At 44.2% G+C, this 144179-nt stretch overlaps 1 protein-coding gene across 3 annotated transcripts; it reads right to left on the minus strand.

Annotated features, from left to right (window-relative positions):
- Positions 1-12826: 12826 nt before the first annotated feature.
- On the minus strand, positions 12827-118199 carry NCBP3 (nuclear cap binding subunit 3). Of its 3 annotated transcripts, XM_082244497.1 has the most exons (13): positions 117876-118199; positions 96274-96339; positions 94679-94784; positions 89834-89959; positions 82609-82728; positions 64533-64636; positions 46102-46210; positions 36408-36507; positions 36132-36229; positions 28685-28961; positions 17705-17871; positions 15397-15567; positions 12827-13260 (listed from the first exon to the last, which is right to left on the minus strand). In XM_082244497.1, exons 1-13 carry the CDS (start codon positions 118020-118022, stop codon positions 13025-13027), a joined length of 1827 nt encoding a protein of 608 aa, XP_082100623.1. In that variant the 5' UTR covers positions 118023-118199; the 3' UTR covers positions 12827-13024. The 3 variants fall into 3 exon arrangements, with proteins under 3 accessions (XP_082100623.1, XP_082100622.1, XP_082100621.1); XM_082244496.1 differs by lacking the exon at positions 117876-118199 and having other exon boundaries at positions 28685-28943; positions 64527-64636; positions 96274-96353; XM_082244495.1 differs by lacking the exon at positions 117876-118199 and having other exon boundaries at positions 64527-64636; positions 96274-96353.
- Positions 118200-144179: the final 25980 nt, after the last annotated feature.

Below are 144179 nucleotides of genomic sequence, written 5' to 3' on the forward strand. Positions count from 1 at the left end.
TTTGAATAGAAACGATTGAAACTGTCTTGTGAAGGTACTGGTACAATGACTTCCTGAGGGAAGAGGTGGTTCAGAGCCTTTTGCAAATCTAACTTACCTTGGCCAGACTTTGGATGATTTGAAAGAAGAAAGTGGTATGGGGGCGGAAATTTGAGCTCTATTTTGTACCCTCCTAAAACCACTGATTGAACCCATCTGGGATGTCTGTGACCCAGAGAGAGGCAAACTGTAACAGACATCCCCACACTGTTAGAAATGAGGGCACCCCTTCATTGTGAAGAGGGTTTTGGGAAGGCTTTGTGGGCCAAGCCTTGTGCTGAACGTTAGGCTTAGCAGTTGAAGTCTGGGTAGAGCGAACAGGTGCTCTGCATTTTGAGTTGCTAAAGGCTCCTAATAAAAAGGTTTTTGAAATCTTCCTTTGTGAAAGTAGAACCTTTTCTCTGGTAAACTCTGATAAAATGGTCAAGTGCCTTACCAAACATGTCTTCCTTATATAGGCATTCGTGTGAGGCACCTTTTGCAGGTAGCTTCAGCTGTTCAAACTTTGAGCCATAAGATTGTGCACATTGTGAAAGGATTTAAGCCATTATGAAAATGTGTCTTATGAAATTCTAGGGAATCCACAAGAAAGGCAGAGCAGAAAGCAATTGCTGTAGTTGCTCTGTAAAAGAACGATCCTAAAATACAGGGTTGTGTTGATTGCTCATTGTCCTAGTCCAGTTAGCTGCAATGAAATGGCAGCGAGAGATGGTTGCAAGGGTGGGAGAACAAATAGAACTTTTAGGAGCATCTCAAAATGTTCTATCTGCAGAATCCTTGAAAGAAGGAACTTCTTCAATAGGTACAGTGAGAGGTCTGTTTATAACACATCAAGAAATATTCGCTTTCCATGTACAATGTCTTGCTGGAAGATGACTTCCTTGTCTTCGCCATAGTAGGGATCATTGAACCAGACAGACCTCTATCCCTCAGTACCTGGCCTTTAATAGCTAAGCCATTAAAACCAGGGACTGTAAATCTGGATGGTAGATCAGCCCTTGGGACAACTGGTCTTCTCTGAGAGGAAGCCCCCCAAGGGAGGTTTATGGGCCACCAGACTGATTGGAAGATCCTCACCCTTGGTTCCTCGAAGGAATAGTGGAAGAAGCCTGAGCTGAGAATGATACTGGCCTTACCATTGCCCTTGGAAGCCTGCGGCATCTGCCAGAGGAACCTGTGATCTTGCTACGATCCTCAGTATCCTCCTGTGGAGCCGAACCTGCTAAAAGAGCTAAATGTAGGACCCTCAGACTCAGAACCTGTATGCAAAATGGGAGAGAGATTTATCTGTGTGACAGCAGCCGGTGAATCACGGTCTGTAGTTCCTGAAGTTTGTCCATAGGAAGGACCGCCCTGGTCAGAATTAGAATCAGACCTAAGTAAATCAATTCCCTGGACAGGGATAGAGAGGACTTTAGTTAGTTTGGACATCACCTGAACCTTTGCTGGAATTAAACCAGCACAAATAGACTCAGGACCTAAAAAACCTTAAAAGGACAATAATGGGTGAGGACAGACCTTTATGCTGAAGGGTCTTGTCTGTGGGTCTGCAGAAGCTAGCTCTAGGCTTACCAGACTAAGGATGCTTGGTACCTCCCAGGGAAGATTTGAAAGATCTATTTCCCTTATTCTCTGTCCCAGAAGCAGAAAATAATTTTCTATGTGCCGAGAAGGGGAGAGCCCCCATCTGCAACAAGGCTCCTTCCCTTTCCTAAACTATTTCAGGAAGGTACTCTCCCCCCCCCCGTGATAGCCTTAATGATGTCATCCAGGGTAGCCCCAAACAGGCGATCGCCTTGAAAGGGCAGATCAATGAGATGTGACCCTGAGGCTCCATAAGGAAAGGAAGACCTTGCAGTACAAAAACAATCTTTTGCACTACTAAAGGTTCCCCCCAAGACTCAGGGTACCTATCAGCAGAGAGAGAGAAAGATAACAGTGACCCCCAAGGACTCACCCTACCGATCGGAGGAGCGCCGAGAATTCAGACCCAGCATGACCACGGACGCCATCCCTGTTCATATTTCCCTGGCACAGGAAGAGGAAACTGAGGAGGAAGAGAAGCAGCGTAAGCATCCCCACGAGGCTTCGGTCATCTCCAGCATCTCCCAGACTAAGGGAAAATGGCTCTGTGACATAATCTGGCTACACAAACATGGCCGCCAGCTGGAGACCAGCCAGACTAAGGGAAAATGGCCCCCACAATATCATCAGGCTACACAAGCAAGGCTAAGGGAAAATGGCCCCTGTGACATCATCAGGCTACACAAACATGGCCGCCAATTGCAGACCAGGAAGACTGAGCCAGAGAAAATGCCCACCATTAGCTACAAACTTTGAAGCATGCTGCCAGGATCTTCCCTGCGCCCTCTGCAATGCTGTATCTTCTGCAAGGGGACCCCCCCCCCCGAAGGTAGGAAACACGTCAGGGGAGACTCTGTTGCGCACTCTTCACCAGTCTCTGCACTGGGACCCCCCCTGCACTATATCCACACTGTAAACAGTAGGGCATGCACCTAGGGGTCTCCTACACTGGGACCCCTCCAGACTACCAGGGCAAGACACACACTATCAGGGGCTGACTGGCAACCTCCGGCCCAGGGGGCAAGTACAAACCAGAAGCCCATGGTGCAGCGAATCAGCATCACTCCCACTTTCCCTCTTCCCGGCCTCCTCCTGACCCCCATTCCAGGCCCTCTCTACTCACTGGTGGAATCTGGGTTCCTGACCTGGCCAGCAGGGGGTGGTTAAGGGGAGCTGGGACAGCTTGATTGGGGCTGGCTGGGAAGAAGAGTCTCCAGTGGTGCATGGAACTGGCCTCTGTTCAGAAATAGTTTACACCATCCATGCTGGGGGGAGGCCTGTGCTCTGTCCTTGTCTTTATCCTGCACTCAGTAGGTCAGCGGGCAGCGCGTAGCTGCGATCTGACTGGGCTGGGGGGGGAACCACTGGATCTAGATTATCCAGCCTGTCGCCCAGCCTGGCAGTTGATTGTAGATCTCCCGAGAGAAAAACAAAAAAGATGCAAGGAAGGAGAAAAAATTGGACCAGAGATTCCAGCCGGGAGCCTAGGTCCTTACTCCTGACTAGACAGATTAAAACTGATTACCTAGAGCAGAGAGGGGGGTTATATACCAAGCTGATGGCCCATGGGCGTAGCCAGGTGTTTTTTGTTCTGCCTAGTTCTAATGCTGGAGGAGGCAATATATAACCCAGTAGTTATAATTTATGCAGTGCTGTGTCTGTCGATTAATGAAAGAGAAAAATGGATTTTTGTAAAATCTTACCGTAAAATCCTTTTCTCTTAGCTCATTGACAGACGTAGTCCTCGGTGATACAGCACCTTCGGGTTATGTTGCCTCCACAGGAGCAGGACTAGACAGGAAATTAAAATGCTCTGGCCACACCCTAGGGGCAGTCCCAGAGGGTATATCCTCTCTCTCTCTCTCTGCCTCAGCAAATCAGTTATGTCAAAAAGCAGTCTTTAGAGATTTTAACCCAACCCAACTCAAAAACAGAGGGGCGGGGACTACGTCTGTCAATGAGCTAAGAGAAAAGGATTTTACGGTAAGATTTTACAAAAATCCATTTTTCTCTATCGCTCATTGACAGACGTAGTCCTCGGTGATACAGCACCTTCGGGACGTCCCAGAGCAGTATCACAAATGAGGGGTGGGAAAATGGAAATAAAATCCCAATCTAGAAGGCCCAACCGGTGCCAACTAGAAGTTTACAATGCTCATCCTTAATGATGAGACTCAACAAAAAAGAAATTTTTCAAACAGAAAAAAAAACTCTCGAGGTAGACCACCGGTCTCCTCAAATTGCGGCCTGCAAAACCTTGCGGCCAAATGAGGCATCCGCCGATGCCGTCACATCAATTTTATAGAATTTTGTAAAGGTATGTACCGACGACCAGGTGGCCGCCTTACATACCTGGACCACTGACGCCTGATGGCGATAGGCCCAGGAAGTACTGAGCACTCGAGTGAAGTGCGCCCTAACAGGGAACGGAGGATTCCGACCCTTAATAGAATAAGCCTGTACCACCGTCTGACTGATCCATGTAGATATGGTCGCGGCAGACACAGGCAACCCCCTTCAAGGGCTATCCGTGATCACAAAAAGTGAGTCCGTCTTACGAAAACAAGTTCGTAGTAGTCATGTGTATCCTTCTGAACCCCATCCAAGGAGTGTAATGCAAACTCCCAAGGATGGCTAGTCTTAGGACACGGGGAAGGTAACACAATACTTTTATTCAGATGAAAAACTCTGAAAATCACTTTAGGAAGGAAGGATGGATTCGGAAGAAGAACCACCTTATCCCTATGAACCACCAGATATGGGGAACGACAAGATAATGCGGCCAGTTCTGACACCCTGCGTGCAGAAGTAATGGCCACCAAGAAGGCCACCTTCTGGGATAATGTAAGCAAGGGAATCTCCCTAATATCTTCAAAGAGAAGTTTCTGAAGAACCGACCACACTAAATTAAGATCCCAGGCGGTAAGGGTGCGCGCACTGGCGGAGCCAGATGTCGCACCCCCTGGATGAAATTCCGCACCAAGGAATGATTAGCCAAAGGTTTCTTGAAAGAAGATTGCTAATGCCGAAAACCTGACCCTTGATCGTGCTCAAGGATAGTTTCTGCTCAACCCCTTGTTGCAGACAGACCAAAATTCGGGTCACCGAATAGGTATGTGGGGGAAATCCAATAGATTCACACCATGCAATATAAGACTTCCATGTGCTGGAAGTCGCTTTCCTTGCTTTAACTGGAGGTAGGAATAACTGAAGCTGACACTCCCTTGTCCTTCAGTACCTGGGTCTCAATGGCCAGGCCATTAAGCCAGCGACTGTAAAGCAAGATGGAAGATCGGTCCCTGAGACCGCAAATCCTCCCTGAGAGGAAGTCTCCAAGGAGCGTCCGCGACTAGCCTCACCGAGTCGGCGTACCAGGCTCGACGAGGTCAGTCCGGAATTTCCAGAATAACTGGAATTCCCTCCACCTCTATCCTGCGAAGAAGTTCCCGCAGCAACTTGAGAGGATGGAAGGCATGCCGTAGCTGATACTGCCCCCACGGGGCGATCAGCGTTTCTGCTGCGTCCGCTAGAGGATCGCGGCGGCGCGAGCTACAAACCTCCGCACCTTCCTGTTAAGCCAAGGTGCCAACAGATCCACATCCGGGATGTCCCAATGAAGGGACAGCTAGTGAAAAACCTCTGGATGAAGAGGCCATATGCGATTGGATCCGAATCGGGCTGCTCTAGAGCTGCTCGATCCAGTAAATCAGACAAAATCTGATCGCTCTCAGTTCCGATACCCTTATTGGTAATCTGGATACTATCGGAAGAAATGAGTTCCCCTGGTTGAGCATCGGAGACTTCCTGGTCCGCTCGCTCAACCGGATCCGATTGTCCAGGGAATCGGAATTCTGATTCCATTAAAAAAGAATCTCCTTCAGGAGAATTCGGGTATGAGACTGGGTATACGGTACTGCCTCTATGAAGGCCACCATCAGTCACAGCCAATTGACGGACAGCAACATCCGAATCGTTGACTGAACCTTCTGGAGTTTCTCCGCAAGGGTAAACTCTCTTGCCCAGGATGTATCCAACCTTAGGCCTAGATAGTTCAGTCTCCTGGTGGGAACCAGGGATGATCTTTGGGAAAGCGAAAAAACGCTGATGTCCTGCGATGATGGGGATATAAAGATAGGCCTCCTAAATGTCTATGGACGCCAGGAAATCCCCCTGATGCAGGGAGGCCACCACTGTACGGATGGACTCTATTTCTTCCCAAGTCCAGATTTGGAAGCACCTTGCCCTCTTTCCTGGGCATTGTGAATAGGTTCGAATAGAACTCCTGAAACCGTTCAATGTTAGAAGGGAAGAATCGCACCGGTGGAAGTGATCGAAACTTGATCCTGTGTCCTCCAGAAACCGGTGAAGACATCCCCCCCACCCCAGAGATGGGTAGGGGCGCATCAGGCTGTATCTTCAGGCTTGGCTGAGCCGGACTTTTTGTTTAGCCGACCAGCGCCCTTTGAAACCCCTCTAAAGGGGCTTTGGAGGGTTTCGCCTTATCGCCCGCCCTCGCGGAACGAACTCTTTATGAGCAGAAAAGGAAGGTCCTCGTTAGTTACGAGGTCCTTTTATCCTAACAGTCTGTGGCAAGACAGCAGGTGGTACCGTCTATCCTATAAAGAGGAATTTCTCAAACGGATAGCACCTAGCCATGCGTTTGGAAATAACAGGGGTTCGTTTCAAAACGACCCCATTTGGGTAAAGGAAAATCCTTCGCCCTTTTGGTAGGCTAACAAGTACCAAAAAGGAATCTCAGTCTCAGCTACCTCTGCCGGTGTAACCTCAAGACTAAAGGTTTCCCGGACGGACACAACTAGTGCATCCACCACTCTTGTGCTATGGCGGAGGCAGAAACGTGCTCCTCACTGCTGAGGAGATATTACCTGGGACAACAGCCCCTGAAGTATCTGATAAACAATAGGGGTAGGCGGGGGTCGCTTCTTGACCCCCGTCCCTGACAGGCCACCTCCACCCGGGATACCAAAGACTCCAAAACTGCCGATAATGCATTAAAAACAAGTGGGGTACTGGAGGGTCCTGCGGCCACCTTGAGGGGATCAGGTGGGGATACCTATGCGGCAGGGTCAATGATTATACAAGACACTTGCCAGCGACAAAAAATGACAAAGTAAAAAACTTTTTTTTTTGTGTCCCCCAGTCGCAACAGCGCCCCTCAGTGTTACCTGCCTTTTTGGACCCGAGAGAGAGAGAGAGAGAGACCCCAAGGCTCATCCCTGATGCACAGAAGTTTTCATCAGCTTGCTCAGTGCTTGTCTTGTTACAGACAGGAAGTCTTTGGCCCTATTTCCTGGGTAAAGGAGGCGGCTCCGCCCCTTAACACGCCTGCCGGCGCCTCCCCCTGGCTCCATGAGGTGTTTGAGTCACCTCAAACATGGCCGCCCCCATGCTGGAGACACGAGGCTACACCAAAATGGCGGCCTCGTGCGATCTACCAGACAATGGCGGCGGTCTGCACAGAATAGCGGCATGTCTGTAGAAGGATCTCGGCCTCACAACCCTTCACCCGCATGGTGGTCAGCGGTACCGGACCCTGGCGGGCCGTGGCCGTCGGGAGGCATCTGCTTAGCTGGAGGAATGATCTGGAATGCAGTATACATGTATAGACATCGCCCTGTGGCTTCTGACAGGTAGGATACCTTATACTATCACAGTAAAGTTCTAGTACTGCCACTGACTACAATCATTTTCACATTTTTACAATTAGATTGTCAGCTCCCAAACCAAGTCTCCTGGCTTCTTGTACACAAAAATCACACTCAATTAGGGGGATCTGTGACATGTTATAGGATAGAGGGGAACCCATCCTTACCATTACAGAGAGGGGCCCGCGTTCACCACAAGACCCGTCAGGGGGAAAGGGGGAACATACTACTCCCCATACCGGAACCAGGCGGGCGCCAACTCCTGACAGTACCCCTCTCCACCGAGGTAGGAAGGCTGTCGACCAATACGGACGCCGTGACTCATGGTCTTTGGCGTTTCAGCGAGACGTTTAACTCGCAGGGTCAGTCCCCGTCCAGTGGGACTATGTCGCGGCCGACCCAGCGCGGAGCTATGGCCTGCACGCGCTCGTAGGCTGAACTGGGGTGACCACTGGATCTCAACATCCAGCCCGTCGCCCAGTTCAGCTTTCTTGCTTGAAGATCTCACAGGAACACTGGAGAAAAAAAGCTGTCTAAAAAATCTTTTCTAAGAAAAAAATCCTGCCAGGACCGAAGATCCCAGCAAGGTATCTAGGTCCTTACTCCTAACTAGACAGAAAAAAAACTGATTTGCTAGAGCAGGAAGTGAGAGGATATACCCTCTGGGACTGCCCCTAGGGTGTGGCCAGAACGTTTTCTTTCCTGTCTAGTCCTACTCCTGTAGAGGGCAGCATAACCAGAGGGTGTTGAATCACCGAGGACTACGTCTGTCAATGAGCGATAGAGAAATCCCATTTTCTCTTTCATTCATTGATGGACACAGCTCCTGTCATTCTTGACCATTGGGACGTCCCGAAGCAGTATCAAACATGAGGGGTGGGAAACCGCAAAAAAAAAATCTCCCAAAGCTAAACATAAGCCAACCAGGCAGCAGGGGCTCAACCAAAACAACTGGGGCCCACCTGAAAAAAACAATGCACTCTCGAAGAGGATCAGGTCCTCTTAAAAAGCAATATAATGAAGAAGGATGCACTAACACTTAATGTATTGTAGCAGCACCTAGATCTCATTGAACATAGGAGAAAATGTGAAATACTGAAACTAACTAGTGCGCTCAAAATTAAATTAGGCATAAACAAATGCTAATAAATGAAAAAAGGTGAAATTAAGAGGTCATAATAAACCTTATAAATTGAGTCCATAAGTGACAAATGAATTTAAATAATGTGAAAAGTGAACACTTAAAAAGTGCAAACACAGTGACATGCAAACAGTTACATGCACATAGTTCTCAAGTGATGTAAATATAAATTAAGTCTTCAATATGGAGTTCTACAGACCATTCCTTCGCTCTAGGTAAATGTGAAGTTAAATGCTGCATGCAACATCCCATGACCAGAACCAGACAGTGAGTGGCTGCTTATCAAAAGGAAATTATCAGATAGCCTATATAGATCCTGCCCTTAAGGGTTAACCGGCCTTGGTAGATGTCAGATTCCCCTTTACTATCGACCATCCAAGGATCTGGGAACTTCTCATGTATAATATTCCAGCATTCTCGTGCAAATAAAATAAATTGCTGATACTGCATTACCTTTAACCAATTTTATTTAAAACCCTAAAGATGAACTTACATGGATGAAGACAAACGAACGACATGAATCGGCTTAGAAAGGTCCTCCAATCCCAGTTGATGCCCTCTGAGGGGAAATGCTTCGGGTGGAGCAGCTGCGTAGTCACTTTGGCCGTGCACATCTTTCTAAGCCGTTTCATGTCATTCGTTTGTCTTCCTCCATGTAAGTGCATCTTACATGGATTAGGGACTTATAGTGGTAACGCCTAGTAAAGTGCTTAGGAACCCCACAGGGATGCTTTGGTCGTCCCCACTCTGAACGAAAACTCTGTCAAAATAGGCAGGGAAAGGGAACACTTTTGCTGCTCTGGATGGCTTATGAGTGCCAAAGCAGCTTCAGTTGCATCCTCCATCTTTAGGGTCTCATACACAGATACAATCAATGCATCTACCAGCGCCTTTTCGTGCGCAGTCACAGATGTGGAGGAATCATCCTCACTATCAAAAGATTCCAGGCACATGGTCACAGACCCAGCAGGGTGACCTACAGTCGCGGCTAAATCAGATTCACGGTCGCGGCTGAATCAGATTCGGGATCTGAAGAGACAGGGGGCGCTTTTTGCTAGCCCAACGCCCGCAAGCCGCCTCCACCCAGGACACAAGGGACTCCAGAACCGCCATTAGTGCATGGATGGATGGTTGGGACTCAGAGGGCCCACTGCCTCAGAGAGGGGATCAGGTGGAGAAACGTGCTCCAAAGACTCCATAAGTCACCAGGGGGACCCCAGAAAAAGTGTAACACACTGCTAAGGGACAACCCCCACCGTGCTGGCAGCAGCACCCAGTCGCCAAGCACAAGGCAACACAATCCTCAGCAGAGAACCCCATCAGACTCACGACTCACTGACACAGGTACCTGCAATCACCAGGAGAATCTGCACTACACATGCGGCAATCAGGAAGCTAAATGATACAAGAGTTAGCACCAGGGGAAAAAGAGGGGCTCCCACCGCCGAAATGGTCACCCATGGGGCTCCACTGTCATGGCCGCCGCTATTTTCAATGCCAACCACAATAAAATGGCCAGTTGGAGGAAATGCTTTATCACCTAGCTTTCTTTTCCTCTATGCAATGCCAACCCACCTGGCTGGCATAGATTGGAAACTATCCTTGTAACATTAAGACTTGTAGATACTATCAGTTGAGTGTGGCGGGCAAAACTTTTGTTGCCACGGCTACGGGTGAGGACTTTACCAGACAATATGTTAACTGTGGCACACATTTTGTAGTCCGATTTGTACATTATGTGACCTACAATAAGTAGGCTGCACCACACATCCCCTGAGAATGAGAATAGGAGAACACTATTGTGACACAAATAATTTAAAATGTTAGAAATATATCCAATGCAACACGTCAGGAAATGCCATCAGGCTGATCTTTCCTCATTTCGTATTTGAGGAATAGAACAGCTGTCTCACTCACCAAGAGGGGGTGATAGGGAGAGACGGTTACTAGGAAGAGAGGTATGGTGGATTTTTAGGACATAATTCCAGATCACCCCAGGTGGGATTTAGATCAGCACATACATTAAACTGTCTCTCTCCAGTGTCTCTCCTCCTCCCTCTTGGTCTCTTTTTTTAAAACATTTTTACCTATATGTATACTATCATCGTGTAGTTTGTGGATATTGAGTGGCACATACATGGGTCTCCTTAGCATACACTACAATTGATTCTAATTTTTGCTAATTGTCTGCAATCAATTAGGACAATAAATGGGTGGAGCTGGTGATATGTAGAGCCACTATATATTTAAAAGTTGTATCTAAATGTAGTAGTTATGACTAAGGCCTTATAAGCTGAAACACATCAACTGATCTTATCAGCATTTGTGTTCTGTGGTTCCTGAATAAAGATGATTTTTTTTAAGGGGAAGTACCATTGTGCGGATCATCGTTCTACATATGCACTCAGTTAAACGGCTGTAGATCGGGCATGCGGGAGCTCATTTATTAGTGAGCTGTATGGGTAGTAGCACTGCTCCTTCTGTTTTCACAAGAAAATGGCTGCCGGACTACACAAACTAGCCGCTCCGCCCTGTGCCACAAGGCATACAGGAGCCCAGCAAGCAGGAGACTAGGCCTTCGGACACGGGGCCCTGAAAGAAACCTCCACCAGCTACAACCTCCCCCTGCCAGTTCATCGTCCAGTCGCCGGCGGTGTACATCCCCGCCCCCGTCGCCAGTTAGCGCCCTGCCCCCAGCCCAGGAAAGTGGCCAGACCACCCCATAAAAATACATCTCCAGCATATGTGGAGAGGGGGGCAGAATGAGAAACTTGGCAAGAGGGGGGATTGCCTACGGGAAGAAGGGGAACCAGGAGGTCCAACCGTCCCAAGGAGGGGCCCACGTCCACCCCAAAACGCTCCAGGGGGAGACAGCTACTCACCATACCAGGAACCAGGTTAGTACCACTCCAGACAGATCCTCCTCTCCTTCGAAATGGCAGGGGGGGCTGTTGGCCAGGAGGAAAACTGCAACTCAGGCCGAGGCCAGGTCGTATGCGACCTCACGAGGCGTTTAACTCGCAGGGGCCAGCCCCCATCCAGTGAGACTATGTCGTGGCCGACCTAGCGTGGAGCTGAGGCCTGCGCACGCTCGCTGGCCAGACTGGGGTGACAACTGGATGTAGATTATCCAGTCCAGCAGTTGATGGTAGATCTCACAGAAAAAAATCCAGGAGGAAAACATTTTCTAACTAAAAAAATTTGCCAGAACCAAAGATCCCAGGAAGGAACTAGGTCCTTACTCCTGATTAGGCAGGAAAAAAAAAAAAAAAAAAAACAGGCAGGGAGAGGAAGTATACCACCTGGGATTGCCCATGGGTGTAGCCAGAAGTTTTTTTTTCTGCCTAGTGTCCTACTCCTGTAGGGGGCAGTATAACCCAATGGTCAAGAATGACAGGAGCTGTGTCAGTCAATGAACGAAAAAGAAACTTTTTTTGGGCAACACAGCACACCTAAAGCACAGTATGTTATGGGGTGAATATACTTTCCCACTTTTGCGGGTTGTCACCCTATCACACATGCCCCAGTGGAAACTACAGGCAGCCATGTTCCTCTGTGTTTACTAATAGAAAGCCGGCACAGAACAATGATGTGCAGCCAACACTGGAGGGCCTACATGTAGACAGAAGTGGCAAAAAGGTGAAAACAAAAAAAGTCTAATTCCTGCAGCCAGAAGTACAGCAAGAGCAGTGATCAGTGTGGTGATCCATCCATGGGAGATACACCTCAGGGGTATTAACTATTGTTGACAAACCTGAAAAAAAAAAAAAAAAAAAGCCAATGCCTGCTTTAATAGCCAACAACATCATAATGGTAGCACAAGGCCACTACTGAATCTTATCTAAATACAAGTGGATTCATGATGTCACAGCCATCTACAAGTTAGGGGTACTACAAAGAAGGCTGTAGTCAAATTAATAGAGCACTAGGTTTCATTTGCTTCACAGATAAGAAAATGTACTGGTTTCACCTAAAATGCTAACAGGGCAACATGAGTTATGCTGTTAAAATAGTAATTTTTTTTTCATGCAAAGCAAAACACCTAAGACAATTGATTCATCAAATAGTTGAATAGCTGCTTTCATTTGATCCTTCTCAATAACAGAGACTGCTTTACACATGGTGGAAACTGAACCTTGCAGTATACCCAAAATGGTCATATCTGTTTTAGATGGGCATGGCTTTTAACCCCAGAAAGCAGGATTTAAAAATTAAAAAAAAAAAAAAAAAAAAAATGGAAAAGTGGAAATGAAATGTTGACATCTTTAAAAGACATTTTTCTCTCCATCTGAAAATAAAAAAACATGGTGGGGCTGCAGGTTCTGAGCAGCCACTGTGCTAACAAGGTTTGTTTAAAAAAAAAAATAAAACAAAAAAAAAAAAACACTCAATCTCATAATAACCAATACACATCGTTTAATCCCCAGTAACCCAACACATGAATTTCTGAGAGGCTTGTTGAGAGCACTGCAGCCACTAATGGTGTCTCAACATCGGTATAAAACAATTACTGTGTGAAAGGCAAGGGGCGGCACATTGTCAAGTTGCTGCCATGCTACTGGAAGCCATTGTCCCAAGATTTGTAAATCTGTCATCAGGAGTCCGTGTCTGAACCAGAACTGCTCTCCCGGCTGATTTCAATCTGTAAGGAAGGAAGGTTGTCCAAACGGCTCTTCTTCTGTCGGATCTGTTCCTTTTCCTTTATTAAGGCTCCCCAGGCCTGCTGTAGTACAGAGTCTTCCTCTTCTGGGGCTGCACTGCCCTTTGCTCCCTTCTCTGGTGCTCGCTCCTTTTCTTTTGGTGCTGTTCCCAAACGATTCCATAAGCTCCCTAATATAGGAGAAACAGGAAGAGTTATAAAACATAGCTCAAAGGATTCAAACAATGGGAAAAACTTTCCTATTTGTTCAATATTTTTCACTAGGTCTTGCAAAGTTTGATTAGGTTAATTTCTTTTGAAACTGTCTGGCATACTAAAAATGATTGTACAGGAACAAAAAAAAAAAAAACATGTTATACTTGCAGTATCTTACAAAAGTCAATACACCCCTCACATTTTTGAAAATATAACTTTTCATGTGACAACACCGAAGGAATGACACTATGCTACAATGTAAAGTAGTGAGTGTACAGCTTGTATAACAGTGTAAATTTGCTGTCCCCTCAAAATAACTCGAGACAGCCATTAATGTCTAAACCGCTGGCAACAAAAGTAAGTACACTCCTAAGTGAAAAAGTCCACATTGGGCCCGATTACCAATTTTACCTCCCCGGTGTCATGTGACTCGTTAGTGTTACAAGGTCTCAGGTGTGAATGAAAAGCAGGTGTGTTAAATTTGGTGTTAATGCTCTCACTCGCTCATACTGGTCTCTGAAAGTTTAACATGACACCTCATGGCAAAGAACTCTGAGGATCTGAAAAAAGAATTGTTGCTCTACATAAAGATGGCCTAGGCTTTAAGAAGATTGCCAAGACCCTGAAACTGAGCTGCAGCATGGTGGCCAAGACCATAAAGCGGTTTAACAGGATATGTTCCACTCAGAACAGGCCTCGCCATGGTCAACCAAAGAAGTTGAGTGCACATGCTCAGTATCATATCCAGAGGTTGTCTTTGGGAAACAGACGTATGAGTGCTGCCAGCATTGCTGCAGAGTTTGAAAGGGTGGTGGGGGGGGGGTCAGCCTGTCAGTGTATCAAATTGGTCTGCATGGTTGTAGTCCCAGAAGGAAGCCTCTTCTAAAGATGAACAAGAAAGCCAGCAGTTTGCTGAAGACAAGCAGACTAAGGACATGGATTACCTGAACCATGTCCTGTAGTCTGATGAGACCAAGATAAACTTATCTGGTTCAGATGGTGTCAAGCATGTGTGGCAGCAAACAGGTGAGGAGTACAAAGAAGTGTGCTTTGCCTACAGTCAAGCATGGTTGTGGGAGTGTCATTGTCTGGGGCTGCATGAGTGCTGCTGGTACTGGGGAGCTACAGTTCATTGAGGGAACCATGAATGCCAACATGTACTGTGACATACTGAGGCAGAGCATGATCCCATTCCTTTGGAGACTGGGCCACAGGGCAGTATTCCAACATGATAACCCCAAACACACCTCTAAAGACGACCACTGCCTTGCTAAAGAAGCTGAGGGTAAAGGTGATGGACTGGCCAAGCATGTCTCCAGACCTAAACCTTATTGAGCATCTGTGGGGCATCCGCAAACGGAAGGTGGAGGAGCGCAAGGTCTCCACCACTAGCTCTGTGATGTCATCATGGAGGAGTATAAGAGGACTCCAGTGGCAACCTGTGAAGCTCTGGTAAACTCCATGTCCAAGAGGGTTTAGGCAGTACCGGAAAATAATGGTGGCCACACAAAATATTGACACTTAGGGCCTTTTCACTTAGGGGTGTACTCATTTTTGTTGCCAGTATTATAGACAATGGCTGTGTGTTATTTTGAGGGGACAGCAAAATTACACTGTTATAAAAGCTGTACACTCAGTACTTTACATTGTAGCAAAATGTTATTTCTTCAGTGTTGTAACATGAAAAGATTTAATAAAATAGTTACAAGAATGTGAGGTGTGTACTTACTTTTGTGAGATACTGTATCTGCTCTGTGCAGTGGTTTTGCACAGAGCAGCCCCAATCCTCCTGCTCTCGGGTCCCCCGCCAATGCTCTGGGCCCCTCCCCCTTGCCGAGTGCCCCCATAGCAAGTGGTTTGCTGTGGTGGCACTCGTGCTTGCTTTGCTCCCGAGCCCGCTGTGTCCATAAGAAACAGAGAGCACAGATATTTACGTGCATGTGTGCATCCTATGTACAAGATTGTGTGAACGTTGGACTTAAATTTTTGTTTTTCCCAGGTTAAAAAAAAAAAAAAATCTCTGTTTAATTACAAGGCCCTTATGTGACAACACTGTAGGTAAAAGGTTGTCGCTTTGGAGACAGTCTCTATTCCGGTAATGTGCAACTGACCTGTTTTCTTTTCCTTGCTGTCAGAATAAAGACCTTTTCCTTCCGATTGTTTTGGCAAACCCAGCCGACTATGCACGTCAGATACTGGTTCTCTGCGAGGTGTAGGAATGTGACTCGACACTTTTCTGATTTCTGGCGAATGCGGTCTCTTTCCAAGCCTCTGCCGCACATCTGCATAGAAAAAGTAAAGCTTTTATTAAGCCCCCCTAAAAACTGATTTCATCTAATGTTTTCACAAGACAGGTTTTTAACGACTTGACCCAGCCTTTCCTGGCACTTTTTGTTACAGGTAACAATCAGTATTTTTTTGCAAGATCTTAGAACCCCAAAAACATATATTTTTTTTTAAAGCAGAGGCCTTAGAGAATAAATTGGTGGGTTATGCAATTTATTTTCTAAATACACTTTTTTTAATTTTAATGCAAAAAAAAAAAACACAAAAAACAAAACAATCCAGAACACATTTGTTAGTACAATATAAAAGATGATGTTACGCCAACGCCAAGCAAACAGATACCAAACATGTTCCACTTTAAAACTGCGCATGCCTGTGCAACCACGACAAACAAAAAAAGGTCTAGAGCTAGAATTACTGCCCATGATTTGACCATCGTAATAATACCTCACATGTAGGACAATCGCTTTTAGCATGTGTGCGGGAACGACCTGGGCGTTTGCCTTTGCCCCCAAGCACAGGGGGACGGAGGCACTTTAATTTTTCTTTTCAAAATATTTTTACCATTTTACCAATTTTATTGCAGTCACAAGGAATGAAAACATACTTTGTGATAGCAATAGGCATGTGACAGGTACCTTTATGGAGAGATCTGGGGTATAATAAGACCCCAAATCCCTGCTCTTCATTTAAAAGCATTTGATCAAACCAAAATCGGTAAAATCAAATTTTTGATTTTTAAAAACCGCGCGGTTTACATTCTGGTTACGTCATCGCTTCCAGGTTACTATATTATAGAGTCCAACAAAGCCAATCAGATCTTTGCTGGGCTCTAAAAAAAAATAAATAAATAAAAAAAAATTAAATAAACTATATAACCACTTGAAGTTCAGCGGCGCAAGGGTACAAGTGGTTAATTTCTACTACATTTATTCTGCAAGTATTGTAATGACTAGGAAGCCCTAGTCATGCTTATATCAGTTTCCTAACGGTCAGCAAAACACCATGTTACACCCTAAATATAGGTGTACAAGGTGAACTTAGCCTTTAACTACTTCAGATCCGGAAGGTTTTACCCTCTTAATGACCAGGCCATTTTTTGTGATACGGCACTGCGTTGCTTTAACTGACAATTGCGCAGTCCTGTGATGTTGTACACAAAATTGATGTGTTTTCTCCACCCACAAATAGAGCTTTCTTTTGGTGGTATTTGATCAGCTCTGTGATTATTTTTTGCGCTATAAACAAAAAAAAAACCACAATTGTGGGGAAAAAAAACAAAATAATATTTTTGACTTTCTGTTACAAAACATTCCCAATAAAAAAAGATCTTCATTAATTTAGGCCAATATGTATTCTGCTACATATTTTCGGCAAAAAAATACTAAGCGTATATTAATTGGCTTGAGCAAAAGTTATAGCATCTAAACTATGGAATACATTTATGGACTTGTTTATTTTTACTAGTAATGGCGGCGATCAGCAATTTTTAGCGGGACTGCGACATTGCAGTGGACAAGTCTGACAGACACTTTTTAGGACCAGTGACCCCAATACAGTGATCAGCGCTAAAAGTATGCACGTTACCGTATAAATGACACTGGCAGGGAAGGGGTTACATGTACATGTTTTTTGCACAGCCGTGCCGCCCTGCTGCAGTATTTATGTGGTGGGTGGTCCGGAAGCGGTTAATATAAACCTCCAGTAATCCTCTTAAATCCTCAAAATGGGAGAAGGGGCAGCATTTCAAGTCAGTCAGGGTTGTAATTGCTTTGTGTTAGCAATCTCCATTTCTGAATGAGCTTACAGAAGAGGAAGATAACCTGATCAGTCTGTTGCTGTTCCCTCATTGCCTAATCACAGGCTGGAAAAGGCTGGTAACCAAGCTGCTTTGCTTATCACAAGAGAAAACTAAGGTCTCCTACACATCCATGATGTCTATCAGCTCCGTCTCAATTACACAAGTGGATAAACAGAATTCCAAATATATTTGGCAGGCAAGACAGTTCACATAGAAAACACATACTGTATAGTTCAACTGGGTATTTAGTGGTATGTCTATTCAAATTTAATACTAGACAAAATCTAAACATTTACATCAAGGTCCTATTTAAATCCTATTCTTAATTATACCAGATTTTGTTCCTGTGCCTGTTGCAGTTGCAGTTCCAGTCTGTCGGCTTGCTGTACTCTGCCTCTTCTCCTCAAGTAACAGTCTGATATCTGCAGGCTTCTCGGAATGGGATTTACTACCAATACGGTTTTTCACATTGCTTCCAGAGTCAGACCTCATTGAGTTCCTAGAAAACAAACCAATATTTGAGTACTTACAGCAAGGTTGGCCCAAACCACCCTAGAGGACAATACTTTGATACCTGACCAAACTGTAATGAGCTCTTTGGCAACCCTGTTTTTTGTCAAAGTAACCTTATAGCCCCTTCTTGTTGGTTACCTCAAGTATTTTCAGCTGGGTTCCCCTCTCTCTCCCCCCCATCTTTTTTCCCCCGCGCCGACACTTGTCCTTTTCTCTCTCTTGCTCCTCCCCCCTTTCCCTTTATCCTATTCTTTGTTTCTTGTCTATGTTATAAGGTGTTGTCACAGATTTTTGTGCCAATTCCTGGTATGTTTCCACTTAGTTCCAATGTTTGTTGGGTTCTATGAGCTTTAATGCACATTGTACTAATTCCTTTGTTCACATTGTTATATTCTCAATAAAGATATATTAAACAAAAAAATAGCCCCTTCTAAAAAGGTAAAATGAATAGCATTGTTCATTACTCAATATTACACGTCCTAAAGCCGGCCATAGACGGTTCGAATCTTGGCTGGTTCAGAAGGAACCAGCTGAGATTCGAACCATGCATGGGCAGGCATATGGTACCCAAGTAAATCGATCAACTTGGGTACAACCAGCCTGCTGGATTTTTTACATGCAATTATTGCTAGCAGCTGTTATGAGCCCTAAGCAAGCTAAGAGAAATTTGGGGGGAAAAAAAAGCTAAAAGCAATCAGTGAGCTACCAATACTAATATGTTCTACAGTAAAAAGGAGTGAACTCCCTGAATCCTGTTTTGTGTAGTTGCCACTCAAGCTTCCAAAGCAGGGCTAAATGGGATTGGTGACCGCGACAACTTCATTTTGCTAACTTTATTTTATATTAAGCTGTCTCTAATGGGAGAGATAGCTGAAACCTGCAGTGAGGTTTGTGTTTAACCCTCTACTGCAGGGGTGTCAAATGAGATTTCATTGTGGGCCACATTCAGCATTATGGTTGCCCTCAAGGGGCCGGTTGTATCTGTAAGATTATACAAATTTAACCAGGGCTTTTTGTCTGACAAAATAGGTGCAGGAACTCAACCAGACCCTCCCCTGATGAACTGCATCAAGCGGCGGGTGTGGCCAAATTGCACTGCGGGAGGATCCTAAAAGGGCAAAAAATACCAGGAGTACATCATGTGCAGGGGTGCGCTGTGCGCAGGGGTGCGCTGCGCACAGAGTGCAGGGGTGCATTGTGCACTGAGTGCCGGGTTTAGCGGTGTGCAGGGTTCAGCTCTCTTAGCTGTCCACATCCTACTTCCACCCCTCTTCTGCACCTTCCTTCCCCACCACCCCAAAAAAATAAAAGTTTCCTCGCTTCTAGTACTTCCTAGCAGCGTAGGCGCCTCTGCCCCTCTCTCGCAGGAAGATCATTGGTTGGAATCTCTGCAACCAGGCACAGATGGGGATCACAATGCAGCTTACCAAGTGATGCTCCCTCCCACACTGCACCTGCCACCTGAACCTTCCTTGTACCTGCCATAAGTGCAGGGCAGTCAGGGATCTGTAAGAGCTTCCACCACGTTTCAGCTGAAAAAAAAAAAAAAAAACCCCTGGGTGCAAGAGCCACATAAAATGGCCTGGAGGGCTGCAGGCCTTGTGTTTGATATGTGCTCTACTGCATCTAAAGCACGGGATCTCAGATCACAAAAGGAATGGGGTGGAATGGTGCATCGTTGCAATGCCTGGATGAAAAGAAGTACTGAGGAGGCCAGCAGTTCCCACTTTATGTATCAAAGTTTTAATAGTTTTTGGCAGGGCTGTGAAAAGGAGACCTAGTCCTTACCAGCTAGTAAAAAATTCATCTGGTTTCTCCCAGGGTATTTACCAACATATCAAACATAAGTATGGCAAAAGCTTTTTTGGTCATACTTCACTTCTGGGTCAGAAAAGTGCACTTTGTTTTTTTCTCTTGTCCCAGAATCGGATGACAGTGTGCTAAACCCTGCTGTTGGCTGATATCAATAATGTCGGAAACCATTCAGTTACGTGATCAACAGCTGGCGCAGCCTCTCAGTACACCGCTGAGAGCCTTAGCCAGCTGTTCCTATCCCCTCTACAGCCTGGTACTCCAGTGAGCCCTGGAGGGACAGAGTACACAAGAAGAGATAAACATGGACTTTCTAGGCACTAGTAAAAAAAAAAAAAAAAAACACACAAATTTTTACTTATACAGAAAAGTAATAAACACATAACATGATATACAAGATAAAAAGCACAAAAAGCAACAAAGACCATCCTGTACCCGGACCGCATGTGTACAAAACAGGAAGACCTAAACCAAAGGGTCTCCCAATGGATCAGGTTGGTCATGAGATAAAAGGCGAGTTCTAGCGCGACATGTTTTGCGACTTTTTGCTTCTTCAGAAGCTTGTCAGAACATTTCTATATAGACAATCATAATAAATACACAGTACACAATGTCAAAGTGAGACGTAATAGTGAAGATCCCACAGAGTACAGCTCGCTGTGTGACAGGCGGTGATGAATACCAGCATGCAAAGGGTGAAGGGGCAGAGCAGAGTCAGTCACCACTCTCTGTTTAGAGCAGACTGAGAACTGAGCAATCAGTGGTCATGTGATCGCTCAGTTTTCAGTCTTCGAGCTGGGTGGGGCAGCTGCAGCATCGGACCTATGGGAACTATGCTGCAGCCATACAGGTGAGTAGTAGAGATGCACAGTAACATAACGGCTGAAAACACACACTATTTTGCCAGATTTTACTGTGCTTAAGGTGTTTTTTTCATAGGTCAAGTGACTCAAAAAACACATAAAAACCATAACATGGGTGTGTTATTGATGCATTTTCAAAGCATTTCAACAGGGAGGTGCATTTTTTTTTTTAATCGAACAAAAATGCAGCAAGCAAGATTTTTACCACCACAGCAGAAGCGCAATGGACCAATAGGAAGGCATATAAAGACTTTAAAGGGATGCATTTTTCTTAAGCTTTTTTCTTGTGCTAAAAAGGTACCGATAATGACCGACCGTAAATTCATAATTTATATTCATGATATTAATTAAAAAGTTGATACAATTATTTATAAAAATATACAATTTTTTTTTAAAAACTGTCATTTTTGGTTTTGGCTAAGTGCACTTAGATTTTTCGGTTTCAGTACCAAAATTTTCATTTTGGTGCACCTCTAATGAACAGGTATGTTTTTTAATTTCCCACACTTCTTTAAAAAATGTTATTAAAAATATGCGCACCAAAATTACAATTGCATCTAAGTTTTCCACACAATTCCAATTAACTTATATTAGATTGCATTTTCTGCAAGCGCAGGGTCTAAAAGGAGTCAATTGGAGTGCACCTAAAACACACTTTACCCAACCCTCAGCACACCAGTTTGAACCCACATTTAGAATACTTTAAATACAACCAATATTAATTGGTCCAATTACCAAACGTGTCATTCCCTCCTTTACTTTACTTTTAAAAGGGTACATTCGCGTAACTTGCAGTTACGGTGTATCCTGTTGCTCAGTGTTGAGATACTGCTTGGGCCGTATTATTTTACCTACACGATATCAGGTCAGTTTTCTTCTTTTCTGGCCTACTGGCATTATTTGTGTTGAGGACAGACATTGATACATCATCCTGATCACCCCTTGGGGTTATTCTGTTCTTTCCTTGAGAGAATATAGAATTGTGAGAAGTTTATGGGCTGACTGTTTGGCTGTCCCACATGCCCTGCACCAACTATATGGATCATTACAGAGCTTGTGAGCATTTTAACCACATCCTGCCCGCCCTATAGCAAATTGACGGCGGGATTGTGGTTGTATTATCCTGACCGGACGTCATATGACAGCTGCAATCGGTGATGCGAGGTGTCAGCCTGACGCCCTGCATCTCAGATCTCTGTAAAGAGCCTACTGACGTAGGCTCTTTACCATGTGACCAGCCGTGTCCAATCACGGCTGGTCACATAGTAAACAAGAAGAGCCGTTGATCGGCTTTCCTTAGTTCGTGCCTGGCAGGCACGAGCAAAGGAGCGCCTATCGGCGGCTCCCCTGACATGGGAGGGGTATGGGCGGTCGGCACTGGTAATCAGATCATTGATTACCAGTGCAGACCCTCGGGGGGGGGGGGGGGGGGTGCCACTAGAACCACCAGGGATGCCCACCATGACCCCAGGGATGCCCACTATGGCCACCAGGGATGGCAATCAGGGCTCAGGGAGCCCCCCATTGCCCTCCCCATCAGTGCTGCCCACCAGTGCCCATCAGTGCCATCTATCAGTGTCGCCCACCAGTGCCCATCATTGCCCACCAGTGCCCATCATTGCCATCTATCAGTGTCGCCCACCAGTGCCCATCATTGCCCACCAGTGCCGCCTATCAGTGCCCATTAGTGCCCATCAGTGCCGCCCGTCAGTGCCGATAAGTGCAGGCTATCAGTGCCCAGTGCCGCCTATCAGTGCCCATTAGTGCCACCTATCAGTGCCGCCTATCAGTGCCCAGCAGTGCCGCATATCAGTGCCCACCAATGCTGCATATCAGTGCCGCCTATCAGTGCCTCCTCATCAGTGCTCATCAGTACAGGAAAAAAATTATTTACAAAATAGTATAACAAACAAAAATTTTTTTTTTTCAAACTTTTCGGTCTTTCATTTGTTTAGCAAAAAGGAAAAAACCCAGAGGTGATCAAATACCACCAAAAGAAAGCTCTATTTGTGGGGGGAAAATGACATAAATTTGGTGTAGGTACAGTGTTGCATGACCGCGCAATTATCATTCAAAATGCAACAGTGCTAAAAGGAGAAAATTGGCCTGGACAGGAAGGGGGTGAAAGTGCCCGGTATTGAAGTGTTAAAGTATGAGTTTTTTTTTGGACTGAGTGGAGAGTGATTAGAACACTTTTTTGCAAGCCGTGTATTCACTATATGTCAAGTTTACCATTATCCCTGAAGAAGAAAACCCCAAATTTTGGGATGTCCCCAGAAAAAGAAACAGAGGAAAATGTATTCCAATGGGGACACTAGTACTGATGACGAGGGGTTCTGCAAGATATTCCCCTAATTTGCTGGGATTTATTTCCTCTCACATCCCGTCTGGCTATGGGACAGGAAGTAAAGGTAAATCTCCCCAATAAAGAGGAAGATAGCAAAGATAAAACCTTACAAGAGTTAAAACCCTCCCTTACTTCAAAATGGAAAAAATTTTGCCTATAATTTTAATTGAAATGATTTTGTGTGCTATTACATTTTAGGATCGGCTTAAAATGGGCTTCAATATTTGATAACGACAGTTTTGAATGGTCAAATGTTTTTCTAAAGTTCTGGTTATCTGCATTTATACTAATTAAAATGTACAATAGTGAACACCCAGCTTATCATATTTTAGTAAGCTTGTTGAAATCTGGTTACACATGGTGGTTTTTCAGGAAAAAAAGGGACAAATAAGCCCTGCATTAGGGACTCCCCTTTGCTAATGTTTATTGCACAATTCTGCAGAATGCAGGCATTACACAGGAAACAGCCAGTCAGGCAACTGGAAGGTCAGAAGGAACAGCTCTGTAAGTAAACTGGTATCTCCATTAACCAAAGAAATGTCCCAGCTATATTTTTTCTGGAACCACAGGGTCCCTTTTCAGCGATAATACACGTATATTTCTGTGCTGTATCCTTAGCCAATCTGCAGTGAATTCTGTTGCTTTTAAGCTTTATTGGTCCATTAAAACTGAACTCCTGATGCATGAAAGGCTGAAACATGAAAGCCTATGTAGCCACAACACCCCAGGACTAAAAAGGGGCAATGTATTATATTTTCAAGTTTAAATACATACTCTTTCTTAAAAGGATATGCATTTCATTCATTCCTGATATAGCCCTGCCAGATAGCAGAAAAACAGAGTTAAAGCTGAACTCCAACTTTTTCACTAGACCTGAATGGAATGATCAATCCCAGCATAGATCATACCTCTATACCACATGTTCTGTTGTCTGCAGATATTCTGGGTTTTAGTTGAGACTGTATCATTGACATTCTGTATAGTCTGATGTAGACAGAATGCCCTCCATAGCCACTTCCTTCTTCACCTGTAGCCTAAAACACACCCCTGTGTTGTATCAGACTCTGCAAATGATGTAACTTCCTCCATAGCTCGAATGGTGGGTGGGATGGAACACATCCTAATTAGCATTCTGTCCAGCCCAGTCACACCTACAGGAAGAGTCCAAACTTTCCAAATCCTGTCTCACAGTTGCCAGCATTATTAACCACTTCTGGACTGGAAGGTTTTACCCCTTAATGACCAGGCCATTTTTTTGCGAAAACGGCACTGCGCTACTTTAACTGAAAATTGCGTTGTGCGACGTTGTACCCAAATAAAATTGATGTCCTTTTTTCTTTTGGTGGTATTTGATCACCTCTGCGATTATTTTTTGCGCTATAAACAAAAAAAGAGCGACAATTCTGGAAAAAAAAAAAACAATATTTTTAACTTTCTGCTATATAATATTCCCATGAAAAAAAATCCAACTTTTTTTTTTCTTTCCACTTTAGGCCAATTTGTAGTCTGCTACATATTTTTGGTAAAAGAAATCCCAATAAGAGTATATTTATTGGTTTGCACAAAAGTTTTCGCATCCACAAACGAGGGGAAAGATTTGTCATTTTTATTTATTTATTTTTACTAGTAATGGCGGCGAGCAGTGATTTTTAGCGGGACTGCGACATTGCGGTGGACAGATCAGACACCTGGCATTTGACACTTTTTTGGGGAGGACAGTGACATTACTAATCAGTGCTAATAATATGCACTTTCACAGTACTGACACTGGCTGGGAAGGGGCGATCAAAGGGTTAAGGGTTAAATGTGTCCCTAGGGGGTGTTTTCGAAATGTGTGGGGGATTGACTTATGGAATGAACACAAGAGACCTGTGTACCTAAACAGTAGGAACACAGGAGTCCTGTGTTCATTGCAGACAGAACAGCGGCCTGCCGTGTTTACAACCCACAGATCAGCTTCACCTGTGGGGAATGGGGAATGGGGAATGGGGAATGGGTACGCCCCCCCCCCCCCACTCGTGGTCCCGTGAAGCGACATAGTTACGTTGTTTGGTGGGACTGAGCCAACCTGCCGCAGTATATGTACTGCTGACAGGCAGCAAGAGGTTAAAAATCACATAGTTCATGCCTTCATACACAGCCTGTTCTGATGGCTAGCTGTGCTAATGCTGGAAGGGATGAAGACAGCCCTGGTGTACACAGCACAATATGAAAGTCATGTGACTTCCAGCGTCACTATCACTATCACACAGAAAATGTGTGCTTTTTCTTGCAGATTGCCCTGTGTTCGCAAACGTACAGATGTGAACGAGCGGTAAGGTAACCCAAGCAAGACATGCGTTTCCACGGGTTTTCCAAATGCACAGCAAAATACGTTTTCTGTGCGGGTTGCCACACATTTGGAAATGTGCACATGTGAAGAAATGGTAACGCAAACGCGACGCGTGTTGCCGTTGGTTTTCTAAACACGATAAAGCACGTTTTCTTTGCTGGCTCTTGTGTGTTGTAAACATATAAATGAGAACACAGCCTAAATAGTAAAACTTACATGACACACAGTACTGCTTGTTTTTAAAAAGCAACAAGGTGTGCTTTTTTATTGCAGGTTGCCATGCACTCCGAAACATGCAGGTGCAAACAGTAATGCAAGCGGGTCGCACGGTGCCACGCATATTTCAAAGCGTGCGTTTTCTTGTGAGCTGTCGTGCAACCAGATACGCGAAGATGTAAACGAATGGTAACAAGTTTGAAACCCGTTGCTGTGCGTTTTCAAAATGTGCCGCAAGTGTGCATTTTTGTTGCCACACATGCATTGCTGTGTGTTTAAACTCACAAAAAAGTTGTGCGTTTTCTGCCCTGGTTACATTCAGGAACATGACATACATTGCTGTGCATTTTCAAAAGGCAACGCAAAGCATCCATTTTTTATTTTGGGTTGCTGTGCGTTTGGAAACAAGTAGATGCGAATGAATGGTACCACAAATATGGTTTTGTTTTCTAAACACACAGCAAAGCGTGTGTTTTCTTGCAGATTGTCATGCGCTTGGAAATATGCAGATGGGAATGCAGCCGAAATGGTAATAGAAGTGCGATGTGCATTGCAGCGCATTTTAGAAAGGTGCGTGCGTGTTTTCTCTGCGGGTTGCCATGCATGAAAAAACACGCAGATGCAAACCCAGCCTAAATGACACAGAGCGACATGTGTTTGGTGGAAGTAGCCATGCGTTTTCTGTGTGGGTTGTGTGATGCAAGCATGCATGAGTGCCCTCTCAGCAAGTGGCAGTGGGGAAAGATGAGGATCAGGGCTGCTCTCTGCAAAACCATTACACAGAGCAGGGAAGTAGGACATGTTTATTTTATTTTTAAAAAACTGCCTTTAGAATCACTTCAAAGTTCCACTTCATCCCTCTGTGCAGTGAATAGAGAACAAGGAGTGTGGGTGGGAATAACACTAATGTTCTCTTATTCACCACCCACAGGAAGGCCCAGAAACACCAACAATAACCCTAAAGCTGAATACACACTATACAAAACTTTTGTTGTTAGATTTCCTTTAGATTTACCTTCAACTATAGTGCAAGGGCCTTCCAGATTGCATACAAATTGAAAGTGTTTAGGTCTGACCTCATATTATATGGTTTTGGTAAATCTAAAGAAAATTGTATAGTGTGTATCCAGCTTTAAGCCTGGGTCTCGGACGGTTTTAAGAAATTGTACAGCATCTTGCCGGTCGCTCCCACCGGCCATGACATCAAAAGATCTAAAATAAGATATCTAATGAAAATCAAGGCTTTAAGAAAAAACATCAGTAAGCATAGGCCTTGACGAATTCGCTTTGAAACTAGGAGCCAGCTAAAAAAAGCTAGGAGCCATTTTCTTTTGAGCGTAGGTTTTCAGCAGCCGGGGAAAGGCAAGTTATATGCACCGCCTAACCCTAACTTACCTACAGCAGCACGGCCAGCCAATAACCCTGTTGCAATGGGTTTTAGGCTGGCCAGAAAGAATGACCATAAAAACCTGTTATGGGGGAAACTCATTATGCCGATTGTCTTCTCAGCAATTGTCACAAATCCTCCCCACCCCTCTACAGCACCCACCTCTTCACAATTCCTCCCCACTCTTCACAATTCCCACCTGCAGTGCCAGTATGTGAAGAAAAAAAAAAAAAAAAAAAAAAAAAAAAAAAAAAAAAACTTTAGCTCTGCAGGTAAGAAGCATAGCTAAAGTTTTTTTTTTTTTTTAGATTTTAAAGAGTATCTCCACCTTCAAAGAGAAAAAAAAACATGAAGACTCTCCTTACAGCCTCCTCACTACTCCCGTCCTCTGTGCACTCACTTGTCTTGCGTAGCATTATCTGCCAAATGCCGCCCACGGTTGCGTGTGCATCTCCGTCCGTACACTTTAAACATCCGCACACAGCCCTGGAAGCTTTGCAAGGGCTCCTGGCCATTGGTTAGAATGGTCATGTGACAGTGCTGACCAATGACAGTCTTCTGTTGTCTCGGAAGAAGGAGCAGACTCTGAATTGTCAGTGCCATCACATGATCACGCTATACAATGGCCAGGAGCCCTTGCAAAGATTATGCTTCTACACAGCTTCCAGGGCTGTGCACAGATGTTTCAAGTGTACAGAGATGCACACGGGCGACTGAGGGCAGAGCAGGTTACACAAGACAGATAAGTGCACAGCGGACGGCAGCAGTGAGGAGGCTGTTATGTTAGGAGGATCGTAATGGTACCAACAGTGAATGGGCTGACAAAAGCCCAGGTGCCAGGACAATTTCTAGTTGCCATGGCGACCTAGCACGTGGCATTTTTCAAGCGCTGCATTAGCATGTTGAGGAAGAGGAAAAGAGAACCAAAAAAGGCAAAAAACATAAGCAGAGTAAACTTTAGGCTATAAATATGTACTAAAAATAGAATATATATATTCCTATCTGTTTAGGTTTTAAGAAAAAAAAAAAGCTACACAAAGTTTTGGGTATGCAGCGTGCAATTATATGTAGTACACACAGAACCATAAAAATAGCGCACATATAAAAAACGCGTTCAGACGCTGGCAACAAAAAAAAATAGTAAAAGTTCTAGGGGGTAAAAGATCAGGAGAGACTGCAGGTACCATGTACTGTCTGGAGAAAAGAAGGGAAAGGGGGGGGAAATGACTGAAACCTTTAAATACATTATTATTTGGCTGTACAGGAAGGCAGTAATATAAAAATAAAGCCAAGAACACAGAAGCATGACCTCAATCTAGCAGGAGGAAAGAGTTTGCTTTCCTTTCCAGGAAAGCTTTAACTTATTAAGTGTCAATTTCTACTTCCTGGATTAAAAGGCAAATTCAGGGTTGGCAAAAACTATGTAAATCCAGCTGCCTGTGCATTTCCTAGCTGTGTTCACAAATGTTTGACACAGACCAGCCCTTGCTGCTGCTCCTTATCTTGTAAGTTCCATTGTACTAGTCTATTTTAACTGGGGAGACAGAAAAATGCATTCTTTCATTAGTGTTCAAGTCCCCGGATTTCACTGGTAACCTGCAGCGAAGTAAATGTAAGCAGGGAGAATTAGTAAAAGTTGCATGGGACCAAAGATCGACAGTGTCGGAAGTATTGGTGCCCTTGGGGACTTTGAGATGATTTCTCAGGATTAGAGCGAGACGGAGATTTAGGTATTCGGTTTCATTACAGGCAAGTACTTGCTTGAGAGTTTTTATTATGTGACAGGTTCTATAGAAGAATAATAACCAAGTACTGAATGCCACTTTCCATGGAGCAGCTTACCTGATGCTCTTCAGCTGTGACTCTACCTCATCAGCATACATGGTCATCTTCATGCTTTTTTTTGGAGAGGGTGTAGAGATCATTTTCAGCTCTAAGTCATAGTCCATTTCATCAGAGTCTGAAGTGCTGGCTGCAGAGCGCCGTGCCCCTTCCCTCTCTCTTTTAAAGGCTTGCAGTTCATCTCTGTATTCCACCACTACACGGTCATCCTCATCCATATCCTCGTCCTCCTCCTCCTCCTCTTCTTCTATTGGCTCCTCTGGAACATTCACCAGGCCTACATATCAGGCAAATGTTCAACTCATCAGCAAACCACAGAGGCCAATGGCCACTTCTATAACATTCCTACTAAATACACAGGATCTAAAAGGGTAAGGCCCAACTCCAGCCAATGCTTACATTTTCTTTTCGACAGTGAGAGAATTAAAGTGTTACTAAACCCAGGACCCTGCATTCACTATATCTGGTCTCCCACAGTACACAGAACATAGAAATGGAATTGTTTTATTAAAAAACTGCTTAATACCTTTTCTCATCAGCAGTATATAGAAGTCTTGTGACTTCTATCAGTGCCTGGTTAAAGCTGGTAGGAAGAGTTTACAAACTGCACTGAGCTGTCCTATCAGGATCCAGGACTCCTGAAACTAGTGCTAATTGGCCCTGTACTGATCACATGCATTCTCCCAAGAAAAAAAAAAAATGCTCTACCAATCCATACCAAACTGAGCACGTACATCTTGACTCCAGTAACGCTGTATAATCCAGGCCTGTTCTGGAGTCAGTGGAAGAAGAGGATCTGTGCATACAGAATCAAGCAGCCTTTTTACACAATGCAGAGAATTAACCCCTTAGGTTCCACAGTGTGTATAACAAGCATACTTTACTGCATATACAGACTGATTTTACTGTGGTGGGTTTAGTAACACTTTAAGCCACATTCAGACAGTTGGAATATGTGCAGCTATTTTGCTGCATTCAGGTGGTGGTGAAAGGCCACCTCTGGAAACAGCAGCACCCTGTGCTGTGGCTGCATATAAACTGGATGATTACCTGCAGCCAGTTAGTGTGCAGCCAAAACTCCAACCCTGGATGCACACAGGCTGGGTCCAAGGTTGGTAGAGCTCTCAAGAGTAGTTACATGCAGTTACATGCTAAAAGCAGTGGTGCCTGCCATTGAATTGTACAGAGTAAAGAACCTTGAGTCCGCCTCTGGCTGTACATATTCGGCCATCTAAATGTAGCCTTAGAATCTCAGGGTGAAGAGAGGGTAGCACTCCCATGTAAGATATAGCTATTTTACTGCTAACAAGCAATCACTGTTTGGACCGCATGCTGGTCCTCTTTGTCAAAGTGGGAGGACCTGCATACCCCAGAAACGTACATTGGTGATTGGGGTTTGCAGTAAAAAAAATTAGAGCCTACATTGAGCGCTGGCCTTTCTTTATGCCAAGTCTCTAGAAGCACCACCGCTGGACATGAACCCCCAAAGTTTGGCGGTGAGAAGTTCATCACAAGTCCCCCTTTGTTCCAGGGGATGGTCTTTGTGGTTAAAATTGAAGACTAAATCAGAAACACCAAATATCTATAAAACCTTTTTATCAACACCCACTTTAAACAGACATACTCCAGTTTGTTATCATGCTTTTTATTGCATCATGCGGTCTATAACGGAGATTCGATTAATGGAGTTTTCACACTATTAGGTGGTCTGATTATACCTGGACAAGTGACTAGGGCTCTAACCTGCTACTGTGAGATGAAGAAGAGATCCCCTAAAATCTTGATATGGAGGTATGTAAACTCTAACAAACATCTTATTTACTCCATTTCATTCTGTTAAATATAACCTTGAAATCTGGTTTTAGAGTTGAAAAAATATTGACAGGAATTCAAAGCGGTTTTCTGTCCTCTACACACTTACTGTGCAGTCTCAGTCTATTTAGCCCTCCTTAGTACTACAAGTCAGTTTTTTGCCTATGCTTTCGAAATGAAGACCGTGGGATAGATTGAGTAGTTTAGCAAAAGAAAAGTGGGTAGGACTGACAGCTCAATCTTTAAAATGCTGCGAGTTGAAAAGCAGAGTTTACTTTTGGCAGACCAACAGGTAAACTTGTGTACTTGCAGGGTCAGAGATTTACTGTTTTTCTTCTGCTTTGACATATACCTAATTCTAATGTCACAATGTCTTTGGAGTGGCCAACGCTATGTTGTCCTCCCTGAAGCAGATCGGTTACATTATGTTAAAAATACTTCTAGTAAGAAATAAATGCACCCACTAAATCTTATTTTTTCAATTTTTGAACCCCTGGGGGAGTTTAACCCTTTTTGTTCTGGTGACCATTGACAGACAGACAAATCTGTGGAAAATCCAATACTTTACAGTTTTAAATCACAACAAATGGTGAAGGTACGGTGTTCCAATGAAGACACCTGTCTGAAAGGGAAATTTCCTCTCACTTCTTGTCGTGTCTCAGACAGAAAAGTAAAGAGAAATCTCCCTATCACAGCATTGACAGCAAAAAATAAATAAAAAATAGACCGAATTTTTATATTTTAGGCCTAACTCCATGTTCACTTTTACTTTAAATAGTTCTCGGTCCAAGCAAACCATTTCCTTCACTAACAGATGCATCTGTTGTTTCAGCTACATACAGTATATAGTGCTGTGGTCCAGCAGCGATATGGGATCTTCCAGTCTACTGCCAGAAGTCAGGCTGAGCACTGCTCTGCTATTCATGGGCAGCCCTGTATTTTATCAATGAATACAAGGCTTCCTCTGATTGGCTGAGGTGGAGATTGTGATAGCAATCACTGCTCCTCTCCACCTCAAACGAAGCCTTGGCCTCACTGATAAAAGGTTTCCTGTAAATGGCTAAGCAGAACTCAGTCTCACTCGATTTTGTACTGGCACCAGACTGAAAGTCCCCATACAGCTATCAGAACACATTACTGCTTATTGTATATAGCTGATACTACAATTAACACAGCGCTGACAGCAGGCGCACCCGTTAGTAAATACCGTAGTTAATCGGAGTATAGCACTCCCTTTTCCCCCCTGATAATAGAGTGCAACTAATGTGTGCGTGTTATATTTTCCATATTTTCACGAGGCAACACACTGGTCCAGTGCCAGGACATGTGACATCTATTATAGGAGCTGGTCCAGGAGGCAGGATTTTGTAAACCAATGGCAGCCGAGTAAGCAGGAGATACCCGCTCTGTGCAATCGGGTGGCTCTATTCGCCATGCAGTGACCCTTATTTTACATCAAAGTTCTTTAGTTAAAATTTACGGTAAGTTTTTTCCCTGAAACGTCCATCTTAAAATTAAGGTGCGTGTTATACACCTGTGGGTGTTATATGCCGATAAATACGTTAATTTGGACCAGTGAAAGTAAACCCGGAGTTAGGATTTAAGCACTCTAGCTGTTAACTATAGATACACTAAAAATTTATAAAGAACAAAACAAGCGGTAAGAACTAGCAAACTAGAAAAGTGCACAATGATAACTCCACTCTGTTCAGTCTAAGTGGACAGGAGCATAGGAAGTTGATTATGTAAATATCCTAACAGAAAAATATATAGTGTAGTGCAACAAAACCTAAAAATCAACACATATCACCTCTAAAAAAATGTATATTTTAATTATAAATCATATAAAAGTGTATCAACAAAGTCTGGTATCAATAACGTAACCAAAGTCCAGTGTCTATAATTGATGAAAAATAACACCCAAGTGTCTTCAACATGATCAAATGTGAAGAAATCTATTTGTATAGGATTACCTATAGCGCTTGCTTAAATTTCTAGAAAATTATATAATTATGAAATATTCAAAATTTTTTAAAGGTGCATATAAAGTGTAACAAAACCCCCATGATCCAATATAAGTAGTATATCAAAAAAATTGGATACTTTAAAATATATATAAATTCATATAAATTAAAAAAATATTAAAAACGGAAAAAACGCAAGTTCATAGACGGTGCATGAGGTATGCAAATACTCTCACAAATTTTCTATATAGTTCATGTGCAAAAAAGTGACTTCTAGTGATGAAAGTTCAATTCAATAAAGTGCACAGTGAATATAGGAGCAACGCTCCTCCTGCTATTCACCTCAGGTAATTTTATTGCACAATATCCAAACAAGCCATTACAGGGTCCAAATGTGGGTAAAAAGGCTTCTTTACCTTTGGTTATTCTGAAGAATTCAGGTGATCTGGTGAGTGAGAAATTCTTTTATCTGTCACGGTGGAGTATAAGGAGTGATACCAGGGATTAAGTGGAAAACCTATCACCAAGCACTATTAACTGTGCACTTTATTGAATTGAACTTTCATCAGTAGAAGTCACTTTTTTGCACATGAACTATATGGAAAATTTGTCAGTATTTACATACCTCATGCACCGTCTATGAACTTTTGTTTTTTCCGTTAATATTTTTTGAATTTATATCAATTTATATATATTTTAAAGTATCCAATTTTTTTATATACTACTTATATTGGATCACGGGGGTTTTATTACACTTTATATGCACCTTAATAATGAATTTTTGAATATTTCATTATTATATAATTTTCTAGAAAGTTAAGCAAGCGCTATAGGTAATCCTATACAAATAGATTACTTCACATTTGAGCACTCGCACTTTACTATAGCAGCTGCAATTCACTATTTATTTATTAGATCAACTTGTAAATTATAGGTTTTTTCCATTGGCGTGGAGATATACATAGTATATTGCACCTTTCATAACGTCTTCAACATGATATCAGACTTCTGTGCACATCCAACACCAGATGAAAGACTTGCTCACCTCAAAGGAATAAAAAAAAAAAAAAAAAACCACACACATATGCTCTATATTCCTCAATTTCCCAGACTGATCAAGCCCAATCATGGGGCACAACGTGTCTAGGAGGGAAGAGCTGATCCCGTGACATCAGACTGTTCTCCTAGGTTTTGAGTAGGCTGGTTACTGATATATTTTAGCGCTGTGAAAGCTTGTTTTAGTAAGTGCATTTGCTGTGTGGGGGAAACAAATAAATGTGTTAAGCAGAGTACACTACGTTTGGGCTTTATATTTTTTATGAATCGTACGTGGATGTGTGAGCACTTCGGAAAAATTAGAGGCGGCGGCCATCCCGAGCAGACTAAGGAGGGTTAAGGAGCTTGTCTCTGTGGTATCAAAGCTTTGAGGAAAATTAGGCATGTGTGTGCTTTTTTTATATTCCTTTGAGGTGAGGTCTTTCACCTGGTATGGATGTGCACAAATGTAAATATTTATAAATGGAAGAAACTTGATGTTATTTTTTAACATTTATAGACACTGGACTTTCGTTAGATTATCGATACCGGACTTTGTTGTTGAAACACTTTTGTATGATTTATAATTTAAATATACATTTTTTTTTATCGGATTGATTTTTTGGATTTATAAATATTGCACTACACTATATACAGTATTTAACAAAAGTGAGTACACCCCTCACATTTTTGTATATCTTCATGTGACAACACTAAAGAAATAACACTTTGCTATAAGGTAAAGTAGTGAGTGTACAGCTTGTTTAACAGTGTACATTTACTGTCCTCTCAAAATATCTCAACACACAGCCATTAATGTCTAAACCACTAGCAACAAGAGTACACCCCTAAGTTAAAATGTCTAAATTAGGCCCAATTAGCCATTTTACCTTACCGGCGTCATGTGACTCAGTGTTACAAGGTAGCAGGTGTGAAATTTGGTGTTATCACTCTCCTCTCTGATGCTGGTCCCTGGAAGTTCAACATGGCACCTCATGGCAAAGAACTCTGAGGATCTGAAAAAAATGAATTGCTGCTCCACATAAGGATGGCCTAAGCTATAGGAAGATTGCCAAGATCCTGAAACGGAGCTGCAGCATGGTGGCCAAGACCATACAGTGGTTTAACAAGACAGGTTCCACTCAGAACAGTCCTCACCATGGTCGACCAAAGAAGTTGAGCGTACGTGCTCAGTGTCATATCCAGAGGTTATCTTAGGGAAATAGAAGTATGAGTGCTGCCAGCATTGCTGCAGAGGTTAAAAGGGTGAGGGATCAGCCTGTCAGTGCTCAGACCATACCCCACACACTGCATAGCTTTTGTCCCAGAAGGAAGCCTCTTCTAAAGATGACGCACAAAAAAGAAAGCAAACTAAGGACATGGATTAGTGGAACCATGTCTTGTGGTCTGATGAGACCAAGATAAATTTATTTGGTTCAGATGGTGTCAAGAATGTGTGGCGGCAACCAGCTGAGGAGTACAAAGGCAAGTGGGTCTTGTCTACAGTCAAGCATGGTGGTGGGAATGTCATGGTCTGGGGCTGCATGAGTGCTGCCGGCACTGGGGAGCTACAGTTAATTGAGGGAACCATGAATGCCAACATGTACTGTAACATACCGAAGCAGAGCATGATTCCCTCCATTCCAAGACAGGGCCGCAGAGCAGTATTCCAACATAAGGACCCCAAACACACCTCTAAAATGACCACTGCCTTGCTAAAGAAGCTGAGGGTAAAGGTGATGGACTGGCCAAGCATGTCTCCAGACCTAAACCCTATTGTGCATCTGTGGGGCATCCTCAAACAGAAGCTGGAGGAGCACAAGGTCTCTAACATCAAACTACCTGTCGTAATCATGGAGGAGTGGAAGAGGACTCCAGTGGCAACCTGTGAAGCTCTGGTGAACTCCATGCCCAAGAGGGTTAAGGCAGTGCAGGAAAATAATGGTGACCACACAAAATATTGACACTTTGGGCCCAATTTGGTCATTCACACTTAGGGGTGTACTCACTTTTGTTGCCAGCAGTTTAGACATTAATGGCTGTGTGTTGAGGGGGCAGAAAATTTACACTGTTATACAAGCTGTACACTTACTACTTTACATTGTAGCAAAGTGTAATTTCTTCAGTGTTGTCACATTAAAAGATATAATAAAATATTTACAAAAATGTGAGGGGTGTACTCACTTTTGTGAGATACTGTATTTTTCTATTAAGTTATTTATATTGGTGGGGTGAAATCACAGTTTTAGTGTCTTAGCAGGTAACACGCATTTAAAGAATTTGCGGTAGTCATTAATTTCGATGATTGTTTTTGGTAAACTTAAAAATGTGAAACCAAAACCTTCAGTTCTGCAACATGCACTGGTGCAATTGGACTGCCTGTAGTGGCAAATTCCTTAGCATGTAAAAGTAGACCCCTGAAGTACAAGAGAAAGGGAACTGAATATAGACCAAACCCAGAAATGCACAGTACAGGACAGAAGTATTTGTAAAATGGTGGCTCATGAGTGTTAGATTTACAAATGTGGCTCTGTTTAGCTCCTCTCACTTAGACCCTGTGAGTGGGTTTCCCTTTAAGTTGACTGTTTTTTCTTTTTTCCATTCCTGGCTACAGCAAATGTCAGTTCTGCTGTTACCTGAATGAAGGTGCTGGTATGCAGGGGCATCATCTCCAATAAATGTCCTTTTCTTCATGACATCTCGCTGGACACGGCGAGAATTGTACCTTCTCTTCCTGTTCAAAAATTGAAGAGGCCCATTAAAATCATGACTACCCACTATTTTAAGTAGATCTCTTAACAAAATGCCCGAAAACCATTTAAAATAACTGCTCTATGACCAGAATTGTTAATCTGTATTTTTTTTGTGTATTAAAGATTTTGATTGAATTGAAACAGAATAAAATTATTTACCAGGAGTTGCTAAGGATTCCTTTCATGCCACCATAGTTTGGATTTCCATACTTCATGTAGTACCGACTTCTCCGTGCCGCTCCAAGTTCTTTCTTGTCATCTAGTAAACCATAAATAAACTTAAAATAAATAAAAGGAGCGTTAACACTTGTTCAGAGATTGGCTTTTTCTGCACTAGAAAAATGCCAGTCTCTGCAACTCTTTTCTGTGTTTCCTGATAACCATGGAAAGTATGCAGCAACTGTGTGGAAAAATGCAACATGTACGTTTTCTGCCCCACACCTCTCTCTAACACGGATTTGTTAAAAAAAGCTGAGTTATACTTACTGGTAACTCCTTTTCTAGTAGTCTTCCAGGACAGCCCATGAGACCTTAGGGCTCCTCCCCCAGGACAGGAAACATTCCAAAGCTTAAATAAAAAGGCGGTCCCTTAGTCCTCACCTTCAGTATTTCATGAGAACCGTAGGACATTCTGTAAAACATACATATATAGATATATATATATATATATATATATATATATACACACACATCATACATTATACATAATTCCAGATAAACCGGGTGGGAATCCGGCTGTCCTGGAAGACTACTAGAAAAGGAGTTACCAGTAAGTATAACTCAGCTTTTCTCAGAAACGTCTTCCAGGACAGCCCATGAGACGATGAGCAAGAAACTTACCAGTCTAGGGAGGGACTACTGCCTGGAGCACCTTTCGACCAAAAGCCTGTTCCTGAGAAGAGAGGAGGTCCAGGCGATAATGTCCAACAAAGGTTGAAAAGTTAGACCAGGTAGCTGCCTTACAGATCTGGTCTGGTAAGGCACCGGCCCTTTCGGCCCAAGACGTGGACAAGGCTCTAGTAGAGTGTGCATTAATGAAAGGTGGAGCCACCTTCTTCACTATATAGGCTTCTGTGATAGCCTGTTTTATCCATCTAGCTAAAGTGGCCTTAGAAGCTTTTTCCCCTTTATGGGAGCCGGAAAACTGCACAAATAAAGTATCACTTTTCCTGAAGGTTTTAGTCACCTCCAGGTATTTCAGAAGGGCTCTTCTGACATCTAAACAACTAAATTCTCTTTTTCGTTATTTGGGAATTTACAAAAGGTAGGTAGTACTATGTCCTGAGTCCTATGAAAGGAAGAAGCTACCTTGGGTAAAAACCCTGGATCTGTTTTTAGCACAATCCTGTCATCAAAAATCATGAGAAAAGGTTCTCTGATCGAGAGAGCCTGTAATTCACTTACCCTTCTAGCTGAAGTTATTGCCACTAAAAATAAAGCTTTTAGGGTGAGTAATTAAACTGATGAATCTTCCAAGGGTTCAAATGGACTGGTTACCAAAACCTGAAGCACCAGGGATAGATTCCAAGCTGGACACGTTTTTATCACGGTCGGCTTTGTTCGGGCAACTGCCCTAAAAAAATTATTTACATTTGGATTTTCTCTAAGGGAAAATTGAAGAAAAACTCTAAGGGCGGCAGCCTGTACTTTTAAAGTCCCCAGGGAGAGACCCTTGTCGATGCCCTTTTGAAAGAATTCAAAGATAGTTGGTATATCTGGAGATTGTCTCTGATTCTCCGCCATCCAAAAATGGAATTTCTTCCATATTTTAGCATATATTTTTCTTGTGACTGGCCTTCGACAGCTGATCAATGTTTTGATCACTTTGTCTGAGAACCCCTGAGAGCCTAGTATCTGTTCCTCAGATACCAGGCGGTCAGGCTTAGGGTTCTGAGATATGGATGGGCCACTGGACCCTGTGTCAATAGGTCCTGTCTCCAGGGTAAGACCATTGGAGGTTTTGCAGCCAGTGCCTGAAGGCGTGCAAACCATGGCCTTTTGGGCCAGAAGGGGGCTATCAAGATCATCTCTGTGTCTTCCTGGATGAATTTCTGGAGGACCTTCGGGATTAATCTGACCGGAGGGAAGGCATAACAAAGCTTGAATTTCCAGGGGTTGGCAAAAGCGTCGATGCCTAAGGCCTGATCCCCCTGAGTTATGGAGAAGAATTTCTCTGTTTTCCTGTTTGTCTGGGCAGCAAATAGGTCCACTACTGGAAGACCCCATGAGGTTGCCATGTTTGCAAATGCCTCTGGGTTGAGGGACCAATTGTCCCGATTCACCTGGTGGCGGCTGAGATGGTCTGCTAGACCATTCTGCGTCCCCTTCAGGTGGATAGCCGAGATGGAGGTTAGATTCAGCTCGGCCCAGACAAAAATCTTTTGTGCTATGGACTGTAGACCCTGACTCCGAGTACCTCCCTGTTTGTTCAGGTACGCCACAGTTGCCACATTGTATGACCGAATTTGTAGATAACTTCCCTCTACATCTACCTGAAAAAACTAAGGCCTTTTGGACCGCCATCAGTTCTTTCTGGTTCGATGAGGTTTTTATCTGTGATGGGGACCATTTTCCCTGCGCCCACTTGTTCTGCAGATATGCACCCCATCCGGAAGCGCTTGCATCCGTGGTAATCCTCTGACACTTGGATGGCCCAGCCTAGCCCTTTTGATGGGTGAAGAGAAGATCTCCACCACCATAGAGTTCTTTTTATTTTGGTGGGAATCTTTACTTTTTGTTCCAAGGAACTTGGCCGTCCGTCCCAACTCCTTAGTAAAAATTTTTGGAGGGGACGTTGCTGGAATCGTGCCCAGGGGACCGCTGGGAAACAGGAGGTCATCAAGCCTATTACCCTCGTTATGTCCCTCAAAGAGACCCATAAATTGGTCTGTAAAGAGGCTACCATCTGGTGCATCTTCCCAATCTTGAGCTGTGGGAGAAAGATCATCTGATCCCGAGAGGAAATCTCGTATCCAAGGTAAGTTACTCTCTGCGAGGGTTTTAGGCAGGACTTTTGCCTGTTGATGATCCAGCCTAGTGAAATCAGAAACTCCTGAACTACTAGGAGGTCTGCCTTCAGTTTTTGATAGGACTCTGCCACTACCAGGATGTCGTCCAGGTAGGGGGTGATCATGATGGACTTAAGTCTTAGAGGGGCTAGGGCTTCCCCCAGGACTTTGGTAAAGATCCAGGGGGCTGAGGATAACCCGAAGGGTAGTGCCTGAAATTGGTAGTGTTTGACTTCTGGTCCTAACCTCACTGCCAATCTTAGGAATTTCTGGTAAGACTTGTGTATCAGGATGTGAAAATACGCATCTTTTAAATCCAGGGTTGCCATGTAACACCCTGGGTACAATAGGTCCCCTATGGAGTATATTGATTCCATGCGAAAATGTTTGTATGCTATTGAGAGGTTCAGATTGCGTAAATTCAGGATCAACCGATAACTCCCTGAAGGTTTCCGAATCACGAAGATGTGAGAATAAAACCCTTTGCCCGGTTCTTCCTTGGGGACTGGGATAATCACCTCTTGATCCAATAAGTCCCCTAATTGGAGACTCAGGGCGGCGGCCTTGGTTGGAACCCTGGGCAAACATGTAATCAAGGTTCTTTCCGGAGGCTGGAGATAAAATTCCAGCTTGTGCCCTCTGCTTACCAGGTCCAGAATAAAGGGGCTGGAAGTAATTCCCATCCACTGAGGGAGGAAGGCCCTTAATCTCCCTCCCACTCTGAGATGGGAGTCATTGGGGCTTGTTGGGGTGTTGAGGAGGGTTAAACAAGATGTTTCCCCTCCCCCTACCTTTATGCCCAGTCCAGTGCAGTCTCTGCTGTTTGCCCCTGCCACGAAAATTCTTTTGGGCATAGGGGTACTTTCTCCTTTCTGGGAATCCCTTCTTTTTATCAGCCATGCGTTCCAAAGCCTCTGTTAGGCCTGGGCCAAAAAGATGGTCGCCTGTAAATGGAAGACCACAGAGGCATGATTTAGAAGTAAGGTCCCCTGACCATGCCTTGAGCCATAGGCTTCGTCTGGCTGTGTTAGCCAAGGCTGAGGTTTTTGCTGCCATTCTTACCGCCTCGGCTGAATAATCCGCTAAAAACCCCACTGCCTGAAATAGGAGTGGAAAAGATTTTACAATCTGTTCCCTCTGTGTTCCGGCAGATAGAGGAGATTGGATTTGAGACAACCATAACTCTAGGTGTCTGGCTATGCAGGTGGATGCCAGGGCTGGTTTCAGACTCATAATAGAGGCTTCCCAAACTCTACGTAACGTAGTGTCAGTTTTCTTATCCATTGGGTCTTTTAGTGACCCTGAGTCCTCAAATGCCAAGTCTGTTACCTTGGATATTTAGGCAAGAGGGGCATCCAACTTGAGGCTTTTGTTCCAAGGCTGCTCCTTGCTGTCGTCAAATGGAAACCTTCTTTTCAAGTTTCTGGGAAAAAAGGGTTTCTTGTCAGGTGAATTCCATTCCTGTTTGATTGTATCCAACAAGGAGCTATGCACAGGAAACACTCTAGCTCGTCTCTTATGGCTGGCGTACACAAGGTCATGTTTAGAGACCTGCACCTTCTCCTCAATTTCCAAAGTGACATATACCGCTTTGAGTAGATCATCCACATCCTCCAAGCTCAGTTTAAAATTGGAGTTACCATAAGAAATCCTTTAGGTTCCTCCCCTGACCCGGATCCCTCCAAAGAGGAATGGGAAGACTGATTCCTCCTCCTCAAAGCCCTGTGTTGGCTTGGTATAGATGCAGGGATCTGAACTTGGGTAGGAATCTGGGTTGGTGCCTGCATTTTTTCTATGAGAGTTCTAAATGAACGGAAAGTACTTGTCAGTTCATCTCTAACCGAGGACAGCATCCTCTGAGTGGAGACCGTGTGGTCATCCCTGACTAAATTCTCTATGCATGTACGGCACACTGTTTTGTTCCAAGTGGAACTTAATTTTGCTCCGCATACTGCACATTTCTTTTTGGGGGGCTGTGGTTGGACCTTGTCCTGAGCCTTGGTCTAAAGATAGGAAAGAAAAACACACATTTTTAATTAAAGAATTTGTGTCCCCCCCCCACTTCCTCCCTCCACCTCGTGGACAAGAAAGTAGATAGTGCTCTCTTTTAACCGACCCCTTACAGAAACACAGAGGAAGGGAAAGGATACGGAGTCCCTAACAGGTATATGCAAATAGGGTGCACACATCCCCCTTGCTTACCTGAGAGGTGCCGATGCCAGAGCCGACTTCTACCGCCTGTGCGGTTACTGCTGTGGGGTCCATCGCTCTGTCTGGTGGTCCCAGCGTGTGCTGTTTCACCCAACACCGGTCGCCCATTTGTCTTCTCTGTTCGCGCCTCCAGAAACTGGGATGAGGGTTTCCTGGCGCCCGCGGATGTCGTCACTGCGCCGGAAGCAACGTGTGTCACTTCCTGTGAGGCCAGAGTGGAAGCGCCTGAGTTCCGCCCCCTCCGTTTTGGCGCCAACTTCAAACTTTTTCGAAGTCGGCGGGCCACGGGTACACAGCAACTGCTGCTCCAAGGACCCCGCCAGAAAACGGAGCGGACTGCCCCTGCGTTCCACCTGACAACATCTACGGTCCTGCCGGGTGGCCAAGAGAACAGGAGACAGCGGTCAGCCCCTATTGCGGCACTTAAGGGGTACCGCTATGTGCAGGAGAAGATGCATATTTTTCCAAGTCTTTCCATGGACAGTCCAGGAGACCGGGAGCTTCAGTTCCAGGAACATGTTACCCCCTGTCCGGAGGAAACACTAAATACTGAAGGTGAGGACTAAGGGACCACCTTTTATTTAAGTTTTGGAATGTGTTTCCTGTCCTGGGGGAGGAGCCCTAAGGTCTCATGGGCTGTCCTGGAAGACGTTTCTGAGAAAAATACTTGTATGCAACTGTGTTAAAGGGACTGCCTGTTCTCTATAGAAGGGATCCCATGAGGCATTGTAAAACTCTGACATTCACATACATGACTAGGCATGATGGGAATTGTAGTTCGGGAATGCCTGCTCTATAGCAAAGTCATCATTAAAAGAATCACTCCTGAACAGCCACTATGAACCTTAACAAAACAATTTTGTTGGCTGTGGACCAATGTTCTGAGTTGCAAGTACCTTCAGCCTGAATCCAGTAATAAAATGTTGACAGACCTAAAATCATCGGACTTATCTTAGGTAGCAAAGGACTAGTATTTATATAAAAGCAAAAGGTGTCCCTTTACAATTCTGAAAATATATTTCAGAGGCTAAGAATATCAAGGGAAACCGTCAATGAGAGAATTATGTAGGATAACAGACCACTCCTACGAATCACAACTGCTTTGTTGTTGCTTGGCTAAAATAAAGAAATCTACATTTTTGTCATTCATTAAATTAATGCTTGTTCCAGGTTTTCGATATAAAAATATTACAGCCAAAGCTAGTAATTTTCTGAAGGAGACCAGCAATGGTAGCCCCAGGTTTTCCCTTATGACAGATGTGGTTTGTCAGCTTCTTGCCCTTTAAAAGTGCAACAGCATCTACCCACGCTGAATTATGACTTACCCTATGATTTTTGGGTAGACATACTCATATTGTCAGGTTGATATAGCCAACAAGATTAAAGCTGTCCATATACGGTTCAAATCTCCGCCAGTTCAGCAGGGACTGACCGAGATTTGAACCATGTATGGGCAGGGTGAATGTACCCAAGTTGATCGATCAACTTGGATTTAATCAGCCTGTTGGATTTTACATGAATTACTAGCGATTATAGCCACTAGAAGTAATCGCTGAACACAATGGCTCCATGGGAGGGAAGGGAATCTAGTGATTTTCTTTCCAGCAGCAACAAAAATCACTCAAGCAATGGAACTCCCTCCCACTTAAGCCAGCCATAGATGAAGTATAGGATTAAGATTTAGACATGAGAATCTGAAGAAGTCGTTATGGACCACCCTGAGGTATAATAAATGTTCTGATTTGTAGTGGGTAGAGATGAACATGATCATATATAAAAAAGGTGGGCCAACTGGGAAGGCAGATGATTTCTCCCAGCTAACCAGAGATGCCCCAAGAGGCACCAATGACTTGCAACAATGCATGTAATGAAAGCTGAGAACCATCGGAATAAATAGGATCATATGCATATATGAAGATTTTCTCTTCCAGAAGGCCAGAGCAGGTGCCCCTTGAGCATTTTTTAACCACTTGCCGATCGGTCCATACCCAAATGACAGGTACAGCGTGGTCGGCTTATTCTGGGAGGGCGTACAATGATATCCTTCTAAAATCACGCTTCCAGCGCACCCCCTGTCCATGTTTGCCAGGTTCACCAGACCCTGCGCATCACGGATCGTAGTGAAGGGCCAATGACAGCAGCATTTTACCACCCGATTGCTCCGTCCAATGATGGAGCGTTCAGTTGTCAACAAACCGACGCATGTCTGGTTAAGCGCTCTCCTCTCCAGCTGTATACACCGATCGGTACAGCGTGCTAGAAGAGGAGGGAGTCTGCAGCAACGCTCACCTCTGCCTCATTCATGACACATCCACGCTCATGCGTGCCACATCAGTGCCCCACAAAAGTGTAATGGGTAGTCAGGAAATTAAATGTGTAATTTTATGTGCCTAGAGCACCTAACAGTGCTCCCTGAATGTTGGGCCTCTGTTTGTGGCTAGGCTGTGTAAAAGTTTCACATGTGCTATTGCCATACTCAGGAGTAGCAGAATGCATTTTGGGGTGTCATGTTTGCTATGTACATGAGGGGTTAGAAATATCTTCTAAATGGACAATTTTTTTTTTTTTTTTCATAAAAAAGTTTACATTTTCTTTCCACATATTCCAAAAAACCTGTGGCGGGAAAAAAAAAATGACATGTTCAAAAGGCTTCATAATGCCTTATTGATTATGTATTGGAGTGTTTGCTTTCCAAAATGGGGGTCATTTTGTCGGTGTTTCCATTGTCCTGGTGCTCCAGGGCCTTCAAAAGTGTGATAGGCCGTCAGGAAATTATGTGTAATTTATTCTCCTAGAACGCCTGGAGGTGCTACTTGGTTGTTGGGCCTCTGAGGCCAGGCTGTGGAAAAGTCTAAAACATGTGGTATTGCCAAACTCAGGAGGCGTAGCAGAATGTATTTTGGATGTATGCCTTTCTATGTTTGGTTTTTGTTTATCTTTAAAAAAAGTAAATAAAAGTTATATTTGAAAATAATGTATTTTGGGGTGCAGTTGTAAGTAAGCCTGTACAGTGTGTGAGAAATAACTTGGCAATGACAATTTTATGAAAAACAAAATAAAAAAAATCTTAATTTTGCAAAGAATTGTGGGAAAAAAATGACAACTTCAAAAAAACTCACCATGCCTCTTACTAAATTACCCAGGAATGTCTACTTTCCAAAAAGTGTTCATTCGGAGGATATTTGTACTTTCCTGGTTTGTTAATGTCTCAAGAACAGATAGGCCGGCAGTACATTCAGTGTGATCAATTTTTACAACATATTTGTAGACTCTATACCCTTCACAAAGACCAAATAATACATACTTGTTTGGGTTATTTTTACCAAAGATATGTAGCAGTATAACTTTTGGACAAAATTTAGGAAAAATTACTAATTTGCAAAAGTTTATAATAAAAAACGTAGAAAAAAAAAAAAAAAAGCATTTTTCTTTTCGGTTTATAAAGCAAAAAAATAAAAATAAACACAGTGATAAATAACACCGAAAGAAAGCTCTATTTGTGTGAAAAAAGGACAAAAATGTCATATGGGTATGGGTGCATGACTGAGTAATTGTCACTCAGAATGTGGGAGTACTGAAAGCTGAAAATATGCCTGGTTAGGAAGGGGGTACAAGTGGCCAGTAGGTAAGTGGCTAATCAACAAAACCAAGGGCTCTATGGCCAATGTAAAAAAAGGGGGGGAAGCCTTGCAGAGTTCCCCTCTGGAGGAGAAAAAAAGGCAGACACGTGCCCTTTTTGTTCGAACTCTGGCCCGAGGCATCAGGTATACGAGCTGAACCCACCACAGAAATGGAAAGCCAAAGCCAAAGCCAAAGTAGAACTTCAGTACCCAAAGAAAATACCAGCGAACTGCATCCAATTCTTTAACACATCTAACGATATAAGCAAGGCACTAAATATGCAAATACAAACGTCTAATATTGTCATAGGTCCCTTTACCTAGCATGAACCCAGACTGATCAGGATGATTTAGAGTCAGAACAACCTTGGCCAACCTTAACGGCAGGACCTTCACCAGAATTTTGACACTGCTAATAAATAAGTAGATAGGACAGAATGAGGCTCAGTTTTGCATAGCTTGGGTCTGGCTTCCAGATTAATTTAAGAGCCTCAGTCATGAAGCTAGAGAGGGCACCAGTGTCAAAAGCAATGGAGCAGATTTCATGCAAGGGGAGGGGTGGGGGAGATGGTTCACATAAATTTTCTACCATTCTGCTGGTAACTCATCCAGGCCAGGGGTCTTATTAGGAGGAAGGGAAACAATAGCTGCGGAGATCTCATCTGGTGTAATAGGACCAGTCAGCATCTGTCCTTGGGTTGGGGTTACAGACAGCCGAGAGAGAGGGGAGAAAAGGGAATTAACCCTGTACTGGTCAAAAGGGGTACTGTCTTCATATAATTTTTTTTTTAAAAGTGGGCAAAAGCAGCGTTAATCTGCAGAGGACTAGAAACCAACGATCTCACAGGGTCAATAATATCGGAGATGAAGGGCTTGGGAAGTCTAAACGTTAAAGAAAGGCCAAGGCTTTTCCATTCTTACTACTATGTTCAGCTATCCAGGCAGATTGTTACCAGTGATTTTTGATGATCACTAGAAACAAGGGCAAAAAGGCAACTAGATGGCTCTGCTTACCTTTGTAAGCAAATCTCATTTGCAACTGGTTTCCCTTGAACAATTTTACAGAGGGACGAAGATCATTTCTCATTAAAGACTCTTGTTCTGCCTGCGACAGAGTATCCATCTGCACAAAAAGAAAAAAAAAAGAAAAAAAGAAAAAAGAAAATAAGCAAACAACTAAGACATATTACAGAATCTGATGAAGGCTGGCTCTCGCGCTTAAAAAAAAAAAAAAACATCACAAATCCTGCGCTGACAGAAAATATGTGATAAATGTAAGTAAATAGATCCTAAATCAGTGCTGCGGCTTAAAAAATAAAATTGAACAAATAGTGAATATATAACTCAACTAGCCGCGCATATCATACAATGTACATATAACTAACCCCGTGGTATAACGAAACATGCACAAAAAAAAAAAAAAAAATACAAATCAGTGCACAAAATCACTGCAAATACTGTAAAAAAATTAAATGAAGCAAACAGTCCACATCCAGTGTGTTGTGCTCCAAAAAAACTTGGTGACAAATAGGGACATCAGGTACAAAATATACACTACTTCAGCGCATCAAACATACAAACATAAGGAAGGGGTTTGGGGTGCTCTCATTGGTCCTACCGCCTCCACGATGGTATAGTAGACCTCCGGGAGTCGCCACCGCTCACCCGACCAATCCTTACAGTATGTGGCGTGGCCACGAACTAACGCGTTTCGTCACTTCGACTGTCAGTCAGAAGTGACGAAACGCGTCAGTGAGTGGCCACACAACATACCGGAAGGATTGGTCGGGTGAGCGGTGGCGACTCCTGGAGGTCTACTATACCATCGTGGATGCGGTAGGACCAATGAGAGCACCCCAAACACCTTCCTTATGTTTGATGCGCTGAAGTAGTGTACATTTTGTACGTGCAATCTTAGGAGGTTTTATTCCAATAAAAAGTTAAAGTTGTAATACACTAGTGGAGCTGTTTTTTTCTTTACATGTATATGGGAGAAGAAAGGCTGTCCTTAAGTAAAACATTTGATGTGTGATTACCCTGATTGCAACATTTAAAACTTTGCGCTATTAGCCCTATCCATGAAGATGGTGGGCAATAAAGTGGGGTGAGTCGACTAGCTGAGGGGTGTGGAAACAGAGGTGGTGGATCTTTTGGTGTCCCTCTATTAAGCACGGAACTTATTTCATTCGATCACCTGATATCCCTATTTGTCACCAAGCTTTTTTGGAGCACAACACACTGTTTATTTGCTCCATTTAATTTTTTACAGTATTTGCAGTGATTTTGTGCACAGATTTGTATTTTTTTTTATATTTTTGTGCATGTTTCTTTATATCACGATATTACAGAATCTAAGTCTAATGACTCTTCCTCAACCATAATCAGACACCACAATGGTTTAGTAAATAATTTGAGGATGTTCACACAATATGCAAATATTCTCTTAAATTATTGAAACGTACAGATGATTTTTTTTCACAATCAGATTGTTGAATCTTTACCCATTCCATTGTGTGAATATTTTCAAATCCTTTAGTAAATCAGCATACTTATAATCAGGAATCGTGTTCAGAACCATCACACAGCCAATAAGTGTACAATTATGGGATTTTTGACTTACCCTAAAATCCATTTTTCTAATGTTCATTGACAAACACAGCTTCCTTACCTTCTTGACCATTGGGTTATACTGCCCCCTACAGGAGTAGGACACTAGGCAGGAAAAAGCTTGACTACGCTTATGGGGCAGTCCCAGGGGGTATACTCCCACTCTCAGCTATAGGCCCTCAGTTTTGTTACAAGCAGTATCAGACGAAAGCCAACTCCACAGAGGGATGGGGGCTGTGTCCGTCAATGAACATCAAAGAAATGCATTTTACGGTAAGTCAAAAATCCCATTTTCATTTTCTCTTTTGTTAATTGACAGACACAGCTCTTTATCTTCTTGACCATTGGGACATCCCAAATCAGTGTCAAACATGAGGGGTGGGAACAGTAAGAAAAATTCCCAAGGCTAAACTGTAGCCAACCAGGTAACATGGAGCTCAACCATAAACAACTGGAGCTCACCTGAAAAAAACAATACACCCTCAAAGAGGACCAGGTCCTCTAAATAGGAGCCTCCAAAACCTTGCAGCCAAAAGGAAGAATCCACAGATGCCAACAAATCCACCTTAAACTTTGTGAAAGCGTGCACAGACGAGCAGGTGGCCGCCTTGCATACCTGCATCACTGCACACCATGCGGCGATCAGGGAATGAAAGATTAGCACTAGGGGATGAAGAGGGGCTCCCACCGCCGAATTATGCATCATATAGCTTCAAAAACATTGCCGCCGCTATTTTCAATGAGAATACCACAAGAAAATGGTCACCAAGGCTACACAAACCTGGCTGCCGATCTACAGCACAAAAGGGTACAAGAAAATAGCAGCCCCACGTGGCTCCCGGGAGGACCCCATGTGCTCCAAACATGATCCCAGCAGGTAGGGGGGCCCTGACAGGAACCCCTAGCAGGTACAGCCACCTCCAAAAGTCGATCGTCTGGTCGCTGGCGGCACGCTTCCAAACCCCCATCGCCTGTTTGACACCACAGACTGACCTAAAAAAAGGTATTGCTAACCCATGGGGGGGGGGGGGGGGTGTGCAGAAGGGATGGGACGCTGCATGGGAAGGAGGGGGAACTAGGGGATCTGACCGTCCCAGGGAGGGGCCCACTTCCACCCCAAAACCCTCCAGGGGTAGAAGGGGGGACAGCTACTTACCATACCAGGAACAGGGTAGGCATCGCTCCATCGGAATGGGGAGGCTGTCAGCCAGGAGGAACGCTATGACTCAGGCTGAGGCCAGATCGTATGCGCCCTGCCCTTGGAAGAAGTTTAATTCACAGGCCAGCCCCCGTCCAGTGGGGCTATGTCGCGGCCGACCTAGCGCTGAGCTGAGGCCTGCGCGCGCTTGCTGGCCAGACTGGAGGGGACCCTCTGGATCTAGATTATCCAGTTCGTCGCCCAGCCAACAGCTGATTGTAGATTCTCACAGGAACAAAATAAAGATAGGAAAAAGTTCAATTTAAAAAAGGAAAAAACTTGCCAGGACCAGAGATCCCAGCAAGGAACTAGGTCCTTACTCCTGACTAGGCAGAAAAAAAAAAACTGAGTGCCTATAGCTGAGAGTGGGAATATGCCCCCTGGGAATGTCCCATAGACATAGTCAAGCTTTTTTCCTGCCTAGTGTCCTACTCCTGTAGGGGGCAGTATAACCAAATGGTCAAGATATAAGGAGCTGTGTCTGTCAATGAACAAAAGAGAAAAAAAATGTTAAGTTAAAAATGATGTGATGGTTGCAGTGTGAAATGCTGGTGGTTTCAAATGCACTATATTACATTTTTTTTTCCAGGTCAAAAGATAGATCTACAGCCCCATGTCCATAACTGTAGGTACAGTGATTATCTCGTAGACCTGCACGGTTCAGGATAGATATATATATATATATATATATATATATATATATACACATACATACATACATACATACACACACACATACATATATATATATATATATATATAAACACACACACACATACTCACACAGCATGTAGCCGGTGACGTCAGCGGCGCATGTGCTCTAAAGGGACGTTCTATCCATGCCATCCCTTTGGAGCTCTGTGCCACGGTCCGACTCCCGCATGAGCGCGAGTGATATCGTGGTGCAGCCAGACGGCCATAGCACGCAAACCCAGAAGGAGGACTGGGTGAAGATGCAAGTGCCTGTCAGCGGTGACAGCGCGGCACAGGAGGGCTTTGTTCTAAGGTAAGTATTTCATTATGTGCTAGTAAGCAATGCATACTAGCACATTATGCCTCTACCTTGCAGGATTTTAAAAAAATGGTTTACTACGGCTTTAAACTGAGAAAACGTTAACCGTGATTTCGAAATTTATTGCAGCAACACATCTCAAAAAGTTGTACTAACAAGGAAGAGCAGACAGAACATTTTGCAACTATTATGTACTATAGACTGACATATTTTAAAAAAAAGAGTAACTCCACTTTTGTTGGGGAAAAAAAAACCTTTCCCTCTGATGTACAAGGATTTTAATTAACTTTGTTGCAGATTCCTACCTTTTGTTATTCAGAAGAAATCACAGTAGGATTGTCTGGGTCCATGTGGAAAGTGAATATAATGGGAGTGGTTTCATAATGATCAATTAGCTGCTGCACCTGCAGGGCTCTAATGAGGAAAATTGCAGGGTTTGCATTCCTTTGGATGTGATTTCTTATTGGGGTATCTCACCAAAAATTACATTTTTATTGCAAGGGATGCCTGAAATCTTAGTGCAGACTTCAGGGAAAAAACAGTAAGCCAATCACACAAGCAGGAAATATTTCTGGGGGCGTTCTGTACAGGTAGCCATATTGCAATCCATTTCACAGAGCTGCAGATTGAAAAGGAAAACTGGATTTTTGTCTTACCGTAAAATCCTTTTCTCCGAGGTTCACTGACTAGACCGCTTTGATTCTTCAGACCACTGAGCTTATGCTCTCACTCTCTAAGAGTAGGACTAGGCAGAAACCTTTTTAGTTACAACCCTGGGGCAGTCCCAGAGGGTATACCATCACATCCTGCTGTAGGACTCAACAACAGGAGCTCACCACCAGGAAAACTTTTCACCCTCAATAAGCGGAAGCCTCCACAATTTTTTTTTAGTTACATAGTTAGTGAGGCTGAAAAAAGACACAAGTCCATCCAGTTCAACCTATGATGTGTGTGTGTGTTTGCTTTTAACCGTACATTGTATACCCCTGTATGTTGTGGTCTTTAAGGTGTCCATCCAATAGTTTTTTGAAACTATCAATGCTCCCCGCTGATACGACTGCTTGCGGAAGAGAATTCCACATCCTTACCGCTCTTACAGTGAAGAACCCCTTACACACTTTAAGGTTAAACCGCCTTTCCTCTAGTTTTAGTGAGTGGCCACGTGTCTTATTGTATTCCCTTACTCTGAATAGTTTGTTCCTTATGCTAGGGTCGCCAGTACAGTATTTGTACATTGATATCATATCCCCCCTCAATCGTCTCTTCTCCAGAGAGAATAGGTTCAGTGCTTGTAGTCTTTCCTCATAGCTGATGTCCTCCATTCCCCTAATTATTTTTGTTGCCCTTCTCTGGACTTTCTCCAGTTCCAGCACATCCTTCCTGAGGACCGGTGCCCAGAACTGGACAGCATACTCCAGATGTGGCCGGACCAGAGTCTTGTAGAGTGGAAGAATAATCTCTTTATTTCTGGAGTGAATCCCCTTTTTTATACAACCCAGTATTCTGTTGGCTTTGCTTGCAGCGGCTTGGCATTGCATGCCACTTCCAAGCCTGTTGTCTACCAGTACCCCCAGGTCCCTTTCCATCCTAGACTCACCCAGAGGTTCCCCCCCTAGTGAGTAGCTTGCTTTCTGGTTTCTGGCCCCCAAGTGCATTACTTTACATTTTTCTACATTAAATCTCATCTGCCATGTAGTTGCCCACCCCGTTATTTTGTTCAGGTCTGCTTGCAAGATTTCCACATCCTGCATAGAAGATATTGGCATGCCTAATTTAGTATCATCTGCAAATACTGAGATTGTACTAGATATCCCCTCCTCTAGATCATTTATGAATAAATTAAACAGGATTGGTCCCAGGACAGAACCCTGGGGGACCCCACTTTCCACACCCGCCCAATCAGAGTACTCCCCATTAATCACCACCCTCTGGACTCTCCCCTGGAGCCAGTTCTCTATCCAGGTACTCACCTTATGGTCCATACCTACCTTCCTTAGTTTGTACAGTAAGTTTGTGGGGAACGGTGTCAAAGGCCTTTGCAAAGTCCAGATACACCACATCCACAGGCTTACCTTTATCTAAGTGGCAGCTCACTTCATCGTAGAAGGTTAATAGATTGGTTTGGCATGAACGATTTTTCATGAATCCATGCTGATTACTACTAATAATACCGTTTTCATTACTAAAGTCTTGTATGTGGTCCCTTATCATCCCCTCCAAAATTTTGCAGACTACTGATGTTAGGCTGACCGGCCTATAGTTACCCGGGATATATCTCGGCCCCTTTTTAAATATTGGTACCACGTTGGCTTTTTTCCAATCAGCTGGCACCATACCTGTCTGTAAACTATCCTTAAAGATCAAGAATAATGGTCTGGCAATCACCTGACTGAGCTCATTTAGAACCCTTGGGTGCAAGCCATCCGGTCCCGGGGATTTATTTATGTTAAGTTTCTCTAGTTTAGCTCTAAGTCTATCCTCTGTTAGCCATGGCGGCACTTCCTGAGGTGTATTATTTAGGTCAGCCTTACAAGCGGGGTTCGTGTAGCCCCCCGATTCCTTTGTGAAGACTGAAGAAAAGAAATTATTTAACACTTCCGCCTTTTCTCTGTCCTCAGTGGCCATTTTTCCTTTATCATCTTTTATGGGGCCAATGTGTTCTGGCCTTGCTTTCTTACTGTTTATATACTTAAAGAACTTCTTGGGGTTCTTTTTACTCTCCTCCGCTATATGTCTCTCGTGTTCTATTTTAGCCGCCCTGATTTCGTCTTTACATTTCTTATTACACTCTTTGTAATGCTTGAATGCTGCCAATGACCCCTCAGTCTTGTATTTTTTGAAGGCCTTTTCTTTAGCTCTAATATACATTTTTATGTTGGAGTTTAGCCACCCAGGGTTTAGTTTTGCTCTTTTAAATTTATTTCCCTGTGGAATGCACTGGCCCACCCCCTTGTTAAGTATGCTCTTGAAGCACTCCCATTTTTCCTCCGTGTTCTTTGTTCCCAGGGTTCTATCCCATTTGATATTTTCTAGCAGCGAGAGCAGTTTAGGGAAATCAATCACAGCCTGCAAAACTTTGCGGCCAAACACTGCATCCGAAGATGCAAAGTACATCCACATTATAAAACTTTGTGAATTTGTGTACTGAAAACCACGTAGCAGCCTTGCACACCTGAACCACTGACGCCTGATGACGGAAAGCCCAGGAGGCACCAATCGCCCTCATATAATGCGCTTTAACAGGGAGAGGAGGAACCTGACCCTTAATAGAGTAGGCCTTCACCACCAACAGGAAGACGCCTGATCCACTTGGAAAAGGTCACAGCAGATATGGCCTGCCCCTGACGAGGTCCATCCGTAAGAACAAAACAGAATCGGATTTCCTAAATCAGTCCAGTCACCCCCAGGTACACCCGAATCGCACTAACCACATCTAAAAAATGCAAAGCAATTTCCTTAGGATGTGTAGGCTTAGGATATAGGGACAGTAGCACAATGTCTTTATTCAAATGAAACCCCGAGAAAACTTTAGGAACACCTGACAGGGTCGCAACACCACTTTGTCCCTTTAAATCACCAGGTAAGGTGACCGGCAAGACAAGGCAGCCAACTCCGACACGCAACGTGCAGAAGTAATGGTTACCAAGAAAGTCACCTTCTGCCAAAGAGTGAGCAGAGAGATTTCTCAATTATTTTCAAAGGGAGGCCTTTGAAGCACTGACATAACCAAATTGAGATCCCATGGAGGTACCACGGATCGCACCAGAGGAGCCAGATGGTGAACGCCCTGCACAAAAGTGTGAACCAAGGACTTCGCCGCCATCGGCCTTTGGAAAAAAAAAAAAAAAAAAAAAAAAAAAAAAAAAATCGCCAAAGCGGAAATCTGACCCTTGATGGTGCCCAGAGCCAAACGTCCATCTACACCCAATTGTAGAAACTCCAACAGGCGAGACACAGAAAAGGAGCAAGAAGAAACCCCCCGAGGCTCACACCAAGTAATGTACACCTTCCAAACTCTATAATAAACCTTCCTGGAAGTAGATTTCCTAGCCTTCAACAGCGTAGGAATCACCGACTCCAACAGTCCTCTGTCTTTCAGCACCTATCTTTCAATAGCCACGCTGTTAAAGCTAGAGACCGTAAAGCAGGATGGAAGATTGGTCCCTGAGAGGAAGATTCCCAGGGGCGTTTGTTACCAGCCTTACCAGGCCTGTGTACCAAGACTGGCGAGACCAGTCTGGTGCCACCAGAGTGACTTGAATCCCTTCTAGCTCAATTCTGTGTAGGAGTCTCGACAGAAGTTGTACTCGAGGAAAGGCATAAATCGTACAATACTGAACCCAAGGGGATACTAGGGCGTCTGCGGCGTTGGCCAGAGGATCCTGAGATCTTGACATGAACCTCTGCACCTTCCTGTTGAGACGAGAAGCCAGCAGATCCACATCAGGGTCCCCCACCGAAGACAGATGATTAAAAAAGTTTGGGTGAAGAGACCATTCTCCCAGATCCAGCCGACAGATAGACTGCTCAACAATTCTCTACCCCCAGAATGTGCACAGCAGAGAGGGCCGGAACATATCGTTCTGCCCACCTCAAGATGCACTTCCTGGGCCCCCAGGACACTCCTTGTGCCCCCTTGATTGATTGACATATGCCACAGCTGTAGCATTGTCCGATTGTATCCGCACTAGGGCTGAAACAACTAATCGATTAATCGACTAAGCGATTATGAAAATAGTTGTCAACTATTTTCATAATTGATTAATCGGTCAGCTGACTAGTTGTCCTGCATACAGAAGGCATTATTTGTTTATATATCAGGAAATACAATGAAGCACATATACAGCTCAGTACACCACCCATACAGGTCAGTAAGTGCCTGAGAACGTGTGAGGAGCAATGCGTCATGGGACATGTAGTCCTGGGCAGGAAGTGAGTGGTTCTGAAGGCAGAAGTTTTTTTTTTACCTTGCTATTGGGGCACTCTGAAGGCAGGAGGAGCAAGAAGCATCAGTGGGGGACCCCAGAAGAGGAGAATCAGGGCTGCTCTGTGCAAGAGCATTACACAGAGCAGGTAAGTATAACATGTTTGTTAAAAAAAAAAAAAAATCAGACTGTGTGCAGGGAAGATCAGCATCTGAACCCAGAGAAGGTGGGGGCTGATAGACTGGAGGTAATAGAAGGCATTTTACCAGTATTGTATTTAAAATGATCATGTCCGTGGAAAGTCTAAACTTTTAGTACTACTTTAATATAAAAAGATTGATCTATCCTTTCCACCCTTCATAAACTGTAGCTTCATGTCCGATTCCTAGTTAAAATGCCCATATATCCTACTTGTGGGTGTAATTTATATATATATATATATATATATATATATATATATATATATATATATATATATATATATATATATATATATATATATATATATATATATATACACACACACATACACACACATACATATATATATATTATAAGTATTTTGTAATATACATTAGTGATCGACCGATATATGTTTTTTAATGCCGATACCGATATTTTGGTCATCGGATATCCGTATCGGCCAATATTTTTGAATATGTAAAAAAAATATATTTTTTTTTAATTTTTTTTCAAAAGGTACTCCTTGTGGAGGGATCTGGGGGTCTAAAAGACCTCAAACCCCTCCTCGGCACTGAAAAGCATTCAAAACGCCATGTTTGGCTGTTTTGAATGCGGTCAGTTTTTTTTAATTCGGCGCCGAGTACACAGAAGTGATGTCATGACATCACTTCCGGGTTTTTTTTACATGGAGACCGGGGCATGCGCATTTGAGGCAGGGATACCAGCTTTCATGTGGATACACATCTTCATGCTACACCGGGTCTTCTCTTCGGCGGCAGTAGAGGTAGGATGCCCGGGTCTCCCGGTGAGCCGTGGAAGGCCCCTCCGGCTCCTTGTAATGACAGCAAAGCGGCTTCTCAGCCGCATCGGTTGTCATTACAAGTCAGCCGACCTTCGACTATGGACACTGGTACCGGGGTGATGCCTCTAGCTGCAGGCATCACTCCGGTACAAGCACTTTCCCTAAATATCGGTAACCTCAGGCGCGGATTCCAAAATATCGGGGAAAGTGTATATTGGCCCCCGATACATCAGTGTTGCCGATAATTGGTCGATCTCTAATATATATTATTACTTTTACTGTTTCACAGTAAAAATGAATCCCTTATAGTAGTTTTTTATTATAAAGGGCTCATTTTAGTTTTTTTACCCTATTATGACAGGTGATACAAAAAAAAGCATGCTGCTACTAAAAGTCTTAGGCCTGGTTCACACCTATGCGTTTTTTGGTGCTTTTTAAAGATACGCACTACAGTTCATTTAACATGGTTTCCTACAGGAAACGTTCACAGCTTTGCTTTTTTCAGCTGCTACAAATTTGGAATAGGTCAAGGACTTTTTTCAACGCTAAACGTTGCTTTTTTTTCTTTTTTGGTTCAATAGACTTTAATGGAGATGTTGCAGAAAAACAGTGTGTTTTTGCCACGATTTGCCTTTTTAAATCTGCCCAACAAAATTAGCTATATAAAAAAAAAAAAAAAAAGCATAAACAAAAATGCAAAATCGCAACAAAATCACGGGGGCAAAAATGCAAAACGCACAGCAGAAACGGCTCAAAAGCAAACTGAATTAGGTGTGAACTGAGTCTTATGCTGCCCATACATGTATAGATTTCCAGATAAGAATATTCATACGAAAAATCTTTGTACATTCACTGCATGAAAAGGATGTCATTTGAAAATGTTTACCGGTACTTGCTTTTAACATAAGGTTTAAAATGAATGTCATTTCTGAACGAAAACCACAATCACTGCCTGAAAATTCCTTGGACCAAGAAGTTTTCTATTCTGCCCCTTCGAATTTTACTGCGACAGAAAACGAACATCGATTTGACCCCATTAATGACTAGAAAATCGAACGAACGTTCTTAAAATGAAAATTATTTTGAAGGAAGACATTGTTTTTGTATGGCAAGCATAAATGACAGAAGGCGCAGGAAGCTTTTATCAAGCCACCTGCCTTTGACAAGGGAGTCTGTCATACATAATATATTACAGTTCTGTCTAAAAATCGGCAAAACAGTCTTTCATTTTTTTCTTTAAATAAAAAAAAATTGATCTTAGTTTGATGATATTCACCAGGTTCAACCTCTAATAGTATATACACTATACTATAGTATATACACTATCACTTCTGTCTGTTATTCTGAGAGATTAGAGATTTTGCACCCCAACCATATCGTTGGTTATTTATGTTTACAACTGCATATTATATATATATATATATATATATATATATATATATATATATATATATATATATATATATATATATATATATATATATATATATATATATATATATATATATATATATATATATAGAAGAATAAATTGCATTTTTTTTTTTAAACTTCACATAACTAAATTTATACACATTTTATTTTTAGATTATCTGATTAATCAAAACAATAAATCGGCCAACTAATAGATTATGAAAATAATCGTTCGTTGCAGCCCTAATCCACACAGGGCTTCCCTGCAGACGATCTGTCCAATGAGACAAAGTGTGACCGCCCGAATTTCCAGGATGTTGATCGGCAACCTGGACTCTTCTGAGTCCAGACACCTTGGGCTAAAACACAATCCCTAGACATCACCCTTTCGGACAGACTGGCATCCGTGGCGATTACAGCCCAATATAGGGGAAGAAAGGATTTTCCAAGGCGCAGAACCGGGGAACAGAGCCACCATAGGAGAGATTCCCTCGAACCTCGACTCAACAGAATCAGATTGTCCAATGACAACGGATCCTTGTTCCATTTGATCAGAATCTCCCTTTGCAAAGATCTGATATGGAACTGCGCAAACAGAACCGCCTCGAAGGTGGATACCATCAGACCCAGCACTTCCATGCAAATCCTGAGTGACGATTAATGGTTGGGCAACAGGAGCTGAACAACATCCTGTAGCTTCAGATGTTTTGTCTGAGGAAGAAACACCCAGGCTGACGCTGAATTCAGCGTCAGATCCAAGTAGTCCATCTTGGATGGAGACAGTGCTGATTTCTGAAATCGGTGCCCACCCCAACTTCTGCAAAATTCGCAACGTAACATCCAAGTCGGCTTCTAGAGCCGAGGAAGACTCTGCACACAGAAGTAGATTGTCCAGGTAACCTTGTATCGCAAACTCCTTCTGCCGTAAAAAGGCCAACACTGGCGCCAAAACCTTTGAGAACCAGGGCCATCTTACCGAATGGGCACGCTGGGCAGTTGCCGGGGGCCCCACCTGCCCAGCAACCCAGCCCCAACTGCCGTGTGCATCCCACTGCCGAACTTAGCAGGTGGCAATTGCCTGCCGACCCTGCGCTGCTGTCAGGCCCACTTGGGCCGTGGAGGGGGAGCCCAACAACTGCAGAAATGCCTGTCCGCCTCCATGAGAACAGACACACAGGACAAGTGGGTCTGACTCCCATCCGTGTGTGTGTTCACTGGACCCAGCCACCCAACTTGGAAGCTGTCATTAGCCTGGCACTGCTGTACCAATAAATATCGCCTTATCGATAAGTTACATAGTAGTTGAGGTTGAATAAAGACAATAGTCCATCCAGTTCAACCTGTAGGTGTGATCATTTCCCATACCCCTGAATGTTTTTATCCTTGAGATGCATGTCCAAGAGTCTTTTAAAAGTAGTCATACTCCCCGCAGTTACTACCATTTGTGATAGAGAATTCCAGTGTCTTGTAGCCCTCACTGTAAAGAACCCCCTGCGTAGCCTGAGGTTAAAACGCTTCTCTAATCGCATTGTATGGCCTTTTGTTATACATTCCTTGCGACTGAATAGTTTATTTTCTATGCTGTGATCACCGTTGGGGTATTTGTAAATTGCTATCATGTCCCCTCTTAGGCGTCTCTTCTCCAGGGAGAATAAATCGAGCACTTCTAAACGTTCTTCGTAATTAAGGTCCTCTAATCCCCTAATAAGTTTTGTTGCCCTTCTCTGTACTCTCTCCAGCTCCAACACATCCCTACTGAGGACTGGTGACCAGAACTGGACAGAATACTCCAGATGTGGTCAGACCAGTGATTTGTAAAGTGGAAGGATTATAGTTTTGTCTCTGGTATACATCCCCTACTTGCATTTTTATTCTCGTGGGTGATTGCACTGCCCAGGGTCCTTTAGTGCTCTTAAGATGGCACTGTTGAGAACACTTGAGGAGCTGAAGGGAGACCAAAAGGGTAATATCACGAATTGAAAGTGGCCCATGGCAGAACGAAGAAAACGCTGATGCCCGACATATATTAGAATATGAAGGCAAGCATTCTTGAGATCGATAGAGGCAGGAAAGCTACTACTGTGCGAATGGAATCCGAAATTTCTGAACCCACACAAAGTGGTTCAGAGCCTTGAGATCCAAGATCGGACGAACCTTGCCTTCCTTCCCGGGAACTGTAAACCGATTTGAATAAAAACCTTGGAAGCGTTCCAACTCTGGAACCGGCACAAGACCCCCTTGAGCTAACAGGTCTGGCACTGCTCTGTAGAGACCCTGTAGCCGCTCTGGAGACAGGTATAAGTTGGAAGGGAAGAGCCTTGCCTCAGGCAAGGGCCGAAACTCGATCTTGTAACCTAACCAGTGCGTGGACCAATTTGTCCTGAATGAGCAAGGACCATGGATCCGGAAAGAGAAGACGTCCCCCCACTCCAGACGTGAAGACGCCCTTTCAGGCTGGGGAAGGCTTGTCTGCCGAACCAGAAGCACCAGCTTTGGACTTACCATTCCAGGGTCTCTTGGAGCCTCCCCGCAAAGTTACAGGTGGATCTCGAGCCCCTTTTCTTGCAAGCCAGCCAGACAAAAGGGCCGCTTGTGAGCCAAAAAAAAAAAAGGGCCCCTGCTTACATCGAGGTTCCTTGCCCTTAGCAGCCTGCGGACGTAGTGTACTCTTACCTCCCGTTAGACCCTTAATGATCTGTTCCATAGAGGCACCGAGCAGACGGTCACCTACAAAAGGAAGATCAGTCAATACCTTTTTATAAGCCTGGTCAGCTGGTCAGTACTTCACCCAGATCATGCGGCAAAGGATCACCACCATCACAGAAACCCTGCCGGCCAAGGGCACTCCATCCAGGGATGCATCACAAATATACTGTAATCCTTGAATCAACTGATCTGCCAGCTCAGAAGGGTGTGGACTCCCCTCCAGATCCTGGCCCAAAATCTTAGCACATTCGGTTAAGGTCTGGGATACCAAGGTGATAGAACACCGGTCTTAAAATTTAACCGGCCATGGTGAAGAGGTACCGGACCAGAGCCTCAGCTCTTTTGTGCACGGGGTCCTTAAAAGATGGGGAATCTTCCACTGTCAAAAGTGTGGCCTTATTTAGCCTGGAAACCTGAGTCCACCAATGGTGGAACCATCAGTTTTCTAGACGAGACTCCTCAAAGGGATATTTTCTAGCAAAACGCTTCGGTATACCAACCATGCATTTCGGGGAACCCCACTGACTAGTGACAATCTCGTCAAAATAGGCAGGAAAGGGAAACACCTTGTTCACCTTGGAAGATTTGCAGGTGCCAAATTGCACTGGTGTAGCCGACTCAGCAATAGCCGAGTCCTCCAACTTTAAAGTTTCCCACACTGATACAAACCGGGCCTTCACCAGTGCTTTTTCATTCGAGGCTGCAGAGGAGGATGACTCATCCTTACTATTAGAGCACTCATGCGTGGGCGCAGATCCAGGGGGCTGACTCTCGTCTGCGGCGGCCAAATCCACCTCAGACTCTGAGGAAGCAGAGGATACATGTGAAGGGGGGAGGGCGCTTCTTGCCAGGTCTCCTTTGCAAGGCCATGTCTACTTTGGTTACTAGCAACTGCAGGGCTGCCATCATGGCTGCAAGAGCACACTGAGACCCAGAGGGTCGCACAGCTTCCAGGAGTGGATCGGGTGGTGAAACATGCTCCATAAAGGGTCAAATGGAACCACGCTGCCCCTCCCCCTTCGCACCACAACAATCAGCGCAACTGAGGTGCTATTTACAGCAGAGGAAGGAATATATACCCCCAGAGACTCACCACCCTAGCTGGAGAGCACCAAAAACGGTCTGCCACACTGCTGGACTACACAAACATGGCCGCTGAAGCCAGTAATATCGAGACCACGGCCAAATGGCGGCACCACGTGGCCTGGCACAGGATCCTGGACCCCAGGGGAAAATTCACAGACCCCAGGAGGGGACTCCGCGCAGCACCCAGGTATGGACATGCGCTACAGGGGGCCGACAGCGTCCGCACCCACCACTCATCCAGCCCAGCACCATGCAGCCCCCCTACCTAATTTCACCCATATAGGGGGTGGGGTTAATACCAGCGCTATGGAGTTTCAGTACCTTAATTTGGACTTAAGATGAACAATGTGATGTAAGCTGCCACCAACCTACCTCTGAGGTAGTGAAAGATAAAAAAGTGGTGAAAATAAAAATATACATATAAAACTATACGTCTTAAAGAAAGTGCATATAGTGCGTTTGGTACTATCGCCACTTGAATACAAAGTGCTTGGTGCCGATATCTTTAGACCATCAATAAAGTGCATAAATTGTGTTTAGTAAACCATATCATATGCCACATATACATAGAAAGTGCTGATTTGTATATTGTATTACACCCTGTGGGTGGTTGTGTGCCTTTAAATAATAAACATGGCACTTGTGGATCTCCACCAAGTACACCGTTGCTTACCGCACACTAGGGCAGATGACTCAAAAATTCTTCGGTCACTGAAACACAAGAAAAGCCTCCATTGCGTAGTATATGATGGTTAAATCAAAGCAAGTTAGCATCCACTCACAGGGAGTTCACTTTCAGTGTATGGTGTTCGCCGGGCTGCTTCCGCGTTCCAACGGGCCGAACCACCGCTACCGGAAGTGACGAATTGACGTAACAAACCACGCCCTACGCGTTTCGTCATACGACATCTGGAGCGTGCCATCTAGCGCTACTCCCGGTCTTTTTATAGGCTGGGCTGCCGCCATTTTTGTACACCCATTGGAATCCGAACACGGCGGACATCTTTGTGCACCCGCCATGTAGTTTACCAATGTTGCACAGCCTAAAGAGATTTTATTCATCATGTGAACTCCCTATTTGCTGTGTTCGCTGTACAGACAATACATACATGTTTATTATAACTAATTTATAAAAGTACGACAAAGACTTACATTAAATGATTTGTTAAAAGCTTTAATACAAATAATATAGTGCGATGTTGGTGCGGGACAGTGATGTGCCTGATCCGATCGGGTGTAAACCGATACTGAGTGCTTCATAAGTGTTAAGTGAAGGATGTGATCCAGTGGACTGTTAAAATACTCCTTATGTTTATTAGTGAAGGGCCCTTTTAACTCATGCAAATTGGTGCTTATGGTTAAGTGCCCATACATAGGACAATAAAAATCGGTGAAAAATCGGGAAAAAATATTTGTTTAAAAATCTGAAAAAATTCCTAAAAATTCTTAAAACAAAAAGAAACTCTGGGAATGTGTTCCCAAGGCCGCTGGACTCCTCCCCTTGTGGGCGGCGCACGCGCCACCGGAGGCTTGCTCCCCCTGTGTTCAGTCACAGCGGGAGTCGGACCAGGGGAGGAGCAGCGGCAATCGCCACTGCTCTTCCCCGATCGTCAGGGAATCGAGTGTGGAGATCCGCCCGCTTGTGCAAACAAAGCGGGCGGATCTCCTAAGTGACAGGCAGGGTCAGATTGCAGGGTTCAGCATAGCTGAACATGCGATCTGTCCCTGTGTCACTCAGTCACCTTCCCCCACTCGTCAGTAAACACCAGGCATACATTAATCCCTCCCTCTCCAATAAAATTAACCCCTTCCCTGCCAGTGTCATTTTTACAGTAACAGTGCATATTTATAGCACTGATTACTGTAGTAATGTCACTGGTACCCCCAAAAGTGTCAAAAATGTCAGTCAAGGGTCCGATCTGTCCGCCACAATCCCGCATAAAAAAAAAAAAATCGCAGATCGCCGCCATTACTCGTTAAAAAAAAAAAAAAAAAAAACACCAAAAATGACAGAAATCTTTCCCTTAGTTAGTAAACGCAATAACTTTTGAGCAAACCAATCAAAATACACTTATTGCGATTTTTTTTTTACCAAAAATATGTAGCAGTAAACAAATTGGCCAAAAATGTTAAAAAAAATTTTGGGGGGGAATTTCATATAAAAAAAAAACGTGAAAAATATTGTTATTTTTTCAAAATTTACGCTCTTTTTTGTTTATAGCGCAAAAAGTAAAAATCGCACAAGTGATCAAATACCACCAAAAGAAAGCTCTATTTGTGGGAAAAAAAGGATGTAAATTTCGTTTGGGTATGGCGTCGCACGACCGCACAATTGTCAGTTAAATTCGCATAGTGCCGAATCGCAAAAAATGGCCTGGACGTAAGACAGCAAAATCCTCCGGTGGTAAAGTGGTTAAGGATCTAGGATATCCAGTGCATCACCCAGCCTGGCTGTTGATTGTAGTTCACACAGAAAAATAGAGAAAAAAGTAAAAAACTCCATTTAAATAGGAAAAAATGCCAGGCCCGCAGATCCCAGCAGAGAGTCAGATCCTTACTCCTGACTAGGCAGAACAAACTGGAGTCCTACAGCAGAAGTGATGGTATACGTCCTGGGACTGCCCCAGGGGCGTAACCAAAAGGGTTTTTGCCTAGTCCTACTCCTAGGGAGCGAGAGCATAAGCCCAATGGTCTGAAGAATTGAAGCGGTCTGTCAGTGAACGAAAGAGAAAGGTCATTTTTAACAACATTCAATTACAATATGACTTGAGTTGCAATTGTATATGCAAATTTATTTTTTTACTATTTTTTTTCCCCCAACGAAAGTGGAATTACCATTTAAAGTATTTGCAGTTTTACATTAAGGAACAATTATGGACAATTTTAAGATACAGCTTTTCACAGATTAATGAACCTCTGCCTAGCTTTACTTCTGAGAAACTCTGATTAAGATGCTCTTTTTATATAGTGCACATGTGAGCCGCTCAGGCTGCTAGGATGTATAGTCCTGTGCCTTCTGCTAAGACGCTGGGGGCGTGGCTTTGTGGGGGTAAATGTTGAGACTGCCAATTGTTTATACACAGCAGGTCTTGTTCTGATGTGCAGCTCCCAGGAACTTCACCTCTTATTTGTTATGCTCTTTTTATGCCCAATCAGGTTATTAACATGTTGCCAATTAACCTAATTAGTTGCAAAATGTTCTTCCAGCTTTTCCTTGTTAGTACCACTTCCTCTGTCAGCTTTATGCTGCTCTGTCTCAAATTTTTTGGGATGTGTTGCTGCCATCAATTTAAAAAATTACCTTATTTTTTCTTGAAATATGTTTTCTTAGTTTAAACATTTGAAATGTTTTCTATTTTCTGTTGTGAATTATTGCCTTCTGTTTTTATTTTACACAGCGTCCCATCTTTTTTGGAATTGGGAGTTGTACATCTACAAATATTCCTCCTCTAATTCGCATTGCTTGTAAACAAAATCCTAATAGTTGACCATCACTCTACACTCAACTCTTACCGTGTTCAGGGGGGTTTTGTTGGGCTCTTCCTCTACATCACTAGGATTATCTTCATCCACTTCACCTTCTTCAGTTTCATCTCCAGAACTGTCATTGAATCGATCTAGGAGAGCAGGAAAACATTCACAGGCTGCTTGGTCCTACAGCAGTAGAGTTTAAACTTTAAACACTTAACGCACGGCCTATTTCAAAATGACGGCTGGGCGGTTGTTTAGTTTTCCTGACTGGGCATCCTAAGACAATCTTTTAGAATGTGTCGATCGCCAGGCCGCGCAGGGGCATGATCGGTCACCGGCTGTGTCCACAGGACATGGCCAATGATCGAAAAGAGTACCGGCCCGCTGCAGGTACCATTGGACCGCCGTGACGAATCACAGCATGTCACATGACAGTTGTACATGATGGCTAGCTTCCTTTCAAGCCATCCAATGTGTACAAATGTGCTGCTAGCTGTAATTTAGCAATATGATCACATGGTACAGACAGGGCCAATCACAGCCCATCTGTACCATGTGATTAGCTTTGTCCAATCACAGCTAAGCACAAAAAAAAAAAAAAAAGGCTGAATGAATCGGTTTCATTCAGTAAAATGCTTGCTTATAGCAATGTAATGCATTGCTATAAGAAAATATAAGGTGTAAAAAAATAAATACAAAATCCTTATCACTGCCCCAGAATAGTACAATGTTACTCTGGTAACGCTATATTGCTCTGGTCAGTGTTAAAAAAAAAAAAAAAATAATGATACACTTTTTTTTTTCATACTGTCACCAGTCAGTGTCCACGATCACCGCCACAACAGTTTTATAATGACACTGTACTGCACTGGTGAAGGAAAAAAAAAAAAAAAGTAAAATATTTCTTTAATTACTTAATTTTCCAAAAATTTATGACCAAAAATTGCAACTTCAAAAAAAAAAAAAAACCCGCCATGCCTCTTACTAAATACCTTGGACTTTTAACTTTCCAAACATGGGTTGTTTGGGGGGGTATTTCTACTGTCCTGGCATTTTAGGGCCTCAAGAAATGATAGGCCATCAGTACATCAGGATTGATCAATTTTCAGATATTTATCTTGGGCTTGTGGACTATAGAACTTTCCTACAGACTAAATAATATATACAGTATCTCACAAGTTTCACCCCTCACATTTTTGCAAATATTTTATATCTTTTCACGTGACAACACTGAAGAAATGACCCTTTGCTACAATGTAAAGTAGTGAGCGTGCAGCTTGTATAACAGTGTAAATTTGCTGTCCCCTCAAAATAACTCAGCACACAGCCATTAAAGTCTAAACCAATGGCAATAAAAGTGAGTACACCCCTAAGTGAAAATGTCTAAATAGGGCCCAATTATTTTCCCTCCCCGATGTCATGTGACTTGTTAGTGTTACAAGGTCTCAGGTGTGAATGGAGAGCAGGTGTGTTAAATTTGGTGTTATCACTCTCACTCTCTCATACTGGTCACTGGAAGTTTAACATGACACCTCATGGCAAAGAACTCTTAGGATCTGAAAAAGAATTGTTGCTCTACATGAAGATGGCCTAGGCCAGGGCTTCCCAAACTTTTTTGGGCCGAGACCCACTTCTGAATACAGTTATTTTTTCGGGACCCACTTGCTTGTAATTGAATATTCTAAAGCGCTACGGAATTTGTTGGCGCTATATAAATGCAAATATTAATAATAATAATGCATATTTTAAAGGGAGGGGGATGTTAAATTAAAAATATCAATTTATTTTTGAATACACATAAATATAAGGCTATATAGCACTCACCCCCCTTCCTCTCCCAGCAGTCCACAGTGAAGGTGAAGCCCCTGTTTGCCCTCTCCAGGGCCCAGCACACCTCACCCAGAGTCTCCATGATGAGGAGCTCTATGCTGGTCTTGGTTCCTGGCTCTTCTTCTTCAGATCCTCTACTGGGGTCACAGAAGCTGCTATGAACTCCTGACACCGCCAGGCCACCTGGTCCTCCTATGACACCAAGGCTGCTGTCTCTGTCCGCTATAGCTGAGAGAATCCCACCTCCAGTCTAGTCACCACAGCTGCTGCCAGCAGGACCAAGGAGCTGGGTCTGCACCCCATGAACATATCCTACATAACAGCCAACATACGTACTCACTGATGCAAGTATCCTCCTCGTGGGAAATGCAGACCAGCCTCCGTAAACTGCGTGGGCGGAGTCTGAATCCATCGCGATTTGACTGCTCTGGCTCTCTGTAATTTGCGTGGGCTCGCACAGCACAATTTAAGCAGGCCCGCTCTCAGTCATTTCCGGCTCATCGTGACCCACTCAAATGCAGCTCGCGACCCACCAGTGGGTCCCGACCCACAGTTTGGGAACTCCTGGCCTAGGCTATAAGAAGATTGCCAAGACCCTGAAACTGAGCTGCGGCACATTGGCCAAGACCATACAGCAGTTTAACAAACCAGGTTCCACTCAGATCAGGCCTCGCCATGGTCGACCAAAGAAGTTAAATGCACGTGGGGTACTATTCTTGCCTAAGATGTCGTGTGCCTTCTGAGATGCAGCGTCATATCCAGAGGTCGTCTTTGGGAAAAAGACGTATGAGTGCTGCCAGCATTGCTGCAGAGGTTGAAGGGGTGTAGGGGGGGGGGGGGGGGGTCAGCCTGTTAGTGCTCAGACCATACGCAGCATGCTCCACCATATTGGTCTGTATGGCTGTCACCCCAGAAGGAAGCCTCTTGATGATGCACAAGAAAACCCGCAAACAGTTTGCTGAAGATAAGCAGACTAAGGACATGGCTAACTGGTACCATGTCCTGTGGTCTGATAAAACCAAGATAAACTTATTTGGTTCAGATGGTGTCAAGCATGTGCGGAAGGCAACCATGTGGAGTACAAAGACAAGTGTGTCTTGCCTACAGTCAAGCATTGTGGTGGGAGTGTCATGGTCTGGGGCTGCATGAGTGCGGCCAGCACTGGGGAGCTACAGTTCATTGAGGGAACCGTGAAAGCCAACATGTACTGTGACATACTGAAGCAGAGCATGATCCCCTCCCTTCGGAGACTGAGCCCCAGGGCAGAATTCCAACATAACGACCCCAAACACACCTCCAAGACGACCACTGCCTTGCTAAAGAAGGTGAGGGTAAAGGTGATGGACTGGCCAAGCATGTCTCCAGACCTAAACCCTATCAAGCATCTGTGGGGCATCCTCAAACGGAAGGTGCAGGAGCACAAGGTCTCCAATAGCGACCAGCTCTGTGATGTAGTCATGGAGGAATGGAAGAGGACTCCAGTGACAACCTGTGAAGCTCTGGTGAACTCCACGCGCAAGAGGGTTAAGGCAGTGCTGGAAAATAATGTTGGCAACACAAAATATTGATACTTTGGTCCCAATTTGGACATTTTCACTTAGGAGTGTACTCACTTTTGTTGCCAGGGGTTTAAGACATTAATGGCTGTGTGTTGACTTATTTTGAGGGGAAAGCAAATTTACACTGTTATAAAAGCTGTACACTCACTACTTTACATTGTAGCAAAGTGTAATTTCTGCAGTGATGTCACATAAAAAGATATAATAAAATATTTACAAAAATGTGAGGGGTGTACTCACTTTTCTGAAATACTGTATTTATTTGGGATATTTTCAAAGAAATGAAGCAGAATACATTTTGGCTAAATGAACAACATTTATTTTCAAAATTATTTAACAAGAAAAAAAAAACAGTTTTTGCCCCCAAAAGTGTCTTTTTCCATTTAGCAAGAAATAAAACCATGGGGTGATTAAATACCACCAAAAGAAAGCTCTATTTGTGTCAACAACAATATAAAAATGTAGTTTGAGTACAGTATTGCATGACCACGCAATTATCATTCAGAGTCTGATAGTGCTGAAATCTGAAAATTGGCTTGGGCAGGAAGGGGGTATTGAAGTGGTTAAATTGATTGTAAAAGGAAAAAAAAAAAAAAAACATTGTCATACTTACCTGCTCTGTGCAGTGGTTTTGCACAGAGCAGCCCCGATCCCCCTCTTCTTGGGTCCCCCTCTGGAGCTCTTGTCCCTTCCCCCTTGCCGAGTGCTCCCATAGCAAGCTGCTTGCTAAGAAGGCACTTTGTGTGTTCTCTGAGCTGGCTCTGTGTCCATAAGACAGAGTGTGGCTCAGCCCCACCTCACTGGCCGTGATTGACCAATGGCAATTGAGACCTGGGAGAGCCTTGGCTCTCTTGCGGATCACTGGATCGAGATCGGGCGTAAGAATTGCTAAGAATCCATTAGAGAGCCATCCATTCTGGTAATGACTAACTTTAAAGGGTCAGACCACACAAAGCTGATGTTTCCGCTTTCTCAATTTGTGGGAAATGTTAATGCCTAACTCCAGGTTTACTTTAGTTTTTTTTAGGCCAAGCAATCAGCACTGTATAAACTATATGTAGCATCAGCTACATACAAGCACGGTGTTCTTTCAGCAATAGGGGGACTTTCCGTTTGCTGCAGGAGCAAAACTAAAGGCCCGTACACACGTAGCGATTGTCGGCCGTAAATATTCGGCCACCGACCGATCGGCCGATTGTCGGCTTGTTAGTATGACGCTTCCGGCAACCGACTGCGACTTTTCGGCCGAACAGAATCTGGTGTGCAGGCATTAAAATTTTTGTTGGCCAACACCAGAACGGCCGATTGTTCGCCAGTCAGTACAGAATTCGGCCGACAAACAGCAGATGAGCAAGACTGGGCATGCTCAGAGAAGAAAAAACACACGGAAAGTTAACCATCACATGACATCACTTCTGCAGTCGGCTGTTGTTGGCCGACAAAATTCGTGTGCAGTCTTTAGCGCTTTTCAACCGACAGGACAGCACCGGACAAAAGACGGCTGATCGTTCGGCCGACATTCGGTACGTGTGTATGGGGCTTAAGTCGAAATAACTCTATAAATACAAGGCTTCTTCCGATTGGCAGTTTTGCTATGAGGGCACACTGAGAAGAGGAGCATGGACCGCCAGCGTGGGACCCCAGAAGAGGTGGTTTGGGGCTTAGTGCAACAAAACAATTGCACAGAGCAGGCGAGTACAACATGTTTATTATTTTAATCCAAATTTAACACTTTAGCATGCAGCTATAATATGGATCTTTAATAAAGATGGAACTGCAGACATCTCACAGAGACATCCAGGCCGTCCACGGAAGTTAACACCTCGACAGGAGCATCTTTTGGTGAGATGGGTTGAAGAAAATCATCGTGCAAGTTCATTGCAGTTGGCTAAATAAGTAGAAAGCCAAACTGGAGTGATTGTTTAATGTGACACAATATGGATTACACTGCAGAGTAATGACATGCATGGATCTCATCCAGGAAGAAAGCCTCTCCTAAAGCCCATGCACAAAAAAGCCCGCCTAGAATTTGCCAGGGCCATACTGAAAAAGAAGACTACTGGCACTCTGTACTCTGCAGTTATAAGACCAAGATAAATGTTTTTGTAACTGATGGCTTCAAAACTGTATGGCGTCACAAAAGTGAGGAGTACAAATATAAATGCATGGTGCTACCATCACTCGGTGCCCATGATCATCGTGCACTTTTCCAACACAAAAATGATACAAAAAACACATCTAAGTCCACTGTTGCATTTCTGCAGATGAACAGGGTGAAAGTGATTCAGTGGCCAAGTATGATCGGAACCCAGCCGAACACCTATGGTGGGGATCAGTGAGATGTCCCGCCACACAGAATTTTGCTTTTAGACCAAAGAGTTCACTTTTGGTCTCATCTGACCAGGAGCACCTTCTTCCACATGTTTGCTGTGTCCCCCACATGGATTCTCACAAACTGCAAATGGGACTTCTTTAGGCTCGCTTTCAACAATGGCTTTATTCTTGCCATTCTTTTATAAAGGCCAGATTTGTGGAGTGCATGACTAATAGTTGTCCCATGGACGACAGATTCTCCCACCTGAGCTGTAGATCTCTGCAGCTCCTCTAGAGTTATCATGGGCCTCTTGGCTGCTTCTGTGATTAATGCCCAGCCTGTCAGTTTAGGTGGACGGCCATGTCTTGGTAGGTTTGCAGTTTTGGCATACTCTTTACGGATGATGGATTGAACAGTGCTCTGTGACATGTTGAAAGCTTGGGATATTTTCTTTTAGAACCTTACCCTGCTCTAAACTTCTCCACAACTTTATCCCTGACCTGTCTGGTGTGTTCCCTGTTCATCATGTGGTTTGTTCACGAAGGCTTTCTAACAAATCTGAGGGCTTCACAGAACAGCTGTATTTATACGGAGATTACATTGCACACAGGTGGACTCCATTTAATAGTTAGGGGACTTCTGAAGGCAATTGGTTACACTAGTTTTTAGTTAGGGGTATCAGAGTAACGGGGTATGAATACAAATGCACACAACACTTTTCACATATTTGTAAAAAAAAAAAAAAAAAATTAAAACCATTTATCATTTTCCTTCCACTTCACAATTATGTGCCACTTTGTATTGGTCTATCACATAATATCCCAAAAGAATAAAATGGAATTTTTGACTTACAGTAAAATCCATTTCTCTGATGTTCATTGATGGACACAGCTTCTTAGTTTCATAACCATTGGGTTATACTGCCCCCTACAGGAGGACACCAGGCAGAAAAAAAAAAAGTCTGGCTACACCTATGGGCAATCCCAGGGTGTATACTCCCTCTCCCTGCTATATGTACTCAGTTTTGTTACAAGCAGTGTCAGAAGAATTACAACTCCACAGAGGGGTGGGTGCTGTGTCCATCAATGAACATCAGAGAAATGGATTTTACGGTAGGTCAAAAACACCATTTTCGCTTTTGTTCATTGACAGACACGGCTCCTGATCTTCATAACCATTGGGACGTCCCAAAGCAGTGTTAAAAATGAGGGGTGGGAACAGCAAAAAAATTCCCAAGGCTAAACAGTAGGCAACAGGAGCTCAACCAAAACAACTTGAGCTCAGCTGAAAAAAATACATCCTCAAGCGGATAAGGTCCTCTAAAAACAGCAACCTTTAAAACCTTGCGGCCAAAAGAAGAATCCGCAGATGCCAACACATCCACTTAATAGAACTTTGTGAAAGTGTGCACCAATGACCAGGTAGCCGCCTTGCATACCTGCGTCACTGACGCCTGATGACGGAAGGCCCAGGATGCACCATGTGCCTGAGTAGAGTGCGCCTCGACAGGGAAAGGAGGAACCTGACCCCTGATGGAATAGGTCTGAATAACCGTCTGCCTGATCCATCTTGAAATGGTCGCAGAGGAAGCGGACAACCCTTACCAAGGCCCATCCGTGAGCACAAACAGTGAGTCGGACTTCCTAAAAGACTCTGTAGCTGCCAGGTACACCCTAATTGCCTGGACCACATCCAAGGCATGCAAGGCAATTTCATATGGATGTTTTGGCCAGGAACACAGGGAAGGCAACACAAAGACTACATTTAAATGAAAATCAGACAACCTTTGGGAGGAACGACAGACAGGGGCGAAGAACCACCTTATCTCTGTGAATCACCAGTAAGGTGAACAACTGGATAACGCCGCCAATTCTGACACCCTGCACGCAGAGGTGATCGCAACCAAAAAAAGCCACCTTCAGAGACAGCGTACGCAAGGAAGTTTCCCGAAGATTTTTAAAGGGAGGCTTCTGGAGGACCAAAAGCACCAAAATTAGGTCCCAAGGTGGCAACGGAGACGGCACTGAACCAAATGTCAGACAACCTGAAGACCACGGAGTGTGTGGCCAAGGGTCGTTGAAAGATGACCGCCAAAGCTGACACCTGGCCCTTGATGGTACTTCAGGCCAATTTCTGTTCAACCACCTCCCCCGTTGAAGGTCAAAATCAGAGCCACCAAGAAGGAGCGAGGATGAACATCAAGAGACTCACACCACGCAATGCAAGTCTTCCATGTACGATGGTAGATTTGAGAGGTAAATTTCCTAGCTTTTTAACAGCATTGGAATCACCGACTCATATAAACCTCTATCCATCAGCACCTTTTCGTTCAACAACCTAGTCATCAAAGCCAGTGACTGTAAAGCAGCATGGGAGATTGGTCCTGGGGATAGCAGATCCTCCCTGAGAGGACGCTTCAAAGGAAGGTCCGCGACCAGCCTCACCAGATCGGCGTACCAAGCTTGGGGAGGCAAGTCTGGAGCCAATAACATGACCGGAATCCCTTCTGCCTCGATCCTGTGTAGAAGTCTTGGCAGAAGCTTGAGAGGAGGGAAAGTGTAAATCAGACAATACCCAGCCCACTGGGCCACCAGCACATCCGTGGTGTCCGCCAGAGGATCCCATTACCGAGCTACAAACCTCTGCCCCCTTCTGTTGAGCCGAGACACCAACAGATCCCCCTCGGAGATGCCCAACCAGAGACACAACTGATGAAGGATCTCCAGATGAAGGGAACACTCTCCTTGGTCCAACCCCTGCTGACTGAGGTAATAAGCTTGCCAGTTTTCCACCCCAGGAACTTGCACGGCAGAGAGGGCTAGAAACTAACCGAACCGTTCTGCCCACCTTAAAATGAAGGCTACCTCCAAAGCCACCAAGACACTTCTTGTGCCCCCCTGGTGATTGATATAAGCCACGTCCCTGGCACTGTCTGATTAAACGCGCACTGGACATCCGTCCAATGGTCCAGGCACAGTCGGATTGCTCGGAGTTCCAAGACACTGATCGGCAGTCTTGACTCTTCCAGTGTCCAGAGCCCCCTGAGCAGAATTTTTGCTGAGGACGCCTCCCCAGTCGGACAGGCTGGCACCCGTGGTGATCACTGTCCAATAGAAGGGGAGGAAGGATTTGCCCTGCCGAAGCACAGGAGAACAAAGCCACCATGTCAGGGACCATGTATGGAACTGTGCAAATGAAACCACCTCAAAAAAGGTAGACACCATCAGGCCCAGTACCTGCATGCAAGTCCGGAGGGATGACCATCTACTGTACAGCAGGAGACGAATTGCAGCCTGCAATTTCTGGAGTTTATCCAGAGGTAGGAACATCCTGGCTAAGGCCAAGTCCAGAGTCAGAACCAGACAGTCCAGCTTTGTGGAAGAAACCAGAGCAGACTTCTGAAAATTCAGAATCTAACCGAACTCCCACAGAGTTCATAAGGCGATTTCCAGGTTTTCCAACAGAGCGGTAGGAGACTCTGCTCGCAGGAGGCCATCCACGTAGCCCAGTACCGCAATCCCCCCGTTGGCGTAACAATACTAGCACCGGGGCTAACACTTTTGTGAAGACCTGAGGAGCAGAGGTACCAAGGAGTCCGTGGGCTCGGAAACCAGCGAATACATTGAATACAGCAAGAGGAGGCCCTGAAAGGCTTCGAGCCCTTGCCAGTCGACCCTGAGGAAAGAAAAAAAACATTTAAGAGCCAAAGAGGAGGGCCCACATCTACGACAAGGTCCTCTTTCCCCCTGTGAGACCAAAGGGAATCTGCGCATCTGTCGCAGCTGCAGCCTCCACCTTCAAGGTCTTGCGCACAGATACAATCAGTGCTTCTACCAGTGCCTTTTGTGCACGGTTGCAGATGTGGATGAATCATCAACTATCTGAAGATTCCGGGCGCGTGGTCGCAGACCCAGCAGGGAGACCCACATCCGCGACGGCCAAATCAGATTCAGGATCTGATTAGACAGATGAGGCAGGGGAGGGTGGGGGGGGTGCTTTATGCTAGCCCGTCGCTGAAAGCCACCTCCACCCGGGACACAAAGGACTCCAGGACCGCCGTAAGTGCATCGATGGATGGTTCAGAGAGGGGATCAGGCGGGGAGATGTGCTCCAAAGACTCCAAGAGCCACCAGGGAAACCCCAGAAAAAGTGTAAAACACTGCAAAGGGACTACCCCCACTGTGCTGGCAGCACCACCCGGTCGCCAGGCACAAATCGATCCTCAGTAGAGAGGGAGAGGACCCCACCAGACTCACTACCCAGCAAAAACAGGCACCTTCAGCCACTAGGACCCTAGACTGCACCCCACGAGCGGCGATCAGGAGGTGAAAATATCCAGGAGTCACCCACAGGGCTCCACTGTCATGGCTGCCTCTATTTTCAATGGCAAACCACTGCAAAATGGCCACCGGACTACAAAAACATGGCAGCCGCGAATAGAGCACACAGGCTACAACAAAATGGCGGCCCCGCACGGCACCATGAGGCTCCCAGGAGGGATCCCTAGGCTTCAAGGACAGGCCCAGGTAGGACAAGGGGCACCAGGTACAAACCCCCCCCCCCCCCGCACATCCATGGCCAGTCCCAGGCGGGGCAGCCCCCCTAATCACCAGTATAGCGTCCTTCCCCCACCCCAGGAGGAGGACCAAACCACCCACACAGCGCCAACATAAGTGGAGGGGGGGGGTGGAAGGACAGGTAAAGGGGGGGTGGAAGGAGGGGAACCAGGAGTGCAACAATCCCAAGGAGGGGCCCACGTCCACCCCAAAACCCTCCAGGGGGAGAGGAGGGGACAGCTACTCATCATGCCAGGAACCAGGCGGGCACTGGTCCCGACAGAACACCTCGCCATAGAAATGTGGGGGCTGTTGGAAAATTTTCAAGGGCTATGAATACTTTTTCAAGGCACTGTAAACCAAAAATCCACAAAAAACAGGATACAAATGTTATAAATTGAGTTGCAGTTCTGTCAGTAAAATAAGTACTTGATCCCCTACCAACCATTAATATTTCTGGCTCCCACAGACTGGCTGTTACAGTATGTGCTCATGTGGTACACAGGTTAGTCCTATCAATTTAGGAAGGTGTTCCTAATGACAACTCGTTATGTGTATAAAAGACACCTTTCCACAGAATCTCTTTTTTCCATTCAAATCTCACCATCAATGGGCAAGACCAAAAAGCTGTCAAAGGACGTCAGGGACAAGACTGTAGCCCTGTACAAGGTTGGAACGGCTACAAGACCACCAGCAAGAAGCTTGGTGAGAAGGAGACAACTGTTAAAGAGAATATTCACAAGTGGAAGAAATACAAAATAACCATCAATCGCCCTCAGTCTGGTACTACATGCAACATCTCGCCTCATGGGGTAAGGATGATCATAACAAAAGTGAGGGATCAGCCCAGAACTACATGGCAGGAGATTATGAATGATCAAGGCAGTTGGGACCACAGTCACCAAACAAACCATTGGTAACAATACGCTACCATAGATTGAAATCCTGCAGCACACGCAAGGTCCCCCTCCTCAAAAAGGCACATGTACAGGCCCCTCTGAAGTTTGCCAATAAACATCTAATTCAGAGAAGGATTAGGAGAAAGTGCTTTGGTGAGATGAGTAAAGTTCATATTCCCATCGCACACCTTCCTGATATATAGGCACATGTATGAGTGCTGAAGCGATCACTAGCTGGACACTGGATCTGTTACAAGAAAATACATATTCGCCAGCACACCATGGATCTTGCAAAAGCAGTCTAAATTCGGTTATCAGCATGATAACTTCTGAAAAGTTCTTGACACTGGAGATTAAAGCAGATGAAAATTTGTGTCCGGGTGGGTGCTATAAATAGATTAGCACCCACCCGGACACAAATCTTCAATCAGCTGTCACACAGTGTATGCTAGGACTCCACTCCCACAGCTGAAACAAGAACAAATTCTAATTCAATGTTCTTTCTAAAGAATATAGCACGCTGAAGACAGATCTACATATAGAACTTATGCAGGGAGATTTGTTTCATCCCTGTGTATCATCTGAGGCTGTTCACTTCACTGGGTATATGAGGGTTTACATCCACTGAGGATTTAGGAGGAGATCAGTAAAAAGGATTAGTCCAAAATCCCTCCATAGATGTGTGCAAACCTGGTAATCAACTACAAGAAACGTCTTCTTGCCAAAAAGGGTTTCTTTACCAAGAAGAGTCATGTTTTGCTTGGGGATCAAATACCTATTTTACTCACTGAACTGCAACTCAAATTTAGACCATTTCTATTGTGTTTTTTGGGGGGGGATTTCTGGTTGATATTCCATCATTTAAAATACACCCATGATAAATTATAGACCCTTCATTTCTAAGTGGGCAAACTTACAAAATCTGCAGGGGATTAAATAATTATTTTCCCATACAATACAAAAATACAAAATCTGCAGGAGATTAAATAGAATTTTTGTAAGAACTTACCGTAAAATTATTTTCTCTGAGTCCTCTGACAGACACAGCCACTTCATAGTTTCCTCACAAATGGGTAAAGCCCAAGAGGCACTCATAGCTCTAGTAGAATATGCCCTCACCGGGAAAGGAGGTACTTAACCTTGTAGTATATAGGCCTGAACAATAATCTGGCTGATCCATTTGGAAATGGTTGCAGCAGACGCAGCTGAACCCTAACGAGGTCCCTTAGGAAGGACAAACTGGTAATCAGACGTCTGAAAAGATCCCGTGGCTGACAGGGGGAACTCTGATTCATCGAACCACATCCAGCGAATGCAAAGCAAAATCCTAGGAATGCTTGGGCATCGCAAAAAGGCAAAACAACACCTTCAACGAGGTGGAGGGCAGACACCACCTGGGGGGGGGGGGGGGGGGGGGGATTGGTTGGGCCGCAGAACAACCCAATCCCTATGAACGGCGGAAGAAGGTGAATGGCAAGACAGAGCCGCCAACTCAGACACCCTGGGAGCAGAGGTAAGAGCCACCAGAAAGGCAACCTTCTGGGATAGCAAAGGCAGAGTACTATCTCTGACACATTCAAAGGGAGGTCATAGCAGAACGGACAAAACCAAAGTCAGATCCCACAGAGGTAAAAGGAGGATCCCCTCTGCGGAGCCAGATGACGCACCCCTCAAAAAAAGGTGTGAAGGAGTTAGTCGCCAAGGGCCGTTTGGAAGTAAAAGGCTAACGCCGACACCTGACCATTTACCGAGCCAAAAGCCAAACGTTGCTCAACTTTCTGCAGAAAGCTAAACCCCTCGCTACCGAAAGGAGCGAGAATGCATCAAAGCCCTACCAGTGCGTCTGAGGCAACGGCCATAGGATCTCGAGCCCTGGTCACAAACCTGTCTACCGTGCTGTTTAGACAAGACGCGAACAGATCCACCTCCGGAGTTCCCCCATCGGGCACATAGGAGGCGAAAAACAGCCGGAAGCAGGGACCATCCTCCCTGATCCAGAACCCGACGACTCAGGTAATCCCCCAGCCAGTTCACCATTCCTGGAACGTGAACCGCGGAGAGTGCAGGAACATGTACCTTGGCCCAAAACAATCTCGACCACCTCCCTGGCTGCCCAGGCACTCCTGGTGCCCCCTTGACGACCGATAAAAGCCCCAGCTGTGGCAGCGTCGGACTGCACCCGAAACCAGAGACCGGGCAGCTGAGGCGTTCAATGGAGCAGGCAGAGCTGGAACACCCCAAAGCTCCAGGACACGGAGCGGTAAGGGAGTGAGCGACAGATTTAACAGGGTCGGATGAAAACCCGCTCTTAACCGTAAATCGTTTAGATACCCAAGGATCGCAATACCTTTGTGCGGGAACAAGTCTAACACCCCAGTCAAAACCTCGGTGAAGACTCATGATTCCCAGGCACTGGGAACAGGGGTGAATTAAAAAAAAAAAAACCCCTAAAACTTTTCCAGCCAAGGAACCGGCACCACCACTCCCTGCGCAAGTGGAGCCCGCACCGCCTCCCTGGGATCCCACAAATGATCCAGAGATAAACACACATGGTGCAAAGAACCAGCCTGCCGGGCGAGACCAAAATACGGTCTGGAACCCTGAACGAATTTGTTCGTGAACCCATGAGTCCTGAACCAGAGATGCCTAGGGTTCCGAAAGGCAACGCAGACGTCCACCCACCCCCTGAAATGAGTAAGGGTGCCCTTCAGGCAGAGGAGGAATTGTCCACCGAACCGGACGGGCTAGTCTCAGGCTCGTCCAACCAAGCCTTCTTGTCCTCTCCGGAGGCTCTGAATGGAGTTCCTTTTTCCTGCGCCCGAGACACGAAATAGCCCCTGGTGAGCCTTGAAAGAAGGTCCCTGCTTACCTCGGGGTGCCTTAGCGTTCGCGGACTGGGGGAGAAGAGTACTCTTACCCCCAGTTAGACCCTTGATTAACTCATCCAAGGAGTCACCAAAAAGGGGTTCCACCAAAAAGGGAAGATCAGACACGGCCTTCTTAGAAGCCTGATCCGCCAAACAGCTACTCAGCCACCCCATGCGGCGAAAGGCAATCCGCACCGCAGACACTCCAGCGACCAGGGGAGCCTCGTCCAGGGCCACATCACACAGATAGACCATGGCCTGAGCCATCTGGTCCGTGAGCTCAATGAGAGTTGGAGGAACCGACTCAGCCAGCAAGTTGCTTTTAAGCACCTTAATCCATTTCGCAACCGTCTGAGAAACCAGGACGGAGGCGAACACAGGCTTGAGGAGCAAGCCCACCACCAAGTGTAGGTGGCGGGAAAGCGATTCCATGCACCTGTCCGCCGGGTCCTTAAACACTGGAGAGTTCTCCAGGGTACCACTGTGGATTTATTCAACCAAGAAAAACAGTGTGATCCACCTTAGGGGACACTGTCCAGCGACTGGAAACTGAGTCTGCGAAGGGGTAACGGCACTGAAAGCACTTGGGCACCGCCAGCACGTGCTTAATGCGCCGCCATTGCTCGTTCACAATATAGTGAAACTCCTCGGGACAAGGGAAAAACCTGACCCATCTTCTGGGCTTTTCGGGAGCCGAAGACAACCCGCTTTCCTGACTGTGTGGGCAGATCATCAATTTGCAAAGTCTCCCTGACTGAGTGAACCAGTGCATCTACCAGCCTGCGTTCCCGCGCTGCAGCTGAAGAGGACTCATCCTCCTTGCCGTCTGAGTGTGAGGACAGGGACCTCTCAGGGAGGGCAGTGTCCGTGGCAATCACATCAGGTTCTGAATCAGAAGACAGAGGGCATCTGCCTTTTTTGAATAGCAACTTGTGACATGACAAGATCTACCTTGGATGCCAAAGCAGCTATGGCTGCAGACAGAGGCTAGGGAAGGCGATCCGGACATCCCGGATGCACAAACAAGATCAGTAGGGGAATTTTTGCTCTGGGACTCCATATAGGCAAATGTACAAAAAAAAAAAAAAAAAAAAAAAAAAAAAAAAAGGTACACACTGGCCGTTTAAATCCACGGGTGTGGTCCGCACCGCTATATCGCGCTACCGATTTAGCTAGCAGGTACACTGATAGAAGCCAAATGTGTCTGAAGAATGGCCAAAAAAAAAAAAAAAAAAAACCCCCTTACTGTGCCAGAGAACTGAATCAGCTACCGCTCTCCACGCTGTCTGCAGCAAGTGAAAAATGCTGGGAGGTGCAGCAAGTGAAAAATGCTGGGAGGAAGTGACCAAAATCACAAGAGGCCGAATCCCCCTGATCCACAATAACCGGGTGCCATAGGAAAGGCACAGGGAAAATGGCCGCTGCCCATACAGCACGGCCTGCCCACATCCAAGATGGTGCCCAAAAACGGAGCCCACACACAGCAAGGCAGAAAATGGCTGCTGCCCTTACAATGATGCAGCCTGGCTGCCCGCTCCCAAAATGGCAGCCGAAAACGGTGCCAGCGATCAGGAGCCCAGGGAACAAGGCCACCGCAGGAATCCATTACAGGGATCCCCTAGGACAAGGTAGTAGCTATACAGCCCCCCCCCCCACAGGCGTTAAACATCGCTATAGCGCCCCCATCAGGAGCAGGGAGGGCAGGACCCATCCTGACAGGCCAGGGGGATCTTACAGAGACCACAGCTCTGCCATCCCCAGGAGTGGGCCCAGATCTCCTCCACAGATGACTGTCCCAGGGACATGGGGTAGTTATCACTCACCATACCATGGACCGGGGGTTCCGCTCCGAAGCAGCTTGCCTCCCACCCAGAGTGGGGGTGCTGACAGCCAAGAAGGGTATGCTGCACTAAGGGTATTCCAGGGTGATGCCTCCCAGCGAAAACCTCTGTTGGCAGGCTCGTCCCCATCCGTCGGGGCATCGTCGTGGCAAAGCCTGGGCGGACCACAACCTGCTCACGCTCGTTGGCCAGGCTGGGAGACCATAATGATCTAGAACATCCAGTGCGAAACTCCAGCCAGGCTGTCACCTGCAGTTCACCAGGAGGATCCCCCTGACACTAGCTAGCGATAGTGAGTAAAGAAAAATAAACAAACATTTCTCAAAGAAAATAAAAAACTGAGACCGGAGTCCCAGCAGGGAAACCTAGGTCCTACTCCTAACACTAGGCAGCAAGAAACTGATTAGTAAGCACGATGTGTCTGGGGTAATGTCTGAAGGGACAGCCCCTAAGGGTGTGTCTAGTTAAAAGTTTTTCTATGAGTTTCACTGCCTAGTCTTACTCCTGTAGAGGGCGCATTACCCATTTGTGAGGAAACTATGAAGTGGCTGTGTCTGTCAGAGGATGTAAGAGAAAATTATTTTCCCTATAATATACATACACACACACGAGCAAGAAAGCGTGCGAGCGAAAGAAAGAAGAAAGAGAAAGATGCAAAATGATAATTACAAAATGAAAATAAAAATTGTGTTGACCATAAAACTCCATGTCTCTTTAAGTGCTTCCTTAGTAGCTCCCACAAATAGAGCTCCTAAACAAGTCCTTGATCTGTGTGCCCTCCATCACACGTACTCTCACCTGAGAGGTATGACCACACTATTACCTATTGTCTGTGTAGGATTTCGTCCCTCAGAGAGATCCCCCTGAGGAAGCACTGTGACTATGTGCTGTAATGCATAGGGGAAGGGCTTGATGTCACAAAGCTCTTTGGAATTGTGTGGTTCCTACACTAATGAGACGATTTTTTACTGGTGAACCTGTGTATTTCTGGTGTATTGCATGCCAATTATAGTGTGGTGTGCTGGTAGCACCTTCTGCGAGTGTATATTTGTGAACAAATTCAATTTAAAGATAGAGAGCTTTGTTATGGCACTTTTCCACTGCAAGTACCGTCTCGGCTCTACTCGGCCCTGCATGGCCGGGTTTGCTTTTCCACTGTTGGTACCGCATGGTACGGTGTTGGAACGGTTCGGTACGGTTTGGTATGGTTTGCTTTTCCACTAAAGTAGTACTAAAGTTAAGTGGGTGGGATAACAATGATTCTCTGACCAATCAGTGGTTAGTAGTGACTGCATGCAAAGGATTGTGGGATATGGTACCTGTATGATACCTCTTGGAACCACAATCGAGGTGGTACTGTTTTAGAGAGCCGTACCGTTCAGTTCCATGCAGTGGAAAAGCGCAGCCGTACCGAACCGTTCCTACACCGTACCATGCGGAACCAGCAGGGGAAAAGCACAAAAGCGAGCAGAACCGTTCAGTTCCATGCAGTGGAAAAGCGCCATTAGTGGTTCTTTTCTATGTACGGATGCATGGAGGCACACAGGGCTGATGCAGCATATTAGGAACGCTTTTGGCGCAAGTTCTAGTCCTGAGAGGGACAAAAGCCTACACAGACCATATGTAAAAGTGTGGTCATACCCCTCAGGTGAGCTCATCTGGTGGAAGATCAGGGATTTGTTTAAGAGCACCACTTGTGGGAGCTACTAAAAAGGTAGCACTTGAGAGACGCACATGGTTATGGTCAAAACTTTATTTTTTATTTTTTTATAACTTTGCATCATTCCATTTATCATTTATCCCCCCCACCCATCATCCATTTTTTGTGTGTGGCACCTATAGACTTTATTTATGGACTGGAGTACTTATTGATTTTCTTTCCCTTTTTTTTTTGTATAGAGTACACGCACATAGATTTGTGGAGATATCTATTGTTTCCATTTAGATTTTCAAGCGAATGGTGAAGCGCAGCATGTCTTTTGTTTGATTTCACATATAGCACATTTAGGAGAGTGTGGTAAGCGAGCAATTCACCCACATTATTTCATTTTAGACACTTACTAAAGTTGTTTGCATTTTGTTTTGGTATAAATATTTTCTTTCAGAAAGCAAATTTTGGCTTGTTACACTCAATCCACCCCAGATAATCTAGCATTATGTACACATTTGATTTAATGTATTGTGGTAAGATTAGGATGCAGTATAAATAAATACAAAATACTATACCCAGTTAAGGACTCAAAGTTGGTTACCTGCTTTGGATTTTGTGGAGGGACTTTCTTCATCTTTTTTATCCTTCGTATCTACTGGCATAGTGCTCATATTTAACAGTGCACGAGCTGCAGTCACTTCATCAAGCCAGACCACATTGCCTACAAGAAAAATATTTTCTCAAAATGAATACAATACAAGAAAACAGTAAGCTTACTGAGTTTGAATGCAGAAAAAATTAAAGGATAAGCTCACTTTTACAAAAAGGGAGGGGGGCTGGTGCATTTGTAACACGTAAGGCCAGGCATACACAGTGCAAATTTCTCTGTCTTGCAACCAAAGGGTGCAGGAAAGAAATTTGCAAGATTCCCTTATCAACACAGATGGGGTTGACAGGGTAATCATCAATTGTCTTCTGCCAGCAGAGTCAGGCTGGGGGGGGGGGGGGGGGCAGTGAATATAGCTAATGGCTATAGCAGTCGATAACTGCAAGAGAATCCAGCAGGCTGGTTGTACCCAAGTTGATTGATCAACTTGGTACATTCAGCCTGCCCATTAACGGTTCAAATCTCGGCTGGTTCCTGCTGATTCGACCCGTGTTCAGCCGGGCCTTATACCCTGAATATAGGTGTAACATGTTACAAAAGGTGAAATGATCCTTTAAAGCCCTGTGTCTGAAACTGTTACACAGCTTTGCTTTACATTTATCACGTTTCACCATTCGCAGTAAACAAAAAGTGAAAATCACTTATCCACCCATAAAAGTTCCTATTTATTTTATCTGCATTTGGCTTAAAATGAATATTGAGTTTGCACGATTTTCTTTGCGGTTAAAACTTCAGGTAGTATAGACCAGGTGCTTTTTTTTTTTCTATTTATTTTATTACATGCACCTATTTTTTTTTACACTTCACCACTTGCCGACCATCAGCAGGACATATACTGCGGCAAGTCGGCTCTACTGCGTGAAACAATGTACCCGTACGTCGTTTCGTGCCACAGCCAGTGGGCGCGCCGGACACCGGCGATCGCTCCCCAGAGAGAACGGCTGTCTGCCTATGTAAACAAGGCAGACAGCCATTCTGTCAGAGATGAACACAGGGATCTCGTGTTCTCAGTATTTAGGAACACGGGTCTGTGTTCATTTATTTAGTCCATCCCACCCATAATGAGAAAGCACCCCCTATGGACACACTTAACCATTTGATCGCTGCTGGTTTTAACCCCCTTCCCTGCAGGTGTCATTAGTACAGTAAGTGCATATTTTTAGCACCAATTACTGTAGTAATGTCACACTGGTCCCCTCAAAAGTGTGTTAGATGTCCGATCTGTCCGCCCTAACATCGCAGTCCTACTAAAAAAAAAAAAAAGTCGCTAATCGCCGCCATTAGTGATAGAAAAAAATAAATAAATAAAAATGACATAAATCATCCCCTAGTTTGAAGACACCAATCAATATTGACTTTATAGGTTTATAGCACAAAAAATAAAAACCACCTCTGGCACCTCTGGGAGTATCCAACACGAGCACATTTTCTTTAAAATAAAAACCACAGAGGTGATCAAGTACCACAAAAAGAAAGCTCTATTTGTGGGAAAAAAGGACATCAACGTTATTTGGGCACAGCGTTGCATGACCACACAATTGTCAGTTAACGTAATGCAGTGCTGTATCGCAAAATATGGCCTGGCCATTAAGGGGGTAAAATCTCTCGGTCCAAAAGTGGTTAAAGAGAAAGTAAACTTTCATCTTTAAATTTTACCTATAGGTAAGCCTATATTAAGGCTTACCCATAGGTAGTGTAAATATCTCCTAAAACGTGCACCGTTTAGGAGCTATTTACTGAGCTAGCAACCACTCTGAAGGAACAGCCACCCGTGCCATTTCTTTAAAGCATTGTGCTGGAGTGATATCATCGTGGCTCTGGCCTGTCACAGAGCTGGAGCTGCGAACCCGGAAGGAAGACCGGGTAGAGATGGACACTGCCTTTAGCAATGGCATCACATCGCTGGAATGCTTCCTTTTCAGTTAAGTTTAACATAATGTGCTAGTATGCGTTGCATACTAGAACATTATGCCTTTGCCTTACAGGTAAGGAAAAAAAAAAAAAGTGCAGCGGTTTACAACCGCTTTAAAGAAACTTATGTGTGTTACCTTTGTAATCACATATGTAAATCAATAGAATCGTATTTTTCCTATATGTAGACATTGTGCTTATTGATGTTTTATTGCTCTTCATTCAGTGCATGCCCATCAGTCTTCTCAAACTAATACAATGTCTAGTTGACTTGTGTAATTTTATGAATTTTTAATTACAAAGTTAATCTGGAAGGATTCCATCTGTATGTTTACCCATACAGAAAGCCCACAGCGTAAAAAAAAAAAAAAAAAAAACCCTGAAAACGAATGCATAATGTCACCAGATAGCCTTTAGTGTTAAAAATAAACCTACAAAAATAATGCACAAAATTTATCAGGAAATACAGTTGACCAAATTGGCAAAGATTGTGAAGAATGACTGCTAGGCAAATACTGCAATAGTAATACACTACAGTTTTGTAAATTAGGGTTCCACGCTAAGAACCTGTAACAGTGTGGGAGTTGTGTCATTTCTACGCAGCCAATCAACATAGCCGAAGACTTCTTGCCCAGCAGAAGAACAGGAGAGAATGAAGCTACATGGAAAGGGGGCAAGATGGGAGAGAGTGTGAAGCAAATGTTGCATCATTACAGCAGGACATTTGCCCATTATGTCAAAAGCTCCAGTGTGTCCAAATTAGTGTTTTAGTTCAGCTTTAACTGCTTCCTAACCATGAAACCCAACAATAGACCTTACAAGCTCAACTCCCACCAAAACATTTTTTTATACAGTGGGATAGAGGCACTCAAGTTTTATTGCTGTCTGTGTCCCCATTGGACAAGACAGGAAGAGCAGAGAAACATTCTCAAAACATTAAAGTAATAGCGGAGTAAAAAATCTGACTTTACCCTACAGATAGGACTATAAAAAGCCTTATCTGAAATGGCTCCAACTGGCGTTGTTTAGTGAATAGTGAATACCAGCAATAGCTTGAGCCAATGACTCTTTAAATGCACAGACAATGAGTGTCCCATGGATCCACAGTGCGCCATGACAGGATGACTGAGAAATCTGCTTTCTTCAGTCAGGCCGTATGCTATGTACATGAGACAAGAACAGCTATCACCCTGAGCGTTATGTTTTCTGCAGGCCGTGGGCAGGGTGCATGTTAACCACTTGACCGCCAGAAGATGATTTACCCCCCTTATGACTAAGCCATCTTTTGCGATACGGTACTGCGTTACTTTAACTGGCATGCAATGCTGTACCCAAATAAAATGTAGGTCATTCCCTCCCCACAAATAGAGCTTTCTTTTGGTGGTATTAGATCACTACTGCGTTTTTTTTTTTTTTTTTTGCGCTATGAACAAAAAAAGACCGTTACTTAAAAATGTACATAGGCGACGCTTTAAACATTTTAACGGTTACCTGTTTAGAGTTACATAGGAGGTCTTGTGCTAGAATTATTGCTCTCACTCCAACGATTGCAGCAATACCTCACGTTTGGTTTGAACGCCGTTTACATATGCAGGCACGACTTACCTATGCATTTGATTTTGCGCGCAAGCACGGAAGGACGGGGCGCTTTAATTTTTATTACTTTTTCTTTTTTTTTTTTTTAAAGGGACAAAGTAAAAATAAACAAGTGTTTATGATTACTTTTATTGCTGTCACAAGGAATGTATACATCCCTTGTGACAGAATTCTTAATGGGGGGATCTGGGTAAAGGACCCCAAAACCCTCCTCTGCACTTAAAATCATTAAAAACACCAAGTTTGGCTGTTTTAAATGCTGTCTTTTTTTTTGCCATCTTTAAGGGTCCAATAACTGGAAGTGATGTCATGACATTGCTTGCGGGTTTTGGGTCGGGTCTTCGGCCAGCCGGTGGAATGCGCCAGCAGGTCGCTCGGGTGTCCAGGTGGGGCGGGAGACCAGGGCGAGCCACGGAAGGCAGCGGTAGGAGAAATAACAAATAAGCAGCTCCTTAGCCACATTGGTTATTACAAGAGAGCCGACCATCGACTCTAAATGGTACTGGGTTAATGCCACTAGCTGCAGACATCACCCCAGTAAAACCCCTTGAAGCCGAGGCCGCATATTTACTTTCCTTTGGCGCAAAGGGGTTAATAGACATGCACTGAAACATATCGGCTGAAAATGGTGCTCTGCATTTTGCCGATAGAGAAAAAAAATGTGTAATTTGCCACGATTTTACTGTGTTTATGGGGATTTTTTTTTTTTTCTTTCTTCGGTCATGTGACTCAAAAACCGCATCAAAAATGTAACACGGGTGCAAAATTGATGCGTTCTTTCTGCATTTACAATGTATTTAAAGATTTTAGGTGCACTTTTTCTAACTGACCAAAAATGCAGCAAGCAAGATTTTTAACCCCACAAACGGAAGAGCAACTGACCATGAGTGAAGACATACATAGAATTTAAAAGGGATGCATTTTTCTTGCGCTAAAGGTGCAGATAATGGTGGACAATAAATTCATATTCATTTAAAGTTACTAAATCCAGGACCATGCATTTCACTACATTTGGTCTCCCACAGTACACCGAAATGCAATAGTATATATTATATACACCCACAGCTTTTTTTCAGTGGGAACGCAGTTCCGCCACCTCCAGCACTAAATGTATGCAATGGCAAGGAGTGCTGGGTTTTGCTACATGGTCTATTTATGCTGGAGGGGACCTATTCCTGCAGGAGGGTTTATTGCACCTGGGGAGGTCTAGTGTGGCTGCTGGGGGAATCTGTCTCTGGAAGAGATCCTTTTGGGGTCTATTGTTGCTTGGGTGGGTCTTATGTTGCTAAAGGGGTCGGTTGTTGCTAGGAGGGATCTGCTGTTTAAAGGAGCAGTCTATTGCAGCTGGCTGCTGGAGGGTCTATTGATGCTGTCAGCTGGGGGATCTGTTGCTGCTGGCGGGCAATTGTCGCTGGCTGGATCTATTGCTGCTGGGGGGTCTATTATTGGCTGCAGGGGATCTATTTTACTGCTTTTTTGTTATCATTAACAAATTCCATACAAATTACTTAGTACCACAAATGTTACTTGGTTCTGTATTTTCTAAAAGGGATGGCACTGGGAGGCGGGTAGAACCAAGGAATGGTTCACGGAGGTAGATAGGGGCAGAGACAAGGGGTTAGTCTGAAAAAGGGAGTTCCTGCCATATTCTCTGAGAAAAAAAAAAGCATTATATATATATATATATATATATATATATATATATATATACACATACACACACACACACACACACACACACTGCTGGATACTTTTACTCAGCAGCAGTTAGAGCAGTCTTGTGACCTCTATCAGTATCTGGTTAAAGCTTGAAGGAGGAGTTCTCACTCTCCCCTGATTGTCCAAGGATGTAGGATCCCTGAACCTGTGTCTGGACAGTGCTGATTGGCTCTGTGTTGATCACATGCACTCAAGAAAAAAACAAACTTTAGCAATACACACCAAACAGAGCATGTGCAGCTTGCCCTCAAGGCTCTGTTCTATCAGGAAATGGTTTTGGGACTGTGGCAGAAGGGGAGGATCAAACAGCCTTATACAATTCAGAGGATTAACCCCTTAGATTACACTGAGTATAACAAGCATGCTTCACTGCATATACAGACTGATTTTACTGTTGTGGGTTTAGTAAGAATATTGCAGGATATTAAAAGTTGAATACAATTACATATAATTATATATATATATATATATATATATATATATATATATATATATATATATATTTTTTTTTTTTTTAAAAACTAATTTTCGGTTTCGGCCAAGTGCATCTTGAATTTTTGGTTTCGCCAAGAAAATTTCCATTCAGTGAACCTCGAGTTATCAAAACCAAGCATGTTCAGCTTTGTCCCTGAGAAACATGACAGGAAATGCTGAAGCTATGGAGTCAACACTTCCTGAATCACTAAAATGTTTTTTTGACTCAACAGGCAAACTTCTACAAGCACTACCTTACTGCCCTCTTCCTTAATTCACCATTTCTATACCATATTAGTAGGAGTCCTTTAAACCAGCATGTTCCCAATAGCTAAGGGCTGGCATGGGCAAAAAAAAAATAATAATAATAATGATTGTGTAGAAAAGGCTAGGGATGAACCGAAATGAAAATTCTGGGCCGAAACCGAAAATGCAGGATGCCCTTGGCCGAAAACTACTTTTTTCCCCCAACTGATTTTAAAATAGATAGAACAGGGGCATACACCAGAAACAGGCAGTGACGTACACCTGTAGCTGCCACCCTGTCGCAGTTTATGTACTGTGTCGGGTTGGCAAGTGGTTAATTTAATTACCAATTGTATTTGTATTATGCAGCATGAGGGAGTTAAAGTATTGCCACTGGTCACTGATGCATTAGTGACCGACCACTGGCAGTTAATTAACCCCTTTGTGCTGCATTAGTGCAACCAGTGTCAGTGTTAATTAAAATTGGTTGCACTGATACTGGTTGCACTAATGCAGCACAAAGGGGTTAATTAACTGCCACTGGTCAGTCACTAATGCATCAGTGACCAGCAGTGGCAATACATTAACCCCCTCATGGTGCATAATACAAATACCATTGGTAACCTCGCCTCAGCAGCCCCCACCCCAATGATGGCAATCTCCTTACATGTGGGCACCACGTCACAGACAGGCGAACTCTGCACTCCTCCTGTGTCCTTTTCAAAAATCCCGCCTCTGGCCGGTGGCCCACCTCCCGGTGATGTCACTACTACGACTATGTTTATGAATGAACTAACACACCAGGCGGGCGGGCGATTGGCCGCTAATAGCTGTGACTAAGTGAGACCTTCACTTAGTGTCAGCGGAGACACCCGCCTGACAGGGAAGTGAAGGGCTCACTTAGTCACAGATATAAGCGGCCACTCGTCCGTCCGCCCGGTGTGTTAGTTCATTCATACACAGTCGTAGTAGATACATCACTGGGAGGCGGGCCGCCGGCCAGAGGCAGGATTTTTGAAACCTGCGCTGCGCCCGTGGCGGCCATCATTAATTTCAGCATCTTTAACCCATTTTCAGCTGAAATGGAATAAGCCCATTTTTGGCTGAAATTTCAGTGCACCACAAGAAAAGGCCATCATTTTAAGATTCGTGTTCATTTTGACTAGTAACATAGTAAAACAAAAAGATATAATAAAGTGCGACTTAGTCTTACAGGAAGTGTCATCCAACCATTCGATGTAGCCTGGTGGATACTGCTTAAAGAAAGCAAATATGTCCTCTGTGCTCATCTCATCCACACCCATGACATGTAGAGTTTCCAGGCGGACTTTCGGGATTGCTGAAAAATATTAGTCGTTAAAAGGTTATTCCTCACATCCTTTTTAAACCTACGAAAATGACAAATTAATCCATATTAGAATAAAATCATTTTCATGAAAAGCCATCTTTACTGTAACAAGAGCTCTGGGGAATACAAGGTGCTGAGCCCTGGCCTAGCAACAGGTATTCAAGGTGTTTGTCTAGCAAAACAAGCCTTCCCAAAGGGATCATTTACATAGGATTAAATTACCTGATGTGCTCACACACAAGTCAATGCACATCATTTACATGAGCAAAATGTTAACTCGTCACTTAAGACATCTAATCTCATTCGCTCTACACAGACTAAAAGCTCTGCTCAACCATAAAGCCTAGTACACACGATCAGAATAGCACCCAGTAAAGACGGTCAATATAAACACTGGAACCTCATGCGTCAGATTATTAGCAGCTGACAGCAATTGGAATATTATTTTTGAACACATACCATAAAACAGAAAGGAGAGATCTCTCTTATTGATCAAAAAAATATCCCTCTGAACATTTGATTATGAATAACAAGAGGAAAAACTATACAAATTTCCCTTCATATACTGTCCCTTAGATAAAACAGGAAGGGAGAGAAAATCCCTGTAAAGCAGAGGTCGGCAAGCTGTCGATCGCAGGTAGGCGACAGGTGGACCGCAATCCTTCCTTGCTGACCCACGGAACTTGGGACAGGAATGGTGGCATTTACTGGTTCCTCCTGCAGCTGATGAGTCTCATCTCCCTCTCCCCAGCATTAAGCTGGTGCAGGAGGAAAAGGGGATTGGTTCAAGAACCTCCCACCCTCCTCATCTGTCCTGTGTTCAGTGCTTCATGTGCTCTCCGTGTAAACCGTGTTTACTATGCTTCAGTTTGTAACTGAACAGGAAGCCCTTCAGCACAGAGCCCTTCCCCTTCATTCACAGTCCAGCTGAGGCTGCAAAGAAAGGGCCTGGGGAATCGCTCTTCTTAGTCCCTTTATCTCAAAAGTGGGACATCAACGGTCTGTTTGAACCCTGGATATTTCACCAAAGCCCCCCCCCCGAACAGGGCTCCGAAAAAAAATAGTAAAAACTAAAAAAAAAAAAAAAAAAAAAAAAAAAAGGGATTTTTCTCAATCGGACACAGAAGATCCAACATAAATAATGACATGGGTTTTAATAATTCTCATGTCAGGTGGTGCCAGAGAGAGGGGAGGGAGCCAAAATGGACATACGTCCGCTCTCCTCCCCTTCCTCCTGCTGACCCGGAAGCAATATGTGAAACATCACTTCAGGGTGTCCCTTTCATTATCCCCAGTCATAGTGGCTAGGGAAGAACCTAATGCAGTGCATGCAATATGCACTGTGTTAGAGTAACTGGAGAGCAGGTGGAACATCCAGGGTCTTTTAAACCTCAGATGTCTCAATAATGACGCATGAATAAAAAAAAAAAAAATTAAAAATGTTTTTTTGCCCCCAATGTGATTGTGATAAAAAATTTTGAAAAGTTAAAAAAAAAAAAAAATCGTTGGCACTCTACTCTCCTCTGAAGCCTGCTGGTGGGGAGATCATGTGACCAGACCCCGGGGCGCTCAGAGAAGGCAAGCAGTAAATGCATTTTCCCTTTACCTGGTAGTTGGTAAAGGTGTTAGAAGCTGGATGGGAGCCATTTTAAGCTTAGTTAGTTCTAGCACAGACTTCAACTTTAAGCATGTATTTTGTGGGTAGTCCTAGGTGGATAAATTCAACTCCTGCCGCCCGCTTATTAATTTAAGCAGCACAGCATATTTACTTTTAGTACCCTTCTTCTAGGTTACTGAACCAAAACAAATTAGCAAGTCATGCGATTTGAGTTCACCTGTAGTATACTCCTTGTCTAAGAACAGATACCACAGCACGCTTGCCATTACCTTTATTAGTCAAGAATATGCTCCTGTGCCCTATGATTTAGTTCCATGTGTTTAACTATATCATGGATATCCTCTACCAGCTGCCATCCCACATTTGAGGAGATTGCCAAAATGTCAAACTCTGGAATGGTAGCTGGCAGACCTAATCCATAAAGTTGTTGGAAGTCTGCTTCTAGGCAGAACTTACTATGGTGTAAAGGTTCACTTTAAAGCAGTCAATTGGGGATGCTGGTGCAAAGCAGCACTATAATTCAGTTTTGATGACACCACAGCCCCACAGAGAAACATCACACTGGTTACATACACATGCAGCATTAGGCCCCTTTCACACGAGACGGATCCACTCGGCGGACTCTGCGAGCTCAGCAGGGGGGATCGCTAGGTTTATCCCCGCTGAGCAGACGGACGACCGGTCCGTCCCTGCTCACTGTGCAGAGATGGAACTGTCAGAGTCCCGCTCTCCTCTATAGGGAGATCAGATGAAAATGGACAGCACGTCGGTTTTCATCTGATCCAACCCGCTGGACAGATGGCAAACGCATCGCCATCCGTCTGTTTTAAGCGTATCTTGTCGGATCGGATGACAGACTGATGTCAGCAGACACATCTTGGCTGACATCCGCCTCTCCATAGAGAATGGGTGGCCAGATCAGGTCCGCCTGAAAAATGGACAGGCAGATCCGCTCGGTCCGATCGTGTGAAAGGGGCCTTAATATGGAGTGCTGAATGCAAAGTGTACATTCACATAAAAGGGAGAAGGAGAACTCACAGAGAGCACGGACAGCTGTGGGGGCATTGAAGTGATCGAAACAGGGGGTTTGGGAGTACCGGATATACAGAGATACTATAGAGAAATAGTACTTGTACTGCTCTAAGCTGTGGGTCACAATAGAGAAGTATATGGCAGGCAGGAACTTATCGTATGCCCCATGGCTCTACCGGGAATACAGGGGGCTGTCAGACAGTATGTTCCCCTTAACGATTCATGCACTTAAAGTATGTGATCAGATGAATCTGCTTCTGGACTTGGCACCCCCAGTCTCCCCGTTGGCCCCTATAGGGGGATACCTTTGGTTCCCTCTGGGAGAGCAGATGGCCTTTTTTGGACCCTGGGTGGATAATGGAAATGCCAGTTGTAGCAAATTTGTTGAGGAGGGCAAGCTATTACCTTATGAGACTTTGAAGAACCGACATGGAGACTCCCCAATGAACTTTTGGAAATACAGACAGCTACATCAATTTTTCACAGTCCATGCTCCCTCAAATAGGTCACCTTCCTCCCTCACACCCTTTGAACGCCTGTTCATAATGGAAGCACCCATACCACGTATGGTCTCTGAGCTCTATCAATTACTAGGCAGGGGGACATCTGTAACTAAGCCCACCTATGTCCGCGTATGGGAAAGGGACCTAGGGCTGGAGTTCACTACTGCTCAACTGACCCATTTATACCAACTCACCCACTTGAGTTCCATGGATTCTAAAATGCAGGAGACGAATTATAAGATTTTAATGCGTTGGTACCAGGTGCCAGCTGATATAGCACAAATCTATCCCTTAACCTCTGGGTCCTGTTGGAGGGGCTGCGGAGGCCAAAGGACACTTTTGCATTTGTGGTGGAATGCCCTGTAATTGCTCCATTTTGGGAGGACGTGAGCGCTCAGATCAAAGCTGTCTTCGGTTTAGACTACACCTTTCCATCCGCTCCATTTCTTGCTACATGTCCCGTCCATGTCGATTAGTCATTACCGGCGGAGTATATTACCCCCATTTACTTAATGCAGCCAAGAGACTAATCCCTATATATTGGAAGCAACCACAAATTCTGAGCCGAGTGGATGGGCAAGGTGAATAAGATTAGAATGGTTGAGGACTGGAAAGCAACCTGCAGGGGTACCAGAGTGAGCAGTGACGTGATGTGGCTGCCATGGCTGAGCTACATGGGTGACCCGGATCAGATGCCCTCTAGCTTGGATCAAGCGTTGTTGGAACTGGCGGACCCCATCCCTTAGACGGCTGAGGCGGGTGGATACTCCTCCCATTTCTTGATGTGGCAGTGGGGAGAGACTTACGCTTACCTCGTGTAAGATGATGCGTACTGCAAAGGATGGCGGCGGCCTGGCACGACTGACAATATTTGTGAGACACTGGGTATGATCCTAAATCTTTTTTTTCCCCCCACTATCTTTCTTCTATGCCAGATACCTCTTTTCTTTTGAAGATGTTATACTGTTCAAAGTTGTTTGGTAAACGCATCCAGTTTCGATAATTGATGCGAGAGATTGATCAGCAGATGGGAGACGTTCTCCCTTAGGGGGGTTGCTGTTGTACTCCCATCTGCTGCCCACCCATGGGGGCGGGGCTGTGCTTGGGGGGCTCCTTGCGGGAATGCGGTGTGCTAGGGGAGGTCTGATTGAGATAATATCTGCCCCCCTCCTCTGGTACGTGGCCTGGCACGGGGCCTCCTGGAGCTGGCTCAGCTCTTCCATATTTTGGATAGACTGAGATGGGAGTCGCGTCGTGCTGATGGGACTTGACTCAACATGGGTGACATGGTCATTGTTTTAAAAGCTGCACACAGTCTATATACGCATACACCTGAGTTATAAAATGACATGTGACCACTTTTTGTTGTATGGTTTTCATGCATGTGATCTTATATTGTTGAGTGCTTCCAGAATGGATCTCCACGTTTTTACATTACAGTCTTATCTGACGCATACAAATTTTTCATTTCTCTTTGTTGTAATGTAGAACACTGAACTAACTAAAAATAAAGACTATATAAAAGAAAAAAAAAAAAAAGAGAAGGAAAATATTTACCTTTTCTCACCATGTCTCTATCCAGTACCACATTTCTCTGATTGTCACTGACTTCTGCACGGAAATGAAACCTCTTTGCTCTCTGTTCTTTTTTCTCAATGGCTTCCTGTGGAAAGGAAAAGCTATTGAAAATGAATACTGCTTATTAACCAGACACTTCAACTGCTTGATGTGCCGTATAATTTTCTGAGAAATTTATATGCCAAGTCATAGCAGAAGAATATTCTAAAAAAAACATCTAAAAGTAATGTACTAGACTACTGAAGTTGCTCAAATCCTTCAAAAGCACAATTGCCTCAGAATGAGGTACAACGTATTACCTTATATGAGGCTAAAATAGAATGTGAACAGAATTATTCTGATGTGCATCTGCCAAATCATAAAACTGACAGGGATATATATTAAACATAGCACAAACTACACGTGAATCAGGGTATACACAAGGTGGTTTAAATAACCGATCTTCGCACCCCCCTAGGCACCACCCTGCCCCACACCCGTCAGAATACACAGATCAGCGCTGCAGTCATTGGCTGAAAGCCCAGATTGAATACTGGTTTTCCAGCAGGACCCTTTGTCAGAAGCCAGCTTCTGTAAAACAGACAGCAAAACACACAACAAAATTCAGCGGGTTCCTGCTGCACTGGCCAGATTTCGGTACGTGAATACCCAAGCTTAAGCCTGTTTTCTGTTGTAAATTGATGGGGTTACGGTACACGATTCCTCAGGCATTTGTTAGAGTGAATTTATTCTTTGCTCTACATCGAGGCACCCGAAAGGCATTGCCCTAGCTCTCAATTACTATTCTGCTTAGTGATAGAGGCATTAAGCCAGCCATAGACAACAGGTTTATTCAAAAAAGTACAGAAGCTATGGTGTCCACATCTTTATTAGCAGGTTTGTTCAACCTGCCACTGATAAAGAAAAAATACACCATATGTTGCACATGCTCTTAATCTTTTTGAAAAGCAGTATCATAAATTAGCAGAAAATTATCTGCTGAATCATCCAGCAATATATCATCAGCATACATACCTCTGGTTGCAGGAAAAAAAAAAAAAATAAATAAAAAATTTGCTTGATTTCTCCATAAAGACAGTCAATGTTGATGGGGAAATCCCTCCCGCAAAGCCACTGTGTTCTCCAGGTCAGGGAGGGGGGTTGGCATGGAGAGCCGCCCCTGCCAGGAGAACACTCATTATTGCTAGCGGCTATACCCGAAGGCAATAATCACGTGAACTATTAATACAACCGACTGGTTGTGCCCAAGTTGATCGATCAACTTGGGTAAAATCAGCCAGCCCATACATGATTCCAAACTCAGCTGTTCTCTGCTTAACATATTTATTGTAGACAATTACCTATTCATCATAAGAAAACATCATTTAGGGGCCTCGGAGCATCCCTTCATCAAGATGACAGACTGCCCTAAAGAAGGGACCCCCCCCCCCCCCCGCAAGGCCCCAAAGTCATTTTCTTATGAATTATAACTTTTATACTGAAGTCTATCAGAGTTAAATATACAGCACATGAACCGTTTCAGTCAACAATCTTTTTTGTAGAACCACTCCAAACATGCAGTGCAAAACGTTTACCTTGGAAGTGACATCAATGCCAGTGATAAAGGTCCCAGCTTTATTTTCATATCTCCTGATGTTATCCTATATGAAAAATAAATACCAAACTCAGATCACTTTGATGACTCAACACAAAGATAAAGATCACAGGACGTCAGTCTCATGGGAAGTTGAACCACTTCCTGATAGAACATCTCACTGTACTATATACATAAATGAAAGCACATTAATCACTCTGTATTCTGCCTATGTAAGATTACTGAAAGGAATGATTTGGCAATATTGAAGCATTCACTTTTAGGTAGTCATTAAAGCTGAACAAGACTATTACATATGTTTGGCTGTTTGTATTGTGATCTAGGCACCCTTGCCACACAGCACAGGTCTCCTTAGACTTTTCCTGTATTCTATAGTGACATGGGGGTAAGGTGGAAGAAACATTAAAGTGGAATTCGAGCCTAAACCGATCGAGCCTTAAAGCGCAACTCCACTTTTGTTGAGAAAAAAAAAAAAATCCCCCTCTGGGTGATCTCTGTACATTCCAAGGATTTTTACAAACTTTGTTGCAGATTCCTACCTTTTGTTATTCTGAAGAAATCCCCGTTTGTGCCTCTGTGCTGAGTGAGTCAAATGGGAGTGGTTTCATAATTATCAACCAGCTGTGCAGCTGCAGGGCTCTAATGAGGAAATCTGCTGGGCCTGCATCCCTTTAGACGTGTTCCTATTGGGAGTATCTTACCAAAAATGACAGGGGATGCAGGGGATGCCAGAAATCTGACTTGTATCCTAGGCAGACTTCTGGGAAAATTGTTGAGCCAATCACACAAGCAGGAAATTATCTTTCTGGGGTGTGATCAGCATACATTCTGTGTACTGAACAGCTCCAGGTAGCCATATTGCATTTGCAGAAAATTACAACAGCTACAGATTAAAAAGAAAAAGGTAATTTTTAATAAAATTCAATTACAATATGATTTGTATCACAATTGTATACGATATATTGTTTTTTCTTTATTTACCATTTTTTTCCCCCCACGAAATTGTAGTTACCCTTTAAAAATGCCCCCTCCCCACACCTATGCGTACTTACCTGTGTAAAAAATATGCCTATACATTATACTTTTACACACTCCCGTCCAGTTATAGGATCTGACTCCTGTCTCAGCCAGTGGTGGCTGCAGGGGGGGAGGAGGGAGTACAGGCAACAGATGGGTCAAAGGATCCTATGGGCGTTGTCACTGCTTCAGGATTTACAAGCCGTTGTCAAAACGCACTCTCCTCTCATCTGCATCAGCCGCTGGCTGAAGCAAGTACACACATCTTTTTTACACAGGTTAGTCAGCATAGGTGTTGAGGGGAGGGGACATTTTTTAAAGTGATTGTAAGGGTCCTTGCACACGAATGATCAGATCCGCCTGTCAGTTTTTTTGGCGGATCTGATCGGATCCTCCATGCATCCCTATGGGACAGCGGATGTCAGCGGAGACATGTCCGCTGACACCCGCTGCCATCCGCATCCGATCCTGTCCGTGAAATCCGGACGGATGGAAACTCTATTTTCCATCTGTCCAAGGGATCGGAAGTCCCTTGGACAGGCGGTCCACTCTCATCCGATTCCCCCATAGAGAGCAGCGGGGCTCTGACACCTCCCTCTCCGCACACTGAGCAGAGAGGGAGATGTCACCTGCCTGCTCAGCGGGGATCAGTGTATCGATCCCCCGTCGAGCAGCACGGAGTACGCCGATGGAGCGGACCGTGTGAAAGGAGCCAATAGGTTTTTTTTTTTTTTAATTAACAAACATGTTATACTTACCAGCTACGTGCAATATTTTTGCACATAGCGGCCTTAATCTCTTTTGGGATCCCCCCGCCACCGCTCAGCCTGCTATCACTCCTTTCAGAGTGCCTCCCATAGCAAGCCCCTTGCTAGGAGGAGACACGTACGATCTGTCTATTCTCACACACAGTGAGGCTCAGCCCCTCAACACTGCATTTGATTGAGAACAGAAGGAGACAGTGGGGGTTCCTCTGCTGATTCCATGTCCTGTGTGGAGAGAGAGCGAGCAGCTCTGCTGCTCTTGGGCACAGCACTGGATTGAGATCAAGCTTAGGTGTTTGGACAGGGGGGCTGAAGGGTGAGCGGAGAATAAAAGTTTTAGCTTTTACAACCAGTTTAAGGCTAGTTAGGTTTAAGCCACTTCAGGAGACACAGCAAATCAACATTCCAGAAAGCACCTGTTTTGAAAGACACTTCAGAGGAGGATTCACAGCAGAGTGGCATTCAGCAGTGCGGGCGCAGGGACAGCTAAGTATTTACTTATATCTTCCACAGGTGAGCTTATTTCAGCACACTGAATTGTTTTAATCACTTCCCGAACAGCTGCCCTAGTTTTACAGCGGCAGGTCGGCTCTGTCTCACAAAATGTTGCTTCGCTGGACCAGTAGTTGGGGCGCGCACCGATTGGCCACAGGGGGAGCAAATCAGCGGGTCCAGCGCCCGCGACTTGCCGGGCACTGTGATCGCGCCCCGTGGAGACAGAACAACAGTCTGCAGTTGTAAACACGAAAGCCCACTGTTTTGTCACTTATGAACACAGGGGTCCTTTGTTCCTCTTATTTAGGAACACAGATCTCTGTGTTAATGCAGAAAGCCCATCCCCCCCCCCCCTCGTTAGAAAGCACCTCCTTGGGACACTGATTTCTCCTCTAGTGGTAACCCCTTCGGTGCCAGTAACATTTGTACAGTAACAGTGCATATTTTTAACACCGATTACTGTAGTAATGTCACTGGTCCCCCCAAAAGTGTAAAAAATGTCAGTTAGGTGTCCGATCTGTCCGCCGCCACTACTAGTAAAAAAAAAAAAAAAAATTAAAAAGTTACAAATCTTTCCCCTTGTTTGTAGACGCGATAACTTCTGCGCAAATCAATCAATTGACGCTTACTGGGATTTTTTTTTTTTAACCAAAAATATGTAGAAGTATACAAATTGGCCTAAAATGATGAAAAAAAAAAATAAATCAAATTTTTTATTGGGGAGGTTATATAGCAGAATGTAAAAAATATTGTTTTTCAGAATTGCCGCTCTGCTTTTGTTTATAACGCAAATAAATAAAACACAGACGTGATCAAATACCACCAAAAGCTCTGTTTGTGGGGAAAAAAAGGACATCAATTTTATTTGGGTACAGCGTTGCACAACCGTGCAATTGTCAGTTAAAGTAATGCAGTGCCATATCGCAAAAAATGGCCTGGACATTAACCACTTCCCGCCCGCCCTATAGCAGATTGACGGCGGGAATGTGGTTGTATTATCCTGACCGGACGTCATATGACGGCGGCAGGATAATACAGCTCTGCGCGCCCCCCGGGGACGCGCAGAGCGGCAATCGGTGATGCGAGGTGTCAGCCTGACACCCTGCATCTCAGATCTCGGTAAAGAGCCTCTGACGTAGCTCTTTACCATGTGACCAGCTGTGTCCAATCACGGCTGGTCACATAGTAAACAGGAAGAGCCATTGATCGGCTTTCCTTAGTTCGTGCCTGACAGGCACGAGTAAAGGAGCGCCGATCGGCGGCTCCCCTGACAGGGGGGGGGGGGTGTCGGCACTGGTAACCAGATCGTTGATTACCAGCGCAGACCCTCGGGGGGGGGGGGGGGGGTGTGCCACTAGAACCACCAGGGATGCCCACCCATGACCCCAGGGATGCCCACCATGGCCCCAGGGATGCCCACCATGGCCACCAGGGATGCCCACCATGGCCACCAGGGATGCCCACCATGGCCACCAGGGATGCCCACCATGGCCACCAGGGAGCCCCCCATTGCCCTCCCCATCAGTGCTGCCCACCAGTACCCATTATTGCCCACCAGTGCCGCCTATTAGTGCCTATAAGTGCCGCCCGTCAGTGCCCACCAGTGCCAGTCCGTGCAGTCTCATCAGTGCAGGAAAAAACGTATTTATTTACAAAATTGTATAACCTAAACAAAAAAACTTTTTTTTTTCAAACTTTTCGGGTCTTTATTTGTTTAGCAAAAAGGAAAAAACCCAGAGGTGATCAAATACCACCAAAATAAAGCTCTATTTGTGGGGGGAAAATTACATAAATTTGGTTTAGGTACAGTGTTGCATGACCGCGCAATTGTCATTCAAAATGCAACAGCGCTAAAAAGGGGAAAATTGGCCTGGGCAGGAAGGGGGTGAAAGTGCCCGGTATTGAAGTGGTTAAGGTAAAAGTGGTTAAAATATAACAATAAGCTACATGATGTGGCCTTTTTCACACTTCGGAATTGCTGCCTGTTTGGTTAACATGGGCACATATGTCCGAAATCTTCACTTGGAATAGGCATTTCTTAAAAAGCTGCAAAGACAGCAGGTTGTAACTTGGGTGGACATGCACAAAATGTCATCACTGAGGTGTGAAGCCTCCTCCATTAGAAAAAAAAAAGCCTCTATCCACTGAATGCAAGGCACTGATTGGAGGTGTGGAAAAACCTCACAATCTCAATTCTCCAATCACAGAGTGCCTCTCATTCACTGGAAAGCAAGCAGCCTTGACAAAACTTGTATAGAACAGAACGCTTCCCTGCTTGGAAGAATTATTTTGCTCTAGAGGCTGCCTGTTTTGGATTTGGCAGATAAACCTGATTGCGTTCCCCTGTTCCTCAATTCTGACTTGTAGTGCGCAATGTGGTCTCAATAACAAGGAGAGGAGAACCCTGGCCATGTGGACCCTTTTATATATGCACTAGATCTATTCATTTGTATATGTACGGATTTGTCTCATTATGCCTTGTTTGCCTAGGACTATATGATGTTTGGGGTCTTCCCCTAAAAGAAGTGGCCTTTTTTTGATTTCCTTTTTTACAGCATATTGTATTTTGCAAAAAGTTCTAAATAAAGAATTTGTAAAAATCAAATGAGCTGGGTGGAAAATTGACAGCTGAACGCTCACTACAGTCACAGATGCAGTGTCTGTTCAGGTATTCAAGCAGCTGTAAAGGTCTTGGAAAACAGTAACCAATCCACGTGGAGGAATGAGAGAAATCTAGCCATGTTTGACTAGCTTTAGCGTGTGCAAGATTTTTTAAATTTTTTTTTACACTGTTTCAAACTGGATGGATCATGTGACTATCTAACTCTTTGACCAACCCAAAGATGGCTAAAAAAAATATAAGTGTTTGGTCATTTCCTTGCGTTTCAATTCCCCTGAAGCTCCTCTCTTGGCTTGCTGGGATTACATGTTTATAACGGTGGAACATGGAGAAAAAACAGCCAGACACTCCCAGCAAAAAAGTAAAATTTCTGGAAGAGATAAAACTCTTTTCTGAGATCAGCCAGGGGTATCCAGTGTTGCTCACAGATGTCAGAATGTTGTTGGGTCTACCCAAATTGGATGATCGTCATCTTATGTATTTGGGTGTAGACCACATAAAGACAACAAATGTATGAATGACAGAGAGGAGAGATACGTCCCTGATCGAGTATTTTTGAAGATGCTGCTACAAATTTTCTTTTAACTGGGAAACAGCAACTTGCTATATTCCTTATTAGTGATGATAACCAGAGCTGAACAAGTCTGACAGATAATACTGGAATTAAATCATAATTGAGTAAACAGTCAGCAGTTCAAAATTGGTAGATGACTGCTGCTGAGCAAACAACCATAAAAAACAAGCCAAACAACATTTTCATGCTACTCCCCGATGTTCTCAAAGACAAACCTAAGCCTGGTGTTGTGAAAAACTAAAGATCTTGGAATAATCAATAAAAAAAAAAAAAAAAAAAAAAAGATCTTGGGATATGTATCATGTGTTATTAAAAAAGACAACATGAAACTTTTAATTTAACCACTCCTGGAACGGAAGGTTTTCCCCCTTAATGACCAGGCCATTTTTTGCGATTCGGCACTGCGCTACTTTAACTGACAACTGTACCCAAGAAGAAAATTGATGTCTTTTTCCTCCAACAAATAGAGCTTTCTTTTGGTGATATTTGATCCCCTGTGCGATTTTTTTTTTCACGCTATAAAATATATATATATATATATATTATATATATCCCCCCCCACTTTCTGCTATATAACTTTTCCAATAGAAAAAAAAATTAAAAATCTTTTTTTTTTTTTTCATTATTTTAGGCCAATTTGTATTCCGCTACATATTTTTGGTAAAAAAAATTCCCAATAAGAGCATATTGATTGGTTTACGCAAAAGTTATCGCGTCTACAAACTAGGGGAAAGATTTGACATTTTTATTTATTTTTTATACTAGTGATGGCAGTGATCAGCAATTTTTAGTGGGACTGCGACATTGTGCCGGACAGATCGGACACCTGACATTTTTGAAACTTTTGGGGGGACCAGTGACACTACAGTAATCAGCGCTAAAAATATGCACTGTTACTGTATTGACACTGGCAGGGAAGGGGTTAACACCAGGGGCGATGAAAGGGTTAAATGTGTCCCTAAGTGATGCTTTCTGTGTGGGGGATGGACTTATGGAATGAACACAGGGACCTGTGTTCATAAATAGGAGACCTGTGTTCATTGCTGACAGAACAGCGGTCTGCTGTGTTTACAAAGGCAGACCACCATTCTGTCTTACGCGTCCTTATTGCATTCTTATGGGTAATGCAGACTTAGACAAATTGGATTTAGATATAACTTTACTACTAAGAAGTACAGTTGTGCTCAAAAGTTTGCATATCCTGGCAGAAATTGTAAAATTTTGTCATGGATACTAAAAATATGGCTGATCATGCCAAAAAAAAAAAAAATAACTCTTATTTAAGGATAGTGATCATATGAAGCCATTCATCACATAGTAGTTTGGCTCCTTTTTAAATCATAACGATAACAAAAATCACTCAAATGGCCCTAAACAAAACGTTTACATATTCTGGAATGTTTGGCCTTGGTACAGACACACAAAGGGTAAAATGGCAGTTATAGGTTAAAGGAGTTGTAAAGTCAGATGGTTTTCTTTTTATCTTAATGCATTCTATTCATTAAGATGTGTTCAGCAGCCCCCCTAATACTTACCTGAGCCCATCTTTATCCAGCAATGTTGCAGGAGTTTCTCAGCTGCCCGGACTCCCCTTCTCATTGGCTCAGACAGCAGCGTGGCGCGATTGGCTCCCTCTGCTGCCAAAGCCAGTCAGCAAATCAAGCGAGAGGGGGCCGGGCCGGATCATGCCTCCGTGTCTGAATGGACACAGGGAACTGTAACTCGGCTCGGGTGCCCCCATAGCAGGCTGGTTGCTCGGGGGGCACTCAACAGGAGGGAGGAGCCAGGAGCGGGACTTAAGAGGAGTATCAGGGCCACTCTATGCAAAACAACTGCACAAAGCAGGTATGTATAATATGTTTATTTAAAAAAAAAAAAAAAAAGACTTTACAAATCACTTCAATTTCCCACATCTGTGGCTTTTTTTAAATTGCAAATTAGCATGTGTATAAATAGTCAATGAGTTTGTTATCTCTCACATGGATGCACTGAAAAGGCTAGATAATGAGCCATGGTGATCAGAAAAGAACTGTCAAAAGGCGTGCGTAACAAGGTAATGGAACTTTAAGATGGAAAAGGATATAAAAAGATATCCAAAGCCTTGATAATGCCAGTCAGTACTGTTCAATCACTTCACTTAAGAGGAAACGTCTGGGATTGCGATACCAACACAAGGTCAGGTATAGATCTTGTTACGCATATCTTCTGACAGTTCTTTTCGGCTCCCCATATTTTAGCCTGCTCAGTGCATCCATGTGAGAGATAACAAACTGAAATTAACCTTTAAATTGCCATTTTAACCTGTGTGACACCTTGTGTGTCTGTACCAAGGCCATGCTGTGCTATTCGGTCATACTAAAACCACTACTGTTTGTTATGCACAACAAAATTAGCTATGAAAAAAAAAAAAACAAAAAAAAAAAAAACAAAAAAAAACACACAAGACTTTACAATCACTTTAAATCTACTAGTGCTTACATGTGTTAAGATTAGGAATGCACCGAAATTGAAAATTTTGGGCCGAAACCGAAAATGCAGGATGCCATTGGCCAAAAACCAAAAAGGACTTTTTCCCCCAAATAATTTTAAAATAGATGGAACAGGGGCATACGCCAAAAAACAGGCAGCGACGTACACCTGTCGCTGCCACCCTGTCACAGTATATGTACTGTGACGGGTTGGCAATAGGTTAAATTACCAATGGTATTTGTATTAATTATGCAGCATGACTGATACTGGGTGCACTAATGCAGCACAAAGGGGTTAATTACCTGCCACTGGTCGGTCACTAATGCATCAGTGACCAGCAGTGGCAATACATTAAACCCCTCATGCTGCATAATTAATACAAATACCAATGGTAAGCTGCCTCAGCTATCTCCCCCCCGCATCAGCCTCAGCGTCCCTCTCCTACTCACTCAGCTCCTCCGGTCACTGTGTCCATTATTCAAAAGTCCCGCCTCTGGCCGGCCGCCCGCCTCCCGGTGATGTCACTACTACTACGATCTGTCCATGAATGAAGTGACACACCGGGCGGGCGAGCGGCCGCTAATAGCTGTCACTATGTGAGCTTCACTTCTCTTCAATTCCCTGACAGTCCGGACTAGGGCTGAAACAACTAATCGACTAAATCGATAATAATCGATAATTACAATCGTTGTCAACGATTGTCATTATCGATTAGTTGCTCCGTCGATTAGTTGTGCTGCTTTGTGAAGTTTCCCCGCTTGTCAGCGAGCTGTCTGCAGTGTGAAGCCGACGGCTGCATTCACTGTGTCTCTCTCTCACACAGCTCTGCACTTCCGTGACTTCCCCCCTCCCTCCTCCTTTCCTCTCTGCCTTTCCTCCCCGCCCTCTTGCTGATGTCAGTGAGGGAGTGAGTCATATCAAGGCAGAAAAGAGGACAGAAGCAGCCAGCAGAACGTGAGTGCCGAGATTAGAGCTAGTGTCCTGTGACTGTCCATGCACTGTCCCGCCAAAAAATATAATAAAAGCTTCTCCAGATAAAAGTTAATATTCCTTATAAAGTGCAATATTCTAATAGAAAAATAAGTGATTAAAAACGTCCATATATCACATAAAGGGGGTCTTTCTATGCTGCCTATTTCATATCTATGGCTGACATGGACGTTTTTATTCACTTATTTTTCTATTATAATATAGCACCTTGTAAGGAATATTAACTCTTTTATCTAGATAAGCATTTATTATATTATTTACAGTATATAGGAGCTTAATTGAGAAAAAAAAAAAAAAAGTTTTGGTATAAGGCTCGGTTCACATTTGTGCGATGCGGGAACGCTGCGAATATGCAGCGTGTTCCCGCATCACATCCACACAAGAGGCAGTTCACACTGCCATATGCGATACACAGGGGGTGTCAATTAAATGTTAACGACACCCCCAGTTTGATTGCATATCGCAGTGCGATCTGACAGTTTTCACAGAATCGGATCGTACCACTGTGCGGTGCGATCCGATCCTGAGGCGGCTCAAAAAATGCCTCATGTGCGAGTTTGGTGCGGATGCGCTGTGAATTCAGCCATACAAAGTGTATGGCTGAACTCGCATCCGCACATGAGATCGCATGTAATTTAGGAGCAGTGCGCTCCGAATTACATGCGATCTCGCAAACCGCACAAGTGTGAACCGGCACTAAGTGCTGGTTCGCACTGCACCCGCACAAAAGTCGCACAGGACCCTTTTTTTCAGCCGCATCAGGATCGGATCGCACAATGGTTTACACTTGTGCGATCCGATCCTGTGCGAACTGTCAGATCGCACTGCGATATGTGATCAAACTGGGGATGTCGTTAACATTTAATTGACACCCCCTGCATATCGCATATGGCAGTGTAGACTGCCTCTTGTGCAGATGCGATGCGGGAACAGGCTGCGAATACGCAGCCTTCCAGCATCGCACAAGTGTGAACCGGCACTTACACTCTGTTTGCTCATTATTATTTTAAATAAATGAAAAAAAAGGCATATTGAGTTTTTTTTATTATTTTATCCGATTAATCGAAAAAATAATCGGCAACTAATCGATTATTAAAATAATCGTTAGTTGCAGCCCTAGTCCGGACGGGGCGAGCGGCCGCTAATAGAAAGAACTATGTGAGCCTTCCCTGTCAGCTCAGCGGGACTGTGTGTGAATGAGATCTGATCTGACCTGACACCGGGCGGGGGGAGCAGCCGCTAATAGCTGTAACTATGTGAGCCCTTCACTTCCTTGTCAGGCATGCATCTCCTCTGACAAGGAAGTGAAGGGCTCACATATTTACAGCTATTAGCGGCCGCTCCCCCCGCCCGGTGTCAGGTCAGATCAGATCTCATTCACACACAGTCCCGCTGAGCTGACAGGGAAGGCTCACATAGTTCTATCTATTAGCAGCCGCTCGCCCTGCCCTCCCGCCTGGTATGTCCATTCATTAATGCACAGATCGTAGTAGGGACGTCATTGAGAGGCGGGCAGCCGGCCAGAGGCGGGACTTTTAAAACCTGCCCTGCGCCTTCCTCCTTCCTCACGGCGGCCATATTAATTTCGGCACTGTTAACCCATTATCAGCCGAAATGGCTCATTTTCGGCCGATAATTTCGGTGGCCGAAATTTCGGTGCATCCCTAGTTAAGATGCCTAATATGCTCCAGATGTAGGGATTATTATTTAAGAATAAAAATAAAAAAAATAAAAAAATTTCCTGCCTAAACTCATCCCCCCAAATATTCAAATAATAGCCCCGTTTACTTTTGTTTTTACTACAGCCCCACCCCCCAACATTCTCATCTAGACGAGAGTGCCATGTCCTTGCTCCTGCAGCCCCCTGTGATTTCCCCATCGGTTTTAGGAGTAGGGACACAGCGGCAATTGGGTGAACCTGTTATGCATCATCAGTGATCGGCTACAAGAAACCAGAAGACATCTAGGCTCCCAATGATGTAAAAAGATGTTGAAGACATTGGACCTGAACAGTGGATCAACGCTGAAGCCAGCTGGGAGGCAAGTATGTTCTGATGGGAACACAACATAGAAGGAAGGGAAGGATGGAAGGTTCCCACAAGGGCTGGTTCACACTGAAATGCATGCATTCTGATGTGTTTTGACAGCCTATTTGTTTGAATGGACTGCAAAATGCACTGGACCGTGGAAAAAGAAGAAGAGCAGGCGCTACTTTTTTTTTTTTTTTTTTAACGCACTACATCAAACCGCATAGTATTACGGTACCATGCAATTTGGTGCATTTGGGCTGCCATTACCAATACATTGGCACCTGCATAGAGATAGCAAGGACAGTTCACTCACCTGCAGTGTGGGAAACGTGCACGAAACGTGCCTTTCTAACACCGCGTTCTGGGTGTGAACTGGCCCTTAAAGTATAAACCCCATTCCAAAAAGGTGGGAAACTGTAAAATCCACATAAAAAAAGAACGCAATGATTTGCAAATCCCATAAACCCATATTTTATTCACCATAGACAACATATCAAATATTTAAACAGAGAAAATGTACCACTTTAAGAAAAAAAAAAAAAAGAAAAAAGCTAAATTTTGAAATTGATGGCAACATCTCAAAGTTGGGACAGGACAACAAAAAGCTGGCAAAGTATGTGGTACCAACAAGGAAGAGCTAGAAGATAATTTTTCAACATGAACAAGTCAGTAACCAGATTGGGTATAAAAAGAGCATCTTAGAGAGTCAGTGTCTCAGAAGTAAGGATGGGCAGAGGATCACCAATCTGAAAAGCCGCATCTAAAAATGTAAATATATCATCTTCAGCGTTTAAGAATCTCGAGAAAGCTGTGTGTGCAAAGGACAAGGCTGAAATGCAATATTGGATACCCCTGATCTTCAGGCCCTCAGATGGCAGTGTTTTTAAAAGCGGCATGATTCTGTGATGGAGATCAACGCACGGGCTCAGGAATACCTCCAAAAATCACTGTCTGTGAAGACCGTTCTCTTTGCCATCCAAAAAATTCTCTATCGTGCAAAGAACATGATCCAGAAATGCCGTCTTCTCTGGGCCAAAGCTCATTTCAAATTGTTCATGTAAAATTTGTTGCAAAGTGGAAAACTGTTCTGTGGCCAGATGCATCAGATTTTGACATTTTTGGCAACCATGGGGGTCACATCGTCCAGACTAAAGTGTAGAGGGATCTTCCGGGTTATCAGAGCTCAGTCCAAGAGCCTGCATCTCTGATAGCATAGAGGTTAATTAGTGTGTATAGAATGGGCAGCTTTAGAAAGGCACCATTAATGCTGAAACGTATAACCAGGTCTTAGAGCAGCCTATGCTCCCATCCAGAAGACGTCTTTTTCAGGGAAGGCCTTGAATATTTCGGCAGGACAATGCTAAACCCCATACTGCATCTATGACAACAACATGGCTTTGTAGTAAAAGAGTCCTTAACTGGCCTGCCTGCAGTCCAGATCTTTCACTAAAAATATTTGGCACAATTTTAAATGAAAAATAGAACCAAGAAACAGACTCAGGACTGTTGAGCCGTTAGAAATCCTATATCAGGCAAGAATGGGACAACAATCCTCTCAAAACTCCATCAACTGGTCTCCTCAGTTCCCAGACATTTACAGAGTGTTGTTGAAAGAGGAAGAGATGCTACACCGTGGTAAACATGGTCCTGTCCCAACTTTTTTAGGGCGTGTTGCTGCCAATTTCAAAATTACATTATTTTTTTCTTAAAATGGTACATTTTCTCATTTTAAATATTGGATGTTTCCCATTTTCACTTGTGAATAAAATTGGAGTTTGAGATTTGCAAATCATTGCATTCTGTTTTTATGTAGATTTTACACAGCTTCCCAACTTCTGGAATTGGGGCTGTAAAACTGAAGGCAAAACTTTTTTTTTTTTTTTTTTTGTTTTGGATAGAGTAGCTATGAATTTGTTTAGTTTGAATTATTTGCTATTGCTGTCTGTGCCCCTAGATTGGGAGAATCACCCTCTCTATGTGCCTTGTTAACCATTAAGATCATAAAATTAGACAACAAAAAAAAAAAAAACACAGCTTTCAAATCAATTGTACAATAATATGAATGACCATTGGTACACAGCTTTCTAAAGGCTATCAGGACAGTTCATCCAAAATTATCCAAAAGGGACAAACACGAAAAATTATCTTGTCCGATACCAGATCATATGATTCTCAATTAATCAGTACAGAGTCTGTCTGAAAAAACAAATAAAATAAATCAGAAGCGCAAGACCACACATGCTCGTAAATGTAAGAATACATTACTATACAACATATTACATCATTTCTGAAGTTGTATTCTGTTGTACAAGAATTTTTGTACATTTAGTAACCTTCATTTTTTTATATGAAACTATCGTGCAAAAAAACAAAAAAAGCAACAACAGACGATCATTCTGCCGATATGATCGTGTGTGCGAAGCTTAAAGTTTAACTCCACTTTCGTAGGGGAAAAAAATTAGCAAATAAAGAAAAAATAATATAGTGTATACAATTGCGACACAAATCATATTGTAATTGATTAAAAAATACCTTTTGTTTTCAATCAGTGGTTGTTGTACTTTTCTAAAAATGAAATGCAATATGGCTACCTGGAGCTGTTCTGTACAGAGAATGTATACTGACCACACCCCAGAAACATCATTTCCTGCTTGTGTGATTGGCTCACTGATTTTCCCAGAAGTCTGCACTAAGATAAAAGTCAGATTTCAGGAATCCCTTGGAACAAAAATGTCATTTTTGATGAGATACTCCCAATAGGAACACGTCTAAGGGTCCTTTCACACATTCGATTCGATCCACCTGTCAGTTTTTCAGGCGGACCTGAACGGATGCCCCATGCATCCCTATGGGGCAGCGGATGTCAGCGGTGACATGTCCGCTGTCACCCGCTTCTCTCCGATCCTGTCCGTGAAATCCAGACAGATGGAAACCCCATTTTCCATCCGTCTGGCGGATCGGATGAGAACGGACAGGCGGTCCATTCTCATCCGATCTCCCCATAGAGAACAGCGGGGATCTGACAGCTCCCTTTCCGCACACAGAGCGTAGATGGAGCTGCCATCCGCCTGCTCAGCGGGGATCGGCAGATTGATCCCCGCTGAGCAGAACGGGCTCTGTCGGTGGTTGCGCCGTGTGAAAGGACCCTAAAGGGATGCAGGCCCAGCAGACTTCCTCATTAGTACTCTGCAGGTGCACAGCTGATAATTATGAAGCCACTCCAATTAGATTCACTCAGCACAGAGGAACAAACAGTAATTTCTTCAGAACAAAATGCAGGAATCTGCAACAAAGGTTGTTATAATCATGGCAATGTACAAACATCACCCAGAGGAGAATGTTTTTTTCCCTCAAAAGTGGAGTTACTAAACCCACAACAGTAAAGCATGCTTGTTATACTAACTGTGGAACCTAAGGGGTTAATCCTTGGCATTGTGTAAAAAGGCTGTTTAATCCTGCCTTCTCTGATCCTCCCCTTCTTTTACTGTCCCCCAATCCATCTTATAGAACAGAGCCCTAGGAGGCACTTTGCACATGCTCAGTTTGGTGTGTATTGCTAGTTTTTTTTTTTTTTTGGGGAGGGTGCATGAGGTCAGCACAGGGCCAATCTGCACTGTTCAGACAGAGGTCAAGCAGCCTCATAGGACAATCCGAGGAGAAAACACTCCTACAAGCTTTAACCAGCGTTCGACCAGACACTGATAGTCACATAACTGCTAAATACTGCTGATGAGAAAAGGTATTTAGCCGTTTATATTTACTAAAAGAATTGCACTTCCATGTTCTGTGTACTGTGGGAGAGCAGATCTAGTGAATGCAGGGTCCTGTGTTTAGCAATACTTTAAGGCAGGGGTGGGGAACCTATGGTTCGGGGGCCGTATGCGGCCCCCGAAGTGATCTGGTCCGGCCCCCCATGCAGCTGAGTCTGTGTCTCTCAGCTGATCTATCAGAATGGAGCCGATGCTTCCTGTATAGTTCCTGCTCAGTTATGACAGTCTGAGTGAGTCACAGGCGGAGTGATATTAAATGCACTCCGCCTGTTGACTAATACAGGAAACATCACCTCTTCTTCCAGCGTGGTGCTGCTACACTTCTCCTAGCCAGCATTTCCCGCCAGCAGCATACACAGCAGTACCAGCCAGAGTCAGCAGTACCAGCCAGAGTCAGCAGTACCAGCCAGAGTCAGCAGTACCAGCCAGAGTCAGCAGTACCTACAACAGTACCAGCCAGCAGTACCTACAACACAGTATGAGCCAGCAGTACCCACAGCAATACCAGCCAGCAGTACATGCCAGCAGTACCAGCCTGAGCCAGCAGTACCAGCCTGAGCCAGCAGTACCCACAGCACAGTACCAGCCTGAGCCAGCAGTACCTACAGCAGTATCAGCCTGAACCAGCAGTACCATCCAGCAGTACTCACAGCACAGTACAAGCCAGCAGAAGCAGCCTGAGCCAGCAGTACCCACAGCAGTACCAGCCAGCTATACCCACCAGCAGTACCTGCCAGTAGTTCTTTTCAAAACTTACCACCACAAAAAAGTCGTCTGCGCTCCAGACTGACAGATTCAAACCTGGAAAACCTGTTGCGAGTAGCAAAATCATCAATACCAGCTAACATCACACACCTCACCAAAGAGAAGCAGTTGCAGCCATCACATTAGGGGTGAGTTAATTAAATGTTTGACCAAATATAACAGGCTAATTTTTAAGGTGATAATTTTGTACGGCCCCCGAATGGTTTTATAAATACCCAAATGGCCCTTGGCAGAAAAAAGGTTCCCCACCCCTGCTTTAAGGCTAGGTTCGCACTGCTGTGATCAGCTTGCGATCCGACTTTCAGTGATCATGTAGTGCAACTTGGAAGTGGTTTGTATATTCTATGGAGCCAAAATTACACTGGAACTGCATTAACCACTTTACAACCGGAGGATTTTGCTGTCTTCCGTCCAGGCCACTTTTTGCGATTCGGCGCTGTACGACTTCAACTGACAATTGCGCGGTCGTGCGACGCCGTACCCAAACGAAATTTACGTCCTTTTTTTCCCACAAACAGAGCTTTCTTTTGGTGGTATTTGATCACCTGTGCGATTTTTACTTTTTGCGCTATAAACAAAAAAAGAGCGTTTATTTTGAAAAAATAACAATATTTTTCACATTTTTTTATATGAAATTCCCCCCAAAAAAGATGTAAAAACCAATTTTTTTAAAAGTTTTTGGCCAATTTGTTTTATGCTACATATGTTTGGTAAAAAAAATCGAAATAAGCGTATTTTGATTGGTTTGCGCAAAAGTTATTGCGTTTACTAACAAAGGGAAAGATTTCTGTCATTTTTGGTGTTTTTTTTTTAACGCGTAATGGCGGCGATCTGCGATTTTTTTTGCGGGACTGCGACATTGCGGCGGACAGACCGGACCCCTGACTGACATTTTTGACACTTTTGGGGGTACCAGTGACATTACTGCAGTAATCAGTGCTATATATATGCACTGTTACTGTAAAAATGACACTGGCAGGGAAGGGGTTAATTTTATTGGAGAGGGAGGGGTTAATGTATGCCTGGTGCTTACTGACGTGTAGGGGGGGAGGTGACTATGTGATTCATGGACAGATCGGATGTCCAGCTATGCTGAACAGTCCGATCTGTCACTCCCTGTCACTATGGAGATCCGCCCGCTGTGTTTACACACAGCGGGCGGATCTCCAGACTCGATCCCCGACGATCGGGTAAGAGCAGCGGCGATCGCCGCTGCTCCTCCCCTGGCCCGACTCCCGCTGTGAATGAAAACAGCGGGAGCGAGCCTCCGGCGGCGCGCAAGCGCCGCCCAGAAGGGGAGGAGTCCAGTCACGTTAATACTACGTGACTGGACGGGAACGAGCCACTCTGCCGCAGTAGTATTACTGTGAGCGGTAGTAGAGTGGTTAAGGTAGCACAGGACCCCTTTTTTAAAATGGCTCTGTGCTGAGTTGCACTGATGTGAACGGAGTCTAGGGATCGTCATCTGATGTCGTTTTTTCAGAGCCAATACCAATTTTCCAGCCACCCTTCAGGCCGATATTGGGTGCGGAGTTTCTGCACATTTAAAGTTAATTTTTTTTTTTTTTTTTTAACACTGTCCTTTTAAAAACTTTATTGCTGTCACAAGGAATGTAAACATCCCTTGTGACAGTAATAGGCAGGGACAGGTACTCTTTATGGAGATATCAGGGGGTCATTAAGACCTCAAACCCCTCCTCTGCACTTAAAAGCATCCAAAACACCAAGTTTGGCTGTTTGGAATACCTTCATTTCTTTAACCGCTTGCCGACTGCGCACAGTATATTTACTGCGGCAGTCGGCCCCGGCCAGGCAGAGTGACGTAGGTCTACGTCGCTCGCCTGTCACTCCTTCCAGAGCCAATAGCGGGCGGGCGCGCGCCCGCCGAGGCGCGCGCCCGCCTCGGCTCGTTCACGGAGGAGTGCGGGAGTGTGACTGGCGGACCCGATGTCCGCCGGTCACACTACGATCGCCGCTACAGCGGGAGAAAGACAGAGCGGCTTGTGTAAACAAGCCACCTGTCAGTTCTCCCTGTGTAAAAGTGAAGATCAAACAGTTCTACTATGTAGAACTGTTGATCTTTGTTTTTACACTAGTAGCCATGTCCCTACACAGTTAGAATCACGCCCCTAGGACACACTTAACCCCTCCCTGTCCAATACTGTTAACCCCTTCCCTGCCAGTGTCATTTTTGCAGTAACAGTGCATATATATAGCACTGATTACTGCAGTAATGTCACTGGTACCCCCAAAAGTGTCAAAAATGTCAGTCAAGGGTCCGATCTGTCCGCCGCAATGTCGCAGTACCGCAAAAAAAATCGCAGATCGCCGCCATTACTCGTTAAAAAAAAAAACACCAAAAATGACAAAAATCTTTCCCTTTGTTAGTAAACGCGATAACTTTTGCGCAAACCAATCAAAATACGCTTTTTGCGATTTTTTTTACCAAACATAGGTAGCGTAAAACAAATTGGCCGAAAATTTTAAAAAATTTTGATTTTTACATTTTTTTTTGGGGGAATTTCATATAAAAAAAAGTGAAAAATATTGTTGTTTTTGCAAAAATTACGCTCTTTTTTTGTTTATAGCGCGTGATCAAAAAATCGCACAGGTGATCAAATACCACCAAAAGAAAGCTCTGTTTGTGGGAAAAAAAGGACGTGAAATTCGTTTAGGTACAGCGTCGCACGACCGCGCGATTGTCCGTTAAAGTCACGCAGTAAAAAATCGCAAAATAACCCCTGGTCTTTTAGCAGGAAAATCCTCCGGTGGTAAAGTGGTTAAGAATCTGGCGTCTAAAGGCCCGTACACACAATAAGAAAATCTGTAGGGAAAATTCGTCTGATTTTCGGATTGTTAGTATGGTGCTTTCGACAGCCAACTCCGACTTTTCGGCTGACAAAATCCTGATATGCTGGCTATAAAATTTTTGTTGTCCGTAATACAAAGTCCGATTTCCGTCTCATTAGTACAGATTTCGACAGAAAAAAATCTTAAGAGCAAGACTAGGCATGCTCAGAGACGAAAGAACACATACAAAGCAATCCAACACATAACATCACTTCTGAAGTAGAATTCTGTCGTGCGGGAAAATTCGTATGAAAATAACCTCTTCACTTTCCACATCAGACTAGCATACCACAAAAAAACGGACGACAGATCGTTCAATAATCTGATCGTGTGTACGGGGCTTTAGGCTCCAGTACCCGGAATCGATGTCATGGCATAGCTTCTGACTTTTTACATCAGAGACCCGATTCTGACTTTGTTTGGGTCTTCAGCCTGTCGGCGTACATGCCGGCTGGACACTCAGGCCTCCCAGTGGGACGGGGGCAGTGTTAATTTTGTCGACTAAAATGTTTTCGTCGACAAAATTAACACAATTTTAGTTGACTAAAATACGACTAAAACTAAAATGGCATTTTAGTCATAAGACTATAACTAAAACTAAATTGAAAATTTACATCAAAAATGAACACTCCTCTGCTGGCCATTTCTATATCGGCAACACAATTCCATCCAGAGCATGTAATAATAGCACATTAAAGTTTAAACATGTATTGCACCACCGCATAAGTAAGAGGCATCTACTAAGCTGCTGAAAACTAAACAATTAAGAAAAAGGCTTTTCTTATATTTTTCCCTAATATTTAATGTTGGTAATATATTCAGGTAATATGTGCAATGACATTATAGCCAATGGAGTTTACAGTTTTTTTGGGGTTTTTGTATTTTAAAGTTGCACTTCGGTTTGTCAAAAAGCAATATTTCCGTTTGTTTATGAAACTTGGTTTTATTTATAAAGACGTTATATATTACAATGGCTAAGGCTCCTTTCACACGGCCGCTCCGTGTGAAAGGTCCGCTGCGGGACTTTTTTTTTTTTTTTTACCACGGAGCGGATGACATTTCTGTCATCCGCTCCGTGTGCCCGCATATCATCCCATCCGTTTGCGGATGATATGCGGACATAATGTATGTCTATGGCACTGCGGATGTCAGCGGATGACACCGCTGACATCCGATTTTCCTTCCTTTCCGTGTTTTACACGGAAGAAAAAATGGGTTCTGTTCCATTTGTAAAAACGGAACAGAACTGAAAGTAGGAAAATCGGATGTCAGCGGATGGAATTCCGCTGACACCCGCAGTGCCATTCACTTACATTATGTCCGCAAATCATCCGCAAACGGATTGGATGATTTGCGGACACACGGAGCGGCCGTGTGAAAGGAGCATAATCTGTGTCTGTAGTGCGTGTTCAAACCCTATAATAACATATTAGATTTTTACTCCAGGAGTATACAATTCATTTGGAAATGCTAGAGAAATGTTTAAATTCGCCCAGACGAAGTCTTTTGATGACGAAACGTTGGCGACTCCAGATGCAAAGTCCACACGCCCCCTTACGGAGCCGGCTGCTTTACATTGCTTGATGCTGTTTTGGACAATTGCGGGACGCCGCACTGTTCTATGTACCTGTTTTTTACCTTCTCACTGTGAGTAGTATTCTTTTAATAAATTGGATTTTATATGTTACGGAATTACGCTATGGGCTTTTATTCTTTTTATATACTCATGCTTATATGATGGAGTGATTATGAAGCATTGGAGCTTGACAACCGCTGGTGACATTGGTATAACATCTTGCTGGGAGAGGCTGTCTCATTAAATTGAGTAGCCAAGGAGTTCTGGTAAGCTGCTTGTGATACTTGTGCACAGAGGTGTCCCCATCCTCCACTTTTCCCTGGGTGTCACTGAAAAGGATTGTTCTCCTCAACACCTTGCATGCGGATTCATTTTCATTTGCATTTCTGTTTTGGGACTTTATTCAGTATTTTGGACACTATTTTGCTTATATTGTATATGTTTTTTTTGTGGTTCTCCACTTGCCACATTATTATTCAAATTACTTTAGCGCTGCACTTTTTGTAAAGATTTTAATGTTTAAATAATGCATTACAACTAACCTAAACCTATTCCATTTGTAGCCGACTAAAATGCGCTGGCGATTTTAGCCGACTAAAATGCGCTGGCGATTTTAGCCGACTAAAATGCGCTGGAGAAAAAATGTGCCGGAGATTTTAGTCGACTAAAATGTGACTAAAACAATTCAGATGACTAAAATACGACTAAAACTAAAATCGCATTTCAGTCAAAAGACTATAACTAAAACTAAATCTAAATTTTCTGCCAAAATTAACACTGGGTGGGAGACCCGGCAGAGCGGAAGAGGGGGGGGGATGTCCCCTCCCGCTGCTTGTAATAACAGCCAAGCGGCTGCTTAGCCGCATTGGTGGTCATTACAAGAAAGCTGACCGCCGGCTCGAAGAAACACCAGGGTGATGCCTCTAGCTGCACGCATCACTCTGGTACAACCACTTGAAGCAATATCTGTTCGGTCACATCGGCAGGTTTGTGGCCAATACTGACACCTCAAAGAAGGTGAAAATTGGCAGATCCCTGAAACGGACACCATTGCAATGTGATTTCCATTGTCATGCGTCAAGTCATGTGTGAAGGCGCAGTGATAGGAACGGAGTTTGAAACTGAAAGTCAAATAAATAAATCCTGAAATTCTGGATTATTCCCACAACAGTAATAGAGGGGAAATCTATGAGGGACACGTTCTGATGACAAGGAATTCCCTCGGTTTGGACAGATTTCCTCTCACTTCCTGTTTTGACTATGGGACAGGAAGTACAGGAAACCCCACCACCCATGGGACACCTGACAGGAGTTATTTATAACCCTCCCTTACAATATCTAAAATGGGGAAAAAAAGGTTTGACGTAATAAATCACTCCATACATTTATTTGGATGCAGAAGTGTCCTATAGACGCATGTCTGTCAATGCCAATGTGAATGAGGCCCCCCATCTCCCTGGGGACACAGACCCCGATAAGACCTGGCAGACATGTGAGGGAGGTCGGTGCACACAGCTGCTCCCACCACTAGGGGCAGACTAGAGGAGTGATGCCCCCCTAGGCCAGGCACAGCTCTGCTTATGTCCAGTCATGGAGCTCACACTGCAATGAATGGCCGGTGCAGGGGGGGCCACAGACAGGTGACATACAGGAACCACATACCGATACCACCTCCCGGGGGGAATCGCTGTCTCCTCCGGCCTCCACCACGGCCTCCACTTCTCCCTCTTCCACCTCCATGGGCTCCGGCTCGCTCACACCTCCCGCCGCCGACTTCACCGACACCCGGAGTCCCCGCACCGCCGCCATCTCATCGGCCAGACGTCGTGGGCGAGGCGAGCGGTAGCACACAAACGTTCCGTCTTCCGCCCGGCGGTCATAGAGTGCGGGCAGCCCCGGCTAGACAGAACTCAGCACATGACCCGCAGGTGAAGGGGCGACGGCGGCCATCTTGGTGGCGGAGTGGTGTCTGTGCGTCGCGACGTACGAGGGTCACGTGGTGCGCTGCTGTCAACCGCCGCCGCAGCGGTGTGTGCCTGAGCGGACTCAGCGGAGTGGGGGTGGGGGAGCTACTTAATAATATGCCCGGGGATTTCCAGGGTGAACGAGTAGTATCGCTCTCCCGAGGGGTAAAGGGAAGCCGACATGAGGAAGTTGTTGTCCTCCTTCCGAAAATGTTGGTTGCTTGGCTAGTGAGCTGATGCCAATCTCTTCCCTGGAACAAGTCCGGAGTAATGAATTGAAAACCATGTTGTTGGGAGGTGAGGAATAACACCGGACACATCGCCCCCTACACATTAAAGAGGAACTACACTGTATCTGAGCACCACAATGTCTACTGGGCACTTTACCCCCTTCCTGACCGGGCCAATTTTCAGCTTTCAGCGCTGTTACACTTTAAATGACAATTGCGCGGTCATGCATTGCTGTACCTAAACTAAATTTTTATCATTTTTTTGTTTTCCACACAAACGGACGTCAGAGCTTTCTTTTCGTAGTATTTAATCACAACTGGGTGTTTTTTACTAAACAAACAAAAAAAAGACCGAAATATTTTTTTTCATAGTTATAAGATTTTGAAAACAGATGAGGCTGCACTGATAGGTGGCACTAATGGGCTCTGATAGGTGGCACTGATCAACACTAGTAGGAGACACTGATGAGGCGGCGCTAATAGGTCAAACATACAAGTGCAGCGCAAAGATATTCCCTGGAGTGCAGCCTGGGTGCCCTTATTTAAATACCTGATGTTCAGAGTGCTCTTATGAACCCATCACTATGGCATGCATATGCCCTCACCTCCAGACCAAGACCCTACAGGGTCAAACAGGATATATGATTACTCAAACTGCAATCTTCAAAATGTCCGAAAGGCTAAACGTCCTCCACGGTACATAAATAAATAAAAAGGAAGCAGAAATCTAGTGCTCTCCGTTTAACCATTTATTAACCACTTGCCGACTGCCGCACGACTATTTACTGCGGCAGTCTGGCTCTCCTGGGCAAACTGACGTAGGGCTACGTCGCTCGCCCAGGAGCCTCTAGGGGGCGAGTGTGCGCCGCCAGAGGCGCGCTCCCACCCCCGCTCGTTCCCGTGCGAGTGACCGGCGGCTCCGATGTCCCGCTGGAGAGGGAGAAAGGCAGGCGGCTAATGTAAACAAAGCCGTCTGTCATTCTCCCTGATGTAACTTCAGAGACTACACGATCCTGCTATGTAGGATTGTATTTCTCTGTTGTTACATCACAAGCCACGCCCCTTTACAGTTAGAATCACGCCCCTAGGGACACACTTAACCCCTTGATCACTAATAAAGTTAACCCCTTCCCTGCTAATGTAATTTTTACAGTGTATATGTATAGCACTGATTACTGTAGTAATGTCACTGGTACCCCCAAAGGTGTCAAAAATGTTAGTCAGGGGTCCGATCTGTCCGCCGCAATGTCGCAGTCCCGCAAAAAAATCGCAGATCGCCGCCATTACTAGTTTAAAAAAAAAACAATAAAAATGGCATAAATCTTTCCCTTTGTTAGTAAACGCAATAACTTTTGTGCAAACCAATCAAAATACGCTTATTGCGATTTTTTTTACCAAAAATATGTAGCAGAAAACAAATTGGCCTAAAAGGTTAAAAATTTTTGATTTTTACATTTTTTTGGGGGAATTTCATATAAAAAATGTGAAAAATATTGTTATTTTTTCAAAATTTACGCTCTTTTTTTGTTTATAGCACAAAAAATAAAAATCGCACAGGTGATCAAATGCCACCAAAAGAAAGCTCTGTTTGTGGGAAAAAAAGGACCTCAATTTCATTTGGGTACAGCGTCGCACGACTGCGCACTTGTCCGTTAAAGTCACGCAGTGCCGAATCGCAAAATAGGCACTGGTCTTTGAGAAGGAAAATCCTCCGGGGCTTAAGTGGTTAAAAAGGACTAGAAAGTAATAAACGTACATTTCAGCAGCGTTTCACAAGCATAAAAATACAGCTGGTTGGGTGTACTTCAGCATAGAAGGTGTACTAAGATGGCTGCCAGTCACGTGGTTCCCTCGTATGAGTAACGTCCGGTTGTGGGCGTGGACTTCATCAGGGGGGAACATCCCTCATCCATTTTTATTTATTTATGTACCATGGAGGACATTTAAAAGCAGCCTTCCAGACGTTTTGAAGATTGCAGTTTGAGTCATCATATATGCTGTTTGACCCAGTAGGGTCTTGGTCTGGAGGTGATGGCATATGCATGCCATGGTGATAGGTTCATAAGAGCACTCTGAACATCAGGTATTTGAATAAGGGCACCCAGACTGTACTCTAGGGAATATCTTTCTCTCACCTGACTGCATACCTCCATTAAGATTTATTTATGGACTGACATTTATTTGTTCTTAATATATATGGTCTTACTGACCTTTTTTACACTGATTGAGGTTCATCTCTGACATATGTATCAATGCATATTTATCCATTATTCCATTGTTTGTATGGAAAGTTTTATTTTGATTGTTCTGGAGGCTTTTTTAAAGATTAACCTTTAGTATTCAGCTAGCAAACTAATTAATACACCTGCTGAGAATTCAGTGCTGAGTATATCTGTACTAATAGGTGGCACTGGTGGCCAGTGATTGGCAGCACTGTTAGGACCAATAACAGAAGCCGGTCATCGGCTTTCTTCCTGTACGTGAGGAGAGAAAAGCCAATGACTGGCTTGTGTTTACATCCTGTGATCAGCTGTCATTGGCTGACAGCTGATCACGTGGTAAATGGCCACTGTGATTGGCCCTTTTCCCCGATCTATGATCAGTTGAGTCAAAGGACTCGGTAATCACAGAGTGCCCCACCTGCATGCTGCAGGGCGCACGTAGGCAGCGTGATAAGAGGAGGCTGTCCATGGAAGCTCTCCAGGCATTGGAAGCCCGTGCTGTAGCCATCTTTCCCCTATAGAATGGGCGGGAAGTATGAAAAGGATAAGTTCACTTTTAAAAAAAATAAATGCACATTTTTTTGCAGTTTAAAAAATGTGCAGTTATTATTTTTTGTTGCAGGAGCCTTGAAACAGAATCATATACTGAAATCACTTAAAACAACAATGTTTATTGAATCGCAAAATAAAGATCAAGGCATCAATACACCCAAATATCGTCATCCATCAAAAGTAGAGGACAATGCTTATTGGTTACATTGTTTCTACGCTATTATTTTAACATGTTTCGCCATACAGACTTCTTCTCGGAAAAGGCATGGTATAGTAACTACTAAACAAATGAAAAAAATATATATCATAAAAATACACATGTAAAACATAATACAGTACATACAGTAGCTCACAAAAGTGAGTACACCCCTCACATTTTTGTAAATATTTTATTATATCTTTTCATATGACAACACTGAAATGACACTTTGCTATAATGTAAAGTAGTGAGTGTACAGCTTGTATAATAGTGTAAATTTGCTGTCCCTCAACACACAGCCATTAAAGTGGAGTTCCACCCATTTTTGGAACTTTAGATCTATGTAATCCCCTTTAAAATGGCTTTTACCAATGGAAACTTTTTTTTTTTTTTTTTTGCTAGTAAATACCTTAATTTCGGCTTTATTCCTCCTCTCCTCACTTCCTGGTCCGATCGGCGATGACGTCATTCGGCGATCCGCAGTGTCTGCTGGGATGTATTCTATTCCAGAAATCTCGCAGTAGCTGTATCTGTACTGAGCCGTGCCTGCCCCGCCTCCGCCCCGCCTCCTCTCATTGAGTTGCATTTTAGAATGTATTAAGGCTGTTCTCTGACCCGCCTCCGCCCCGCCTCCTCTCATTGAGTTGCATTGTATGAATGTATTAAGGCTGTTCTCTGCCCCGCCTCCTCTCATTGAGTTGTATGAATACTTTTCCAAGACACTGCGTGTGTGTGTGTGTGTATATATATATATATATATATATATATATATATATATATACACACTAATGTATTATTCATATTGATTAGTGAAGCTATAATGGTGCTTGTGAGTTTGTTCAAAACATGTTTTTACCAAGATGTGTGTCAGGGGAATACCACTAAGGGTTAATTCTCCATACCAATGTCTTGAAGTTGTGATAAGAAAACCTTATTAAAGGGTGATCTAGAAGCGGCTTTATATGGGTGTGCTCTCACGTAGCTACGTAAAAAACCTTTTAATTTGGAACTCTCTCAGTCTGGAGGTTGATTCATTTCAGGTATCCCAAGGTTTGAGGAACTTGAAATAATTTCACTATTCAGGAGGTACACAGTTGATGAGTAAGGGTATATAATGTGTTTGGAGTAATACAGGTAATGTATTTGGGTATACTGGAAGTTTATGGGGGTATACAGGTGATGAATGGAGGTACACAGGGGGTGTATGGAGGTATACAGGAGATAAATGGGGTTATACAGGGGACATATGACAGTATACTAGTGATGAATAGGGGTATACAGTGAGGGTATGGTGGTATCCAGGTGACTAATGGGGCTATACAGGAGTTATACATGTGATAAATGGAGGTATACAGGAGTGTATGGAAGTATACCGGTGATAAATAGGATGATGCAGTGGGAGTATAGAGGTATACAGATGGTGAATTGGGTCATACAGGGGGTGTATTGGGTATACAGGAGATGAATGAGGTTATACAGGGGATGTATGGCAGTATACCAGTGATGAATGGTGGTATACAGTGAGGGTATGGAGGTAAACAGGTGACTAATGTGACTATACAGGAGGTGTATGAAGGTATACGGGTGATGGACGCTGGGTTACAGAAGGTATATGGAGTTATACATGTGATGAATGGAGGTATACAGGAGTGTATGGAAGTATACAGGTGATACATGGGGTTATGCAGTGGGAGTATAGAGGTATTTAGATCATGAATGAGGGTATAAAGGGAATGTATGGAGGAATATAGGTAATGAATGTGGGTATACAGGTGGTGTATGGAGGTACACAGTTGATGAATAAGGGTATAGAGGGTGCACAGAGTAATACAGTTGATGGATTTGGGTATACAGGAGGTATATAAAGGTATACAGGGGATGAATAGAGGTACACAGTGGTTGTATGGAGGTATATAGGAGATGAATGGGGTATACAGAAAGTGTATAGAGTTGTACAGGTGATAGATGGGGATATACAGGGAGCGTATGGAGATATACAGGTGATGAATATGGGTATAAAGGGGGTGTGTTGAGGTATAAGGGTGATGAATGCAGGTGGTCTATGTAGGTATAAAGCTGATGAATGGGGGTATACAAAGGGGGGGGGGGATTGAGGTATTCAGGTGATTAATGGGGGTGTACAGGGAGTGTATAAAATACAGGTGATTCATGGGGGTATACAGGGGTTAAAAAGAGGTATACAGGTGATGTATGTGGATATACAAGAGGTATATGGAGGTATACAGGTTTTGAATGTTCGGATACAGGGGGTGTATGAAGGCATACAGGTGATGAATGGGGATATACAGTGAGTGTATGGATGAATACAGGTGTTTAATGGGAGTATACTGGGGGCCTGTGCATACCTCCCAACTTTTGAACTTCAGAATGAAGGACACTGGGGGAAGGATAAGGCTTGCGGCGCTGCAAAGTGCTTAGCAGTGGGAGGGGCTTAAGGGGAGGTGATTAAACAAAACCCAGGCTTCCTTGTACCCATAAAATATTTTTTTGATTGCTTTGTCTGAGCCTACCTTAAACAAAAACTTCATTAAAATAGTCAGTGACTGCACAGCAACCAGCAACTGTTGAGACAATGAATATGTTGGTGAGAAGTATATAATGTACAGTATTGTGTATATAGTGCAGGAGTGTGTAAAGCTGAGTACAGGGGTCAGGGATGTCTAATGCAGTGTGCTGCAGTCAGTGTCTGGTTTAGAAAACATAACACAGTGTGCAGGGGACAGGGTGTGTAATGCAATGCGTTCAAGAATCAGGAGTATGTAACGCACAGAGGGCTGTAGTCAGTGCTGGGTTTAGAAGTATATGACACACAGAGAGCAGGGTTCAGGAGTATAGAATGGACAGAATGCAGGGAACAGGAGTTTGCAATGCATAGAGTCAGCAGTAAAAAACATAAAGAGTGCAAGAATCAGGGGTGTGTAACGCACAATGTAGGGATAATAAATACATTTACACACTACCCCCCCCCAGTTCAAATCCCTTCTCTCACCCCAAAAACAAATCCTCCCACGCAAAACTTCTTCCCCCTTCCTTAGCACAATTTCTCCCCCACCCTCCCCAAATGCCCAGTCCCAGCACAATTTCCCCTTCTTCCCTATCCTAGAACTTATCCCCACATCCCTCAGTACCCCATCACAGCACAAATCCTCTTCCCCTCCAATCCCCCTTCCCAGCACAACAAATCCCCCCACGTTTCTTCTCCCAGCAAAAATTTCCTCCCTCCTCAAGCTCAAATCCCCCCCACCCCCACCAAATCCATCCTCTCCCAACGTAAATCCTTTTCCCAACACAAATCTTCCAGGTGTACAGGTAATGAATGGGGTTATACAGGGGGGTATGGAAATATACCAGCAATGAATTTGGGTATACAGTTAGAGTATGAAGGTATACTGGTTAATAACAGGAGTATACAGGGGGTGTATGGAGGTATAAGGGTTATGGATGTGGGTATACAGGAGGTATATGTAGTTATACAGGTGATCAATGGAGGTATACAGGGGTGTACAGGTATCAGGTAATGAAGAATTTAATCTAGTAGATCTTAGATGTAACTTGCAATTGAAATTGGCATATACCTGTTCCTCTACTAATATTGTATATTTAATGCAATGTCCATGCGGCCTGCAATATGTGGGCCGTACGATTAGAGCTATGGAGGTTAGAATCAAGGAACATGTAGCTAACATTAGGCGAGGGTTTCCCGGATATAGTTTGTCAAAACATTATGCACAGCGCCATGACATAAAACCTGAGGGTACTTTCTTCCTTGCATTTGATAAATACTGTAGGTTGTGAATTGAAGAGGTAGTTCTACCCGCCAGGAAATTAGTTAGAATCCCGCTGGATATATGATCTCAAAACGTATATCTCTCATGGGACAAACATCGAGTGGGACGTTAATTGCTTCATTAATAACTGTTAGCTATTACTGCTCTTTTATTTAATCTTTTATACCTTTCATTTTATATATTTTTCATGATGGTCTACATATTATTGTATAATTATTATATGTCTTTTGGCACTTAATATGTGTAGGGGGCTATATATGAATTATCATGCGTTTTTATTTGTTATTGGCGTATTGAATTTCCATTCTTTTTAAAAATTGCTATGCCTGACTGTGTTTTACAGTCCTGTTTAAGCCTATTTGGACATTTGGATGATGACTCTCTGCCTAAACATTCCCAGCTTTTTCTACACTTAGTTTTTTCTATGCCAAGAAATCTATTGCTATGCACTGGAAATCTTCAACTCCCCCTACTGTAGCCTTTTGCTTGAACCTTATTATTCAGGCGCTCCCTCTATACAAACTGACCTACGAAGCTAGGGGTTGCCCCCAAACATTTAATACAATTTGGGATCCTTGGGTGACCTTAAGCTGTACTATACCACCAGATACTTCAGGTGATACTTAAGGTACTGATTGGACCTAGGGTTTACTTGCTGAAAAATTATTCTGCTGCTTTTCTGGATTATTTTTTGATGATTTTATTTATTTTATGTGTTTTAGTAAGCTAGTGTTGTATAACTGCCCTTCCGTTTTTATATTTATATTTTGGTGCATTAGGTTTACATTTGGTTTGCATTGTATGGTGATACTTGAACTGTGACTGCTCAATTCTCTTTTTATTTTTGTCTTTGTTTTTTATGTATAAGTGTATGTTTTATATACTGTACAATAAAAGTTACCTTTAAAAAAAAAAAATAGTCCTGTTCAACATTATTAGTATTTGATGACTGGGGTAGCTTTTCCATGATAGCCCAAACTGTCTGAATTAAAATATTTTTGTGTATGGCTCATGCTAATTCATCCCCTGTTTTGCTTCCTGTCTGTGTAGGATGAAGGGTAACTGAAAAATATGTGTCCAACAAAATACGTGTTTCAGTTACCCTTCATCGTCAGCACCACTTCATACCTCGAGCTGTTTTACATATGTCCTGCATCCGCTCCTGAGGCAGTGCATTTTAGCACACGAAATGCGTCAAGCTTTCTTTGATACTACTTTTATATGCTCTATCTTACTGTATGTATGTAATGGTGCTATTGTTTGTAACCATGCGTCACCCATCTATCTGCTGTCTATGTAATGTTGGCTCTTGTCTACAACTTTCAATCTTTTTTATGCAAAATTCTTTGTTTATCTATGTTTTAAATAAATTGTTATTACAATACACCACCGTATCAGCTGCTAGTCTTTGCCTCACTCAGAGTCCCAACCGTTCTCCCCTGTTTTTTATCGAATATATAGTGATGGAGATGCCTGTCCGCTGTGGCGGCTGGTGCTCTATGGGGTGGGGGGGGGGTGGGCGCCAGACGGACCACACCATACCCCCCCAGACCACACCAGTTCGCTCACCATACCCCCCCCCTCCGGTCGCCGGCTCACTCACCCTCTCACCCTGGGCATGTGGGGGGCAGTCAGCGGCCTCTGGCTCTATTCACGTGCTTAAAAAAAAAAACCATTGGAATCGAATCCATGCGTCCGGCGCCCTGTAGATTAGGGGGCCGCAAGCATAGATAGGGGGGGCAAGGTCCCCAATGGACGGGCCGCCCCTGCCTGTCCGTTTATACTAGGTACAAGGCATCTCATTTAAAGTCCCATTTACCCCCTTTTATTTTTATTTTTAATACTTTAATAAATTTTAATTGATTAATTTTAATTGAAAGTATTACACTATGGAGGCTTTTTTATTCCAACTTTTATGAGGATGTGCCTGTTACATACCTGTTGATCTTTGTGGCTACTGGATGTTATATGAAGCCTTGGATAAACGGTCCTTAACCACTTCTGGACCGGGCCTTTTTCTGACACTTTTTGTTTACTAGTTAAAATCATTTTTTCTGCTAGAAAATTACTTAGAACCCCCAAACATCATATTTTTTTTTATTAAGCAGAGACCCTAGAGAATAAAATGGAGATTGTTGCAATATATATTTTATCACACCGTATTTGCGCAGCTGTCTTACAAACGCAATTTTTTTGGGAAAAAAAATCACTTTTTTTTTTCATTAAAAAATAAGAAAACAGTAAAGTTAGCTGAATTTTTTTATAAAATGTGAAAAATAATGTTACACTGAGTAAATAGATACCCAACATTTCATGCTTTATAATTGCGCTCGCTCGTGGAATTACAAACATTGGTACTTAAAAATCCCCATAGGCGACACTTTAAAAATTTGTGCAGGTTACTAGTTTAGAGTTGTACGGATCTCTCAGCAATGACTGAATATCACTCTAGCTTCAAGTGAGGGACATCCACCATAGGGACTTTCTCCACCCAGTGCTCAGGGTAAATACTTCTTACCGAAGCTGGTGGACCCCTTAATTACAGGGGGTCTAAAACAGCATATATGGTCCACAAATGCCTCCAAGCTATCCTTCAGGTCCCTTTATATGGCTCAGCTCGCACAAGGAACTCCAAGTATTTCCAGGGTGGTATAGGGAAAAAGATAAGGAGACTCCGATAGTGTAGTATGTTCTAATATTGGGGTTTATTAATAGAAATGCACTTACTCAAACATCATAAACAGAATGCCTTCATGGGGTAAATGCAGCATGGGTTCGGTGTACGGGACGCTCCTCTGTTCCTGCGTATCACCAACCCGGAACTCCACGGTCTCACGTTCCCGACGCACGTTTCGTCAGACGCGCACGTCCTTGTGCGAGCTGAGCCATATAAAGGGACCTGAAGGATAGCTTGGAGGTATTTGTGGACCATATATCCGGTTTAGTCCACCAGCTTCGGTAAGAAGTATTTACCCTGAGCACTGGGTGGAGAAAGTCCCTATGGTGGAGGTCCCTCACTTGAAGCTAGAGTGATATTCAGTCATTGCTGAGAGATCCGTATTGCACTGGGCACTTTAAGGACTGTTGATTTATTTCACTAAGGACTTTTTCACATCATTTATTTATTTATTTATTTATACATTTACCAGCATTTATATTTATTTATTTATATGTTTATGCACACAAGCACTTTTTTGGTTGTGTTTTCAGCCCCGGTTCACACTAGGGCGACCTGTGAGGCGACCTGGTCGCCTCACAGGTCGCCGCAGGTCGCCTCCCATAGGGAAGCTACGGACCCGTTCTAATAGGAGCGACACAAGTCGCTCCGACCTAGAAAAAGGGTCCGGAGCTTCTTTGGGGCGACCAGGAGGCGACCGCGATAGACTTCAATGTTATGAAGTCTGTGGCGGCCGCTCCGAGGTCGCGGCGCGCTGCTCGCACCGCGATCTCGGAGGTCGCCCCTGAAAGTAGCGTCGCGCCAGTGTGAACCGGCGCTAAGTGTTTGAGCGCAATATATTCACTCTTTTTTCATTATTTATGCGCATACACGTTTTTATTGCAGCTTGCGCTATGGAAGCAATTCCTCACATATATAATTAATATTTGATTAATAATTTAACTAATTTATTATCGAATATCACCATTTGCGCAGTTTCTTTTGGGCTACCAATTTGTCATTTATACTAGTTTAGAGTTACAGAGGAGTTCTAGGGCTCAAATTATTGCTCTTGCTCTATCGATCACGGCGATACTTAACGTGTGGTTTGAACATCATTTACATATGTGGGCTCGACTTGCGTATGCGTTTGCTTCTGCTCGCAAGCTAACGGGAACAGGGCACTTTAATTTTATTTTCCCTTTTTTTTTAATTTTTTTTTTTTTTTTTACACTGTTTTTAAAAAAAAAAAAAAATTTTTTGATCACATTTACTCCTATTACAAGGAATGTAAACATCCCTTGTAATAGAAATAAGCATGACAGGACCTCTTTAATGTGAGATCTGGGGTCATAAAGACCTCAGATCTCACATCTACACTAAAAAAAAAAAAAAAAGTATTTTTTTTATGATGAAAAAAAAATGGGCTCTTTAAATCCGTTGCTGGGGAGCAACATATGACGTTGCTCCAGTCCTCCAAGGCCATAGACTTGCAGACTTCCTGCTTGAGAGGAGAACGGACCAGATCGTTTTTCCCGGCGGGTTCGGTAAGTGGGGAAAATGACTGAGAGCTGGGACCACCCTTATGGTAAAGCAGACCGCCTAGTGTTTAAAAAAATAACGGGGTTATGGCAGCTATCTGTTGCCATAATCCTGGTATTTAACTTCAAAGTACCGACGTAAATACACGGTGGGCGGTCCATAAGTGGTTAAGCTACCATTGCCTTTGGACCGATCAGAAGATCTGGATGTTACATCACTGGACTTCTTGTGACCACTCTATAATTTGAGGGTCCATAATTTATGGTAAGCTGCTGGGCTTGATCACGTTGGTGCCGAGTACTATCTTCTTTACATTCAAGTTGGTGTCGGGCTCTCCTGTCCTATTTATTACTGATATGGACAGACTTGCTTGAAGCTTTATCAGATATGAAATCCTGAATGCTGTTTAATATCCTAATTTAGCCTTGCATATATTAGATGTTTCTCTAAGTCCTCCTTGGCCGTAGTAAATACAGAGGCTATGAGACAGGCATCTGTTTCTTTCCTCTAATGGAACGGCTCAGTTGCATAGGGTCCTCTCAGAAAGGCAAGATGGTGGCTTTTGGCAGTTCTAAGGGTCACTGGGAGGTTGAAGCTAATCGAAGCATAAAGGGTTTGTGCTGGTGAGCCTTCTTTTGAGCACAGTCTCAAAAGGGGATGTCACTATGGATGATCAGTAAAACAAGATCATCCAGACTGTAAGGAATTTCACAAACTGCCAGTACATCCTGTATATGTTCCCCTAGGCTAGGGGTGGGGAACCTTTTATTCTGCCAAGGGCCATTTGGATATTTATAACATCATTCGGGGGCCGTACAAAATTATCAACTTAAAAATGTGCCTTTTCTATTTGGTCAAACATTTAATTAACTCACCCGTAATGTGATGGCTGGAAATGCTTCTCTTTGGTGAGGTGTGTGATGTTAGCTGGTATTGATGATGTTACTACTCGCAACTGGTTTCCCAGGCTTGCATCGGTCAGTCTGGAATGCAGTCGACTCTTTGCGGTGGTAAGTTTTCAAAAGAACTGCTGATGGGTACTGCTGGCTGGTACTGCTGGTTGGTACTGCTGGCGGTACAGCTGGCTGGTACTGCTGGCAGGTAATGTTGGTAGGTACCACTAGTGGATACTGCTGGCTTGTTCTGCTGGTGGGTACAGCTGGCTGGTACTGATGGTGGTTACTGCTGGCTTTTACTGCTAGTGGGTACTGCTGGCTGGTACTGCTGTGGGTACTGCTGGCTCAGGCTGGTATTGCTGGCTGGTACTGTGCTGTGGGTACTTCTGGCTGGTACTGCTGTGGGTACTGCTGGCTGGTACTGATGTGGGTACTGCTGGTACTGCTGGCTGGTACTGTGTGGGTGGGTACTGCTGGCTGGTAAAGCTGTGGGTACAGCTTGCTGGTACTGCTGGCTGAGGCTGGTACTGCAGTGGGTACTTCTGGCTGGTACTGCTGTGGGTACTGCTGGCTTAGGCTGGTACTGCTGGATGGTACTGTGCTGTGCTGTTGGTACTGCTGGCTGGTACTCCTGTGGGTACTGCTGGCTGGTACTGCTGGCTCATGCTGGTACTGTGCTGTGCTGTGTGTACTGCTGGCTGGTACTGCTGTGGGTACTGCTGGCTCAGGCTGGTACACTGCTGGCTGGTACTGCTTGCTCAGGCTGGTACTTTGCTGTGTGTACTCCTGACTGGTACTGCTGTGGGTACTGCTGGCTCAGGCTGGTACTGCTGTGGGTACTGCTGGCTCAGGCTGGTGGTGCTGGCTGGTACTGCTGTGGGTAGGGCTGGCTACGGCTGGTACTGCTGTGGGTACTGCTGGTGGGAAATGCTATCTAGAGACTCAGGAATGGCGCCACACTGGAGGAAGATAGAGGCAATACTTCCTGTATCTTAGTCAGTCTCCTCACAGGCTGAGTGCATTTGATATCATTCCGCCTGTGACTCACTCAGACTGTCAAGACGGAGCCGGAACTATACAGAAAACATTGGCTCCGGTCTGACAGCTCAGCTGAGTCAGGCACAGACTCAGCAGCACGGGGGCCGGACCAAATGAATTCGCAGGCCGTAGGTTCCCCACCCCTGCCCTAGGCCCTGGCAGAAAAAAGCTGTGGGAGCTTCGTTGTTTTAGGAGAGTTCCGCCAAAACTGTGCCCACACATAGAGTGAAGGTGAGAGCCTTCAGGAGGGCATCAATGCAGAGTTCAGTCTCATCTGAGTGCTGCACTTTATTGTACTGCGCTCTGCTCCAAAAACACTCCAAAACAGCACAATGAATAGGAGCCAAATAAATCCAGTATAATAATAATTATAATAATAATAAAATGCACATTGTGTGTTTTGGCAAGTTTTTAGCTCATTCCAAAGTTGTGTGCAGAATCACACGATTCTGCTGCACTCGGATTGTGAACTGGGCTGAAGTGCCGGTTCAAATTTGTGCGATCACAGAGATCGCATGTTATTCGGAGGGCACTGCTCCTAAAATGACATGCGATCTCTGTGCGGTGCAAATTCAGCCATACAGTTTGTATGGCTGAATTCGCACCGCAATCGCACTAAAAGACGCACAGGGCCCTTTTTTTGGTCCACAGCAGAATCGAATCGCATGGTGGTTCACACTAGTGCGATCCGATTCTGTGCAAATTTTCAGATCGCACTGTGTCGTTAACTTTGAATTGACACCCCCAGCGTATCGCATATGGCAGTGTGAACTGCCAGGGGTGCGGATGCGATGCGGGAACACGCTGTATATTCGCAGCGTTCCCACATTGCACAAATGTGAATAGGCACTAAAGCGTAACTCCAGTTTTGTTGAGGAAAAAACATTCCCCTCTGGGTGATCTATGTACATTGCGAGGATTATAACAACCATTGTTGCAGATTCCTACTTTTTTGTATTCTAAAGAAATCCCTGAGTGTTCCTCTATGCCTCTGTGCTGAGTGGGCCTAATGGGAGTGGTTCCATATTCATCAATCAGCTGTGCAGCTGCAGAGCATTAATGAGGAAATCTGCTGGGCCTGCATCCCTTTAGACGTGTTCCTATTGGGAATTGCATTTTTGTTGCAGGGGATGCCTGAAATCTGACTTCAGGCAGACTTCTGTGAAAATTGGTGAGCCAATCACACAGGAAGGAAATTTTGTTTATGGGATGTGGTCAGTATACATTCTGTGTACAGAACAACTGGAGGTAGCCATATTGTATTGCATTTTTAGAAAATACAGCCACTACAGATTGAAAAGGAAAGACACTTTTTAATAACATTCAATAACAGTATGACTTGTGTCGACGTAGTATATGTTTATTTTATTTTTTGCTATTTTTTCCCCCACAAAAGTGGAGCCACCCTCACCAGAGCTCCTGATGTTGGACAGGGGTTTTGCTGCAGATGACCCAGGGGCGGACATACAGGGGTCGCAGGGGTCGCCATGGCGACCGGGCCCCATGCTGCAGGGGGCCCGAGAGGGCCCCCTGTAGGTATAGAAAGGATGAGCGGCAAGCGCAGCTGAGACCGGAGCTCCCCGATCCTCAGCGAGTTACACACAGGGCAGCTATTGCCAGCTTGTCTCTCTCCCCAGCTGCGGCTGCCTGCGTGGTGAGAGCAGAGACGAGCACTGAACCCGCCCCTCCCCCTTCCTGTGTGTTTCCTGTACAGCACACAGAGGAGAGGAGGCGGGACCAGCTCTCTCCACTCTGCAGAGTTTGCAACAGCGCCGATCTGAGGTCTGTGATATGTATAACTAATAATACTAACTTGCAAGGGGGGGATGGAGGTGTATGGTGCTAGGGGGTGAAGATGGAGGGGGGGGGTGTATGTAAAACTCCTACCACGCTAGGGGGTGAAGATGGAGGGGGGGGGTGTATGTAAAACTCCTACCACGCTAGGGGGTGAAGATGGAGGGGGGGTGTATGGAGATGGAGGGGTGTATGTAAAACTCCTACCACCCCACCCCCTGTCATCTTCATCCCCACTGTCCTCTTCCTACCATCCCATCCCTGTCATCTTCATCCCCACTGTCCTCTTCCTACCATCCCATCCCTGTCATCTTCATCCCCACTGTCCTCTTCCTACCATCCCACCCCTGTCATCTTCATCCCCACTGTCCTCTTCCTACCATCCCACCCCTGTCATCTTCATCCCCACTGTCCTCTTCCTACCATCCCACCCCTGTCATCTTCATCCCCACTGTCCTCTTCCTACCATCCCACCCCTGTCATCTTCATCCCCACTGTCCTCTTCCTACCATCCCACCCCCTGTCATCTTCATCCCCACTGTCCTCTTCCTACCATCCCACCCCTGTCATCTTCATCCCCAATGTCCTCTTCCTACCATCCCATCCCTGTCATCTTCATCCCCACTGTCCTCTTCCTACCATCCCATCCCTGTCATCTTCATCCCCACTGTCCTCTTCCTACCATACCATCCCTGTCATCTTCATCCCCACTGTCCTCTTCCTACCATCCCACCCCCTGTCATCTTCATCCCCACTGTCCTCTTCCTACCATCCCACCCCTGTCATCTTCATCCCCAATGTCCTCTTCCTACCATCCCACCCCTGTCATCTTCATCCCCACTGTCCTCTTCCTACCATCCCACCCCTGTCATCTTCATCCCCACTGTCCTCTTCCTACCATCCCATCCCCTGTCATCTTCATCCCCACTGTCCTCTTCCTACCATCCCATCCCTGTCATCTTCATCCCCACTGTCCTCTTCCTACCATCCCACCCCCTGTCATCTTCATCCCCACTGTCCTCTTCCTACCATCCCATCCCTGTCATCTTCATCCCCACTGTCCTCTTCCTACCATCCCATCCCTGTCATCTTCATCCCCACTGTCCTCTTCCTACCATCCCACCCCCTGTCATCTTCATCCCCACTGTCCTCTTCCTACCATCCCATCCCTGTCATCTTCATCCCCACTGTCCTCTTCCTACCATCCCATCCCTGTCATCTTCATCCCCACTGTCCTCTTCCTACCATCCATATTGTAAAAAAAAAAAAATGAATAGAGCAAATGCTAGAAAAATGTAATTAAAATAAAAAACTACTGACACCAATGGCAGAACTACCACACAAACATTGCACTTGCGACCGGCCCTGGCGTTTCGCCACCAGGCTGGGAGGGAAGGGCCCCGTCCGGGCGGCCCTTTATGGTTTTTTGCATTGGGGCCCTGGAGGTTCTAGTTACGCCACTGAGATGACCTTTAGGTTGCAACCCTCTGACTCACCCAAGAAGGCAGCTACTGGGAGCTGAGTGGTATACAACTAAAACCCTGAGATGATCACAGGTCAGTGGGTAGTACAGCCCAAGCTGACAGGAGTGCATGGAAACACACAGAATGAACACCAAGAAAAAAGTGCTGCAGTCCTTTAAGACAGAGCCTGGCCATAGATTGGCTAAGGTGCCGAAAGCTGCTAATCAACCGCACCCCAATAGTCTTGTACAAGGAAAAGACCCGGTGTAACGTTAGAAAACCATACCCCGAGAGAAATCCATACCCTCGTCACTTCCTGTCAGGAACAGCTGAGCAGCATAGCAGTGCGCATGCTCACAGCCCCGAATACGTCATTGAAAAGCTGAGGAGATGACAAGTGCGCATGCACGGAGGTTATGGATTTATCACAGTAGTGTGTGTAACATTACACTTGCGGCGGTTACATTAAAACAGCTCGGCTGAAACATGACTCATCTCCGCTCCTACCCCTGTCACTTCCCTGATCTCGGCTAATAAATATAAAAGCGGCGGCGGGTGTATGAAATCTAAATGACGGAGATCTCGGCTCCGTTATCCGCCTTTATATTTATTAGCCGAGATCAGGGAAGTGACAGGGATAGGAGCGGAGATGACCCATATTGCAGCCGAGCTGTTTTAATGTAACCGCCGCAAGTGTAACGCTACACACACTACCGTGATAGATCCATACCCTCCGAGCATGCGCACTTGACAGCCCCTCAGCTGTTCAATGATGTAGGTGCTGACGTAGCTGCACCGGAAGTGAGGAGGGTATGGTTTCTTCACGGGTATGGTTTTTTCACGGAACACCGGCTCTGGAGCTTAAAACAGGCGAGTGTGACATTGGAGCTAAGACATAGAATAAATAGGTTCCGACACTAGGCAGTGGCAGAATGTTAGGAATGAGGCAATTGAAACTGGAAAACTTGAAACCTTTTATTAGGTAAAATAACATCACAGGTGCTAGGGTCCAGGCAACAGTGTGACAGATGCGCACAGAGAGTCAAGGTACTAAGTGAGAAACCAATATAAAGAACCTAAAAATGTAGTATGAGGAGACCACAAAAAAATGTGAAAAATGTTTGTAGTTACAAAACATCTGGGGTGTCAAGTTTCGCCATCACTGCCCCATGGCATCTGAGGGCACTTTGAACTATATTTCTAGCTTTTGTGTGTAAAGCAATTCTTTAAAATATGTGTTTAGTGCTTATAAATGTATTATAAATGGGTTAGATGTTTTAAATATAGATGTTTATCAAAATGTATTGCACTTGTATTAAAAGGTTTTACCCCCTTCATGACCAGGGCATTTTTTTTTCTATTCAGCTTTGCGCTACTTTAACTGGCAATTGTACAGTCATGCAACACTGTACCCAAATGACATTTATATAATCTTTTCACACAGATAGAGATTTCTTTTGCTGGTATTCGATCACCACTGGGTTTTTTATTTTTTGCACTATAAATGAAAAAAAAAGACCAATATTTTGAAAAAACCCTACACTCTCTGATTCCAACAAAATCAAATTTCTTTGTGAATTTTGGCAAAAATGTATTTTGCTATATGTCTTTGGTGAAAAAAAAAATAAAATAATCCCAAAAAGTGTATATTAGTTGGTTTGTGTGAATGTTATAGTGTTTACAAACAATGTTATATATACACTGGAATTTACACAGCTATAGACGCTATACTGTTATGGTGGTGATCAGTGACTTATAGTGGGACTGTGATATGGTGGTGGGAAATCTGGTGGTAGCTGACACTGGCTGGCTAACTGGTTGACTAACTGACACTAACATCAATAGTGACACTAATACAGTGATCGGTGCTAATACTGTACACTGACACCGTACTAATGACACTGACTAGAAATGGGTTACCATCTAGGGGCAATCAAGGGGTTAACTGTATGCCTAACAATATGTAATATGTGCTGCTTTTACATACTAATCTGGCTGTTTTTTCTCCCTGCTTTTCAGGGAGAGGAAACCGCCAGATCGCTGTTCAAATGTACACAAAGTTCTGTGTGTTTGTAAAAACAGAACTCTGTGTATGATTGGACACAGACGATCAGCAGGTTTCAGCCAAGATCATTGGCTGAAATCTGCTGCTAAAGTTGTGCTGTGTGAAATCACAGCATGGATCAGCAGGGGGCATGCGCAGCCCAAACCCAGAAGCAATCCGGCACCTCACATGTACTGTGCCGTGCCTGCACCTGCCATCAGCTCGCAGTATATTTACTGTAAGCGGTCAGCAGGAGGTTAATGGATCATTATAAACTTGTCTGTTTCAACAGTTGTAGTTATTGAAAATACCACTAGATGTCAGCATATGTCCGATAAACATTATGTGGCAGTAAAATCACAGCTTATATAGACTCTGCATCTTCCAAGGCTGCAAGTTCCCTTGGTGTAGAAAGTTTACTACTGGTTGTTCCTGTTTTCTGTAGGTAGAACACTGTAGTGCTTGCAATTTCTGTGTAGAACAGTCACAGGGGAGAATATACTTTCTTTAGTGCCAGCTAGCTACCAGTTGCAGATGAGTGAGGGGAACAGTTTGTATAACCTTGGATGTATTCTAGACATTTTAGAGAAAACCATTCACTCAGTCATTGGAGACCAGTGATGTAGATCATGATGGATGGAACATTTCACTATTTTCAGTAGTACAGGTGGCGCTAGACCTTGAAGAGTTTGTGATGGCAGTATACAATTGAGCAAAGTTGGAAAACAATTCGGAAATCATGCCTCTATTTTAAAAGGCACTGAAACAGCCCTGATGTGCAAGCAACTCGAATCCTCTTTCTTTAGGTTATATACGTTTATGGAGGATGTATACTGCATATTCCTTTTTGCCTAATTTGGTATGTATGTTTGTATCTATAGCCAGACTCACCTTTCTGTGAATGTTTAAAATATACTATATAAATATAAGTTCCATGTAGACTCCTTAACAGAAAAATATATGCTGTATCTGCCATTGCTGACCTTCTGAAAATACTAGTTGACTGACTGTCTCTGGCTTGAATACATTGACCCTTTTGTCATCCGGTCTGTATGTCCGCATATCATCCCATCCATTTGCGGATGATATACGGACATAATGTATGTCTATGGGATTGCGGATGTCAGTGGATGACACCGCTGCCATCCGATTTTGTGTCCTTTCTTTTTTTAAACGGAAGAAAAAATAGGGTTCTGTTCCGTTCCAAAAAACGGAACAGAACTGAAAGGACGCAAATCGGATGTCAGCGGATGGTCATCCACTGACATCCATAATCCCATTGACATGCATTATGTCCGTATATCATCCGCAAACGGATGAGGTTATATACGGACATACGGAACGCCCATGTGAAAGAGGCCTTAGAATGTCATAAAGTGTTTAAAAGAGAAGTATGGGGTTTCCTTTCTTTTCCCCATTTATACTTACTTAGGTGGATGCAGCATCAGTCCGATGCTGCATCTATCCCCCGTCACCCCTGCACCGAGAACCGTTCTGACAGCTCCCCGAGCAGAGAGCGTCTAACTGTCAGTCAGCAGCTCTCTGCTCTGCCCTCTCCTTGCTCATTGGAGCGCTCGGCTGTGTAGGGGCGGAGCGGCCAGCTCAGGGTCCCAGCGGCTCGCTTAGAGTCGTCGTTAGTGTTGGCGCAGCTACCTGGTGGATCCCGGCTCCGTGGTCATGATGACGCGGTACCTGAACCAACATCTGTGACATCAGCAGAGAGCGGACTGAACCATTATATAAATAATGGTGAAAGAACATGTTAGAAAAAAAAAAAATTAAGGAACGCTTTCATCGTTTAAAAGTAACAAAGGATATAACAGACATATAACAGAATACTGTATGTAAAAAGGACCTCAAAAATTCAAAACTAATGACAGGTTGCAAAAGAGAGTAGGGCAAGCCCCAAAAATTCTTCAAATATATTAACAACAAAAAGGTCAGGACTGAGCATGTAGGCCCTTTACAAGGGGAGCAGATATGTGGCAGCAGGGTACATGATGCAGGGCAGAAGAAAGATCAAGCAGGAATTAGACTCAGGGTAACTCAGCAAGCATTAATCTGGCTATCGGACAAAACATTAAAGCAAGAGGGAAATGTAGAGGAGGGACTAAATACCCTCCCAGCAGCCAGCATCAGGTGAACACTAATTGCTGGGATCTGCTGGGTGGACCCCGGAACTACAACCTTCTGGTCCTGAAATTATAGTGCCACTAGCATGTGATCCAGTTCCTGACAGTCATGTGCGAATCTGGTCAATTTCCATGAACTACTTTTATGTTTATAGAAACCTTGTGACACCCTTGTATTTGGAGAGAGAAACAAGTGGTGGATTTTTTGGGGAGAATTATTAGTATTTCTCTAAGTCGTTTTTTTTTTGTCTGCAAAGTGCATGAACATACTGTACAAAGCAGACATCCTTGACACAAGCAGACATCCTTATCCACTGAGTCTAGTCTATATGGCCTGTACTGAAATCCAGCATTGGTGCTGATGTCATTAACAGAACATTTTAATTATATTTTAAAAATCATGCAGTTCAGCGGATTTGACTTTCTAACTAAAAACAAATCATTTGGTTTGCTGAGACTTTTAGTACAACAGCATCTGGAGGCATTCTATTACCTTGCTGCTTGAATAAATTGTATAGCAGATTGTGAATGTTTTGAACGTTTACAGATTTTTGGTTGATTTTTCCATGAGCAACTGCAGGTAAGAATTCTGAAAATAAATGTAGATTAAATAAATCGTCATATGAGTTTATCAAAGCATAAATTCTTTAAGACCTATGTTGAAATTAAGTCCAAAAAAAAATGTTAGACATGTTTAAAGTATAAAATGATAGATTTAGCCTAATAGCAGGAATACATGGCAATAGAGGCCCCCCCTGAAATGGGTTTAGGCAGTGCTCCCAATCAGTGCCAGCCCCTCTGCTAGGATAACATGTAGTATATAATGCATGCAGTTTTGTAAAATTCATCTTCTAAATACTTTAATCCTTCTCACTGAGCAGCGGTCACGTGACTGCCTGCCACTCTCTTTCTCCAAAGTATGTACTACAGAGGGAGGGGTTGAGATCTCCCTCTGACATCTGCTGGGCGGTCACGTGACCTCTCTCTGTAGTGCATACATTGGAGAAAATGAGCAACTGGCGGTCACGTGACCGCTGATCAGGGAGAAGGATTAAGGTGTTTAGAAGAGGAATTTTACAAAACAGCATACGGTATATACTACATGTTATTCTAGCAGAGGGGCTGGCAGTGATTTGAAACAGTAATGTTTGCACTGCTCGGAACAGTGTTAGAAAGGGGTGGCTCACACACAGTGCGTACAGGCAGGGAGGGAAGGGGGTAGGAGGACAGAGGGGGACACAAAAGAACAGAGAGCAGGGCTGCGGATGACAGAGGCACAAAAACTGACCACAAAGTCAGGGCTCAGCAGCCATGATACACCATGGTCCGTTTACAGGGGGGAGGGCAGAACCAGGCAGGATCAGCCAGGTATTGCAGGTGATAGAAGGGGCCAAGCATTGTGCCGTTATTCATGCTTTAAAGGTACATGATCCTTTTTTTATTTTTTAAGGTAACAAACGCATTAAGTACTGTACAGTGCAACCAGCTGCCTGAACTGTAAAATCTTTACTTAATAAGTAATTCACAGATTAATAACTGTTTACAATCAAGAGCAAACTATCATTCAAACACGTATACTATTGTGTTTAATATAATTAGCATACAATATCTTACAACCCCAATTCCAAAAAAGAATGAACGCTGTGTAAAATCTACATAAAAACAGAAATGCAACGATTTGCAAATTTAATAAATTAATATTTTATTCAAAATAGAAAATGTACCATTTAAGGATAAAAATAAGGTCATTGCGCAGATTGGAGCCAGGGGTCATTGCCCGTTCCATCAAACCCCAGGTATTGTCTGGAGTCGGTTGGAACCATGTTCGCAGTTGCGACAGTAGGGTGGCCAAGTAGTGGACTTCATTAGTATGTTCCTTGCGCATCTTGCACGTTTGCCTTGCCAGAGGTATCTGGAGGTATCTGGAGACCATACTTTGGAAAGAGTAATATATGATTTGGGAATAGGGATTGGTAGGGAACTGTACAAGTACAGTAGCTTGGGCAGTGTGCACATCTTGAAGGCCGCCAACCTCCCAGACCAAGTAAGCTCGAACTTAGAGAGAGATTGGAGTTCTGCGGAGAGTTGCGATTTAAATGGGGCATAATTAGCTTGAAATAGGTTGTTGGTAGTTTTGGTGAGTGTGATTCCTAGGTAGGTTATGCCATGATCAGACCATTTGTATGGGAAGGATCGGGTAAGGAGGTTTCTGGTGGTGCCATCAACCCCCAGATCTAAAATATTAGATTTATTTTCTTTGACCTTGTAGAGAGATATGTCTCCGAAGTCTGTGAGGATTTATTTTATACGTGGTAAGGAGGTTGTTGGGTTTGAAATCATGAGGATGACATAGTCTGCAAATTGGCTAATGTGGTGTTCTAGGGAATCGACGGTGATACCCGTAATTTGGGGGTCAGTCCTTATCTTCTGAGCAAGGGGTTCTATTGCCAGGTTAAAAATGAGAGGAGACAGGGGGCATCCCTGCCTCGTCCCATTCGTAATTGCAAATGGGGTCAATAGCGTGTGGTCTACCAGGACCTGGGCTGAGGGATTGGCGTATAAGGCCATGATCGCAGAGTGCATGTTTCCTTCTATGCCAAAGCATTTGAGGACTTCTCTTAAATATCCCCAGTGTACCCTGTCGAACGCCTTCTCTGCATCCAAAGAGAGGAGCAGAGAAGGCGTTCTGGTGGTATGAGCTGCGTGAATGATGGTCTTCTGGTCGCGTCAGCTGATTGTCTGCCCTTGGTGAAGCCAGCCTGGTCTTTGTGGATAAGTTGTGGTAAGTACGTCATCAGTCTAGTGGCGACTGACTTAGCATACATTTTTTCGTCCGTATTTAACAAAGAAATTGGGCTAAAGTTTTGTGGCATGTTGGGATCTTTACCCAGTTTAGGTAGAGTGATAATGGTAGCTTTAGGCATTTCCAAGGGGAACGAGAATGCAGCCTCATTAAAAACCGAGCACAGGTGCGGAGCTAAAACGTCTTTGAGTTGGTGAAAATATTCATTGATCATGCCGTCCGGGCCAGGAGATTTCACGGACGGCAGTGATGCAATTGCAGACTTAACTTCATCTACTGTAAAGGGCTGATTAAGCTGGGAGAGTTGTGCGGGGGTTAATTTAGGAAACTCTATGGAGTCTAGAAAAGTGTTTATAAGCTTCGGCGTAGGGGAAGACAGTGGGGTCGCTTGGAGGTTATAAAGGGAGTCATAATAGCGGCTGAACGCATTAGCTATGTCCTTGGGATCATGGAGCGTGGATCCCAGGAACGGGTGATTGATGGAGCTGATCTTGTTTTTGGTGCGTTGGCCTTTCAGTTTGGCTGCAAGCATTTTGCCCGCCTTGTTGCTGGTGGCGTAGTATTTCGCCTTAGATTTTTGGAGGTTGCATTCGTAAGAGTCTAGTAAGTAAGACCTGAGTTCCTGCCTAAGTTCCCCCGAGCTGCTGCTTAAGGGCTATCGAGGGGGCAGACTGATTTCGGGCTTCCGCCGAGGCTAACTCCTTTGTGAGTCTGTCAATTGCTAGTGTTCTCTTTTTGTTCATTCTATGTTGTAGTTGCATTAACACACCTCTACTAAATGCCTTGTGAGCATTCCAGAGGACTGCGGACTCCGATACCGACCCCGCATTGGTCTGGAAGAATTCTGACACTGATTTTTTAAGGCTATCAGCATTATCAGCATTTTTTGGGTGTTTAATTACTTCCGCCCTCGCCCGCCACGGTTTAGACGTGGTGGTCTTAGGGGAGATTGTAAAGGAAATGCTGATTGGAGCATGGTCAGACCAGGTTATAGGAGCTATCTCTGAGTCCACAGCCCACAGCAGAATGGTGAGAGAACATCCTATCGGAGGGGTGGTGACACCTCCATACATTAAACAGATCATGCTTGTGGATAAATCCTTGCAGGGAATGCTGGAGCCCAGTGGGCTTAGCAGAAGAGTCAAGAGATCTGTCCGGTGGCAAATTAAAGTCCCCGCACAGTATCAGATAACCTTTCTGGGCTTGTCTGATAGTTTTGAGTGTGTGATTCAGAAACCGTAGCTGATGAACGTTAGGAGCGTAGACTGAGGCTATGATTAAAGTCATTCCATCTAAGGAGCATACCAATATGAGGTACTGCCAGTTGGGGTCAGCGATGGAGGAGAGGAGGGTGAAGTATAGAGACTTGTGTACTGCTATTAAAACCCCCTTCCTCTTTTTTGGACAAGATGCAGTATAGATGGTAGGAAAGTCCTTGTGTGTGCACGGAGGTGCATGAGAGTCCAAAAAGTGAGTTTCTTGAACACATACTATCTGAGCCTTGTGGCTCGATGCCGTTCGCCACAGGGAAGCTCGTTTTGCCGGGTGGTTCAAGCCATTATTGTTCAGTGACAGAACTTTAATTGTCATTGAGGTCTAAAGGTTCGTGTGTAGTGTAGCTACTCACAGTTCCGAAGAAGTCCGATGGTGCTTGGTGGCAAAGATGGAGGACCTGAGGAGAAAGAAGTAGGTGGCTTCTGGGAGCTTGCGAAAGGCTTGGATATCCTTGTAGACTCCTGTTGGGGTGACATATGCACCCAGCTTGCGTACAGCTTTCATCTTCGTAGGAGAAAAGGTGCCTGCTAGAAGGGAATAGAAGGAACAAAAAGCAAAAAAAAACAGTACAGAACAACATGAACAAACAAAATGGTGTGGAGATCATTGGCATATGTAGCCGTCTCCTGGCGGGGGTGAAAACAGTTAATTAGCCAAACAGGCCGAGGTGCTCCAGGTGTATCCGGTCTGTCTGGTAGACAACCAGTGTAGGGAAAAAAAAATGAACCAGGTGTCTCTCAGGTTATGGTGGGGCACTGTGTGCCATTGCTGAGGGACTCTGCTTGGGGATTTCTTAGCTCCAGCCGGAGGTGCAGCTTCGGGGATGATCCCCCACGATTGGAGTAGTGACAGACCTCTCTCTAGGGTGGTGATTGAATGTGATGAACCGTTCCTCTCCACTACTATCTTAGAAGGATGCTTCCATTTATAGGGGAGATTGTGATTTCGAAGAGCCTTTGTAAAAGTGGACAACTGCCTCCTCATATCCAGGGTGTGCTTGGAGAGGTCAGCAAAGATTTGAATAGTGGCGTACTGGTCAGGGATTTGGCCCAGCAATCTTGATTTTTGCAGGATGGATTCCTTGATGTGATAGAAATGCACCCGCAGCAGGGTGTCTCGAGGCGTGTGCTGAGGCAAAATGGAGGTTTTGGAACCCTGTGTATGCGGTCAATGGTTAGGTCTAGAGGGGTTGCTCCAGGGAGGAGTGTGGAGAAGACTTCCAGGACAAATTTGTGTAGCTCTGCTGGCAGCACTGATTCAGGGATGCCCCGGACCTTTAAGTTGTTTCTCCTGGAGCAATCCTCAAGATCTGCTATTTTCGCTTTAAGTCACTGGTGTTCTAATATG

This window comes from Pelophylax lessonae, assembly GCF_965119305.1.
Source record: "Pelophylax lessonae genome assembly, chromosome: 2".
NCBI lineage: Eukaryota > Metazoa > Chordata > Amphibia > Anura > Ranidae > Pelophylax > Pelophylax lessonae.

What these genes read in the sequence shown, in the direction of transcription:
- NCBP3 (XM_082244497.1), bottom strand. Translation starts at nt 118,022, where the DNA reads ATGGCGGCGGTGCGGGGACTCCGGGTGTCGGTGAAGTCGGCGGCGGGA. An exon ending in AATGAGATTTGCTTACAAAG is followed by an intron (nt 36,508 to 46,101) that starts GTAAGCAGAGCC and finishes ATGGTTTACTAG; the next exon opens with ATGACAAGAAAGAACTTGGA. An exon ending in AGGCACAGGAACAAAATCTG is followed by an intron (nt 15,568 to 17,704) that starts GTATAATTAAGA and finishes TTTTCTATGCAG; the next exon opens with ATGTGCGGCAGAGGCTTGGA.